Source organism: Biomphalaria glabrata, chromosome 10 (genome assembly GCF_947242115.1).
Source record: "Biomphalaria glabrata chromosome 10, xgBioGlab47.1, whole genome shotgun sequence".
In the NCBI taxonomy this organism is placed as follows: domain Eukaryota; kingdom Metazoa; phylum Mollusca; class Gastropoda; family Planorbidae; genus Biomphalaria; species Biomphalaria glabrata.
In genome coordinates, this window is record NC_074720.1 from 43,431,822 (window position 1) to 43,576,000 (window position 144,179).

General features: G+C 36.0%; 8 protein-coding genes and 1 long non-coding RNA gene across 23 annotated transcripts in view; 6 read left to right on the forward strand and 3 right to left on the reverse strand.

Moving 5' to 3' along the window:
• Positions 1 to 6,172, forward strand: part of LOC106065495 (dynein axonemal assembly factor 1-like) — a 14,965-nt gene extending 8,793 nt beyond the window's left edge. For all 3 annotated transcript variants that reach the window (XM_056045413.1, XM_056045410.1, XM_056045411.1), the window contains exons 11-15: positions 1 to 80; positions 691 to 858; positions 2,175 to 2,203; positions 2,312 to 2,383; positions 4,094 to 6,172. The exon at positions 1 to 80 is cut by the window's left edge and continues 88 nt beyond it. In XM_056045413.1, the coding sequence (XP_055901388.1) occupies positions 1 to 80; positions 691 to 858; positions 2,175 to 2,203; positions 2,312 to 2,383; positions 4,094 to 4,744 (1,000 nt within the window). In that variant the 3' untranslated portion in view covers positions 4,745 to 6,172. The remainder of the gene's footprint in view (positions 81 to 690; positions 859 to 2,174; positions 2,204 to 2,311; positions 2,384 to 4,093) is intronic.
• Positions 6,173 to 7,769: 1,597 nt separating this feature from the next.
• On the reverse strand, positions 7,770 to 19,629 carry LOC106065507 (V-type proton ATPase subunit C 1-A-like). Of its 2 annotated transcripts, none has more exons than XM_056045415.1 (13): positions 19,487 to 19,629; positions 18,291 to 18,478; positions 18,086 to 18,153; positions 16,168 to 16,259; positions 15,858 to 15,952; positions 15,017 to 15,108; positions 14,756 to 14,854; positions 13,659 to 13,727; positions 12,572 to 12,664; positions 11,223 to 11,316; positions 10,979 to 11,076; positions 10,527 to 10,653; positions 7,770 to 10,019 (listed from the first exon to the last, which is right to left on the reverse strand). In XM_056045415.1, exons 2-13 carry the CDS (start codon positions 18,435 to 18,437, stop codon positions 9,915 to 9,917), a joined length of 1,179 nt encoding a protein of 392 aa, XP_055901390.1. In that variant the 5' UTR covers positions 18,438 to 18,478; positions 19,487 to 19,629; the 3' UTR covers positions 7,770 to 9,914. The 2 variants fall into 2 exon arrangements, with proteins under 2 accessions (XP_055901390.1, XP_055901389.1); XM_056045414.1 differs by having other exon boundaries at positions 18,291 to 18,484.
• A 31-nt stretch (positions 19,630 to 19,660) lies between these two features.
• LOC106065510 (uncharacterized) lies at positions 19,661 to 37,094 on the forward strand. Its single transcript, XM_056045416.1, has 9 exons — positions 19,661 to 19,815; positions 23,653 to 23,843; positions 24,952 to 25,130; positions 26,206 to 26,379; positions 26,739 to 26,885; positions 28,518 to 28,707; positions 29,803 to 29,897; positions 31,992 to 32,096; positions 32,627 to 37,094. Exons 2-9 carry the CDS (start codon positions 23,699 to 23,701, stop codon positions 32,846 to 32,848), a joined length of 1,257 nt encoding a protein of 418 aa, XP_055901391.1. The 5' UTR covers positions 19,661 to 19,815; positions 23,653 to 23,698; the 3' UTR covers positions 32,849 to 37,094.
• Positions 37,095 to 42,617: 5,523 nt separating this feature from the next.
• LOC106065493 (tRNA wybutosine-synthesizing protein 2 homolog) lies at positions 42,618 to 55,240 on the reverse strand. 3 transcript variants are annotated; one of them, XM_013224329.2, is made up of 9 exons: positions 55,119 to 55,232; positions 54,045 to 54,170; positions 53,505 to 53,661; positions 51,410 to 51,654; positions 50,606 to 50,707; positions 45,867 to 46,014; positions 44,992 to 45,101; positions 43,860 to 44,017; positions 42,618 to 43,221 (listed from the first exon to the last, which is right to left on the reverse strand). In XM_013224329.2, exons 3-9 carry the CDS (start codon positions 53,579 to 53,581, stop codon positions 42,673 to 42,675), a joined length of 1,389 nt encoding a protein of 462 aa, XP_013079783.2. In that variant the 5' UTR covers positions 53,582 to 53,661; positions 54,045 to 54,170; positions 55,119 to 55,232; the 3' UTR covers positions 42,618 to 42,672. The 3 variants fall into 3 exon arrangements, with proteins under 3 accessions (XP_013079783.2, XP_055900078.1, XP_055900077.1); XM_056044103.1 differs by lacking the exon at positions 50,606 to 50,707 and having other exon boundaries at positions 55,119 to 55,240; XM_056044102.1 differs by lacking the exon at positions 54,045 to 54,170 and having other exon boundaries at positions 55,119 to 55,191.
• A 211-nt stretch (positions 55,241 to 55,451) lies between these two features.
• LOC106065494 (ADP-ribosylation factor 6) lies at positions 55,452 to 65,874 on the forward strand. Of its 2 annotated transcripts, none has more exons than XM_013224332.2 (5): positions 55,452 to 55,649; positions 58,817 to 58,927; positions 59,470 to 59,573; positions 61,467 to 61,665; positions 62,612 to 65,874. In XM_013224332.2, exons 2-5 carry the CDS (start codon positions 58,846 to 58,848, stop codon positions 62,752 to 62,754), a joined length of 528 nt encoding a protein of 175 aa, XP_013079786.1. In that variant the 5' UTR covers positions 55,452 to 55,649; positions 58,817 to 58,845; the 3' UTR covers positions 62,755 to 65,874. The 2 variants fall into 2 exon arrangements, with proteins under 2 accessions (XP_013079786.1, XP_055900079.1); XM_056044104.1 differs by lacking the exon at positions 55,452 to 55,649 and adding an exon at positions 56,558 to 56,579.
• A 3,691-nt stretch (positions 65,875 to 69,565) lies between these two features.
• Positions 69,566 to 75,418, reverse strand: LOC129928638 (uncharacterized). Of its 3 annotated transcripts, none has more exons than XR_008780093.1 (5): positions 75,051 to 75,205; positions 73,661 to 73,803; positions 73,153 to 73,252; positions 72,635 to 72,745; positions 69,566 to 70,900 (listed from the first exon to the last, which is right to left on the reverse strand). It is a non-coding gene; the product is annotated as an uncharacterized LOC129928638 (long non-coding RNA). The 3 variants fall into 3 exon arrangements; XR_008780094.1 differs by having other exon boundaries at positions 75,121 to 75,145; XR_008780092.1 differs by lacking the exon at positions 75,051 to 75,205 and adding an exon at positions 75,282 to 75,418 and having other exon boundaries at positions 69,567 to 70,900.
• A 3,721-nt stretch (positions 75,419 to 79,139) lies between these two features.
• LOC106065491 (transcriptional activator protein Pur-beta-like) lies at positions 79,140 to 89,276 on the forward strand. 7 transcript variants are annotated; one of them, XM_013224321.2, is made up of 8 exons: positions 79,140 to 79,229; positions 80,525 to 80,539; positions 80,718 to 80,827; positions 80,926 to 81,037; positions 81,315 to 81,433; positions 82,611 to 82,743; positions 84,561 to 84,673; positions 86,469 to 89,276. In XM_013224321.2, exons 1-8 carry the CDS (start codon positions 79,181 to 79,183, stop codon positions 86,580 to 86,582), a joined length of 765 nt encoding a protein of 254 aa, XP_013079775.1. In that variant the 5' UTR covers positions 79,140 to 79,180; the 3' UTR covers positions 86,583 to 89,276. The 7 variants fall into 7 exon arrangements, with proteins under 7 accessions (XP_013079775.1, XP_013079776.1, XP_013079778.1 ...); XM_013224322.2 differs by having other exon boundaries at positions 84,561 to 84,667; XM_013224324.2 differs by having other exon boundaries at positions 82,623 to 82,743.
• A 7,213-nt stretch (positions 89,277 to 96,489) lies between these two features.
• On the forward strand, positions 96,490 to 108,481 carry LOC129928596 (protein let-653-like). The gene is made up of 6 exons (XM_056043302.1): positions 96,490 to 96,591; positions 100,622 to 100,878; positions 101,984 to 102,114; positions 103,718 to 103,790; positions 105,888 to 106,224; positions 107,484 to 108,481. Exons 2-6 carry the CDS (start codon positions 100,666 to 100,668, stop codon positions 107,717 to 107,719), a joined length of 990 nt encoding a protein of 329 aa, XP_055899277.1. The 5' UTR covers positions 96,490 to 96,591; positions 100,622 to 100,665; the 3' UTR covers positions 107,720 to 108,481.
• Positions 108,482 to 118,824: 10,343 nt separating this feature from the next.
• LOC106065504 (uncharacterized) lies at positions 118,825 to 141,345 on the forward strand. The gene is made up of 6 exons (XM_056043246.1): positions 118,825 to 118,838; positions 119,610 to 120,646; positions 121,445 to 121,789; positions 123,121 to 123,311; positions 138,254 to 139,202; positions 139,482 to 141,345. The coding sequence occupies exons 1-6, from the start codon at positions 118,825 to 118,827 to the stop codon at positions 139,715 to 139,717; spliced, it is 2,772 nt and encodes a 923-aa protein (XP_055899221.1). The 3' UTR covers positions 139,718 to 141,345.
• The last annotated feature ends 2,834 nt before the right edge of the window (positions 141,346 to 144,179 follow it).

A 144,179-nucleotide genomic window follows, 5' to 3' on the forward strand; every position in this document is an offset into this window, starting at 1 on the left:
ACCAGACGAAGACGATGACAGTGGAATATTTTCTAAAAGATCAAACCAGTCGAGTCAAATGGTCATCACTCCATTGGAAGGTAAAAACAAGTTTTTGATATTAATTCTTTACTATTACCTAAATCTTTGTGACATCGTTGGAACTGAAAAGGAAACAGTTGTTTAAATGTTAAGCATCTTATCTTATCTTATGAAATACATAAGTTACTTCAAGAGGGAAGATGATTATGTCCAACAATTTGGTTAAACCACCACAGGCAGAGCCATGTACAAAGAAATGACTATGCCTAACAAACTGGACAGTATTAACTTCCTCCCCCGCAAAGAACAATCTACAATTTTCCAACTAAGAACAGGACACACACACCACTATTAAATTACCACCTGAACAAAATAAACTCTACACAACTCCCCCTTTGCAGACACTGCGCCCACCCCTTTGAAACCGTAAACCATATCCTCTTTGAATGGCCCTTCCTAATCCACCTAAGGCAGACCCTACTTCCACTACAGCCCAACATAACCAACACCCTGTACGGCAGTGCTGAACAACTGAAGAAAACAGCACACTTTTTTTCCTTGGCACAGTCTGCAAAAGAGCTCACAGCTCAGCAGCAATAAAGCTGGCTAGAAGAAGAAGAAGAAGAATCAGATTTTTATTGATAATATTTTTTTGCAATGTCCAATAAGGTTCAGAAGATGCTGGTGCTGTTAGCTCAATGACAGAAATTGAAATGAATCATGAAAATCTGGAAGTAATATCCACAAAACAAAATGTACCAGACGAAGACGATGACAGTGGAATATTTTCTAAAAGATCAAACCAGTCGAGTCAAATGGTCATCACTCCATTGGAAGGTAAAAACAAGTTTTTGATATTAATTCTTTACTATTACCTAAATCTTTGTGACATCGTTGGAACTGAAAAGGAAACAGTTGTTTAAATGTTAAGCATCTTATCTTATCTTATGAAATACATAAGTTACTTCAAGAGGGAAGATGATTATGTCCAACAATTTGGTTAAACCACCACAGGCAGAGCCATGTACAAAGAAATGACTATGCCTAACAAACTGGACAGTATTAACTTCCTCCCCCGCAAAGAACAATCTACAATTTTCCAACTAAGAACAGGACACACACACCACTATTAAATTACCACCTGAACAAAATAAACTCTACACAACTCCCCCTTTGCAGACACTGCGCCCACCCCTTTGAAACCGTAAACCATATCCTCTTTGAATGGCCCTTCCTAATCCACCTAAGGCAGACCCTACTTCCACTACAGCCCAACATAACCAACACCCTGTACGGCAGTGCTGAACAACTGAAGAAAACAGCACACTTGTTTTCCTTGGCACAGTCTGCAAATGAGCTCACAGCTCAGCAGCAATAAAGCTGGCTAGAAGATGAAGAAGAAGAAGTTTAACCACTTTGATTTGTTGAAGAAACAACTTTAAAGAAACTTTATTAGCTTCATACAGAAGTTTAGATGATGAAATAGAGGAAGATGTAAAAGACCAGAATATTTGTAGCTGATTCTAAAATATAGTAATATATATATGGGATAACATTAGTATGGGGGCACGGTGGCTGAGTGGTTAAGCGCTTGGCTTCCATACCAGGAGTCCTGGGTTCAAATCTCACTGATGGTTGGGATTTTGAATTTTGGAATTTTTTGGGTAGCCCTGAGTCCACCCAGCTCTAATGGGTACCTTACTGAAGTTGGAGAAAGTAAAGACAGTTGGTCATTGTGCTGGCTACATGACACCCTGCGCGTTAACCATTGGCCAAAGAAACAGATGACCTTAACATCATCTGCCCTATAGATTGCAAGCTCTGTAAGAAGAACTTTTGTTTGCATTAGTGGTTTCACATTTCATTATATCCCTCCCCTCTCACAACAGGATTAAAAGATATTGGAGTATAGCTCAGAACACTAATTTAGTTCAACGTTGGGCCTTCTTCAGGTGCAGACCGGGCCCGGGCATTTCTATACAATACAGTCCTCAAATTTTAGGCCTAGAGGGCTCCTATTATTCAACAATTTAATATGAGCCCGAATGCCCATATAGCCAGTCTACCCATGGCCTTCTTTAAAAGTACTATGTATTTTAAATTTCAAGATAATTCAATTCAAGTTATTAATAATACCCATATTTCTTTTCCAGAGGACACTTCAGAAAGTAATTACTTTGAGGTAAGGGTTTACAATTAATATATTTTTTTTTAGTCAAAAGATTCAATGTAATATTCTATGTATTTTTTTTTTTCATTTTTGTTACATTTTTTTATTTTTATTTATTAGGGCATACCAGACTTAGAGGAAGCAGACGTAAACAATGATACATCAGGAATGACTTCCCTTGAAGAAGACAAGGTACTATAGTTTACATTTTTATATGTAACCATTCAAAACTATTACAATTCTACTACTGAATGATGATAATGAAGGAACTAAAGAGAAAGGGAAAAAATCTTCAAGTTTTTTTTTTAAATGTATCAATAGTCACTGTCAAAAATAGTAGGCTATAAAGAAAGAAGAAGGGGAAAAAAATTGATAAGCTCTGGGTGGTGGAGTCAGCCTAAATACTGGAAGTAGACATTACCCTTACTGAAAATGAATTTATCTAATTATATGAAGAAATTCTAACAAACATGCCATTGTTGAGAGCTTTGGCATAGGTTACAGTAATGTCTTAATCCCAGTCAGTTTATCTTCTAATCTTATGAAATATGGACATTACGTCAGAAAAGAAGAAAATTACATCCTAGGCGTGTTCATAGTTCTTTCTAGTCATACATGTTAGTTAACCATGACTTAAATTCTGCCAAGTTACTGGTTTTCCTGGCTGACTCAGGCAACCCATTCCATGCACTAATAGCACTAGGGAAGAAGAAGCATTTGTACAAATTAGTCCTAGCATATGGAATGAGGAATTATGTGCCTTTATCTTTGTGTCTTTCTGAGTATTTTATTAGATTGTTTTTGTATTTGAAGTTTGGAATAGGTTAGTTTGCAACAAATACCTATAGATGTATACAAAATGGGAAAAAAAGCACAAAAATCCAGGTCTTCACTAATGAAACTTAAATAACACACTATTTTAAACATGGCATTATGATCTTGATAAAGATTAAATATATTTCTTTTCATTGCTGTCTGCAATCAGACTTATTGATCTGGATCAGAAAATTCTTAATTGATAAATATATTGAATGTGATTTGGTACTTAAAAATTCTTTTTGCTAATTTTTTTATTTCTGTTAATTAAGGGCACGTATGTTGTTTTTAAAGTTTAAAACATAAATCACAGGCTCCTTTTGCCAATTTACATAGGCAGGTGAAAGAAGGGCACAAAATTAGATAGTATACTGACATTGGGAGGCATGGTGGTAAAGTGCTTGGCTTGCGAACCAAGGGGTCCCAGGGTTTGAATCTTGGTGAAGACTGGTAATTTTAATTTTAGGATCTTTAGGGTCCCTCTGAGTCCTCCCAGCTCTAATGCGTACCTGACATTAGTTGGGGAAAAGTAAAGGTGGTTGGTCATCATGCTGGTTACATATATGACACCCTCGTTAACAGTGGGCCACAGAAACAGATGACCTTTACATCATCTTATCTTATCTTATATGATACAGACATTACTTCAAAAAAGAAGATGATTACGTCCTACGCGTCATGCATTTAGTCATGCATGTTAACCAATGACCTAAACTTCGCCAAGTCACTGGTTTTCCATCTGCCCACTAGATCATAATGTCAGAAAGTAGAACTTTACTGACTTTTAATTAATTTTAATGTATGTTGCTGATAATCTTTCATCAGCAACAACCTTTCTTTGGTTTTAGTATTCATTTAGTAAATTTTTTGTCTGGGATTCTACTAAGGTGACAAATTCTTCTTCTTGCAACTATCATTTTTTTTTTCAATTCTCTCCAAGTTGGCGGAATTTACCCACGGAAACGAACTTACAAGACAGTATTTAGTTTTCTCTCGTGAAATCCTTGTTAAGAAGAAATAATAAAATAAAATAATAAAAAGAAATAATAAATAATCACTTATAGACTATTATCTATCTTCTTGTAGCCTTACCGACCAATCATTGAAATATTAGAAGACAAAGAAGAACTGGAGGAAAGCTTGCAGCCTGAAGACTTGACATTGTTAATACCATCGCCATCAAGATCCTCTGGCAGCTTTGTCATACCCAGCCCAAAGCCCAAGAAAGTTTTAATTGAAGACATCACCGTGTCTATCACTGATGACAATATTTCTACTAAAGCAGATGTAGCAGATGAGTTTTTACACCCCATCAGGGGAGATAATTCCTCATTGTGTTCAAAGTCTGACACAACCTTGGATAACTCAAGGGAAAGAAATTATCTTGCTTCCTCCAATAGGTCACAGACATTGTTGACAGACAAAGAATACAAGGGACAAGAGGAAGGGAAATGTCTTCCCAAATTGCTTATTGAAGAAATTAACAGTGGTTTGCAAATTACAGGGCCAGACAAATGTGAAAATCAGTCCTCACAAGAAACATCTGATCCAGTTGTGGACATGCCTACAAATAAAATGTCTGAAGAGCTTCTAACTAAGCTAGAGGTGATAGCTGATTCCAATGTGACCAAAGATGGTGTTCTGGATTATTCTAAAGTTTCTTCCATTTTAAATAAGGAAGATGATGATGAAGATGAAGACAGACGTTTAGATGAAGAATTGGAAGGTTTGGATTAAACAGTATTGTATCACAGAGACTTTGACGTCTGCTGAGGACAAACGAGTTCTCAAAGAAAGTATTGTCTTCTGCCTTAAATGTTTTGTTAAAAGAATTAAGTTTTGTTTTAAATGAAGAAAAACTATTTTAAAGCAAAATTTTAATAAATATAAATGAATTAGAATTATTTTGTTCTCAATAATATTTAATTTACCATTGTACCTAACTGAAGTCTGTTAAATTTTATAATATTTAAAACATGCTAACTTAAATAAAAAACATTTTTTACCTTTTCTATTTACATTATGCTACAATTTGGTTTTTATACAGACATGATATGTTCTCATAATTGTTAAGTATGCACTCTTAAAAAAAAAAAAACAGCCATTGACTGACATTGATACTTGAACTACATGTTTTTGTGTCTACAGCTTTTAAGTTGCTGTGTCAGTCTTACAGACATAAACAATAATAGGGGTGCTGGCAGATTGTTAATGAAATGAAAGGTTTAAATCTTGTATGCTACCATCCAAAGCAGGAGATTTGGGCAATAAAGATGGGATAATCATCTTACTAAAAGCAGCTTTCATATTTTATAACATTGAGGAACTCCTGAAATGAAAGATACATATATTTCCATAACCTTTTACTATTAGATTCTCAGAATAATAATAATAATCTTTATTATATGTGAGGAAATTTGTTTTACCATTTTGCATTACAAAAAACAATAATACATTATTTGAGCACTTAATTTGTATGATAGCACACAAAATTTACATTCATACTCTTCTTCAACATTACATTTGAAATTTACGACAGTAAGTTACATTTTGTGCAACGATTTAATGGCCAAAGAAACAAAAGACAGCTTAACTTTTGCGAACTCTTCCATGTAAAGAGATACAATAATAATTGTTAGCCTTGGATTTTTTTTTTAGCTCTGTTTGCAAAACATTTTTGTAACAAATGTCTTCTGAATGTGTTTATATGAAATTAGAGTGCAAAATATATTAAATTTGTGTGTGTTTTTTTTGGTAAATAAGAAGTGAATAGTTTGTTTGTAAAATGTTTTACATGTTTAGAATGTTCATTCAGATTATGAAGATAATTACATCCTAGCCCAGACCTTCTGCAGGATGACAGGGGCAGGTGGGATTCAAATCCAGGACTATTGAGACTATCTTATAACAGTCCAGACTGCAAACCACATGACCAGGCAGTTACCTATCATGAAAAACAAGGTTTTGAAAAGTCATAGGTTAAAGGTTGAGCTAGATGTTATTAGCTGTAGTCATTTATAATGATATTGACCTGATTGAGTATTGTTTTGTTGACTATACATGAATTCTTCTTTTTATTAATTTATTCAAATGAACTGCCCTATACATATGTGCTATTTATAAATCAATTGACCAAGACAATGAAATAAAAGTGTTCAGAAATTGTTTATGTATTTATAACTTTCATTTCCCTTAGTTTGATTTTAATTTCACCACTCTCCCCAAATGCAAATTCTTTTAGGGTCCTCGGAAAAGTAGGTTACAGAGAATGCTGAAGCCCCCCGAGAGACATAGACCAGTGAAGACCTCTTTGTTTTTGTATTTAAAGTTGCTGTAACAGTTAATTATTCTAATTTTTGTTAGAATATTCTAGCTACTTCTTAGGGGTTTTTGAGACTATGATTTCACCTTCACCTATCATTTAGTCTGTTGAACCATCTTTTCTCCATTTCTATCTATCTTTCGCCTTAGATAGAATTTCATTCAATGACAGGCCAGTTCATTCTCTGATGTTGTCTTCTTATCATTTTCTTTATCTGCTTCTTCTTCCTGGTACTGTTCCCTTAAGGAAGGTCTTTGGGAGCCCCAAGGATCTTGTGATGTGACCATAGAGTTAAATTTTGCCTTTTTTGACAGTGGTGACCAGGTCATCATGGGGTCCATTTGCTGTATTAATCCTGCTTCTTTTCTTCCTGGTACTGTTCCCTTAAGGAAGGTCTTTGGAAGCCCTAAGGATCTTGTGATGTGGCCATAGAGTTTAAGTTTGCCTTTTTTGACAGTGATGAGCAGGTCATCATGGGGTCCATTTGCTGTATTAATCAATTTTCTAATCTCTTCATTTGTGATGCAGTCTTTGTGAGAGATACCTAGGGTAGCATCTTACTTTCATTGCTAGGATCCTCCAAGATTTCAGTTAACGTTCAATGGCAATAGCTGAAATTAATGTTCAAATCATCAATGCAATCTCAAGAATGATTAAATGTTTTCAGTCATAGAAGATACATTTTGTGTTGTTTATAAAACACTCAAAGCATTTTCTTCCCTATTTGCTGCTCTGATGTATAAGTTTTTCCAAAGTTAATGATGTGTGCTGATGACATTCCCTGATGCTGATGTTAATGTTGCTGTTCTCTAATGATTAAAGTATGTCATGTTAATGATTGTGTATTGATTTTAACGCTTTGCTCTGGTGCAAAATGTTTGCTTTTGGCTGCACTTTTGTAAAAAAAAACAAAAAAAACTTCAGCATTTCAATATCAAATGAAAGATATTAATTAATCTCCTTAAAGAAAACATCTATTTTAGTATCAGATGAATTAAGGTCCATTAGCTTTTTCATTATATTTGCCATTAGTTGTGCTATTGTTTTGTGTTATGTACAAGTTGTAAGACCAAATCCCTCAGCAATAATAAAGATAAGATTATTATTTATATATACTTCACCCAATCATCTTATAACTATAGACATCATTTGAGCTTGGTTGACAAAGTGTTCATATTTTTTTTTTTTTAAATGCAAATTAAAAATAAAAAGCAAAATTTGATATTTAAGGCTAACTTAAGGCGGGTACCTAAGGCTTTTTGTTTATAGAGTTTATCTAAATCAGTTAACTAGCAATACAAGTAGTTAAAATGCAAAATCTAGAATTAACTCTTTCTCTCCGTAATTATTTACCACATTCTGGTGGAATCAAGGTTGGTATCGTTGGGAGACAAAGAGTTAAAAGTTCAATAAGTGACAAAAGTGAAAGCAGACATCAAGTTTTGTTTATGTTACCCTTTATTAAGCTACTTGATGTGTCTACATCATTACACATGAAGCTACATACTCAATACTAAACTCATCTATGAGTGACATTCAGAATGACAGAAAGAGAATCATATTTACATTCAACATTGGGAAAACAATGACAGCCCGACCAATCTACTGAAACATAGCATCAAAAATGAACATTAGGGCCCCCATTGATACACTATCAATTCATTTCTTCAATAAAACTAAAAAAAATAAACTTTTGTAAACATATTGACACTAATGCTTTAACAGCCAAACATTAAAAAGACCCCTGTGGGACAACTGCTTTGTCTGCATCAGAGGTGACAAAATATGCAGGCCACATCAGCTGGGCTGCATGGTCACGAGATACTGCACTCATCCTTAATTAATCTTTGGTATCGAATACAATACCTTATTATTATGTAAATTAATTTTCCTTTTTTTTTTTTTTTTTTCAAATTATATTTATACAGCTCAAACATGTTTGCCAACACAGAATCAAAAAGATGAACCAACATTTCCATAAAGTTGTATATTCATAAAACAAGATTTATCTTTAAAATTACTTCTAAGGAGCAGTTTTGACAATCTGGCTATAGGCATCATTTTCTTACATGGGAGCAAACTCATAAATAGCAAGCCTTTTGTTGGTTTACCCAGTCAGAGCAAAAGAAATGTTGATAAATTATAAATGTTGATATACTATAAATGTTGATAAATTATGCTTGAGTTGTATTATTTAAACTCTTCTATATGTAGCGAAATTGAAGTTTAAATTAGTCTCCTCGACAGTGCTTAGTTTCTCATGAAAATCTCCAATGCCTTGCCATGTAACTACTTATTGTGGCAGTCTGAGTGTTTCGATGCTAAGCTTCAGTCTGTCCCGTACAAAGCATACACACTCACACACACAGCTTTAAACTCTCAGCATGACTCAAACATGTACATCACTTGAGCTAATTCACTTAAAATACACAACACAGAGATGGAGCAAGACGCATTTATATATTAACATCTCAAAAAATAAATGTTTAATTAAAAATATGTCCAGAATGATGACTATAATCATCAGACATGCATGGATTGGTTGAAAAAAACTTTTAACGCAAATATTTTTAAATTAAATAAAAAGAGGGAACAACTGCATCCTATTTGGTTAAGTCCATTTTGAACTGAACATCAAACAGGTGCCTCAATTTAAACCCTATACCAGAAAATACATAATAAATACATCTCAATCAAAATGCATATCGATGCAAAGATTACATTTTGTGCTCTCACTCTCAATAGTTTGGGAAAACACTGGGTTTTTTTTTTTTACAAGTGCATGTTTAGTTCGTACGCAATTAACTTTACAAGTACAATTATAAAATATAAAAAGAAACAAAAAAAAGCTCTCTGTAATCTTCCGTAGCTGACATCTCGGCTAAATCTATTTGAACTGGAGTCTTAAGACAATAAATATAAAAACTAGAATTGATATCACATCATGGTTATACCAAATGTTATTATGTATATACGACCTGATTATATCACACATCCACATACAGTCCATGAGGACGTAACAGTTTTACACTGAGCTCTAGGTTACAATGAAAAGTGAAAGATACAAAAAAGTTTATTTATTTTACAATGTGTTGTGTACAAAGTATCACAAAAATGTTTATGTCCTTGTGTTTTGGAATGATCCAAGCAAAGTTTGGTCGCTGCATACGCATCAATCATATGATTGCATGATTGTACTTCCCCAATGTAACACGCAATGAGCTAAATTTCATTTTTTAAAATGAGGATATCACTGACCTATACAAATTATATTCAAAAGTGACTTTAAAAAAAAAATCTGGTTAAACTACAGTCAAATTTTTCATTCTTTTTTTTTCTGCGCAACAAAAATTCACCAAAAACAATCATCTTAAGTTCAGAATTGGAAATAGACCCGACAAAGAAGATTTAGCTTAATAAAATAATCCAATTAAGAGTACATGGTTTTCTTTGTGAAAAAAAAAAAATCCGGGGACATATTTTGATTATTTTTGGCTCAAGCTAGCTCTCTGAGAAATGTCCTAATTGAAGAAAAATGAGATGCATGGAAATATAGAAAAAAATTCTACACATGAAACTGCAGTTCTATATCTTCTGTGAGTCCAACATATCCAGCGTGATCTTGTAAAAAACATAGGGGTAGTAGTCGGAAGCTGTCAGGTTCAGGCCTGGGATCTCCATGTCTCTCATCTAAAATAGAAAAATAAAATAGCAGAGTTGACAGCACTAATAAAAGAAACATTTATTCAAAAGATCTCAGGTGGCTTGGGAGATTGCAGAAATTAATTTTAAAAAAATATATCAGTACATCAGTTTAAAACTGCATTTTTGTCATAAAATTAGGGCTGTCAATAGGCACCCAATCTCATTACACACGAGACTGCAAATAGACTCTTGGTCTTGACACTTGGACTAGGCTACTATAAGCACTCAAGTTCACAGATTACTAGTTCTAGAGCGAGATCCAAATCCTTGGGTTCATTTAGATGAATTGTTCATCTAGTCTCAGCCAGAGCAAGTGCCAGAAATACAACACCCTAAGACAAATCTGGCCACCATAAAACTAGCTTAACTTAAACCCAATCTTCAAAGCTGTCCAGTAGGGCTTAAAGTAGTACTTTTTGCCTCTGCAAAGGGCATCGACACCATTAGAAACAATTTCAAAATAAAATGCAGATGCTTGTGTTCATAAATTACCTTTTCACCAGAGAGAGCTGTAGAGTCCAAATGGCCATAAAGTTGATTCAAAATCTCCCTCAAACGCTTGTGGTTCTTTTTTATTGGTCGAATAAGCATAGCTTGAAAGTTCACAGGTAAACCGTATCTAAAAATAAATGAGTGCGTTACATTAAAGTCCCTACGTTAAAACGAAAAGAGAATTCTGGTTCCAGTTAAAAGAAGACAGCACACATACTCCTACATAATCTTATAATAACATTCCTATCAGAAGCTGCTTAGTGCAATCTAAAGTTCACAACTGCCATTGATCTGAGTAGAAAACTTACAGAGTTGACACAACTTTATGTACACATATACAGACAGATATTTACAATGTTACTGTCCTTTAATTAAAGAACTGCCTAAAAACAGTTTTCTTAAGGTTACAATTTCAAATGTGAAAACAAAGGCATCTAAGGCTTCAAAAATACCTCAATACAGACTCCACAAACACACGTAGGGCTTTGATATGCATCCAGGCCACAAATGCTTCACTGAAGTTAATTTTCAGCCATTTCACAAGAGGACCCTAGGATAATAAGAGCCAATATATTTCCACCGTTGTGCAAATTATTTTTGCTAAAATCATCTAAGTTAAGGAAAAAAATAAATCGTATCTCACATTCAGGTCTAGCACAACGGCTCTTTCAAATGAATCATGGGAAATCTACTTACAAATTTCTTCTTCTTGTCAGAGTTCAGTTTCTCGAGCTCTGTTTTGCCGGCCTGAATTTCTTCCTCATTGTACTGGAACTCTCTAACCATGAACCTAACAAAACACAAACATTTTTTAGTCATGTCGCAAATCATATTTGTGAAGTAATGGTGAGGCTAAAATGGGGGGTGGGTGTCACTCGACCTCATTTATTGAAAGGTTGACCATGGGTATCTCGAGGAGTGAGATCCTGGTCAACAAGGCAGGTGAACGGTAGTAGGGGTGAGTGAGAATGTGTGAATTTTAGTTAGCTGGAGAGAGGGCTTTGTGAGAGGATCAGAAAGTGAGAGAGGAGAAGTGTTTGAGAAAGTTTTCTCTATGTGTTAGAGTTAGAGAGTTTGTTCTTATCTGAGATAAGCAGTCTGAGTTGTGCAGTGTAGAGCTATCTAGTTGACATTCTTGAATTTCATGTACATATTTTCAGTAGTTTGGTCAATTGATTCACTAGCTCAATTAATTAGTAACTTGATTAATTATCTAAAATGTTTGTTTGTTTGTTAAATGTTTTACATGTTTCAGATTTTCCTTCAGAGTTGAAGATAGTTTACCTCCTAGTCCAAACCTCCCGCAGGACGACAGGGGATGGGAGCGGGCAGGATTTGAACTCTCGACCATCGATAAATCCAAATGACAGTCCAGGGTGCAAACCGCACGACCAGGCAGCCATCCGATCAAGTTCAGTCTTCTTTTAGACTAGCTCTAGATAAAGCTTCCTGTCATCGCCAGCAATCCAACCCCATAGACAACAACCTACCAACAACCCAAGACCACCCTTATAAAGAGGCAGTTTTTAATATCGAGAGAATGTTAATAAAGACTGTAGCAAGATGAAAATTTTGATTTTCATTTTGGTTCATTGTGACACTAATTTTACCATATAAATGAATCACACATTTTTTTTTGTTAACGGTTGGAACAGATGTGTTTCTCTCATTGACTTCAAGAGATCTATTAACTATTCTCAAAGCAAGAGAAATTTTCTTTACTTTCTGACAGTGGAACCAACAATAATTTTTCTGCGACAAATTAGTCAAAAGAAGATAACTATTAACTACATTTTACCTACATCCACACAGAAAGCTGTCCAACACAAAATGATGCAATGTATTTTAAATGATTAGAATGATATCAGGGACACAATTATGAATGTTTGAGATCACTAGGAGAAAAAAAAAATTTAATGCATGGAGATTGCTACCATAAAAACAACAAACAATACGTTTATGAATGGGGGGAGATCACGAACACACACAGTGACAACAAAAGTATGAACAGTGGAGGTCACTAGCTCAAAACAAAATCCACTCACTTATTTTCACGGCATTTGTTTTTGAACTCATCTTGAACTAGTCGAAATACAGTCACAGAGACCAACTGATGTTCAGCATCTTCAAACAAAACCCTGTGCAGCATAGAGGTCAACATAATTTAAATATTGACTGATATATAAAAATATGCTAACAAATAATTACTGTGTATTGACTTTGATAGATAATACCAGGCTAACAAATAATTACTGTGTATTGACTTTGATAGATAATACCAGGCTAACAAATAATTACTGTGTATTGACTTTGATAGATAATACCAGGCTAACAAATAATTACTGTGTATTGACTTTGATAGATAATACCAGGCTAACAAATAATTACTGTGTATTGACTTTGATAGATAATACCAGGCTTACAAATAATTACTGTGTATTGACTTTGATAGATAATACCAGGCTTACAAATAATTACTGTGTATTGACTTTGATAGATAATACCAGGTTAACAAATAATTACTGTGTATTGACTTTGATAGATAATACCAGGCTAACAAATAATTACTGTGTATTGACTTTGATAGATAATACCAGGTTAACAAATAATTACTAAGTATTGACTTGTTAGATAATACCAGGCTAACAAATAATTACTGTGTATTGACTTTGATAGATAATACCAGGCTTACAAATAATTACTGTGTATTGACTTTGATAGATAATACCAGGCTAACAAATAATTACTGTGTATTGACTTGATAGATAATACCAGGCTAACAAATAATTACTGTGTATTGACTTTGATAGATACCAGGCTAACAAATAATTACTGTGTATTGACTTTGATAGACAATACCAGGAGAACAAATAATTACTGTGTATTGACTTTGATAGATAATACCAGGTTTACAAATAATTACTGTGTATTGACTTTGATAGATAATACCAGGCTAACAAATAATTACTGTGTATTGACTTTGATAGATAATACCAGGCTAACAAATAACTACTGTGTATTGTCTTGATATATAATACCAGGCTAACAAATAACTACTGTGTATTGACGTGATAGATAATACCAGGCTAACAAATAACTACTATCAACTGTAAAAGGTCACAAGTTCATTACCTGGAAGACCTGGGCACTACTTTGTCTGTTAGTCGTTCGTATTTTTTCATCCATTCTTCGGTCGTGGTCCTAATAAAAAATTAAATTTGAATGACTTATTTTTTTGCTGACCTCCAAGTCAATAAATTAAAAGAATCAAATTGACAAAAGCAAACATTAAAAATAATGAAAAGGAAAATTAAATGCTTTAATAAATATGAAATACATTAACAGGGCACAAATATGTGGTAGATGCATCTTTATAATTTAGACCAGTGGTTCTCAACCTTTTATGCTCGGCGACCCCTTTTTACAATCCCCCACTCTCTGCGACCCCCGCACACACACACATACAGCAATAGAAGAATAGACAATAACAATCCTTATTTTCGATGGTCTTAGGCGACCCCTGGCAAATCGTCAATCGAGCCCCAAGGGGGTCGTGACCCACAGGTTGAGAACCCCTGCTTTAGACCTTGTGATATATAGGACAGATGATTTCAAGGTCATGTTTCTGATGTCAATGGTTAATGGGGGTGTCTTGTGAACAGCACAACAGCAAAGCCCCGTTACTTTTTCCCAACTAATGTCAGGTACCCAATAGAGCTGGGTGGACCACTGGAAATAGCAGTGTTGATATTTAGACACCTGCTTCGACCTTTGAACTTCCAGTTCAGTCAGGCTGGTAAAATTGATCTCTTGCTGACCTAGAGGTTCATGAGCCTTGGCTCAACTTTTAATGACAGAGCAAATTAATAAGATTATTGTTCACTAGGGGCATAACCTATTTGATAAAAGTACACTTCTATTCAATTTTATTTATTTTCAAATTATGAAAGTGATATTTATTTTATTATTTTAAGATTCAAACTTTTAACAAAGAAAATTCATAATCATAAATCTTTTGAAAGATTATATTTTTACTTCCAATGCTGAAATTTTTTAAGAAAAAAAATTAATGCATTCTTTATAGTTGGGAAGAACTCTGAAAAAGGGAAATATTAATTAGGGATAAAGAGTTAAGTCCCTTAAAAGCAAATAAATAAATAAATAAAATCCTTTAAAGTGCTACATTTGTATTGAATGTACCACTTTATTAAAACTTCTATTGAACTTACTTTGGAATCACCACAACTAAAGTTATAAGGTATTCAGAATCAAGAATAAAATCTTCCTTTTTCACCAGCTCAGCCACACTTCGAGTCAACAAACTGCCACTGAAACAAAGTCGACATTTTCAAATTAGTTTAGATCAATTCATTTGAATCATTGTTACCTTTATAAGTACCGGTATCATAATGAACACAAGATATTTTTTAATAAGCTCAGTTTCCATAAGTATTAAAATAGCGAAGGAATACAATGGTAGCAATATTTACGTTGCCTTGCGCTCCAGCTGCTGTAGATTGCCTTTAAGATTGTTATATTTGTTGTATCGGGTTTTCAATTCCTCTTCTATGTGTGACACATCCTAGAGAAAGAACAAAAAAAAAACAAACTTTTCAGTATCTTTTACGTTAAACATATTTTTTTTTGTCATGCGATTTTATCACAACTTGAAATGTATTTTAACATATAAGATAAGATAATTTTATTGATCCAATCGAATGGAAATTCAGTTTGACTACAATTGACAGCCTCATGGGCTGGTAGGCCTGAATGAAATAGAAAAAAAAAAATACTTGGCACCATTCTATACTTAAATGAACAAGAATGGTACATTTTTATAACAAGTCAGTTGTAGTATTTTTGTTTAATTTATTATGCAGGTTTTCGGTTTAAAAGCAAATCATGTTTTTTTTGTCCATTTTTTTAATGGGACACAATGCATGATTTGGACAGTTTATTTGTAGAACAATAAGTCAGTAAAAATAGTTAAAAGTTACCACTTTCAGATCTTTCAATCTCAGGGAGCAGATGATGTAAAACTCATCTGTTTCTAAGGCCAATGGTTAACAAGGGTGTCATGTGACCAGCACAACGACCAACCGCATTTACTCTCCCCAACAAATGCCAGGTACTCATCCCAGTCTCCGCCAGGTTTCAAACTCGATACCCTTCCTTTGGAAGCCAAGCACTTGACCACTCAGCCACCACACCCCAATGCAACTCACATTTTATATTCATTAGACATTTTAACCTTTTACATCATTTTTATAAAAGTTTAGAAAAAACAAAATTGAATGTAATAAAAAAAAAACAAAAAAACATGGTGTGTACCTTGGAGATAACATCAGCAATAGCTCTAAGAGGCTGTTTAACAGGATACTTGGCCAAGTCCCAGCTGAACTTCTGCATGTAAATTTGTGGTGGGGCTAAGGAAAAAGTATTTCCAAAGTTAATGATTACCTTCTAGAAATAGATTGCATTTCATTTCATGCTAACATTTATTAAGTCCCATTCAAACTTAATATTATAGATATATATTCACTAAGAATATTTATAGAATTTTATATACATGTTTAAAATTAATTGCGTAATAGTTTGTGCTAAAAAAAAAAAAAGTTTTCCAAAAACAAAAATGGCGTACTGTCCCCTCCGATGCGCAAGTTCTCTGAAAAGCTTCCTTTATCTGACGATTCCAAAACATCCTCCAGCGTTGATGCAGTCTTCCTTACAATACTGGAACAAAAAAAAGGTCAACCAGTTTAGTTTAGAGAGAGAGGTGCCTAAACTACTGAGTTCAATAATTTTACAGAGACTAAATACAGATACAAGATAAGAAAAAGAATTGGTAATCAAAGCAAATATATAAAACACAGAAACTCTTCAAACTTTTGCACAAAGAGATTTTGAATTGTACTGACACAGATTTTAGTGTGCCGAATAGTGTGGAATAAATTCAACTATTTTAATAGTAATTTACAATGCCAGTAGCCTTGTCGGGATACACCAGCTGAATTATGTGGCATTTTAACGCTGAGCTAAGAGTCCTGATTTTAAATTCTGGTGAGATACATTGCTAGAGAAAAGTGAGAATTTCAGGCTTGTGACTGAGTAAAAATATCAGTGGCTGGACTTTGCGCTAGTCGCTGTGTCACATAGGAGGCCCTGTTACTGAGTGGTAAAGCGCTTAACTATTGAACCGGGGTCCGGGATTCGAATCCTGGGATTTTTAACTTCAGGATCTTCGGGCGCCCCTGAGTCCACCCAGCTCTAATGGATACCTGAGGTTAGTTGAGGACAAAAACAAAAGGCGGTTGGTCGTTGTGCTGGCCACATGACACCCTCGTTAACCGTAGGCCACAGAATCGGATGAAATTTACATCATCTGCCCTATAGACCACAAGATCTGAAAGAGGAACTTTATTTTTACCGTGTCACATGTGTATGTATAATGTCATGCTTAACAGCACACAACAATGGCTGACCAGCCGGAAGTCAACTGTCCTCATTATTCATGTCACATTATGTGTGCATGGGAAAATATGGCAGACCATTCCAGATAACCTTGATTAGCATAAACAGCATGTTAAGTCAAGGTAGAAGCTTGAAGAATGTACAATCAGTGATATAGTCTAGAAAACTCTTTGTACTATAATATTTTAGGAGCGGTGAGCTTGCTATCATGGTCGCTAGTCTCTGTTCAAGATGATTATTGGCCATTGCTCACAGTCGCTGGCAATTAGTCATTGTTCTATGTGTATTAATTTAGTCTACTTATTCATTACTGGATTACTATTTGATGGACTGTACTTTGACTGTGTATTATTTTAACTTGAATATTACCATATTTAAAGGAACTTTTTGAACGAAAGTGTCTAAGGAAAATCTAAAAAATCTTGGAAGACAATGCCACCTGCTCCATCAGAACTACGTCAGGTCGTCATGAAGTGGGCGACTACTGTCAATCAAGACAAGAACAGAGCGATACAAAAACTCGTTCGTACCTCACTCGGTCAGACTATATCACCGCCACTCGTTGATGAGGGAACATGAAAAGCACCATGATGCCTGTGTGTAGTCACTGAATGAACTCTTTATGTTGTGTCTGTTGTATTTATGTGTATTTTTCTGTTGTGTTGTCTTTATATGAGAAAAGAGTCCTTGTAATCACAACACATTTCCGTAAGGATCAATAAAGCAGGTCTTAAGTCAGACAAGTCAATGTACAAGCTCTACATGTTTCGAGTTACTAGTTTTATTCAGCTGAGTTCAAAAGGATTAAACTCAAGAAATTATATTCAGTGTTGAGCTTCTTCAGTGGGTTGAATAGATTTATGGGCACAACCAAATCCGTGCATATCATATGATTGTGGAGTCAATACACAAATATCTCCAAAACCAACATCATGATACATGGAAACACTTTTATAAATGCTGTCCAGAAAAAAATGGAGAGAATAGCTCCCAGTGTCCTATGGACTGGGTTTTTAAACATTGGGAAAGTTTTTACTTCATTAGTTAATTTGGACCTTGTAAACATTTTTGTGTAAATATTGACTAACCTCTCTGTGTAAAGATCAGTTTTATTAAGATCATCTGACAGACCCACCAGGACATCAAGTGTGCCAACCTGTTGACAATAGAAATGTAAAAATTATATGCATAATGAATTGAGTTTTGACAAATAAAAAATAAAAAAATGCGATCACCTTATATTAAATATTTAACTCATACCAAGTTTTATAAAATCATAGAAAAAAATGTTACCTTAAGATCTGGGATATTGAATTTAAAGTTTTCAGAAAGTCTATCACTTCCAGACTTTGTCGCTTGGTTTAGTCTCTCAAATGTATTTTGAGGAGTTTTGTCCCCAGGAGCTGATATTAGCCAGTATTCATTCATTAAACCAGACATTTTAATTCGTGATATTGCTCGCAACAGATTATTTCAAAAATCTGTAGCTGGTGAGAAAAACAAAACAAAATATTTAACTAGAAAATTTCTACAAAGAAGGAATGTAATTGACTGGATAATATATTAAACTTTTATCAGCTATCATGTCAAAGGCAGAAATGATATTTTTTATCCCATTGACAATCTGTTATTTGCATCGGTCTAAAACATTTTTTATTTTGAGTTTAATAATGTGCTCAATCAAATGAGATATTGGTCATGTCAAATGCATATACAGTCACAACCTTAACTGACCAAGGTCACTTCTAACAAGCCTTGCTGCGCATTGCACAAAAGTGGCGGTCAGAATGACTTGACCCAATCTCTACAGGTCACACTAGTCACAGATTTTCAATTTCTTTTCAATAGTTAATTTTTTCAACCTTAGAAAATCTTTCCTTCTTCTAAATCTCATTGTGAAAGGACTTAAAATTGTATGCAATTATAAAGAATCTTTTTTTAACAATACATAGATCTAGGTTTTTTCAGTGCACCTACTCACCTACCTTTTGAAATTTCATCATACTAGATCTAGATCTAATCAAATCTAATGGTCGCACAATTATGATATAATGAAATGTTTATCTTAACACTTTTTTATTAGTCTTAGAAGATTAAAGTGTTTATTGTACTTCTGTGACCTGTGCCCTTATACTTGTAATGATGTAATGTTAGATCTAATTCAACTTTTATTGCTTTTTTTAACTTTTTAAAATATGTTTGTAAAATAAGACTTGCCCTTAGCAAATATTCATTAGAAAGAGTTTGACTTGAGTGTTGTAATAGATATATATATAATGCAATGACCTTACATCAACATAGATTGATAGATCGTAAAATGAGATGACCACAACTTTGCAGAAGGGAAGACATCACAAGACTACTGACTTAACAACTTAAGTTGACTTAACTGACTGGATAGAGTCAGAGCAGGCAAGTCACAAGGCAGACGTATTGATTTCAACAAGTTCAATGCGAAAATAGATCTATAGCATAGTGCAATAATTTACCTTCAATCTCCCTTTAATTGCTCCTATCTAGACAATGTTTTATATACAATATTTCATGACAAAAGAATAAAATGGGTTCGTAATTACAAAGATTGTCATACACTTGTTTTGTACGGGACTTTTCACGTGATACCGGAAACAGAATTTTAATTTCTTTTTTAGAGTTATCGCCCGTATAACATTAGAGGCCTCTATGACAACAGAAGAAATATTTTCTAACAAAATTCTTGTTATTTCCATCAGCTACCCTATTTAGAATGTAGTTTTAGTCTTGAGGACTGTGTTTTTCAAAGGGACATTTTTAAATTTTTTAATTCTGATAGAAAACAGTAAGTATTTTAACTGTAAGTCATTTAAACCTATTATTTTAAGAGTCGCCTATCTCAGTACTGAGTCAGTGAGTATGAGTTACTTACTTACTATGTTACTTGACTTACTTACTATGAGTATGAGTATTGTGATTGTCATACTAACTATTGACACATTCAGAATAACATTATGAGTATCCTGAGTATCTGTAGTGTCTGTCACCTGTGTCTCTCACTCTCACTTCAGTCTTATGAAGTTCAGGACCAGGACTGATCTAAAATTATTATTTATATTCTAGATCTATAATAATAATATGAACTATGAACTCTCTCTATTCTATTGTCAGTATTGAGTCTTATTGACTCTCTTACTCAGTGTAACTCACTACACAACACTACAGTAATGACTACACTAGTTGCTACTAGAGACTAGAGTCTAGTTAGACTCTAGTGACACTCTAGTCCATCACTCCATGTCAATGTCTAGATCTACAGTGACTACAGCATGCATGATTCTACATTCAACATGAACATCATCAACATGTTGATGTTATGATGTTACCTTTTGTAGACACTAGAGTGACTTTAGTTTGGCTACTAAAGTCTAGATTCCTAGATCTAATCAAGCATTCTAGAATCTAAATCTAGATTTAGATATAGACCTAATCTAGCTTGACAATTGATGGCCTGCTTAGGGTCTAGTATGGAAGCATTAGAGCACTGCTATCTTCTATTAATGTGCTGTTTTATTTGGGACCCCTCAACTCAAGAAAACATAAAGAAACTAGTACAGCTGCAAAAATAGAGAGCAATGAGATTTTTATAACAAAAGAATGTTCAAATTTTATTAGAGTAACACCATTAGTTTAGTAACATGATAATAAACATCACTAAGTTTAGTGACACTTCTGGATAGAAGACTAAAAAGGTAAAGTAGTCATAGGTCTAATACATAAAACACAGAACCATAACTTACAAATACAAAATCACACTTGGAAAGTCACAAAGAAAGACACACTTCTTATTCCAGATGCTAGGACAGATATGTACAAGAGCTCCTTCTTCCCTGTCCCCATGAAACAGGTTGCCTGAATCAGCCAGGAAATCAATGACTTCCAGAGTTTTAGTCTCTAATTAACATACATGACTAGATTAACACATTGATAACCATCTACTTTTACGTTATACGGATGTATGCAAACGCGACATGAAGCTCTTCAAAATCGACACTGGCAACTGGGAAGAGGTGGCACTGGGCAGATCCACATGGAGAGAGAGCATAAAGGAAGGGTCACAGATTGCAGATGTCATACACAACAGAAGCAGAAAGAAGGGTGAAAATGCAACGGCGCCTGGTGATTATATATGCCCAACCTGCGATCGCAGCTGTGTATCAAGGATTGGCCTCTTTAGTCACACAAGAAGTTGCAAAGGGAAAAGATCGTCTCTCGAGACGTAAAATGCCACAGAGAACCATCTACTAAGGACATATAATTATTTTCTCTTTTGAAGTAAAATAAAGTCCATAAACTGTAATATTATAATTTAAGATAATATGATATATTATTAAACATGGAGCAACTCAGCCAGGCATTTGATTTAGTTTTAATCTAGTAACATTGTCACCACCTTAGGTACTAAGGACATAATTATTTTCTCTTTTAAAGTAAAATTAAGTCCATAAACTGTAATATTATATTTAAGATAATATGATATATATTATTAAACATGGAGCAACTCAGCCAGGCATTTGATTTAGATTTAATCTAGTAACATTGTCACCACCTTAGGTACTAAGGACATAATTATTTTCTCTTTTGAAGTAAAATTAAGTCCATAAACTGTAATATTATATTTAAGATAATATGATATATATTATTAAACATGGAGCAACTCAGCCAGGCATTTGATTTAGATTTAATCTAGTAACATTGTCCCCACCTTAGGTACTAAGGACATAATTATTTTCTCTTTTGAAGTAAAATTAAGTCCATAAACTGTAATATTATATTTAAGATAATATGATATATATTATTAAACATGGAGCAACTCAGCCAGGCATTTGATTTAGATTTAATCTAGTAACATTGTCCCCACCTTAGGTACTAAGGACATAATTATTTTCTCTTTTGAAGTAAAATTAAGTCCATAAACTGTAATATTATATTTAAGATAATATGATATATATTATTAAACATGGAGCAACTCAGCCAGGCATTTGATTTAGATTTAATCTAGTAACATTGTCACCACATTAGGTACTAAGGACATAATTATTTTCTCTTTTGAAGTAAAATTAAGTCCATAAACTGTAATATTATATTTAAGATAATATGATAAATATTATTAAACATGTAGCAACTCAGCCAGGCATTTGATTTAGATTTAATCTAGTAACATTGTCACCACATTAGGTACTAAGGACATAATCATTTTCTCTTTTAAAGTAAAATTAAGTCCATAAACTGTAATATTATATTTAAGATAATATGATATATTATTAAACATGGAGCAACTCAGCCAGGCATTTGATTTAGATTTAATCTAGTAACATTGTCACCACCTTAAGGGGTAGTTCACTGAAATTGTTAAGGGGTTACTGGATCCAATTTTGGGTTTACTAGATCTACCGATTCTAGATTTTTCAATTTTGGTGTAATTAAATAGGTGGACATGTATTTTATAAACTGGCACCAAATATTTTCTAAAAAAATAGCATTTTTTATTTTAAAAAAATCATTTTAATGATGCATGGTGAACACTATTTTCCATATTTTTCTTAATACAAATTCACTGTTTTTGAGTGAATGCATTTTTTGTGATCCCCCCCCCCCCCCCCCTGTAACATATTTCTAAAATCTCTAGAACTAATAGAGATAAATGTGTCAAATTTGGTACACATATTCAGAGATAAATAATACAGAGAATCAGCTAGTTTTAATGACTTTAGCTGAAGAAGTTTTTAATATATGATCTTTTGGGAAAAAAAATGTGGATGCATTTTACAGGAAAAAAATCACCCTTTTTTAAAAAATCATAAAATGCACAATGCTAAGGGAAAATGTATAAAATCTAGCTAGCTCCTTCCAGCCACCTTTATACTTTAAGGTGTAAGTATTTTTAGCTTTGAAATTTATCTATTTTGAAAAATTTTAGAATTTTCCTATATGAACTAATTTTTGTTTATTTTCAAGATGGCCGCCGTTACCATGGCAACCCGGAAACATTAGACAACATTCAATATATATTTTTTATTATTGAGTTGTCATATGATATAATATAACAACAGTTATTAAGTTAAAGCAAAAATAAAAAAAATAAATTTCGCACTTCTGTAACCCCTTAAAATAATTTGACATTTTTTGGTACACTAGATCAGTCAATTGTGGATCCATGTTATTTTCATGAATTAATGGGCAAATAGCAAAATCAGCTCAAATAACTGTATTAACTCAGTTGTCCCTCTCGTTTCATTATTAACTTCTTCCCAAGTGCTTTTATATTATGTAAGGAATCGCCTGATTCAGCTGGATAAACTTTGGAATCTTGTAGATAGTCTCTAGAGATGACTATAAAACCAAGAACTCCAATCCAATGATTAAAAAAATAATGTGTCGTTGCCCTAGTAATAATCAAGTTCATTGTTATTAAAGTCTTCACAAGAAGGTAAGGGTCTTCCACTAGCTCAGGTCCTCCATATCCTGTTATCAAACCTTCAATCTTGTATGTTTTTTATTTTTCAAAATAATATCTCTTAAGCTTTTCAATGTAATATAAACTTTGTCGTTTTGTTTAGTTATGTAATTCATGCACCTAAGTTGATATGACATGTATATCTCCCTCTTGCATTTGACGCAGATTTGCGACTGATGGCGGAATGAGCTGACCTGCCTACACATTTAGAATGGGATGTGGTGGCTACAGTAAGATAACCAAACCAGATGCAAATGGAGCCGTCAACCGTAAAATCACCAAAGACCAAGTCCATGTTGACCTGGGAAACAAGGTCAAGGTTAATGAGAATGGTTCAACCATCATTTTTGTTTACGGTAAAACCATTCACACATACACATTAATTTAGATTGTTTTTTCTTCTTCAAGTCCATCTTCGCTCTGGCAATTATGATCGGCGTCTGGTCATGTGGTATGTGCTTTAGTATCATCACAATGTTCCAGATTTGGACCATACCTAAAAATCAGCATAAAAAAAAGACAGATACTTATTCTAGCCAGACTAGATCAATTTCTCCGTAGTATTAATTGGAAAGAGAAAAACTCTACATGCTGACTATTCACCTTCACCTATCTTTTGGAACTGTTGGTGCACCACACAAGATCTTCACTCCTCTCCATCCTTTGCCTTGGATAGAATTTGTTTCAATGCCAGGACTGTCTATTCTTTTATATTGTCTTCCCATCACTTTTTCAGTCTGCCTCTTCTTCTTTTTCCTGCGACTGTTCCCTAACTGACTATTTTATCAACCCTCTTTTTACTGATCACTGAATTTCATCTCCTTTGTGGTACCTTCCTTCCTCCCCCCCCCCCCCCCAAAAAAAAAACCTTGTAAGGATATTCCAATCATACAGAAATGATGCTAGAACATACTACAGAGAACAACCATCTCCGTATTTGAGATGACTGACAATCTGATTCAACACAGACAAATATTTCATTGATTGGAGTGCACAAGAAGTGTTTCTAAAATTGTTGAGACATTTTGTTTCAAAGTTTAAATCCATTTCGCTTTCAGCAAATAAACTTGGATTTCTTTTTAAATTTATAGAAAAGTTTCAAGAATGTAATAAACAAATGTACAAAATTTAAAAAAAAAACATCTTTACCAGGAGATATTTTATTATATTAAGAAAAAAATTCTGTAGCAGAACTTGTTTCAAACTATTCAATTAAACTCTGATACATCAACAGTTGGTTTTGATATGCAAACTTGTGCATACCAGTTTAGGATTGTTAAATTTTTACAGTTATACCCAAGTGAACAATGCTGGCTAAATTACAACAATACACTTTAATGTTCATTCCCAATCTAAAATAATTTCCCTTGAAAATGTTTTCCTTCAATTGTTATAAAAAGATATATTGCTTATTGTTTGTCTGCATAACTTCTAATACTAGTGTTACTGTTGTTATGTATGTAGGAGGGCCCGGTTCCAAGAAAGGCAGACTGGTTTCAGAACTGGCGGAAGTGTTTGACTTCACGTTCATCAATGTGGAGAAGCTGATGTTGCAGAAGCTCACAGAACACAGACAGGAAGTAGATCAGAAAGATCAAGGGGACAGGAAGGAGTCGGTACAAGAGTTGAAGAAAATGCTAGAGGTACTAACGATTTCGTTCAGCGTTGTTATAGGTCAGAGTTGTGTTTTCTTTCTATCTCACATCTGCATCTTGTTCTCTATTATTTATCACCTGTTTTTTTATATTTTTTTAATATCTCTTTTAATTCTTAACTTGTTTTTTCTTTTTGGGACCTGCTAACTATTGTACCAAAACTAAAACTCTATAGCCATATCACAAGGTCCTCGGGGCTAGCAAAAACCTTCCTTCATGGAACAGTACCTGGAAAAATTACAATTACAGGGCAGCCACAATTTGTCATCGTCACATCTATAATAATGAAATGTCCTCATTCCTTAGTGATGGCTCTTTGTGTTTTTCACAGAACCATGCATTCATTGGGGTCACCTTTAAAGTTGTGTAGTTTTTTCCCCTCAAAACTCATTGTTTTTTTTTGTCTGCCACATTCTTAAAGCGCCTTGAGCCTACATTGGGTTTTTTAACTGCTAAATAAATGAAATTATTTATTATTAAACTTTTCTCCACCTTGAAGACATATAAGGAATTTTTAATCTCGGCAACCATCTACTGCAGGGGTTCTCAACCTGTGGATCGCGACCCCCTTGGGGGTCGATTGACCATTTGCCAGGGGTCGCCTAAGACCATCGAAAATATGGATTATTATTGCCTACTCTTCTATTGCTGTATGTGTGTGTTGGCTGTGGGGTCGCTGCAGAGTGGGGGATTATAAAAAGGGTCGCCGAGCTTAAAAGGTTGAGAACCGCTGATCTACTGGAATGCTAACAACATAGTATTTGGGTGTTTTTATTTTAAGAAAGTAGCTACAAAGCTGCTTGATTCTTTAAGAATAATTGTTATCAACTTAAAGCTAATTAAAATTGCTTAAAAAAAACAACCCTCAAGATCTTATTCAATTTTATTGAGCAGAATTATTGCCCTGGATCATGATCACCATCATCCATTATCCCTCTTTTTAAAACAATTCTTGCAATTTTTTAGATTTTGAGAATTTGAATATCAAAGTATTTTGTGTTTGTGTGCTATAGAACATTTGAGTGAAAATAATGACTAACTAATACCACCATTGTATTCTCAGGATGACCCCTCTACTATATCATTATCTTGGATTCTCCGGGAAGTGACAGCAGTGGTGGATACTAACCCAAAAGGTCGTTATCTGGTGGATATGATGCCTAACTTAAAGTACATCATTCGGACTGCTAATTTCTCACAAGACTGCTCCAGTAACATGGCTGTGTTTGAAAAAAAAGTTAGTTTTGGTTGTCCTCATGTTTTGAATAGGTGGTTGTTGCTTTTTGGGTTTTATTTGCCTTATCCTATTTCAAATTTTATTGTAATTATATCTAACTATGTCTTAAGTTAGTTTGACAAAGAAATTTCAACTATGCACATTTCCAATGAATGAATAAGATTTTATTTCACACAATACAGCATTTAGACAAATGTATAAGGGCTGCATGTACTGCTATTTAAATGGGACACAAGACATTAAAATTAAAAAATAGCTTTCATATAGCGCTACTTTCATGCTTAATAAAATTTAATACCAGGTTCAAACAAAGACTTAAATGAAGATCTTTCTGAAATGTAAATTTTGTTTGATTTCAGTATCCAGTATCCTTTAGTTTGTACTTCTCTATGATCTCAAACGGTAAAACTAAAGGAGCGAAAAAAGTAGAAGAAGTAGTTAAAGAGGAGAAAGAAGAAGAGAAGCCAGGTTTTCAAACAGACGAGGTGGACTTGTCCAGGACTAAGGTAAGACTTGTTTTAAGGTTATATCTTTCGAAGTGTGGTCGAGAAGCCAAGTGCGATAGAACTTGGCTTGGCTTGGCTACCTATGAAGGGGGCTCGAGGTTCGACACCCGACTTGGCCAGAGTTGTGTTTACTGAGCGCCTGAAGGCAGCACAAAAAAACCTTCTCCTAGATACCCCCCTTCCCCAACTGGTTCACAACTGAGGTTGGACCAAAGCGCTCTGAGCATGCTATAAGCATGAAAGTAGCGCTATATAAAAGCTATAATTTAAGGTTGCTTTGTTTTACAGGTTTTGGATTTCCCTTTAGACATGAAGATTATTGAGTTCTAGCCCTGGCCTCTTGCTGGAGATAAAAGCAGGCAGGGTACAACCTCATGATCATTGTAGTGACAGTTTGAAGCACATACCACCTTACCAGGAATACAAGATTGACTTTGTGTATGTCTGTGGTGGGATTTATCTAGGAATAAAGCAGCACTGCTCTGGTGGGTCTTGTTTATGACTAAGAACTATTCTTAGTCTATGGTAGGACTTATCTAGGGGTAGCGCTGCTCTGGTAGGTCTTGTTTTAGACTAAGGTAGAACTATTCTTAATCGAAGGTAGCACTCATCAAACATCAAAGACTAAGTAATATGTAACACATTATTGGTCTCATGAGAGAGCGATGTCTAGTTTACTTTCAAATTTAGTTTTCTAACATAGATCCTATTACCTACAGTGTTAAGTCTAATTAAGGCTGTCATTGAGTCAGCATCTAGATCTAGTCAATAAACTAACATGCCTAAAGACCCTGTCTGGTTTTCAGTCAATCAGATTGAATACCTCATAAAAAATAATGACAATATTTTACCTTCACATGTCCCTTAGTCTGTTGGACTGTTAGGGCACCACACAAGATCTGTTGACCGTCTTTCTCCATTCCTCTCTGTTTTTTGTCTTGGATAGAATTTCTTTCAATGGCAGGCCTATCCATTCTTTTATGTTGTCTTCCACTCACTTTCTTTGTCTCTTCTTCTTTTTCCTGGTACTGTTCCCTGAAGGAAGGTCTATGCAAGCCCTGAAGACCTGTAATATGGCCATAGAGTTTTAGAGTTCAATATATCAATGTAACCATCAGTGAAACCCATGTTCATTGCCAGAATAAGTAAATGGAAAAAATATTTTTAAAGCACAAAAGCGTAAGAAGCGTAAGCATCTTTTTGATTTCTATAAACATCTGCAGCATAAAAAAATGTAACAAGCAGCCCAATTAACTTAGCTTTGTTAGAATTTCTTAAGTTATGTGTTTGAAATTTAAAATAATTTTTTTTAGTAGCCTCCTGGTTTAATGACCTGAAATAAACATGATCAACCTCATGATCAAATTCTATTCAATGCAGTCATCATCAGCCCTTATGATCAAATCTATCTTAGACACCAGAGACTCTTATGTTATACCATAGACTCCATCAGCCTCACTACCGAGTTTTGTTAAATTATTGTTTTGCATTTTATTTTTATTATTTTTATTTTATTTATTTAATATATTTTGTATTTATAATCATGTAAAGTTTTTAATTTTTTTGCTTTTCTTTTAGAGGAGAGCTCAAATTTTTTAAAACAGGGTCAACTTTTTGATGTTTTTCTTTCAGAGAAGAGCTCTTATGTTTGAAAACAGTGTCAAATCGTTTTTAGACTATTTTGAGAAGTCTGATCGGCTAATGTTGGTTGATGCTTCCTGCAAAAACGCTGATGTAATTTCCAGCAAGGTTTGTGAAGTTTTCAGCCAGCTAGGTCTCCGCAATTTAAAATTAGTCAACACAGTTCTAATATTTATATTTGGTAAGTAGCTTTTTATTATTTTTTTTGCTTGAGGCTTGCTTGCATACAGCTGAAAGACAGGAGTGAAATTTTAGCATTCTAATTATTTCAGCTAATAAGCAAAAATGTTGTTTATCTACTATAATTGATATGAGGTGACTTGACTAAATCCCTTTGGCTTTCAGTGGAGCGTTGGGCAGCAGCAGTAGTTTGCCATGGGACTCTGTTCCAGGCCATTCCCCTCAGTTAGGTCCATGACCATCCAACCAACCTTGCTTCTTGTATTAGTGATGTTTTGCTTTGGTCTTCCAGCCTTTGTCTTCCCCTGTGAGTTACAGTCCAGAGCCTTTTTTAAGTTAAAGTAAAGTTCCCCTTTCAGACCATGCAGTCTATAGGGCAGATGATGTAAAGGTCATCTGTTTCCTTGGCCCATGGGTGTCACATGGCCAGCATAATGACCAACTGCTTTAAAATATCTTGGTCTAAATCTATGACTTTTGATTCTCAATCTTGTTGTAGTTGTTCTCAGCACAGCATTGCAAATTCACTTTATAAACCTGACACTACAAATGCATACCTGGATTCTTTTAACTCAATTTTGATAGAATGGATAATTTACTGTAGACCTCTTATCTTCTTATCTTATAAAATACAGACATTACTTCAAAAAAGAAGATAGTTACATCCTACGCTTCATACATCAAGTCATGCATGTTAACCATTGACTTCAATTCTGCCAAGCCACTGGTTTCCTGGCTAGCTCAGGCAACCCATTCCATACTCTAATAGCACTAGGAAAGAAGGAGCATTTGTTCATTAATAAGTTTCCAGATATTTTTTTTTTCTAAACTTTCGTATAACCATTTTTATTTTCATATATGGAGAACTTTTTCATGTCTTGGCCAGAACAAAAAGAGAATCTTAACAACTCTTTTAAGATGAGAAAGCTGTCACTATTGTCATAATCCTATTGATTTGGGTCTAAGCTTGTGCAGTTTTTATTATTAGAATTTATAAAAAAGAAAGTGTGTGATTATAAAATACAATTAAAAATATTTTTTTTTAAAAGGGATGTTACACTGACCTATATATCTGCCTAATGTGTTTTTTTCACAGATAGCAAAGTTGTTGACTTTGAGTTGCTTCAAGAGCATGATGTAGAGTATATTCGCCTTGAAGAGCCAGGAACTAAATTGTCTGTTGCCACTTTAGTACGTTTTTTTTATTCACAAAAAGAACTGGCTTGAGCTGTGTCACTAAAATATTGTGCAAAAAATATTGTACATGCCTTTATTGCTGTGATCATTCCAGATTAGTGCTTCACATTTACTTGATTGTCTCATATATTACTGATGTTACTTCAAAAAAGAAGATGATTACATCCTACGCGTGTTCCTAGGTCAGTCTAGTCGTGCATGTCAATCAATGACTTATACTCTGTTAAGTCATTGTTTTTCCTGGCTGATTCAGGCAACCCATTCCATTCTCTATTGGGACTAGGGAAGAAGGAGCACTTGTAAGAATTTGTTCTAGCATAAGGAATAAGAAATGTGTCTCTATCTTTGTGTCTTTCTGAGTATATCATTAAGTTTTGTTTTTTATTTCTAAATTATGGTTTTGTGTTTTTTGTGTTACAGTTACTTTCCTTTTTTTTCTTCTGCCCCATTTCTGTAATTCTTCTAATTCTTTTTGTACAATTTTAAGTATTCACATTAGTCTAGAGCAGTGATATGTGTTTATGAACTGGGACTCTAAATGTAGAATATACTAGGAAAAGTGAACAGATCTTTGCTATTTTGTGTAAAATGATAATAAGTCAACATATTTGTTTTAGAAAGAAAGTGTGACTATTTGGGAAATAAAAAAAAACATATAAAAGGCATTGCAAACCAATATGGCAGCATTATTGATTTGAACAAAAGATTAATTTAGAGACTTAAGGATTGATGGGAATATTTACCAAAAAGAGACAAGAAAATGAGTCAGTAGTAAAGCTAGCTACAATGTTGCTCTCATTTTAAGCAGAAAAATGAAGCCATTTTCAGAAGAAAAGTAAAAAAAAAACAACCCTCAAATACCCCATTAATTATTATAAGTACTAGATCCACAAGTTTCTAATAAAATAGTTTGAGGTCAATTTAATTTCATTTTAGTACCTTTTCGGTGATGTGGGCCGCGACACGAGTGTTGGAAATTAAAATGGCCCACAGAACAAATTAGGTTGGTGTAAATGAACGTTGAATGTCAATGAACGTTGAATATTAGAGACTGATTGAATGGTGTAATACTGGGTTCTTACTTCCCGAAGTGCTCTAGACACGTGACAAGACAAACACTATACGACTGACTCAAGTCCGTTCAGCAGACAACATTAAGTTTATTTACAACATAATAATAATAATATACTGCACTCCTTGTTAGTGCTACAAGTCAAGAAATAATAATCCTATCCGCATAACAGCGGTATCAAAAGTATCCAATACGTTAACAACAAATCACGTCCGCATCTCAGCGGGTAACAATAAGAACAATTACTACTAGTGACACAGGAGCTTCAACTATAGATATCCATTGAAATACGAATAATACCTTAATATCCAATAAGCACATTATGAAATCAACTCTCAAATATTATTAATCAACAATGACTAGTCCTTCGACTCTCATGCTATATGCCTATACATATCCACCAGTCCAGGAGGAAACGTCCAACCTTCCTGTACCGGGAGCAAGACCTTACTGACCTGACTTGACTGAACTCAAAGTCAACTTTATTCATTCTACTTCCTGTTTTCTACATCAGGAATTCCACGTGTCTTTTAAACTCTTAACATGACGTGAACTTTAGATCATGCAATGTCAACTAAGACTGTGACAGTTGGGCATCACTGGTCTAGAGCAACACGATTTAGAAAATCTCTAAATTTAGAGACATTTCAGGACAGAAGGCTAAAAGAAGTAAAGTACCAATACTATAAAAAAAAACACAGAACCATAACTTACAAAAATACAACCAAATAAAATACTCAGAAAGACACAAAGGTCCATTCTAATTACATATGCTACGACAAGATTCTTGTAAGTGCAAAGTCTTCCCTAGTGCCATTAGAGCATATGAAACTGCTGCCTGAATCAGCCAGTAAAAACCAATGCCTCTGCAGTTTAAGTCATTGATTAACATTAAACATGCATGTCTAGATTAAGACATGGATATGCCTAGGACAGAATTGTCTTTATTTTTGAAGGAGCATCTGTAATTTATAATAACATACACTCTTTATTATTCTCACAAATGTATTTCTCAGGATGAAGCCATCAAAAGTTTTGTGAATACTTTAAATCACAAAGAGCATAAAACTTTTGTCATTGATCTGAGTGCTACAGAGATTACCAAAAATACTCCTGTACAGGTCAGTGATGTGATTGATTACTTATTATTGTTACTTTCTATTGTAAAGTGAATGGATTACTTTGTACTATTAACTCTTTCTCTCCTAATTAATGATACCATAGTTGATTTGACCCCATTAAATTAAATTAATTTTTGTTTTTCTAAATTTTAATTTGTGTTCTATAAAAAAAGCATGCATCCTCCTATAATTCTATACCAAAAATAATGTTTTCTGATTACAAACAAAAATGTTATTGAAGTTTAATCATAACAGGGTACAAAAGTGAAAAATGAACAATTCTGTCAGAACATGGAAAATAATTTCGGAGATAAAGAGTTAATTAAACTTACATTATTAGTTTAAAGGGGACATGACAAATAGTTCACTGACATTTCTTTCACGACAAATCATTCATGATTATTGGTTCAAACGACAATTCGTTCAAATCGGTGAACAATTTGTAGCGTAACCTAGTTTAATATTGTCATTAATGTGCTATTCAATTGTGAACTTTGTTAGCCTTCTTACTCTGTTACTTGTCCTAACAGGTTGAAAAGACCTCAATCGTATTTGTGAATGAAGCATCACTGGACCATTACTTTGATTTGCCTGGTTGTACGGGAATGTTCAAAACTGTTTCATCTTTAGAAAATGCCGTCTGCATCTTCCCAGCAGACACAGAACAGAGCCTATGTAAAAAAATTGCAATTGCTTTCAACAATGAATTCAGTGTCTCTAGGGACATAGGTGAAAGTCATGAGCATTCTTAGTTCAACTAAAACAAAACTTCTAAAGCAAAGAGTTCAGCATATAATAGATCTTTTTATTGTCCATCATAATCCTAAGGGACATAATTATATATTTTATAAATTTACAGATTTTATCATCATCTCCACATTATTAAAACAGTTTGGATTAAAAAATAACTTTTTTTACCAAAACTAATTGATCAACATTAACACACGCAATACGATTTCATCAATTTTTTTTTTTTTAATTTAAGTGAGAAAACGTATAGATATCTTCTTTTTCCTTTTTCTCCACAATTTTTTTTTATCACTTATCACTCCCTAAAGAATGTATATATCAATACAATTCACATTTTTTTTAAAATTCAACTTGTTAAAAAATTGTATATAGTTCACCTTTTTTTTGTTATTTATTTTTTAAGCCTTTCACTAGAGTATCATCCTATAAATGTTTCTTTTTTTAAGAAAAAAACATCAAAAATTCTCTGAAAAGTTCCAAAGTTCTAATTGGAAATACAGTGGGTTCTCTATGTAGTTAAGAATCATGCATAACCAATGCTTTGTGTAGTGAAGATTCTGTGTTATGAACTTATGGAATCAAAACAACATAACACTCGGAATGAATGGTCTAGCTTCCTGATAGGGAGAAGGAGAAAAATGAATGCATTTTTAAATTATATTGACCTTTGGAAACAATGGAAGAAAATTCTGAAAATGTAAAACTAATTTGAATATTTGAAGATAAGTTGTTTACAGTTTGTCCACAGTATATGCTTAAGGAAAGAAAAATTCTTGAAAGCATTATGCTTTTATCTTTGTCTTAAGGAAAAGCAGTCTAGTCAGAATTTCTATACTAATTTAATAACTTATACAATCTAGTCAGAAGTTGTCAACAGATTTATAGCTTGAAATCTAGTCAGTGGCTCTCAACGGCGTCATAGCTTCAACCGTGTAGTCAGTGGTTCTCAACAGCTATATAGCATCCAAAATCTAGGCAGTGGTTCTCGACAGATTCATAGCTTGATAAATCTAGTCAGTGGCTCTCAACGGCGTCATAGCTTCAACCGTGTAGTCAGCGGTTTTCAACAGCTATATAGCATCCAAAATCTAGGCAGTGGTTCTCGACAGATTCATAGCTTGATAAATCTAGTCAGTGGCTCTCAACAGTGTCATAGCTTCAACTGTGTAGTCAGTGGTTCTCAACAGCTATATAGCATCCAAAATCTAGGCAGTGGTTCTCGACAGATTTATAGCCTAGTCAGGTCTGTTGTGCTCAAAAGTTGTATAGTTTAAATAAGTCAATTCATCTGAGCTTCTCTAATATTTGAAATATTGTTTTATTTTTAAATTTATTCATCTATTTATATCCAATTTTTTAAAATTATGTTTTTTTAAGTCACCATGACAAAATAGTCAAGTGCTAGGCATCTAAATCATGGGTTTTCAAATGCAAATCTTTTTCAATGCAAGCATTCAAATGCACAGCATTAGGGGGTCAATCCCCATTAAATCTATTAAACACCTGAACATTACTTTAATAAATGAGTTTGGTTATTGCGCTGATCATTTGACATTGCTAACAGTCGACTATTGAAACTGAGGGTTGGGCGGTAAGCCCAGACAGCTAGTCCAACCAACTAGGCTTAACTTAGCTTAACTCTTTCTCTCCTAACCGACTATACCAACGTTGATTCCATCAGAATGTGGTAAATAATTACGGAGAGAAAGAGTTAACTTTCCAACAAATCTTGAATATAGCTTGGAAAACTTCTTTTTTTTTAAAAGCAAAATAAACTTGACTTTTATCCAAGGATATTTACAACTTTCAGTTCAGTGGTAGATACATGTAGAAACACATATGGAATAACAAACTTTTGAGTGATTTTGGGATATATATATTGTAACTCACTTCAGAACTACTGCTTTTGCCATGCTGTATAACGTAACACACACGTAATACACATGTGGTTCTGTCTCTCCTTTTTCAAACTTCAACTGACTTATTCTATGCATTTTTTATTGCTTACGTGTAGGGCAACTTTCATGCTTATAGCTTGCTCAGAGCGCCATGCTTTAATCTGTTATTGTGGGGTTAGGGGGTATCAGGGAGAAGGTTTCTGTGCTCCATTTAGGCATTTAGCAAACATAACTTTCAGGATTTGAACTTCGGCCCCCTTGATAGATAGCCAAGTGGTTTTTGACACTCAACCACTCATCTGATGTGTTCACCCATTTGTTATTCTCTCATCTGGATCAATTGTATTCAAATGTTTTGTCAGAATTTTTCAGTCAATATAAATATGCACACACACAGACACTATAACAAAAAACCTAAATATTTTCTTATATTTGTATTGTAAGTGTTGAAGCAGTTACTATATATATCTGTATGAAATTAAGAATTTTAGGGTGTTAAAATTGCAATTCTGAAGTAACATCCTATACAAGTAAAACAGACAAAAAACATAAATAATGGCTCATTATAAATTCAGATTTAAAAAAAAAAAAAAGAAAATATGTTAATTTTGGATTGCATAGAGATATTTTTTGTTTAATGCCTAATGTAAAGGAAAATAAGCAATTGTATTTCCTTCTCTGACACAAGTTGTTTTTTTTTTTATGCACAAGTTTATTTTTTAACTAACCATGTGGCTTCTGACAGTTAACTTAAGAGTTTGTGAATTCGAAATCATTTTGTAACATTCTTTAGGAGCTAAATTGTATTAGTGATCTATTTAGGATCTAACATTTTATTTAAAAAAAAACTCTCTTTATGTATATATTAGCTCAGGTGGTTCGATGATAAACTATTTCAATATCCATAGTAGATAAATAATTTAATTATGCAAAAAAAAAATTGGGGGAAACTCAATCAAATCTGTACAATAATTCATGACTTTGTTACGAATCAGTTCAATAGTTTAAAATAGGCAGTTCTTCACAGGGCCTTTGTATTCAGCACTTTGCTTGACATTGTCCAAACCACTTCTTGACATACTTCATTCATCTTCAGTATTTTCAAATCAATTTTTAATCTTTATAAAAGAAATGTATTCGAGAATTCATTTTTTTATTTCTTACAAGTGTGAATGTTTTCAGCTCAGAGAATGCTGGGTAAATTTGAATGATACAATTTTCGTAGTACACCAAAATATTAATACAGTTAGAGGCTCTTGTGTAAAACCTACTTATATTTTAACTTCCCAGAAATATATAAAAAAAAAAAGAAAGCTTTATTTTTACTTTTGGCTTCTATTTTCTATGGCATTGAATTATCATCTAATTGGTTAGTGTCAGTGTGTGTGTGTGTTTAGTTGTATGAAGTTCAACTTGAGGTCACTTGGAACCAAGGACCATCATTCTTGCCGATAGTTCAAAATTAGGGAAACTTCATTTTGAAATCAGGTGTAAAAAGGCAGAGTGAAAGCTAGTGAGTCATGAGATGTGTCGAGCGATAATCCACTTGTTCAAAGTGATTAGATGAGATTTATAACCTGACATTAATTTGCTCACAAATGTATAACTAATGTTTCTATCACAACTTTTGAAAGAAATGAGAAGCAGTAAAATTATAAGAAAAATATAAGAATATATAATATATAAATATAAAATTTATAAAATTATAAGAAAACTGTTGTTGATTGTTTTGGGGAAGAAGCATGTAGATGGTAAATAAAAAAAGCTTTTTTTTTTGTTGTTGTGTTTGTTGAAATAACCTTTGAACAAAACCAAGGTTTTCACGTCTTTTAGTTTTTCATATTAATGAAAAAAAATATGCAGTTTGAATTTTCAATTTACCAAAGTTTATTTATAAAAATTAGGCGACAGAATTGAAACAATTTATGTAAAAATGCTGTTGATTGTTTTGGGGAAGAAGTTAATACTAGAAGTAATTTGATTTTTTCACTAAAAATAACAAAAAAATCGTTCTGAAAAGATTGTCCATACAATACAAAACATTTCAAATCTATCATTTTTTTTACTTGTTAAGCTCTGTTGTATCTGTGGATCAAATTTTTTTGTTGCTTTGTTTAGTCTGAGGAAACTTTTTTATTTTATCGTCAGTAGTTTCAGACTACTATGTTATAACTCCTTTCTCCTGAGACAACGTATCTCCAGACTAATATGTTATGATATGTCTCCTGAGACAGGGTATCGCCAGACTCATATGTTATGATATGACTCGTGTCTCCTTAAACTAATATGTTATGATACACTGTAGTCACAGACTCCACTTGTAATAAAAAGAAAAAGAAATTGAATCCAACGATACTTGTTTGTGTGATATTATTTCAGTCCTTTGAATCTTCTCTTTTTTTCTGAGGAGATAATTATATTTACATTCCATTTCACTTGTTTTACAAATTTTATTTGTTATAATTTTTTTGTTTGTAGTATTACAGCAGTAATTTGGTTTTTGTATTACATTGGAATTTCAACTATTTATTTGACTGTCTTTTTTATCCCCTAAACACTGTTCAATTTTTTATGCATCTTTGATTATTACAGTTTCAAAGTTTACATGCATCTTTGATTATAAGTTTCAAAGTTTACATTCATCTTTGATTATTACAGTTTCAAACTTTACATTCATCTTTGATTATTACAGTTTCAAACTTTACATTCATCTTTGATTATTACAGTTTCAAAGTTTACATTCTATATTGTACGTTTTTATTTGAATCAGCACTTTATATATTAATACTATTTCTGTTGTTGTTTTTTTTTCGATTACCGGTACCACAAAATTTTTCATCTTATCAGGCTAATTTATCACTATTGCATGTATGTCAGTGCCTCTGACCGAGACCATGCGTTATAGAGGCCTCAGCACTGACCTGCAATGTCACAATCTATGGTCAGTTTAGGCCAATAGCTTGTTGTCTAGTACAGACTGTGATGTGGCAACGAGCTATAGGTCTAAACTGCCCAGTGGCTGTGACGTTGCAGGTCAGTAATCAGTCCTTCTATAAGGGTTGGTCTCGCTCTGACACTGGTGGTGATTTGATGAAATAGGCTCAAGTTTTGTAAACAGTTTAAATTTTATTCACAGCATTGAATCTTTCAACAAGTTTTTTTTTTTTGCCTATAACACTGATGCCCAAGCTATGGTCCACATGCCTTATCTAGCCCATGGTTCAGTTCTATCAACCCCTCTGAACATTTCTGGCCATGGTGAATAGGAATTCGCAAAGGATCGGTTCCGTAGGACTGGACAATTTTTTAGGGGGATGATGTGGCCCATACAAATGTATATGAACCAACAAAGGTTGGGCATCACTGTTCTATAAGTATAGATTTTTTATAGTTATTATTGTTCTTGTCATTTCTATTTGTAATGCTTTCATGTTAGGCAGGGAGACAACTATGTATGATCAAATTGTTAGCCTTAGAGTCATCAAGATCACAAAACCTGTTGCATTTTTAGTTTGTCTTGTTTGATTAAAAACATTTTTTCTCTTCTATTTTTGGACAAATGATAATACTCAGTACATTATTTTAATGGAACTATTAGAAATGCATTGCCACAATTACATTCATATGAGAATTAAATAATATTTTATACAGAAATTATAAACCAATTGATTAAACAATACTGGTAATGTATACAGCTACCTAGCCTGGTCACAAGGTCCTAGGTTACATCCTGCCTGCTCCTGCTGGAGGTTTGGGCTAAGATGTAATTATCTTCAGAATCTGAAGGAACATCCGAAATATGTAATTATACATTGTTTTTCATTGCTAGATCTGCAATATTTCTTGATTTTCATTTAAACAATTTTTTTTTAGCCCCCAGATTTTTTTAAATGTTCAGTTGATGTTTGCTGTTGGCTCGGCATGACAGTATTACATTTGTATATTTGGTTTGTTATAAATACATCTAGTATGCTCATTGTGATAATAGCGTAGCAGTCTTTTGGCAAGTGTTGTTTTGTTATTACTTGTTTTGTTTTTTTTTTAACTTGCTGTTTTATGCAAACCAAAAATGGTCTAGTCTTTTTTGTATTTAGACTATTTGCTTCTGTAACAACGCATATCTAGAATTGTTTCTGTAAAAACACATATCTAGTGTTTTTGTTTCTATAGCAACACATATCTAGTCTTAAGGGGGGCCCCCCAATTGAGCGTTTTTTTACATTAAATATTACGCAAAATGCAGTTGCCCCTCAAAGAAGTCAAGCCCGCCCCCAAATGATGACCAATTTCTAGCTGCGCCCTGGGTAGATGGTTCAAAATGTATCAGTAAAATTAGCTTCTATACAAATTTTTTTTGGGGAAAGACTCCCCTCCCCACCCCAATTCTAGGTAACATTAAAGCAAGTGTTATTAATTTTAAGCTTTCCTTATTCCTTAGTTCTGATCAGTAGTATGATTCTTATGTTGCAAACTGTTTCCAAGTTTTAAAGTACTGTGTTGATATTAGTTCTCCATGCCTATATGCATAAAGTCATCTACATATGATTCTTGTGATATATGTGAACTTCTGATATATCAAGCACATTGTGCTCACCCTGTGAAGTTCAGTATAACGAGATTTGACCATATATAGTTTGATAATACCAAGCGAAATGCTGAGACATCTAGTCATACTGGATATTAAAATGTTATTTCTTTAATGTTATAATTTCTGTTTAGAAAAAAAAAACAAAATATTTATTTTTAAACTTTGTAATTGTTTTTTTTTTAAATTTTGAAATGATGTGTTCAATGTCTGCTTGTTCAGACGCAAACTGAATCTATTGTCTATACGTTGGATTTTGTTACCGACAATCTTATTTTTCTTACGACAAACTTTTATTTTTTTTTATATATATAATCATTTTCTTGATTAAATATTTCAATGGAGATAAAATTGTCTGGTTTTATTGTCTGCTAAGAAAGGCTTTATGTTTAACATAATAATGTGTGGGGGGGCAGTCAGTCACTGTTAAAATATTGTTATGATCTCTCCTAATCAGGCCTTCTGTAAACACTGCTAAACACAATACAGCACATCTAATACATCAAGAACCTGACAACAAGAGCTCCAAATAATCTGGTACTTTAATAATGGTCAATTAAAACAGCCAATATGACACAATTGGCAATACATCAACACTAAAAATGCTATACCGGTACTGTACATCACCGTACTAAACTAATAAACTCTGTAAAACTCTACTGTCTCTATCTCTTCCTGGACTCGTACATTCACTTCAGGACTCCACCATGACTGACTTCATAGCCGACTAACAGTCTCGGTCTACTCGCTGTCCTGTCTTGAACTGCCACATTCTTACACACTGTGTCTCTGGTCCACGCAGACTTTCGATCACTTGACCATAACACAGGTCATATCTGTGTACTAGCAGTACTGTCCCTTGTCCATGGACAGCCATTGCCCTGAGTTTATTGATTTATGTAAGCGAGACATCAAGATCTTCAAGATTGACTCCAACAGAAAAAAAACACAGGATAAGCTCTAGAGGTTCTCAAGAACGTTTTTGACCCGAGGACCCCTTTATCTAGTCAAATTTGCCCACGGACCCGCTAAGTGATAAAAGCTACATAAATATGTACTGGCGTAAAAAAGATGCATTTTGTTGAAGAAATGTTTATTGAGAAACTTTTGTTTAAAATAAAGCTTTTGAAAAATTAATTAAGATGCTCCTGTATTAGTATGGAATCATCTGTGATTGGGATCTGAGTTGGTCCAGGTGCTTCAATATCCAAGTAAAGAATGTGTTCACATCTTGTTTGTAAAATGTTTTACATGTTTTGGATGTTCCTTCAGAGTTGAAGATAGTTTACTTCCTAGTCCAAACCTCCCGCAGGACGACGGGGGATGGGAGCGGGCAGGGTTTGAACCCTCGACCGTCGATAAATCCGAACGACAGTCCAGCGTACAAACCGCACGACCAGGCAGCCTTCTTTTGTTTAGGTTCTCATCAAGCAGTGCGTAATAAACATGTTAAACACTAGTGAGGGAAGAGTTTTACTATTCAAATTATCCAATCTGATAAACTGGCTGGGAAGAAGTTATTATAAATGTTTATAATTTTTCATTATTCTCCAGACCCATTAGGATTGGTAACCACATTTTGAGAAACACTGGAATTAGCCCACAAGGGCAGGCATAAAAGGAGGGAAAGGGGGGGGGGTCCTGGATCGCAGATGGTGAATATAAGAAGTATGAAAAAGCACCTAGGGATTACATATCCAAAATCTGTGATAGTGGGTGTGTATCATATGTCTGCCTCTTCAGTCTCGTGAGGTTTTGAGAAGAGAAACGATAGTCTCTCAAGTTGTAAAATGCCAGACAGATTACTAACAATGGAACATCTGCTAACAGTGCAGGTTTATGAAATATTTCTAGCTGGTGTTAAGTGCTCATTCCCCTTCGCCTATCCTTTAAGTATGTTAAACCATCGGGGCACCGCCCATTCTTTACAGTAAAAAAAACAGGAAAAAGAAAAAGAGGCAGTCAGAGAAAGCGATGGGAAGACAACATAAAAGCATGGACAGGCCTGTCATTGAATGAATTTCTATCCAAGGCAAAAGAGAGGAATGGAGACAGATGGTCAACAGATCTCGTGTGGTACCCCAACAGACTAAAGGATAGGTGAAGTGAAGGCGTACAGAATACTGAAGAATTGAAAAGTGAAGTTTGTCAACAAAGTATAAAGATCTAATAACTTCTGTGCACTGTTCAGCACTGCAGAATCTAATTTTTAGGCTCTTTTGCTTGGATCACAAAGTAATATGTAGTACAGTATTTAGTGATTGTACACTATATTGTACAATATAGTGTCCATTGTTTTGTCTATTTCAAAATTCAAATTTTCCTCTTTTCATTTAAAAAATTTTTTTTCCTAATACTATATCCCTTTCTCTTCTTTTTTCTCTTTTCTGAATTATTAAGCTGAAAGAATGTAAAGAGGATCTTCTTAAAGTGTAAACAAAGAGCAGGTTACTCTGATCAACTTTTGGTGTGAAAATCAGCAGTAAGCTCAAGTGGTTCCCAAACATTTTCTTTAACAGAACACTTGGCGCATTCCGAGTACTTAGAAAATCACTTTGTTTATTTTTTAGAGAGATGAATTCATGGGGTGCCCTACCAGTTAATTATTCCAGTATTACGTGAAATGCCTGGTCAGTCGTGGAATACCAGGGTTCCACAGAACACAGTTTGTCAAACATGGTTCTATACTATTAACTCCTTCTCTCCTAACCGACGATACCAGCGTTGATTCCACAAGAATGTGATAAATAATTACGGAGAGAAAGAGTTAATAAAATAGAGAGGAATGGAGAAAGATGGTCAACAGATCTTGTGTGGTGCCCGAACGGTCCAACATACTAAGGGTTAGGTGAAGGAAACAATTAAAAAAATAATCTTGGTCATGTTCAAATCGTTCCTCTTTTTAGCCTGACAAATCAACCCAACAAAACCAACACTCTGTATGGCAGTGCTGAACAACTGAAGAAAACAGCACACTATATTTTCTTGGCACATTTAGCAAAAGAGCTCACAGCTTAACGGCAAAAAGCTGTCTAGAAGAAAAAGCTAGACAAATTATGTAGGTCAACAATCATGTTCCTTTACCATCTGCCAAAAAGATCTTTTACATCAGTTACTTTAAAGAGGATAAATTCATCTTTCAGATTAAAAAAGTGAACATCCAATTTCGCCTGGTCTCTATCATCAAGGCCAGCCAAGGGAGAATTGGGCATAAACACCAGATTCCATAGTAAAACTTAAAATAGTCTGATACTAAAACTATCTTTACAAAAAAAACAGAAGAAAATGTTCTTGACATGTTGAAATGAATATTTTAATAATACATTATGACATTTTTAACAAATCAATTTGCATTGTTCACAAATGCAACCCTTGGCCTACACTCCAGATCAAGGACTACATGCATGATATGTGGTGCATACCACTTGACCAGCTCTATATGACATTCTTTTACTGACCAGTGACCTCCCTTGACTGTCTCTAACAAAACAGTTATCTTCTCCTGTACTTGACTGGACCAATAACTGCATGCGGAGGAGACTGTACTTGTGTTGTCAAGGGAAGGAACTGGTGAACTGTCTAAGTTACTATCCCTGGTTTCTAGAAGTTTATCAAAACAGTTTGTATCACTAAATTGGTAATTATGTAAAGGCTTATTATTTGAAGTCAAATCTGAGGAGTGGACAACAGTAGTGCACTCCCTGTTGTTGGTGCCGTGATGTATCTTTAAACCACCTGTCTGTAAATTGTGCTGTTCATTAGTCGTCACGTTCCCATGAACATGAAGCACTCCTCCGGTTTCTTTGAGTACCTGAACTGCGACTGGCCATCCATCTTCTGAACTTGGGATGAGTCCAAGGTTGACTCGGTCTGCTACTGAAGTTAGCTTCAACTGAAATTTTAAGAATTACAAAAATAGTTCTCAATTTGCTGTACAAGATAAGCATAATTCACTGTTTGCCTGACAGCTAGGCACAGCAATTAGGCACAATAGGCAGACAACTTGATGGGGGATGTGAAGAAAAAGTTAAAACACTTCTCTCATGCACCTTGTCAATGCCCTCCATTGAAAAGCATATGTCTTTGTCAATAATTAGTAAGCAAAGATAGCTTTGATGATGGTTATTTAATATTATAGCACATCTCATCAAGGTGTTATTATAGAAAAACAATGCAATATTGCCCAAACTATAATAAGACATTGCCTAAACTATAAAAGAAAACCCATTGTCCAAACTATAAAAGAAAACCCAATGTCCAAACTATAAAAGAAAACCCATTGTCCAAACTATAAAAGAAAACCCATTGTCCAAACCATAAAAAAAAAAAGATTTCTTTGACATTACCCAAACCAAAGAAGACACATTGCTTGACTTCCAAATCGATGGGTTAAAGGTTTGAATGCCAGATAAGACTAGGAAATTTTAAGTTTGTTAACAGGGCTATCTAAACTCTATTATTATTATTATCAAACCAAGGGTTAGGGTTAGAAACTCAAGTAATCCAAGCTAATGCCAAGCATAGGCTTACTTCTCTATTGTCTCCATAATGTACTGTACATCTCTCTGAGACCCCATTTAACTTCAGATTGTTTTGCAATGCTGACACTGCATCGGGATTCCACTCGCAGGCATGAACATGGTCAGCTTTAGCATGCACCAGGTAGGGTAAAGTAAAATAGCCAATACCTTTTAAAACATAAATACATGTAATAATATTGTGCCGCATAGCTTAGTAATCTAAGTAACAATAGATGAAGTCAATGTATAACACTAATTAACTTTAAATCACTAATGTATAGATTAATAATTCAATTATTCATATGTGAAGGGGCATTGTGTCTGAGCGGTAAAGCACTTGGTTTCCAAGCACAATGGCGATTGGTTTTGAACTAATAAAAGCACTCTTTCCACGAGGGTCGGAGCTTGGTAAGCATGTATTAGCTCTAGAATTGCCACACTTATCCAAGTAGGATAGTTTTCATTTAATAAACATCGACTGATTTAATGAGCCATTCACAGTTTCAGTGAGATGGTGTGAACTTAGACATGCATGGCTTAATCTTTGTGTTCAAATGTCAGGGACAACTGGGATTTTGAATATCTAGATTTTTAGGATGCCCCTGAGTCCACCCAACTTTGGTACCTGGCATTAGTTGGGGAAAGTAAGGCAGGTTGATAGTTGTGCTGGACACATGACTCTCATTAACCATCAGCTATAGAAACAGATGACCTTTACAATCTGCTCTAAAGATCGCAAGATCATAAAGAGGTAATTTACTCTTTTATTTACCATATAGTTTAATAATCTAAATAACAATATAATTAACTTAACATTAAAGTAATGCACACTTTAATAATCCAATTATTCATATGTGATAATAGTCCAATAAAAAAAAAAAGAGTATAAAAACCAAGAAAGCTAGAAATTAGGAAAGAAAATACTCTTTAAAAAAAAATCTCTTTTTTAAGCTTCTAAACTGATTTAGAATGTGAAAAATTTAAGGTCAGGGTTAGGGATCTGTGAATGTTTCAAATCTTTCTTTTAACAATATGATACTTATGAATGTTTGTCCTAGCATATAAAATAGGATATTTTTCTGATCTGAGTTATTTTGTTCTATATTTTATTACTAAATATTTTTTTTTATAAAAAATCCAACCTGCATATAAATCAACAATGATTTCTCCCTTACAGTTCAATCTGGCAAGTCTCAGCTTTTCACTTATGTTTCCAGCACTAAACATGCACTTTGTCACGTCATAGCTGTACCTGGACAACAAGAAACACAATCTAGCATTACATATACTTATAATCACTCCACATTGTGTGGAGTCGGGAGTGTTGCTGTATCAAGTTAAAGATAGTTAGCCACCAGCAAAAAGATCAGACAAAAAATTAAGATCCAAATTAGGCAATAATGCAAGTAGTCAGCTTTTCATAGAGGAAATAGGAGCTGAGCCATCTTTGATTTTGTAGAAAATAAGATTGTATTTATCTTGGACCATGAAGGATAAGCTTAATATTTACCATTACATTTAATATTTGTTTTTAGAATTCAATGATTTTAATGCAGCGGTTCTCAACCTTTTATGCTCGGCGACCCCTTTTTACAATCCCCCACTCTGCCGCGACCCTTCCCCCCGCACACACACACAGCAATAGAAGAATAGACAAAACAATCCATTTTTTCAATGGTCTTAGGCGACCCCTGGCAAATCGTCAATCGACCCCCAAGGGGGTCGCGACCCACAGGTTGAGAACCCCTGTTTTAATGCAACATGCTCAAGACCAATTTCTGGTATCTCGGATTATAATTTTTTTAAAAATGCCATGACCGTTTATGAAAAGATGGCAATCGTCAAAACAGGCATAGAAAAAGTGACAAAAAAATATTCTAAGTGCCAATTATCTTTTGAAAGAAAAAAAAAAAAAAAATGGCCGCGACGAGTGAAAATATTTCTATGATTTCTTTCATTATTTGACGTTGTTATTGCAGAAAAGTGTTTTATAAAACAATTGTTTATAATTAATTACTTGACGCCATTGTCTGTATGTGTGACCTCACCATCCTTTCCTAACAGTATCTTGACCTGAGAACTTCGGAAACCATTTTGTGCAATAGTTGAATGTCTAGCAAGGCGTTTACAATTGAGACACTGAGCCACCACTTCCCACAAGTCAGCTGAAGAAACGAAAAATGATACAAGGCATTCATTTACAATTTAGTTTCACAATGTAAGGGTTAACTTTTTATAAATGCGGGTGCGTCTAAATACAGAAACAAATGTGTGCTTCTCCGAGCAACTTATAATTTTGACATTGCTTGTTGTTGTATTCCATTAATTCAAGGGAGGTAAGATTTTGCATGTACAATGAGTTTGGTAGCCATGACTGTAAAACCTATTCGTATCAGTCAACCAAAAAAAACTGACTTTGGCAGGACAGTGTAATAAGTCATAAGACAACTGAACCGAAGGTAAGTTAAAGTATCAAATCAATTACTGAATGTGGATTATGGATGAAGCACATGAAACATCTATCCCTAAAACACATGAAATACCTATCCTTAGAAACATGAAATATCTACCCCTAGAAACATATATGGCTCCTTTTGTCTCGAAAGGCAATGGATGCGCCCAAGTGAGTCACTGGTTTTGGCTTAATCTTGAGACGGGGCAGAATCTGGTGTGGCTAATCAAGCCGATTCTAGAACGGCAGACTTTGCCACAATTCGTACATTTGTATGCCTCTGATTTAGGGCTAGCAGACAGGGCAGCTTTCTTTTTTTCCCTCTTGATTAAAGCCGCTTCATTTCTTTTGTTCTCAGCAAGGGTTGTCCCAGCACTCACAGTCTGTCTCCATGCACTCCGGTCTTTGGCTATGTTTTCCCACATACTTTCACTAATGCCTGAGGCTCTCATGTCTCGCTTGCAGACATCTCTATATGTTAGTCTTGGGCGGCCCTTGGGTCTGACTCCTTCCACAAGCTCAGCATATAAGATATCTTTCGGGATTCTACCATCTGGCATGCGGGTGACATGTCCGAGCCAGCGTAATCTCCTTTGTGTCAGGAGAGCATACATGCTGTTCATATTGGCCAGTCTCAAAACTTCCTGATTGGAGACATGGTCCCTCCAAGAGATGCCCATTATGCGTCTCAGGCAGCGCAAGTGGAAACTATTTAATCTGTGCTCTTGGTACATGTATGTTGACCAGCTTTCACTGCCATAAAGGAGAGTGCTCACAACACAGGCATTGTAGACTAGGATTTTGGTCGCTGTGGTCAATTTACCATTTTCCCAGACGCGCTTGGAGAGTTTTGCCAATGCTGTGGTAGCTTTTCCTATCCTTTTTGTCAGCTCGATGTCTAAGTCTAGGTTACTGACAATTGTTGAACCCAAGTAGGTAAATTCCTGCACCACTGAAAGGGTGTGGTTCCCAATTTGTATTATAGGTATTTCTGCAACGTCTTGTGCCAGGATTTCGGTCTTGGAGAGACTTATAGTAAGGCTAAACTCTTGACAAGCAGCTGCTAAGGCGTTCACTAGCTTCTGTAGACCTCCTTGTGAGTGAGATACAAGTGCCGCGTCATCGGCAAACAGCAGCTCCCTTATCAAGATACGACGCCTTTTCGTTTTGGCTTTAAGACGTGCCAGGTTAAAGAGCCTTCCATCGGATCTGCTATGGATGTATATTCCGTCTTCCAGGGATTTAAAAGCACTGGATAGTACGACTGAGAAGAAGATGCCAAATAGTGTAGGGGCCAGTACACATCCTTGTTTTACACCGCTCTTAATGGAGAATGGCCTGGAGGAAGAACTTTCAAACTGAACGGTGCCCTGCATATTTTCGTGAAAAGCTGACACTAGTTTTCTTAACTTATTTGGACAGCCGATTCTCTCTAGTACAGCAAACAGACCGCTTCTGCTAACAAGGTCAAAGGCCTTGGTCAAATCAATAAAAGCTATGAAGAGGGGCTGCTTTTGTTCTCTGCTCTTCTCCTGTAGCTGCCGCAGAGAGAAAATCATATCTGTTGTAGATCTTCCTGCCCTAAAGCCACACTGCGACTCTGGATAAACACGATCTGCCAGGATCTGTAATCGCTTTAGTAACACTCTAGCAAAAGCCTTTCCGACTATGCTAAGCAGTGAGATGCCTCTGTAATTGTTACAATCAGAGCGGTCGCCTTTATTTTTATAAATTGTAACAATGTTGGAGTCTTTCAATTCCTGGGGGACCATTCCTTGTTCCCAGCACAAGCTTAGCAGTTCATGGAGTGGTTTGATTAGGGCATGTTTTCCAGCCTGAATTACTTCAGCAGGAATGCCATCTCCTCCGGGTGTTTTCCCATGTGCAAGCATGTCAATGGCAATGCTCAGCTCCTTTACTGAGGGCGTTTCGTCTAATTCCGTCAAAACTAGAAGTGATGGGAAGTTGGAAACAGCATTTGGTGAGATGGCGTTTTCAATCTGGTAGAGTTCTGCATAGTGTTCTACCCATCGTTCCATTTGCAGCGCACGATCGCTGATGATTGAGCCATCTTTTGACTTGAGCGGAGCACACTTGCTGGTGTGAGGTCCAAAGGCTTTTCTCATGCCCTCATATAGTCCTCTTATGTTACCACAGTCGGCACAAAATTGAATATCTTCGCATAGCTCCTGCCAGTATTTGTTAGCACATTGTCTCGCTACTCTTTGGGCATTGTTACGTGCAGCTCTGAGCCTTTTTAAGTTGCTTGGGGTGGGATCCTTCTTGTAGATTATCATGGCTGCTCTCTTGTTCGTAGTGGCAGTTTCCATTTCTGGTAGACTAGCTTCAAACCAGTCTTCGCTTTTCTTGGTTTTGTTTCCGAAGACCAGTGATGATGTTTGGTAGATTGTATCACGCATAAACGTCCAGCTTTTTTCTACCTCAGTCACAGAGAAGTTTTTAAAAGCTTCCTCTAATTTGTTCTCAAATTCTGTGCAAAGATCAGGATTTTTTGTGCTAGTAGTATTCAGGCGTGATTTTCTTTTTCCCTGTGAAGTGTGGATCTTAGTTGGCAGCAGTCTTGTCCGGCATGACACTAAAGTATGATCAGTATCACAATCCGCGCTTTGGTAGCTACGTGTCAGCAGTATATTTCCAATGTCCTTTTTTCGTGTCAGTATCATATCCAGCTGGTGCCAGTGCCCAGACCTAGGGTGCCTCCATGAGACACAGTGCTGTGGTTTTGTTCTGAAGTATGTGTTGGTAATGCAGAGCTTATGGTATGTGCAGAATTCAAGCAGTCTTTGTCCGTTCTCATTCATCTTTCCGATTCCAAAAAGCCCAAGACAGTCTGGCCAGGTAGTGTGATCTGATCCTACTCTGGCATTGAAGTCACCTAGAAGGATCATATGTTCTTTAGCAGCTGCTTGTCAAGAGTTTAGCCTTACTATAAGTCTCTCCAAGACCGAAATCCTGGCACAAGACGTTGCAGAAATACCTATAATACAAATTGGGAACCACACCCTTTCAGTGGTGCAGGAATTTACCTACTTGGGTTCAACAATTGTCAGTAACCTAGACTTAGACATCGAGCTGACAAAAAGGATAGGAAAAGCTACCACAGCATTGGCAAAACTCTCCAAGCGCGTCTGGGAAAATGGTAAATTGACCACAGCGACCAAAATCCTAGTCTACAATGCCTGTGTTGTGAGCACTCTCCTTTATGGCAGTGAAAGCTGGTCAACATACATGTACCAAGAGCACAGAATTAAATAGTTTCACTTGCGCTGCCTGAGACGCATAATGGGCATCTCTTGGAGGGACCATGTCTCCAATCAGGAAGTTTTGAGACTGGCCAATATGAACAGCATGTATGCTCTCCTGACACAAAGGAGATTACGCTGGCTCGGACATGTCACCCGCATGCCAGATGGTAGAATCCCGAAAGATATCTTATATGCTGAGCTTGTGGAAGGAGTCAGACCCAAGGGCCGCCCAAGACTAACATATAGAGATGTCTGCAAGCGAGACATGAGAGCCTCAGGCATTAGTGAAAGTATGTGGGAAAACATAGCCAAAGACCGGAGTGCATGGAGACAGACTGTGAGTGCTGGGACAACCCTTGCTGAGAACAAAAGAAATGAAGCGGCTTTAATCAAGAGGGAAAAAAAGAAAGCTGCCCTGTCTGCTAGCCCTAAATCAGAGGCATACAAATGTATGAATTGTGGCAAAGTCTGCCGTTCTAGAATCGGCTTGATTAGCCACACCAGATTCTGCCCCGTCTCAAGATTAAGCCAAAACCAGTGACTCACTTGGGCGCATCCATTGCCTTTCGAGACAAAAGGAGCCATATAGAAACATATGAAATATTTATCCCTAGAAAAACATGATATATCTATCCTTAGAAACATGAAATATCTATCCCTGGAAACACATGAAATATCTATCCTTAGAAACGTGATGTGTACATCAATGTAATTTGGCATGTTTTGTGTTGACTCTTAACCCTTTAAGTGCTGAGCTGTTTTACAAAGAGTGCATATATAATGAAATTACAATTCTGATGTTTAGAGGCTAAGCTACCACACGCATTTTAAGGGTTAAAATCTCTTCCTTTGATCTACCAACCTCTTTAGTTAGTAATTTAGATAAATCTATCAAGGGAGCTTCAGGTTGGACACCCAACTCGAGTTTACTTGAGTGCAGAAAACCTTCTCCCTCCTCCACTGGTCCTCAAAGGAGATCGGACCATACAGCTCTGAGCATGCTAATAGCATGAAAGTTGTGCTGTATAAAATTTTTACCTATGAGATTCCACTGTGGGGAAATGAATGAAGAACAGGGCAACAAAATTAGATCCTCATGTTTTTCCCATTTCGTTGGCAACTCTCTCATCAAATCTTCAGCTGCAATAAAATGTAAACCAAGACAAATTGAAATAATGGCCATGTAATTCTTTAGATATTAAGTTTAATTTCTTAGAAATTCCCAAAGGACATCCTCTATGAAGCAAAATAACGGAAGTCCAAGCAACATCCCAGCTATCGACACCAGTAATTCTTCAGGGTGCATCCATTGCTTCAGTCTCCCAAGACAGAAGGAGCTGTTTAAGGTTTTAATTCACACAAAAAGATATGGCCGGCAGGTTAAGAGCTTTGTCTCCGGTTCTAATTCAGGTGGACGCTGGGATTAAAACTACATTCTTGAAGTCACCAAATTTTCAATATATATATTTGACATTTATTAGAGTAAATGTGTTTTGTCATTGTTACAGTTGACCACTAACCAAAGGTTGTATCCATCGACCTTTGTACTTTGAAGGGAAACGTTACTTTTACAATTAAGACTAGAACAATAACAATGGAAAGACAACCAATCAAGAGCACAGAGGTATCATAATGAAGAATTTAATTTTGCAAAAATATTTCTACTGGACCTGGGTATAATTTTTCAATTTAATTTTTAATTACTTAATTTAATTTAGTAGAAAAAAAAATAGAATGATGTTTTTGTTGTTTATCACACTTTTGTCCCATTGCATTTTTTTTTTCAATTCACAATTACATTAGTTACCGCTAATAGAGCTCAAAGATAGTCATGCCACATACACAGTGAATACTCCTTTAGCTTGAGTTGCAGCTTTCCTCTTAGTCTGCAAGAGGGAGCAGTTTTTCGGGCTTGACATTTTTTCGACACGGTAAGGTCCATCTCCTCTACCGCCAGGCTGGGCCATTTATCTTTTAACGCTTGTGAGTTGTCTCCTTTGAGACTGACAGGTAGAGCCACCTTATTAGGAATTATACGTCTGCACTGGAAATCCCCATTCCATAAATGTAGCTCTTCAAGCTGCCGCCTGGATAGAAAATAAAAAATGTTGTTTTTTTTGCTATTATATACAAGTTTGGAGGCGCGGTGGCTGAGCGGAAAAGCGCTTGGCTATAAATCAAATAAGAACATAAAACTAAAATGTTATTTAACCTTGGTTAGGTCAATAATAGAATATGCATCCTCCGTTTGGCACCCCTCAACTCAAGAAAACATTAAGAAACTGGAAAAAACACAAAATAGAGCAGTGAGATTCATAACAAACGAATATTCACATTTGACTAGAGTAACACCTTTAGTAAAATCACTAAATTTAGAAAGCCTTCAGGACAGAAGACTCAAAAGTAAAGTAGCAATCATACATAAAACACTGAACCATAATCTTCAAATACAAAAACAAAATTTAATAAAATACTCTGAAAGACACAAAGATAAAGCCATATTCCTCGTCCAATATGCTAGGACAAATTTGTACAAATACTCCTTCTTTCCTAGTGCTATTAGAGCATGGAATGGGTTGCCTGAGTTAGCCAGGAAAACCAGTGACTTGGCAGAATTTAAGTCATTGGTTAATATTCATGACTAAATGCATGACGCGTAGGAAGTAATCATCTTCTTTTTTGAAGTAACGTCTGTACTATATAAGATATATATAAGAACACATAGATAGACCTAGAAATATTGTTTTAATAAATCAAATCCAGATTTTTCTAGATCTATAGAACAGCAGGTGCACATTTCTCATTCCTGACTGATTTTTTAATCATTATTATAGCTTTTAGCATGCTCAGAGCACTTTTGGTCCAATCTCATTTGTGGACCAGTTGGGGGGGGGGGGTATCTAGGAGTTGGTTTTCCATGCTACCTTTAGGCGCTCAGTAAACACAACTCTGCCCGAGTCAGTGTCGAACCACGAGCCTCCTTCTAGGCAGCCAAGTTCAAGCGCACTTAGCCTCTAGACCACGCTTCCCACTGATACGAATAAGTTTCACAGTCATGGCCACTGACCTCATTGTACATGCAAAATCTTACCTCCCTTGAACTAATGGAATACAACAACAGGCAATGTCAAAATTATAAGTTGCTCGGAAAAGCACACATTTATTTCTGTATTTAGATGCACCTGCATTTATACCTTATACTACTTATATGTTTGGCACATGAAATACTGAACTCCTCATTAATTTTTGGACTCGAAGGAAGCCTTATTTGTTTGCTACGACTAATGACTAATTCGTACAAGTGCTCCTTTTACCCATAATTCATTAGAGCATGGAATGGGCTACCAGCCAGTATCTGCCAGAAAATCAATGACTTTTAAAGTCTCTAATTAACATGTACAACTACATTATAAAACAATAACACATTCCCATGGATATATGCGTAGTTATCTACTCTTTAGAAGGAATGTCTGTAATCGTTATATTATAAAGATAAGATTAATATTCTTAACTGTAATAGATCTAGATCTTATAGAATCGTAATTCAATAATTGATTTAGTCTTAAGATTTGTAAAGCCATTAAAGTAAAATGGCCACGCCAAACAAACAGGACAGTATTGATATCCTTCGCAAGTAGAAATCTATTTCTACAATCTTTCAACTCAGAACAGGACACACGTCTTTAAATTTTCACAGGACAAGTCCCACACACATACCCCACTGAAGACACTACCCAACCGTATAATACTATATTCCATTATTAGATAATATATATATATATCTGTTGGTTAAAAAATATGAATTTACCTTATAATTTGAGCATTGGAGGATTCACACACATACCCCACTGAAGACACTACCCAACCGTATAATACTATATTCCATTATTAGATAATATATATATATATATCTGTTGGTTAAAAAATATGAATTTACCTTATAATTTGAGCATTGGAGGATTCAGCGATAAGTACATGTGATCTTCCCATTTCATTCAAAGCCATGTCTGTCATCGTTCTTTATGTTCTCAAATAAGTCCACATGGGTGCTCACACTATAACGAGTTAGTGTTAATCTGACTTGAACACTTGACCTAGATTAGATGAGTAGATATAAATTATTACTATCTATCCAGATCTAGACTATACTTCTACATCTATAATTATTAACCCTATATATCTAGATCTAGCATATTATATTCTATCTAACATATTAAGTATTTAATATTACTTATTTATTATATAAGAATTTATAAGATGTAGATTAGCAGATCTATCATTGTCAATTTAATAATTAAGGTGACCAGACGTCCCGACTTAGGCCTGACAGACCCCCTTTGGACCGTCTGTCATGCTTTTCATAAAATGTCCGGGCGAGACTGCCAATGTCCAACTTTCATAAAAAAAAGTCGATTAATATCACGCTTTTATTTTAAAATCATTCTTAACTTTTAACTAATAACTATAAAGTTACCACCTTTCGACATTTTCTTCTTGGTCAATTCCAGCATACAGTATTCCTTGGCTTGGCTTTCTGTTCAAGTCAATGACAGAGTAAGGGATGTCGTACACAAAACATTGGAGCTTGTAGGGACTTGAGTTCCTGTTTGTAAAGAGGGGACGAAAAATTAACAACCACAGTGGAGCATGATGCTAGTAATGTTGATGACAGTTTTCTATTGCACATGTGAAGAAAACCAAACATCTAAATGCAGATCCTAATTTTCAAACGGTAGCTCCCAATAAGCCTCCGTTAGGGTAGCCTTCTTCTCCAACACTGGTATGATTCATCAATTTGCAGCAGGTAAAGGTAATTATCATACAGCTTTCCATACAGGGACAGAATGTCAGGCTGGTGCTCTTGAAGTATTAGCGGATTGGTTCAGAAATGCACAAAAAATAGCATGTAAAAGGTTCCTCCTCAACAAAGTAAGCATTGATGACGAGTTTTGGTTAGAAAAAGTGATGAAGCAGCAACAATCATAAACGTTTACAAAAATTTCAGAGAGAGAATCAGCCTATTCGACAGCTTAAGCCTTTCAGATGGATTGCACAGAAAGATGATCTATCTTGGAAAATGTTTCAGAAAGCCTGTGATTATCTAAATTATTGTATGTGTGTGTACACAGTGTGTAAATTGTGTGTATACATGATGTCATTGATGTATTGTACTAACGTCTAAGTTGTTAAAATATTGCATGAAAAAATCTAAGACTCTTCTTTTTAGGTCCCACTTTGGCACCTTAAAAATCTGGTCACCTTACTATAACAATAACTATATAAATAATATTAATAATCTTTATTGTCCATCAGGAAATTTGTCTTACAATTTACACTTGTTCATTACATGATTATACTATTATACCCAACTAAACATTATAGAATCTAACTATAAAAAAAAACATTTGATTTTCGATATTACATTGTTTACCCTAACCCTCTGAGGTCTATTTATTTATATACTATAGATGATTAGATCTAGAATCTAATAGTTACTAGAAATATCTTTAAATTAGTATAAACAGAACATTAACAATAACACTAATACTACTTTATTCTATGTCGTGTGTGTTTATTTTCGCTAATTAAAGAACTTTGTTTCTTAGTTGAAGCAGAGTTCAAATTTTTGTTTTTGAATAATCTTGCGCATTTAAAATATGTCAACTTCCTCTGGAGGACTACTTTATTTGTATTTAAATTATTTAAATATTAGAAAATCAAGGATTAGTAAGCATTCAAAAAATACTATTGAAAAACTGATTTAACATCTAGTGACAGTAAGGTTGTAGCCTACCAATAATATTTACAGGAATAAATATCAAATCTATTATGGAACTTTATCTTTGAAAGCGGAAGTGTCGGGTCATCATTTGCTACTTTACTGCCATTGGGTTCAAGTATGGAGTCAGTATTGAGAATATGACGGAACGAATATACTTTTTTAATAATGAATTTCAACTTAGTTTTACACATTCGAGGATAGCTATTTGAGTGGTTATTGCGAGAGAGATATTTATTTCACGTTTGTCCATCATTGTATTGCTCTTCAGTTTGAGAGCTGAATCATCAAAATTTTCACTAGGTAAACTTTTTTTTCAAGCACTCGCCGGCGGTGAGAAATAAGTTTATGCAATGTTTACGATAGCATGAGGAAGAGTTTTATATGTGTCACGCCCACTTATTACACACTGTCCAATTAGGAATGTTCTAATTAATTAGAATACTAAAATCCCAGTTGAATATAATTCTGTATCAAGTGGGAACTGTAGATCTAATCTATTCTTATTTTTATTTAGACTCAGACCAGTCTAAATCTAGACTCTTCTTAATAAAACAAACTTGTGGAGCTTGTCAACAGATGACCCCAGATTCCAGATGTTCCCACAAAAACTTTTTTTCAATTTTCTTACATTTCCACACTCAGTGGTCTCTCCTTACTCTCACAGACTGGATCTAGGTCTAGATAAATTCAAGATCAAAAGTCCATTGAAAATTCTAATTAATAGGCTAAAAAGCTGTTAATGTTATATTTATTTCTATTTGTTAACTGTGTTGTAATAAAAATTCTTGAGACTAGACTAGATTTAGATGATTATACTAGATATCATATATCTAGCAGAAATGTAGGTATTGAATAATTATAGTATATTACTTAAACTAGATCTAGACAAACTTCTTTTATTACATATCTATAACTTGTAACAGATATCTAGAACCTAGATTAGCTAGATGTTCTTAACTGAAAGTTTATTATTTAGGTCAGGCTATTTTTTAAACATATATCTTTGTAATTCTATTAATAAAATTAGCTAAATTGAAACAGGAAGCTATTCTGATAACTTGAATCAAGAGATATTAATCATATTACTTTTTTTAGTTTTGACATGCACTGTTTTATGATACAGGTATTGAAGTAACATGGAATAGCAAAGAAGATAATGGGACAATTTAAAAATCACTGTTTCATATATACACTCTACTAGATAACTGAAGAAATATATCATCAGTATTAGTTAGTCAAACCTTTTCTGGTTTTACTATATTATATATATATATATTTTTAATTATTGGCTGAGCCAGTTCTTTCTAGTCTATGTTAACATATTGAACTATGAGTTTCTGACATACAATAAACTAATTATTGCTATTATTTCACCTTTTACAGGCACCTTTTATGCTAGTTTTATCTTTCCCTTATTCTGCCCTATGAAAGCTATATAACTAGCACAGGGCATGATCATATTTTATAATGAATCTAGTAACTTGAAGTTGGTATAAATTTTAAGTATCTCCAATAATTGTTTTATATATTGAAATTCTCTTTTATTCCAACATTAGCTATCTGAGACATTAACTCTTTCGCTCCTAATTGACGATACCAACGTTGATTTAAGTAAAGTAAAGTTTCCCCTTTCAGACCTTGCTATCTATGGTGGCAGATGATGTTAAGGTCATGTTTCTTTGGCCAACAGTTAACGAGCAGGGTGTTATGTGGCCAGCACATCGACCAACTGCCTTTACTTTCCCCAGTTGGGTGACCATTAGAGTTGGGTGGACTCAGGGTTGCCCTAAAAATCTGAAATTCAAATCCCTGTCTTCACTGAGATTCGAACCCAGGACCTCAGGTTCGAGAGCCAAGCGCTTAACCATTCAACTAACACCCCCCCCCCCCCCCCCCCACGTTGATGTGACCTCATTAGATTAAATTAATGTTTAATTTTATAAACTTTATTTTGACTTATATAAAATATAAAAAGAGCATGCTTTCCCTTTAATTCTATACCGAATAAAACCTTTTCTGATAACAAACGACAAAGTTATTGAAGCTTAGTCATAACAGGGGGAGTAAAATAGTATGAGAGCAAAATGAAGAATTCTGTGAAACGGAGAGAAAGACTTAAACCATAATCACATCAAAATGGAAATAATAAATAAAACTTCACGTCTGAATACTTAGTTAGCATTCCTGCCTTGTATAATTTACAGAAACACATTGCAGCTCAAGGGGATAATAAAAACCAAAAACTCTTAGATAACTTGCAACTGAAAATAACCCATTGTTAGCTCCAACTGGCTAGAACAACTAAACTGCTGTTGATATATTAAACTCTTAAAGTTTATTTTGGAATAAACGTAAATAATTTGAAACAAAATAGAATATAACTTGTTTATTATATATATATATACGTATATATATATATATATATATATACGCACACACAGATTCAAGTTGAGAGTAGGTTTAAGTAGAAACACTTGTAAGTGAAATGATCATTTAAACAAGAAAAAAAACATAAGAAATACTTTTAAAAAAAAATTAAGCTTATATCAAGTGTAATGGTATCAATTAGCTTGGATCAGTCATTGTAGTTATATGTATGATTGACCTGGTCATATAAATCTGTGTGATAGAAATATTTTTACCAATTGTTTTTGTTTAGTTTTTAGCTTTATTCTCAATGCGCTGTGATCCTATCACTTGTCTGAACCATTTGTGAAATGGGTGAGAAGGGGGCATCTTGTTGAAAATTATATTAGTAGCTATAAATGAATTGAATTGTTATGTAACATTAACTCCGGTCTTGTGATAAATTGAATTACGTAACAATAACTCCCAGTGTAAGGCTGCTCCTAAGTCTATAACATTTGGTGCATCTGTGTCAAATCTAAAAATGCTTTTCTTGAGATTAATAAAGTAGTGTTGTGGTTGTACATCAGTGTATTGTTTGCACGACACAGCCTAGACTGTGCCGATGTGCCAAAAACTCAAAACGCAGACTCAATTTGGAAATGAAAAATAACTCTGCACAATTTGTATATAATCAAACCAGAATTTGACCTGAGTGGAATCATCTTGGGGAAAAAAATTTTAACAACTTCATCTCTACATGCCTACTTGTGTGGAGCCGTTAGCCCTTAGCCGATGTTGTCTGTGTCAATGACAATTTATGTCTCAAGCTCTTCTAATTATGCATTATTGATTGTTAATTACCTGGTGGATGGGGGAATTTTAACATGTATACATTCATTATCTCTGTTAATAATAATCACTGTTAATTGTAGTGCTATTGTTCACACAAAAAAAAAGTCTTTTTCAGCAAGTGGCATGTTTTGTCTGCCTGTGTCACACATCAATCACACACACACACAAAGTGTGTGATGCCTTTATTATAAGGATAATATCTATGTATATAATGATTCATTATGTTTAATTGTTTAACTATTCTCTTTTTTTTTTTCCTTCCACAGAATATATATATATGTGTGTATGAAACACAATGGGGAAATTATTGTCTAAGATATTTGGTAATAAGGAGATGAGGATTCTAATGCTGGGTCTTGATGCAGCTGGGAAAACAAGTATCCTTTTGGTTTGAGTTTGTCTGGTCAATGCTTCTCTATAAATAAATGTCATTGTTGGGTCCAAGAAGTAATTTCTCTAATCGTTTACTTTAAGAACAAGCGTATTGTTACATCATTCAGTTTAGGGCTTTATACTGAATTCTACTGGTACTGAGTTCAACTCCTTCATATCAATATTGTTGTAGTACACCTTTCAGACCTCACATTGTTTGAAGCAGATGATGTAAAGGTCATTTCTAGGTCTGATGGTTAATAAGGGTGTCACATTGGCAGTCTTACAGATTAAGTGCCTTTACTTTCCCCAACTAATATCAGTACCCATTATAGAGATAATAAATCCAGAAATTCAAAATCTTATTGGGATTCAAACCTGAGACTACAATGTTTTCAAACTTTCATGGTCAACAAAAGATAACTAGTCATTGATTAGGCCACCCAACTCTCTATGAAATTTTCCCACAGACTGGACCACCAGTATTTAAGAAATTAATTATTTTTTTTTAGCTATTTATCGATAAAGAGCCTTAACTTTGATGTAGCATTACTATATAAAATGAAACTAGGTCAATCAGTCACAACCATTCCCACAGTAGGATTCAACGTGGAGACAGTCACATATAAAAGTGTCAAATTTAATGTTTGGGTAAGTTGTTTTTGGTAGTTTTACAATTATCTAAAAAAAAAAAATTCTACCCATGCACAATAAAAAAAAAATATTGTGTAACAGGCAAATATTTAAGATTACTGACAATCCATTGCAGGATTTTTTTATATTTTTTTTTAAGTACTGATCACCATAAACAACATATTATAAACTTTAAAAACCTTCACAATTTCTTTTCAATTGGCTTTAAAAAATCATTTTACTAACCTTGTAACTTTCGCAAAATGAATTTCAGCTTTTTTTTTGTATATATTCAATAATAGACATGTTTTTAAATGTTAATTACAAGTGTTTTGAAACAATAATTATTGACAGCAAGTGAAATTTATGGATGTTGTGAATGGGGTGGGGGTCCAGGACACCCTAGAGAATATTAGTACAATGGGTGGGGTTCGAGTCATTGTAGCATAATGAATTTAAAAAAAAAACAAAAAAAACTCATTTTTATTATAGAAATTTTTCTCTGGCATTTAGGCCTCGAGAAACAATCTTTTCCCTTTGCAACTTCTTGTGTGGCTATAAGAGGCCAATCTGTGATACACCCAAAAGGATACTCCCAAAATAGTTGACAAATTATTTTTAAAAAGTTGATTTAAAAAAAAAAAACAACACTTTCTTACTAGGAAGGAGGGAGTTGCTTTTGTTTACAAACACTTGCCAGGTTTCATTTATCTGACATAAAGTTTGTTTTTGTTTCCTTTAATTGTTCTTGTTAATATGTGAGTGTTTCAAGACAGTGGCAGAGAGAGAAGCTTAGTTCAAGAACTGATAAATAGTTAGGACTAAGTCATATGGGCTAGCCTTGTATTCATTTTGATTTCACCTATCCCTAAATGAAATAGACAAAGCAGTTTTTAAGCTCCACAGGAATACCGCATCAGCCCCTAGTCATTTAGCTTTAACCCAATGGCTCCTATTTCTAGTCTGAAAAATCCTTTGTCTTAAGCAAAGCAGGGTAACTCTTAATAAAATTTATATATATATATATATATATATATATATATATTGTTATGACCCTATTGGCGGCGCAAAAGGGTTAACTATAGGCTCAGCTGACACACACGTGAATCACTCAGGTCAGCTGGGCCATGGACAAGGGACAGTACTACGATTACACGCAAATATGACCAATGTTATGGTCATGTCATCGAAAGCCTGTGTGTACGAGTGACACAGTGTGTAGGAAAGCGGCAGTTTTAGAACGGGACTGTTAGTCTGGCCATGAAGTCGGTCCTGGTTGAGTCCTCGTGTGTTGATGTACAAGTCCAGAATGAGAGACAGTAGAGTTTTGTACGGTGATGTACAGAGTGACATTTTAGTTGTTGATGTGTTTGATGCCAATTGTCTAGTATTGGCTGTTACCTACTTATTCACTCATTATTAAAGTACCAGATTATTTAGAGCTCATTTTGTCAGGTTCTTGATGTGTTAGATGTGCTGTGTTGTGTTTACAGAAGGCCTGATGAGTAGGAGAGAAACATAACAATATATATATTTAAGAAGTTGTACTAATAAATAAATAAACAACTTTAAAAAATAGATTATGTCTAGTTTCAAAAAAATATATACTTTTAATAGCTTTAGAATAATATAAAAAAGCTTCTGAAACACTAATTTTCCCACGAGGGGGCTCATACACTGGGGCTATGGGCCATTTTGTTTGAAAATTCTTTAAAAAATAATTAAATAGTGATACACATCCAGAGTCAGCACACTCTAGTTCTCATTCTAAACAAGAAAAGATGAGCTCTTCTGGTAGGAAAGTTTAGGCATATAGTGTAAAAACGTTCTGAACTGCTTTGGGAGCTAATGGGTTCAACTAGATCCAACTAAACACTACTAGTTTAAACGATCTATGTGTTTACCAAACAGGATGTGGGCGGCCAAGACAAAATTCGACCGTTGTGGAGGCATTACTTCACTGGCACCCAGGGACTTATATTTGTGGTGGACTGTGCAGATAGAGATCGCATTGACGAAGCAAGACAAGAGCTACACCGTATCATTAATGATAGGGAGATGAGAGACGCCATTATACTCGTGTTTGCCAACAAACAGGACCTTCCAGATGGTAAGAGATTTGATTGACCTTATCCAAAATGAAACACAACCTTTAAATTAAATCCTATTACATGCAAAGGAGGATAAGTCTTAAGAAAATTATTTATACTGATACTAAGTTAAGCATATTATTATATCAGTCATAGGAAAAGCTGCTGTTAAGTCTTTTTGCTGTCTGTCATGTTTAGATCTTTAACTCTTTCTCTCCTGACAATACAAACGTTGATTCCATCAGAATGTGGTAAATAATTACGGAGAGAAAGAGTTAAAAACTAAAAGCACTATTAAAAACAGATTTCGCCATTGTGTTGTTCTCCATACTTGGCGTGTCAAGAACTTGATATCAGTTTTTGGTCAACTACTTGTCTAGGTTGATTCCTATTGGTTGACCAGTAACTTTATAAAAATATGTTTAAAAAAATCTTTTTTTGTTGTTTTTTTCAATTCTTTTTAGTGTTTGCAATTTTAGTAGTGAAATTTGTGAGACCAATTTTAACTCTCTATCTCCATAATTATTTTCCATGTTCTGACAGAATGGACCTCATTCACTAATCGTAAACAAACAACATTTAGCCACATGATAATATTGATAAAACAACGGGGAAAAAAACTGTCATGTGCTAGCCATTGTGCATTATGTAATTTGTATAGAAGAGATAGATGTTGTTTGTTTACGATTGGTGAATGAGGTCCATTGTTCATTTTTTACATTTGTACATTCTACCCTGTAATGATTAAATTTCAATAACATTTTTGTTTGTAATCAGAAAACGTTGCTTTTGGTATAGAATTATAGGAGAATGTAACACAAATACAAGTTTATAAAACTAAAAATTAATTTAATTTAATGGTGTCAACTCAACGATGGTATTGTTAATTAGGGGAGATCGAGTCGAGGTTTTCGTTTTGCAAATAGTTTTCTTGTTGTGTCATCTCTTCACGTTTCTGTGTTTCAGCAATGAAACCACATGAAGTGCAAGAGAAACTTGGCTTGACGAGAATAAGAGATCGCAACTGGTATGTACAGCCATCATGTGCCACGACAGGTGACGGCCTCTTCGAAGGATTAACATGGCTCACATCCAATCACAAGTCATGAAACAAATGTTCTTAGATTTGTTTTATTACTAGTTTTTGTTAGTATATTTATTCTTATACATATAAAACTATACATAGGTACATAATGTTATACAGACTTTTTTTTTTTGTAGCCATTGTCCACCGTAGTCTATCTATTGCTGAAATAATCTTGAGTCATTTCAAACACTGCTTGATCTTAGTATAGTATGAGGCCTTCAGAAAGTGGAGGTTTTACATTTTATTTTTATTGTATGGACTTTTTAATATGTCGGAGAGGTGCAGAAAAGGCAATGTTTTAATTACCTTTATATAAATGTTTGGTTTTTGTTTGTACTAATCATAATTTTTTTTTCACTATAATAAGCATGAATGTTAAAGCCATCTTTTATGATAGGGTTTCATTAAATCAGTTAAAAGTTAACTTCGAAATGCAGATTATAACATTTGTCTATAAGATTACTAATTTTTTATTTTTTTTTTAATTTTAATGATTCATCTATATGAGATAAATGTAGGTCTAGCTGGGACTTTTCTGGGTCCGGATTATTCATGATAATGATCAATGCTAGTGGTGCCGGGGGGGGGGGGGAGAAGGGGTTTCATTTGGCATGTATGCATCTCTGGCCTCGGCAAGACAAAACGTCAAGTTTGTTGGAACTGAGCTTCTGTTGCTTCTTATGCACATTGGGCGTGAGTTTCAAGGGGCTGGACAGCACCGGGGTCATGGGCTGGATAAGGGCACACGGACCATAGATTGGGCATCAGTGATCATTAAAACAATTTTCAACATTTTTCAGAGTGGATACTATCACCTGGTGATTTGCTTCCCTTAATGTTTATATGTCTGTACAGACTATGTTGTAGCTGGCTATAGTGAACTTGTATTGGAAGGTAGATTGCTAATTTCATATTCATATGAATTGTATGCTCTAGATTTCTTTTGGTGGGTCTTACTTCCCTTACCCTGTCGTTGACAGCATTGTTGCTTGGTTGTTTACATTTTTACCAGAATGAGAGACGAAGTTTTGAAAGTTTTTTTTTGTTTGTTTTTTTCTTGTGGTTCTAAAAGATTTAGAGAGGAAAAAGGCTGCGGTGAATGTGCGAAAGAAATGTCTCTGTGATTGATACTTGGTCTAATGTCAAGCCGAGAAAGTGAGAGAGACTTTGCTAAGGTTTAACTTCATGTTGGCTTGAAGTGTTTGTTGATGTACTGTCTTGGTTTTGTACAAAAGAAATAATTCTTACTTAGCATAAGAGAGAGCCTAATAAATCTGATTTAATTTGTATTTTATGTTATTTGTTTTGTTTTTTTTAATTTGCTGCTCTGTCATGTTATGCAAACATTTTTTTTTTTTTTTTTTTTTTTTTTTTTTTTTTTAGTAATTATTAGCTCCTGTGCCTTATATTAGTATCACTGAAAGGTCGCCCTAAACAAAAATAATAATGGGTCTTTCCTGGGAATGTAAGAAGTTCCGGGTTATGGTAATTCTTGCTATTGATAAAGATTTAGACCTAAATGTAACTAACATCCTTTGCCGCTCAGAGTAGGGCCTTTTTTTTTTTTTTCTAGAGCTGTATGCTGCTAGTGCCATGCCTTTCATGTTAAGCTCTTCTATATATTTGTAAGTAGATGAAGTTGGGTTTATTTTTAAAACATTTTTAATGTTTTAGTATTGACACTGCATGGTGATGCCCCTTGGATCTCTGCTTAAGTCTAGCTGAAATCAGAATAGCATACCAAAAAAAAAAAATTTTTTTTGTTTTTCAAAATTTTGATTATATTGTTTTATAGAATTGTATTACTAAAGTAGAAAAACTATATGAATATTTTCAAAACTGAAATAATTGTTCTGAATGACCTCAAAATGTTTTTGTTTTTTTCAGCAAACTGTAAGGTTTTTAAATTCATTATGACTTGTATCAATTTGTAACAAATAGAATCAGCACAACATTATTTTAAATTGTTTGCATGGTTATAGATTTTTGTTTTCTCCAATGTTAAGGTCATTGGCATTGCAGTAAGAGAATATAATAAATTTGATAGACTAAAGTATCATTCCAAGTGACACCATCACATATCTATATGTCGGCTCAAATGATGTTTAATTGTGCATATTATAAATAGTGATGTTATATAACTAGCTCAGTTATGGCTTAAGCTGCGCTGTCACTTCTGTATGCTCTGAAATAAGAACATTTTATTTGGCGTTTCCATTAGCTGCCACCAAGCCAGTTCACTCAATTCCCTTGTCAGAAAGCATCTTTTGTCTATGGTGTCTGTTAACAAACGATTTCTTGGCAGAGAGCACCTTTAGTGAAGGTTCAAGTCAACTTTTGACTAAATATTACTTTGGAAGAAAGTGTGTCAGGTTAAGCTGACTGTAACAGACCCATTTATTATAATTATGTATTATTTACATTATGTTGGCCTAACCATTTGTAAAATAAGTTATGCTTTTTTTTTTTTTTAAACTTCTAAAACAAATCATTATGTGTTACTCTGTTGACTTCTAACTAGGTTTCATGTTCTTTTTTTTTTCCCTGTCCCTAGTCCAGTTGTAAATATCTCTCTGCTTGGACAAGACTGTGTTTGAAGCCAGACTGTCACGCTGGTAGTCTCTGCTGTATGTGTCTCTTAGTGTATATATATATATTCAGACATGACCGTACCGAATGCTTTGTTGGTTTCTACTTTGTACGAGAACAAAAGGACTTGTTGACCCTCTGATTAATACCTCAATGTATTTCTTAGTAGTATTTCTTTTACCCACTTCATACAATTTTTTTGTTTCTGCAAAGATTAGCATCATAAAATACTTATAATCGAGTAATTTTTTTAAAAACTAACTCTATTATCTCATGGAAGAACAAAAACTGAAGAGAAAAAAAAAGGCGTATTCTTGTCAGCACAAACACTATGTACTTTATTGACCATGCTAAATAAGTGATCCCCCATTTCCAAGTTCTATGATTAAATTATTGCTCTCTGCTTTGTCCTGGTGAGACAATTGTATAGACATGTCATCTCATTTTTTTTGTTTTTCCCTTTCTCATCATTATGTTTGTACAGATTTCATTCTAGCCTATTGATGAGCACTTTTCACAAATTAAAACATACTGTATACAATGGAGAATGATACATTTTGTTGTTATTGATTCTTTGTGTTTTTATTGTGTGTAGTGCAGTGATCAGTGCCAGCCTTAGGCATAGGCAAATGAGGCAGCTGCCTGAGGCCTCATATTGGTGTGGGCCTGTCATAGGACAAAAAATATATTTTAAAGAAAAACTGCAAAACTTTGATTAAATCTCAAACATAGCAAAGATCTAATGTCTAATGCTCTGTGTCTCTGAGTTTTTACCATGAATTGAGGCTTATTAAAGAAAGATTAGATTAACTTGTTTACCAATTCTAGAAGACCTTTTGGTGAAAATGTTAAGACATTAATTTCCAGTCTGGTGCGTCAAAAGGCAAATGAAAAGCGGATGGCTTTAGAAGGGGTGGTCATCGAATCGGTTAATGAATAAGATCATGGTTGATGCAGGTTCCAGATATGCAGAGGAAAGTCAGCAGATTGGCTTTGATTGGAAAGATCTAGGCTTATGGTCATCTTCAATTAGCAATAAAGAACTTAATGATTTCGACATAGGTACAGATATGTTTACAATAAATTGCTTAATTTTATGTTTTCATTTGGGATCACCAAATACCTAAGGCCGGCCCTGCAGAGATGTCCAACTTTCAGCCTTTGGACAAATATCTAGCCTGCAATGCAGTAATGTCCAGCCCTTCCAAGCGTCTGTTAACGGTGCAAAATAAGCTACAAAGGCTCAATTCCAAGACATTGTAGGATTTTTATATACATGGTAGGGTCAAAAGACTTAACAATATTTGTGTACGAATTTGAGGTTATGCACTCACAGACTAGAAATAGAAGATTGATGAGTTATGCTGACATTTTTTTCAACCGCAAAGCTATCATTGCTTATCTACAATAAGATTTACTTTTTAACTTCATCAAAAAAGAAAGTAGTTCTAAGGTACAGTCATAGACATAGTAAAATAGATCTATACGTCTATGGGTAGTGTTGTTTTGGGGAGTTGTCTGCCTTCGGTTATAGTTTGAAGTTGTCTACCTTGTTCTCATTAGTAATATTATATTGTTTTACAACAGTGGACAGCTTGAACTTGTTTATTAATTACTTTCTATTTTTTGAAAAGTAGGCCTACATCTAGTTTGTATTTCCATGTTCCCATTCTTTCCGGCTTACAATTTTTACTGGAAAGTCGCATACATACATAGGCTATAATATGTGTTTCCCAAACTTTTTCCCTTAGAGGAACTCCTTGGGTATTTAGCTAAACACTTTACTTATTTTTTTTTTAGAGAGATTAATTCACGTGGTGGCCTACTAGTTAACTATTCCAGTAGTTACTGATTGGCACAGAACTAAATAGGAAGTAATTGTCTTCAACTCTGAAGGAACATCCGAAACATGTATAAAATTTTTTACAAACAAACATTTTTACGCTCGGGTAACAAGCGAGGTTGAGCACACCGGGGAAATTTCTCTGTAGCTTATCACATCACCCGTGTAGGTATCCAACATAGAAAGGCCCCTTGAGGAAAGGTGTTTGGTTAGTGACATGTTTGTTGGGGGCTTTCTTCTATTACCGCTAGTGCAATGGACTCGGTCCTTAGGCCTAAGCTTCCCAACGGGGTTTCTGTTTTGTTTCTTTTGTTAATTAACATGAACGAATAATAACAAACTCTAGGTATAAGCTATAGACACAAAAAAAAACAGCTGTTTAATCTTACGTCATCTTGGTTGACAACAACTTTTCCAACCCGAGCGCCATGTTGAGGCCGGGCAGCATTGCCCTGATGGGTTACAATATTTATATATGGGATACATGCACACCCGTAGGAGAACGAATAGGGCGCGGTGGCTGAGCAGTTTAAGCGCTTGGCTTCCAAACCTGGGGACCTGGGTTTGAATCTCGGTGAAGACTATGATTTTGAATTTTGGGATATTTACGGCGCTCTGACTGCACTCAACTCTAATGGGTACCGAGCGCATACAAAACGGAATGAAAGCCATCTTGACTATAACTATGGCTGCCTGGTCGTGCGGTTTGCGCGCTGGACTGTCGTTCGGATTTATCGATGGTCGTGGGTTCAAATCCTGCCCGCTCCCATGCCCCGTCGTCCGGTGGGAGGTTTGGACTAGGAAGTAAACTATCTTCGACTCTGAAGGAACATCCGAAACGTATAAAACATTTTACAAACAAACATTTTAACAGTAGGGTTTTGGCGAGTTAAAAACAACCCCACAAACCAAAAAAAAAAAAAAGAGAGCCTTGTTCTCTTTTTGCCTTGACGTTTGGTAACCCTATGTAAGGCCGATACATAAATATACACGTTGATTGTATCCTCCTGATACCCACCTGATTGTAGTAGCCTAGTATGTAGTGGCCCCTGTGTTGACCCTTGTAGGCTCTAGTTGATGGAGGCAACTCAGCGAGGTTACAAGCAAAAGAATGACGTTTAATAGGTGTGTACAATGAGCCCAAACACAGTGACTTGACGTCAAGCCTTGGGGTCACACACAGTCTGGTTCTGTCATTGCGTTGATTTGCGTTCTCGTTAAACTTTAATTTGTGTTATATAAAAAGAGCATGCATTCGCCTATAATTCAATTACAAATACAACATTTTCTGATAACAAACACAAATTTATTGAAGCTTAATCATAACAGGATAGTGAAATACTAACGAGCAAAATCCATTAATAAGATAAGATAAGATATTTTATTGATCCAATCAAATGGAAATTCAGTTTGACTACAGTTGACAACCTCATCGTAACTACTTCACAAAAACAATATGGATGAAAAATTTCGAACATTCACTCACGAAACACATACACATTCACAACCAGCGCTTTATGAATTGGACTTCTATGTACTTCTCGATGACGACAGCTGATCTTGTAACACTCTCACCGATAGTGGGATAAAGGAGTTTTTAAATCTTTCTGTTTTATTCCTTATGGAAAGGATACGACCACTTCGTTCAGATCTTATGTAACAGTGGTTTAATGGGTGCAGGTTGTCCTTAAGAATCGTGAGTGTTTTGGAAATGCATCTTTCTTGAAAAAAGCTCTTCAAGAGATTGTAGCTGCATTTGAGTGATATACGATGCTTTTTTTAATTAGTCTATTAAGTCTTTGTCTTTGTGCCAGTGAAGTATTACCATACCAGCAGGTGATGGCAAAGTTGATTAGACTGCTGATGGTTGCTGTGTAGAAAAGTTTAATTATTGTTTTGTCTATGTTAAATTTTCCTAGCTTTCTGAGATAGAAGAGTCGCTGGTGAATTTTCTTGTATATGTTTTGACAGTGTTCACTCCATTTCAGTTTGCTGTTGATAGTTGTGCCTAGATATTTATATTCTTGTACTTGTTCTATGGTTTGGTTGTTTAACTGAATATCTGCAATATGGTCTTTGTTTTTCCTAAAATCAATAATCATTTCTTTAGTTTTCTAAACATTTAAAATTAGAAAGTTATCTATACACCATTCGTAAAAGGTGTTAATTGTTGAATGGTAGGGCCTACATATTTTCGTCCCCTGCAATAAGGCCAATGATTGCTGTGTCGTCAGCAAATTTTATGATGGGAGTGTCAGCTGAAGAGCTCTTAATGTCATTTGTGTATATGGTATACAATACTGGTGACAGAACGTACCCCTGCGGCGCTCCAGTGCTAAGTTCTCTCGTGCTTGACACATGCCCGTTCACTTTTACATATTGTGGGCGTTTGATAAGAAAGTTTAGAATCCAAGCTTGCCCTATAAACATGCCCATTACGGCCCAGTATCAGTTTTAATTAGGGTTATCCCCCTTTGCCCTAATTGCAGCCCTAAATAGCCCAAATCGCGCCCTAATGGGCGCGCATACCGTTTGCACATTGGCGTCATTAGGTTCCCATAAGGGACCAATACGGGCTACCCTAATCGTGCCAATATCGGCCCAGAATGGGTAAACCCACTTCCGGATTCATTGGGGATTTCCAGAATCGCGCCCTAATCAAGCCCATACTAGCCCCAATGGTTTAGTAACTGAGATTTTCATTGGGGTTTAATTAGGGATAACCCTTATTGTGCCAATATCGGTCCGATGCTGGCCTGAATGGTTTAGTAACTGAAATATTTATTAGGGTTCAATTAGGGATAACCCTTATTGTGCCATTATCGGTCCAATGCTGGCCCTAATGGTTTAGTAATTGAAATATTAATTAGGGTTCAATTAGGGATAACCCTTATTGTGCCAATATCGGTCCGATGCTGGCCCTAATGGTTTAGTAACTGAAATATTTATTAGGGTTCAATTAGGGATATCCCTTATTGTGCCATTATCGGTCCAATGCTGGCCCTAATGGTTTAGTAATTGAAATATTAATTAGGGTTCAATTAGGGATAACCCTTATTGTGCCATTATCGGTCCAATGCTGGCCCTAATGGTTTAGTAACTGAAATATTTATTAGGGCTCAATTAGGTATTATCATGCAAATACTGTCTCCGATGGTTCAGTCATTAAATTTTATTATGGCTTAATTAGGAATAATCTTTAATGTTTTTCAATACTGTAGTTTAAAACAAATTCATTAGTGATTTTTTGTTTATAATGCCCTTTTTGTTCAAATGCAGCTCAATGGTTTAGTATGAGATTTTTAACCTTTTACATAGGTCTACTTTCACACTGATGATTTAGATCTAGCAATAGAATTATTTGACATAATTGTTTGGAAATTATAATAATTGAATCAGTGCATGATTTCTATATACATCTAGCTATAATGTCAACATATTTATAAAGTAATAGACAAGTTAAATTACATTTTTGGGTTTGAACACTATCAAACAATACAATTTTTGGTAACGTACTATATAAGACTTGCATGCTCTGATCATTTATTCTTAAATCAAACTTACACAATTAACTTTTTTTTATTTTTTATTCATGGAATAATTAACCAACACAAAAGACATACATAACAGCACAAACAAGATATCAAGACAGCATTTTCATTCAATTCTTAGCATTCTTTACAAGCTGACTTCAAGACTGGTGGCAATAATTCATATTTTGACTTCCATGCAGCAGCTGGAACAAACAAACAAACAAATAAATATTATAGTCATGTAATAAAACTACCTTCAAGCTGTATTAATAATAAAAAGAATCTAACAATTAAACATCAGAAGACCTTACATTTATCTATGTGGACATACTATTTAACGGTTATATTTCCAGCCCTTGATGATAAACGGTGCTCAAAAATTAGGTTGCTTCTAAAGCCTATTAAGCAACACAAAAATTAATGGTATTTCAAAATTTGGAGTTCAATCTTCTCCTTAACCCACGAAGCGTCTTAAGAAACTTTCCCTGGCGTTCGGGGAGTTTTAGCATTTTTAATGCATGTTAGAAAATGGTCTTAAAATGCCATAAAGTGAAGGTTGATATCCATGTTTTATATATATTCTGAAAGGTAATTGGACAGCGAACACTATAGATCATATATTGAACACCTGAATTTGATCAGTTGACCTTGACCCTGACCTAATTAGTATGATTGATTTTTTTTATCAACAAAAAAGCTTGTTTGCTGACCTCTGTGAGAAACATTTTTAGAGCTATAACAAACGTTTTGATGTAATTGGATAGCCCATTTATTTTCCTTTATAAATAGATATAATTTTGTTAAAAATGGACCATTAAATTTGAAAAAAAAAATTTTTTTTAGTGACTTGGTTACCCTTTTAATACAACTAACAGTGAAGGAAAAAAAAATAGATAAAAATCGTTTTTTTTTTGTTCAGTTTAGTTAAAAGCATTTAAAGATTGAAGAAATAGAATACTTAATGCATAAAGAAGTCAATATTATCATTAATATGCTTCAATCTATCTTAAAATGTCTTAAATTTCACTAAATTTTGACTAGGTCTAGGTGCAGATCCAGTCCGGTCTCTAGTCTAGAGTCTAGATATAGACTCTAGACTTTAGATGACTACGGACAGTACGGACATAAATCATCGGCCTCTTCATGAATAGATCTAGATCTAATATATAAAATATTCTCATTATTCCTAGATCTAAATCTAATTGTAATATTAAAAAAGAACAACTAAAAGTATTTGAAACTTTATGTTTTGTAACATCTTATGGACCCGGGCTAGCATCGGACATTGCAAGAAAAATTCGCCGGTGAATAATCAGAATGTAAACACAAAAACAGATGGGGAAATGGGCTATTTTTGGATCTGACAGGAAGAAGAATGTCTAATAGATCTGAAGTTTAAAAATGGTCACTTTAAAACGTGGATTGGAATAGAAAATCAGCAGTCTAAAGTCGGCCGATTATATCGGCCGGGACGCCACAGAAACGAAATGTCGGCCGATATAATCGGCCGACGACGCTTCGTGGGTTAAATTAAATGTTATGAATTGGTGTCAGCAAATGTGGCACTGGTATTTGACTATGCTAAAAGTGCAATGGCAGACTAGATCGAGCTAGGCTTCAATTCATTCAATATTATATTTTGTCCAATTTATTTATATTAACTTTATCACAGGCTCTTACTAATACAACTATATTCTGTTGTAATTAGAGTTCTATGGTAATTTTAAAAATAAGTTGGCTGAAAAGTTATTCTAGAATTAAAATAAATAATTATCACAGTGAAACTTAAAAAAAACATAACAAAAAAAAAAAAACACAACCAGCATATTTCAAAATTAGGATAGCATTTCTTTATTTACATTTAATAAATTCCATCCCATTAACAATTTACTTTCAGATTGCTGATCAGTAATCTAAAAGCAAAATTTAATCCTTACCTTCTTGAGCAGGCTTGCTTATGAAAAGATGAACAGCATCTGTACTGCATGCATAGGTTATTATTAACCTAAAAGATTAATGTCAACTTCCCCTAAAGAAAATGTGGCGATCTGTTAAAAAAAAATAAAAAAATAAATAAATAAAAACATAAAAAATGTTTAAAGAATGCAAAAAAAAATAATATTACAATAGAGGCAAAACACAAAATGTTTAAGGTAAGGTATACAAGAAGGATTGTTGCTATATAATGACATTAGGTCAAAAACAATTCTATGTAGGCCCTATTTTCATTGTATATATGTTCATTATAATTTTTTATGCAAATTAATAATGAACTTAAATCTCAGTGAAATTACAAAAAGCTGAAGATATTGCTCTCGAACATTGTTTCACAAGATTAACATTTATTTTACATTTTCTTTATTTAATCGATTTGATCTCATTAAAATTTTCATTTGGTTTGGGGGGATAGGGTGTCACTGATTAGTAATCTTAAAGAAAAATTTATTCTTCGTACCTTTTTGAGCAGGCTTCCTCATGAAAAGATATTGAACAGCATCTGTAGTGCATACATAGACAATTCTTATTGTCAGCTGCCCTTAAAGAAAACTGGCATTCTAAAAAAAAAAAAAAATTACAATAAAGACAAATCCTGAAATGTTTATGGTATGGTGTATAAGAAAAACTGTTGCTATAGCCTAATGATGAGACTCTGTATTTTTTCTTTAACAGTATCCACACAATGAAATTTTAAAAAGCCTAAGCCTTAGCTAAGCCTATAGAATGAATCCTAGATCAAATTGTAGAAAAATGTGTAATATAATAATTAGTATTAAGACCTCTAGATATTCTAGCTAGATCTAAATATAATCTAGATCTATGTCTAGTTTATAGATCTAGAATTTCTAGATCTGTATAGATCTATTTAATTCTATTACATAGAGCCTAGAGTTAGAGTCTTTAAAATTTACAAAAAATAAAATCTAACATATATTGAGTATTGGTGAATAAAGATGTAACGCTACCTGGACCTGGTTATGTGGTATGCACGATGGACTGTTTGGTCGCCTCGTTGGTCTCTGCATGGTCGTCTGGTTCATACCCTGCAACTGCCATCACTTCCCTAAGCTCCTTTGAGGTTTAGACTACCAAGTAGATATCTTCAACTCTGAAGGAACATTTAAAAAAAACAAAAAAACAATGTCAATATAGGGCTATAGTCTATAGCAGCTAAAGGGTTAGCCGTTAGTGGCGTTAGTCTATTATATATAGGCCCCTAATATAGATATACTATATATACATATTTTTCTAGACATATCTCAATATCAGATTTTAAAACCAATATAAACGTTTGATTTTATTTAGATTCTATTTGTATAAATTTAAACATTCTAAACTCTAGACTAGATTTTCAAGATCTGGAGTGTAGGCCTAATATTGTACATTAGTCTCTACAAAGTAAATATCTATATTATAAGATTATAAGTCTATACTATAGCCCCGGCTCTATGACTATAACTAGTTACTAGATCTAGAATTATTTAATCTAAATGACCTATCGCCTATAGTATGAAAAAATTAAAGATTAGTCTGTATTAACAATATATTAATTAAATATTATTCTATATCTACTAAATTTTCTAATAACAACTAGATTTTAGAATCTAGACTATTCTAGACTATCTTTTATTAGATCTAGATCTAGATCTAAGTTTACTAAGTCTTAGTATATCTTATAAGTCTAGGTCAATTTTTTCTAACCTCAAAATATTTGAATTAGAATAGAACTAAAATCTATATATGAGTATGAGTACTATGAGTATAATAATTATTATATTAATATACCAAAGTGTCCAAAGTCCTAACTCTAAGTATTAGTTTACAGTTACGTGACTAGATAGGCATATTCATATAGGCTAGATCTAATATTCTGCCCTAAAAGTTAAAAGGTAGTAGATTTAGCTTTAAGATCTAGTAAGTCCTTAGCCTTAACTAAATCTAATTCTATGCTGCAGATGCATTAGCCATTTCATGGCAGATTCTAGAATCTAGATCTAGAATCTATTCTAAATAGTAAATCAGTAAATCTAGTCATAACGCATGAATGTTAATCACTTAAGTTAAGTCTAAGTCGTCTAGATCTAGATTTAATAGGTCTCAAGTCTAGATTAGATATAATAATAATAATATAGACCACTATATATTAATAATATTATATCGTACTAGATCTAGTAGCCTATTACTACTATTAGTAATTAGATCTAGATATTATAATAAAACTAGTCTAGAGAGATCTATAGAATCTCTAGATCTAGATTCTTAGCATTCTAGATTATCTAGATATATCTATAAATCTATTCTAAGTCTAGACCTAATCTACTATCTAGATTAGATCTGTTAGTAGTGTTAGAGTACTTAGAGATTCGTCATCTGATGATGATCTGTACTTGTGATAGGCTTAAGACTTTAACTTATAAGTTACGACCATTCCAATTGAATTTCCATGGCTGCTGCCATGAGTTGAAGAACATATGCATTGATATCAAGAAGTACAGCTCTTATAATTATTTATAATAGATCTATTATATTAATGAAAGTCTAGATTGACTATAGCTCTATAACTTGTAGTATAACTAATAACTTAACAGATTTAGATCTAGATCTAGCTAGCTCTAATTTGATCCACGTGTGTACGCTCTAGAGTGAAGACTGAATAATCCAGTTTGTGCCGAATATCGCGAGCTTAAAAGAAATAAATGCTTCTTTTTCATTGGTCGAAAAAAATGTTAAAATGTATAAAACTTTTTTTTTAAAATCTAAATCTAAAAAAAAAAACAACAAAAAAACAAATATGTTCTCCTTTAACTTAAGATTCTATGTGTGATTAAATATTACTAGATAAATATATATTTTTTTAGTGTGCACATTAAAAAATCAGACACACACACACACACACTATTTGATTACGAAAAGTCTGCATTGGGCCCATACGGGTAAAACTTCACTATTCCAGTTAGGGATTTCCCCAATAGAACCCTAATTAATTTTTTTTTTTAAATCTTAATATTACTTACAAAAAGGATTCAAAGCAACATTTAGCTTTAAGACGATTAATACTACATTTTAAAACATCATAATATTGTTTTTTATGTTATAATAAAGATTTCATCATGTTGGTTCTGGCGTGATTGGGGAAATCCCACACCGGCACGAAAGCGGAAAGACGTTAACGGCCCAATAACTAAAATCCCACACCGATCCGTTAACGTTTTTATAGGGGCGATTGTAAGTAGGTCAATCTACCCAATGAAACCTTATTACCCCACACCGCGCCAGAATGGTTTCGATGGGGCTTTGTTTATAGGGTGTATGCTAATCCGGCCTACTATCGGAAGGAGAAAAATAATTACGGAGAGAAAGAGTTAACTGGCGAGTGGATCTGGATCAGCATTGAAAAGAGCGTTGTTAGTGTTGCACGGCAGGGGTTAATTGTCTGTAGGCTGGCCGGGGGGGGGGGGGGGCGCGGTGAACGCTTTTATTCATTGTAAATGTCTCAAATAGGCCCCCATTTTCTTCATTGCTACCGGTACCTTCCCCCCCCCCCCCCCCTGCTTTTTATACCTCTATGAGTTGCCTCCCTATCTTCACTGCAAAATTAAGCATTATGAATAGAGCCACGGGGCATCGGTCTATAGTTTCAATAGCAAGATTTACCAAATTGTTAAATGTATCTTTGTGAGTTGTTGACCTCGAGTAATTCTTGATTACATTGATGCCCAAAATACAGCCCGCGGGCCAGATCCGGCCCGCGACGTGGTTCTATTCGGCCCGCCGAAATATTGGCACGAAGAGTAGACACCTTCCTCCAAAAAAGAAAAAGGTTGACTTATGTATCTTTACCTACGTTAGGGTCCTCAATTTTTCTTTAATTGATTGGTACCATGACATTTAACATTAGTGTGTTTATGAAATGAGAATCACCAGAAAAAGAGAACGGATCTTAACTTTTTTTTGCGGAGCCTGACCATAAGCTAACATATTTGATTTGTAAAGAAAGTGTGGCTATTTTAAAAAAAGAACAACATATAAACGTCATTATGAAACAAACATGACGACATTCTTGGTTTGAGCCGCTAATAAAGGATTGTTAAACTACGCCAACAGATTGGAGGATCGATAGGATCATTTACCAAAAAACGACAAGAAAAAGAGTCGGTAGTAAAGCTAGCTACAATGCTGCTCTTTTTTTAAGTAGAGAAATTAAGACGTTTTCAGACGCGTGAGAAAAATCGCTTCAGATATCCAATTCCTTAATGTAAGTACTAGATCCACGGGTTTCTAATCAATTAGTTAGGCTACAAATTCAGGTAAATTAATTTTTTTTGGTACCTTTTCGTTCATGTGGCCCGCGACACAAGTGTCAGAAATTATAATGGCCCGCAGGTCGAATTAGGTTGGGCATCACTGCAAGTTGATTAGTTTCAATTGAGGCGCGAAATGTTTCAATCACCAGATGCCAGTGTTACGGGTATTGTATAATACCTTTTTTTTTTGCGAGTAAGATTGGCGTTTTCCATGTGGATGAAACCCAAATATGACAATTTTGTATATATTTGAGGAGATTTTTATGAGTTTTCTGTAGATTTTAATAATTTCAGAAGATTTCCAGGACTTTTTCGTATATTCTGCAATTTCAGGAGATTTCCAGTAGGCCTAGTCCGCGGAACCTTGTTATAAGTTATAATAGTTTAATTTAATAATTTACACATAGAATTAGCGCGGGGCCTATGAAAGTGCGGGGCCCATTGCGGTCGCATATGTTGCAGTTGTCTAAGATCGGCCTTGTAGGCCTATAGGCCTATGTCCTCCTGTTTGGGCTCTTGTCCTTCGTCCGACAGACATTGGAGCGAAAATATCCTGCTTTAGGCTACTCCGTTGTTTACTTCCCTTTAAAAACACATGAAATCATTTGTAAATAACAACATTTTTACAACTTTTATGACAAATCTTTTCATTGACAAGTATTACAGAAAACAAGTATTAAAGCGGTTTCTGTAATTGGCCCCACAGATTGTTGTGGTCACTGACTCAAAATCTGTACTACAGGCTTTGCAAAGCCCCGGACCATGCCCCCCCCCCATATCAACACTGTCATCATGGCTTCACATAACATTAAACAACGCTATGGCACCCCTATAATAATGCAGTGGGTACCGAGTCACATAGGTGTGTCTGGCAACACAATTGCAGACTCTTTGGTCCACCAGGGAGGGCAAATTCCACCCACTGATCAGGCTGTAAGCTTTCATCAAGCCCTGGCTATAATAGAAAAAAACAGAAATGGAAAAGTGGTTTGAGTGCTGGGACAAGTCCCAAAAGCCCGTGGAATCTGGGAGCGCATGAGGCGCCCTGACCGCTCTTCCCCGTGGTGGAGGCTGTCCAGGCCTGAGCAAGCTATTATAGCACAGTGCAAGACAGGCCACTGTCCTGTTGGCTCATATTTCTCGCGGCTATGGCCAAATTTTGATTCACGGTGCCCCCGCTGCGGGGAAGAAGAGGAAACTGTGCCTCATATTCTGTTTGACTGCCCCAGACTTGCTGATCTCCGTCTCGACAGGTCTGGGAAACCCAAAATTCTCGACCTGTATGGCGACATTTATGCACTACGCAAGACAGCAGGGTTTCTGTCCAGGGCTTTTGCAAGAGAGGATTTGAGTCTCTATAGCCCTCACTCTAATTGAGTTTGATGATGATGATGATTGGCCCCAAAACCTCTTCAGTTGGATATACAAAAGAAACCCGTTACTGATTAATAATATTTTTATTGGCCTTCCCCAGCGAAATATGCCTTCCTTTAAAGTGTCAACACACAGTGGACAAAAGAGAGAAATAGACCTGATTCTGCAGCATATTTACCCGTCTTTCTGTTTTGCCATTTGCAATCCAGGACCCTGGCTTCTTCTATTGATGAAATGGAATTTCGCCATTTTTTAAAAAAAACTTAGTTTGAAAATTCATCCAGTAACATCTGATAGTCTATTGGAATTTCTGAGCAACAAAAATATTTTTAAAAAATGTTTTTATTTTATTTAGATGATTAAGTAAAAAATGAGACAGTACAGAATTTTGATATAAATAACAAATTTAAAATCTAATTCTAGAGCTATATTTCGAAGGTAAAAAAAATAAAATATTTTTACCAGGACGCCTCAAAGAGGGAGACGAAAAAGTTATAGTTTCATTTCGTTCTAAAACATAAAATTGTAATTAAATGTTATAAGTTCAGTATATACTCTATGGTCTAGATTTTTTAATACTTGTTTTTGTTTTTTTTTCTTCAAAAAAACATATATTTGAGTATTTCCTAGTTTGGTCACCAATCTTGCTGTTTTTGTTTTCGATTTTAGCATGTTTTTTCTTCTTGAAAACTTCCTGGCCAAATAGCAGAAATGCAATCTACGTCACCACTTGTTGTGTATGACTTCATGAATAATTTTTTTTAAGGTTCAGAAGGAGGCAGTGGATTAGCTTTGGAGGGTTGCACCATGTCGGATCGAGAGAGTGGCGATGAGCAACAACAGCCGCAGGCCCAAGGTATGGGTCTTTTGAAAAAAAACTGAGAAAATGTAACGCTAGAATTAAAGAACAAATGCATAATCTGTATGCATTAGATGTTATATGTCGATCTAGGTCAGCACCAGGTCGATTAAGATGGACGCAACGAGGTCAATTTTGCGGACGCGTATTTGATCTCGCAATTTAAAATTTGTTAGAATTAAAATGCGTCGGCATTGCTAATTTGGAACAGATAAAAAAGATTGCAGAAGCAAATCCAAACTAGCAAATTTATGTGGCATTGCCCAAAATACAATTATGTTTATAGATGAAAGTTTTCTTTCAATTTAACGCATAGAGTCTGTTGTTGACAAAGGTTTGTTTATGTCCACCTCGTAACAACAATATGGCGCATAAGTTACAAGTAACAAGCCAATGATAAGCCTACAGCTGAGCTCCCTATTTTTTTGTTTGTTTTTGTTTTGCAATGGACAGGTTGAAGGGAAATCAATGATTAGCCTTGTACAAACAGTTTTCCATCATCAAAGGTGTATAGTTAGTTTTATTATTTGGACAGATTGAATAGACAAATGTTTTAAAAATCTTTAAATTTCTTCTGTTAGTCAGTGTTAGGTCTTTCCTTGAATAACACTTTAACAGTAATTTGAGTAATCTAAATAAACAGCACAACTGTTACTATATAACACTTGACAAATTACCAATGGCAATACTATTCAAGGCAATACTAATACCTACCACTATTGATACCTTTTGAATTTCTCATTCCCATCGTTGTTATATAGTATACTTAAGTCTAAGTATACCCATACTGTCATACAGCAATAATTTTTTACAAATTTTTCTCATGAGTAAAATAAAAATGAGTTGTGGGATGTGGTGGCCATTCATAAGATTTAAGGTCATGGCTTATGAAGTGAGGGTTTTTCGAGCTGGAATCCAGTAAAAACCCACGAGTCCATCCAACTCTAATGACTTAAGTCTAATGGTTACCTGACATTTTAGGGAAGTAAATGCATTTGGTTTTTGTGCTGGCCACAAGACACTTTTGTTAACCGTTGGTCTTAGAAACAAACAAGCTTTATTTTATATCATCTCAGTCATCTGCTACTATAGTCTAGATTTACCCTTTTTAAAACAAATTGGGTAGCCTTATCAATGTTACCTTTATTTTATATAATTACCGTAACATTTTGTAAGATACATAGTTTGAGATATACTTTTATTAATATTTAGCTAAGCTAGAAATAAGATTCAATGTCAATGTGAATATTTTATACATATTTTTTATTTTTTTTGCATGTTGTGTGATCTAGAAGCTTCAGATCCTGGTAAGTTGCTATGTTTATTTGTAAAATATATTGGTTACTTACAATATATGCTAGCTTTGTACCAGTAAACAAATTTAAAAAAAAATAAGTTAAATAAGCTGGTACCAGTAATTTGTTTGACTTTCGGTGTAAAAGAAGAACTTGAGATCTAAAATATTGTTATTAAATTGTTTTGTAGGTGGGTCTGCGGAGCAGGAGTTGGCCACACGCACACTACACATCCAGTCCAAAAGATTTTATTTAGATGTGAAACAAAACAAGCGTGGTCGCTTCATCAAGGTGGCAGAGGTCAGGATATTTTTTTTTTTTTCAATTTATCGTAAACTTTCAAACTTCTTCGCTAATATCTGGCTATTTAAAATATTTTTTTTAAACAATTTTAATAGGTTGGTGCCGGAGGAAAGAAAAGTCGTCTTCTACTGGCCATGTCATCTGCAGCTGAGTTTAGGGACTTTTTGTCTGATTTCTCAGAGCACTACGCATCGTTAGGTGAGCACAGTGAGTCTGCCTTTGTTTCTCCTCTATCCAGATATAGGGTCTGTAAAGATAATTTCTTAATAGTGTTTTTTTACACTTTTCTTTCTGCATTTCTGGTGTATATCAATCAATCAACATAATTGAAGCTAGGAAATATATATATTTTTTAAAATTTTTTTTTGTAAGTGAAAATTTAATAAACTATAAATTATAGTTAGCATTTTCTTAAAATTTATTTTTTTTTTTCTTTTTGGTTAGAGCTCACATTTATTGACCGTTGTTAAATCATTACACGCAGGGCCTACAAATTCAGAAACACCACCAGAAGATGGCAAGCTGAAAAGTGAGATGATCGTTAAAGATAATCGTCGCTACTACTTGGATTTGAAAGAAAACCAACGTGGCAGATTTCTTCGGGTAACACAATAAGCTATTTTTTGGAGCCAAGAAAGTTCAATTACCATCACTAAACAACATTGTCGCATTTCTCATGACCTTTTGTATTTAACTACTTCATTCTGTTTCATCACACAACTTTTTTTGTCTGTGTTAGTGTTGAATACATTGTTGTAAAGATTGAAGAAACATTTCTTTGTTACATTATTCATGTTAAATCTTAAATTATTCAGGTAAGACTAAGCTATTTTAAATCCTACAATTTTTGGGTATAATAAAGTAAAGAATGGTAGCGAATTATACATAGTATGAAACATATATTTTTGAAGTTGTTTATTCCAGGTGACTAGTTAAATTTTTTTACAAGTTTTATTTTAAATCAACTAAACAAATTTTAAATGTTTTCCTTTTGAAGTAAACTATTGATAGATACAGTACAGCATTGATACAAATAGGTTTTGATGTTACTGACAGACTTACTTTTCATCTAATTTGTACAATTAAAAATATGAGGGGAAAAATGAAGATTGTATTTATATTACTTTAACTCTGGTAGTCATGGGATTAGATAGGCTAAAATGTTTAGTTAAAAATGTTTAGAAAACCTTACCCTAACATTTTAACAGATATTTGTGATTAATGTTGCAAAAGTTCTGATATTGATCTTAAAGGATAAAAACTCCTATTTTTGACATTTTAATCACGTGTGAGTTCTAGTTACTTGGTTACGTGGAAGATGATGATAATAAGTAGAAAGAAAAACTTTCAAGTGAAATGTTTACATTTGTGCTACATGCATTTCTTGTAGACTGTGCAGTGATCTATCGAAGAGAAAGCTCATTTTTGCACTAGTACTATGGAGAAAAATTACACTTTACTGCTAGGCTGATTGAAAATAGCAAATAAAAAAAAAATGTGGTTTAGCTGTTGATGCATTGTGATTTAAATTGTATCATATTATGGTGGATAATTTTAAACATATTTTATTCCTAACAAAGATGTTGAAAAATATTTTTAACCTTAATTTCATACCAAGTAGGGCTTTTCAACCTCTTGTATCACTGTTCTGCTGTAGTAAGTCTTGTAAGTTGCAAACCACTAAGCAAATAATTTTGTTCCTTTGTCTTAATGTTATCTGTCTGTTCACAAATGACCATCTTTCATCTCATATTTGCATCATACATTGGCTGACCATCAGGTTTCTGAACAGGTGTCTCAGACCATCCCCCGTGGAGGTCCCCGTTCACAAATAGCCATACCTGCTCAGGGTATGATAGAGTTTAGAGATGCACTTACTGAACTGTTGGAGGAGTTTGGCACAGATGATCAAGGCAAGTGTGAATTTTTGTCTTTATCCCTGTTGATTAGAACGGTTAAACATTGGTGCATGTTGAATGGCTGAAAATAATAAGGCAGTTATTAAAAAAGTAACCTGTAATATTGCAAAAAATTAAGTAATTGTAATAAAAAAAATTTCTGGAACTTAACTGACCACTAATATAAGCTTTTTAGTTTTTATTCCTTGCTACGCTTTTAGGTGCATTAGAAAAAAAAATGTCTTCTGTTTCTCCCATGCGGTAGTGCTCCAAGTTCTTTTGTTCAGATTCCTTGTTGAGTTCAGCTTTAAGTTCAACAACTCATGTCTATTTGTTTAAACTGCTAGATCTAAAAAAAACAAAAACAACCACCAATGTAATTGTTCTAGAGGTTTAACCCTTTGGCAACTAGAGTCGCCGCTACTGGTTGACAACTAGAGTCGCAGGCAATCGTCGATTTTGGGTTGTTTCGTTTATGCACGCACTGCTATTTTCTAAATAGCTATTTATACCTTTACTAACTCTGACCTAGAAGAGCGATAGTGATGCTATTTTTAGGTGCTTATTTTGTCTCTGCAGCATGTTAGATTGGATTTTTATGATTTTTTGAAAATTACATGTTTTTTTTGCTAGCCTAGAAAATGGAACATATTAAGGCTTATGTTTAGGCTTTAATAGAATAAGATTTTAATGGGAATATTAATGTTTAAGCTGTAGAATAAGGATATAATGATTGGGGCAAGTGTTTAGAACCATTTAAGACCGATAGTAGTGAAAATAAAAAAAAAATTGATGTTAGATCCAGTATTGAATATGTTAGATCCAGTGAAATGGGAGATAGGAAGGCAACTAAATATGACGTGATATTTTAATGTTTTTGAGCTCTGTAGGCCTATTTATGACTTCAAACATGATGCTTAACCCTAGGTCTATTTTTTCTATTATAAAAAGAAGGTTTTTGTTAGGTTTTATTAGTTTTTTTCTGTGAATTTAGTCAAAAAATCGATTTTTTAAAATAGCTGATACATAGTTATATCCCTTCTCTTAGGGATGGGGTAGATAGTTTCTTACAACTGCTTAGTGGTGAAATGGTTAAACTAAGTTTTGCTCCATTTTGTATACACTCAGTGTAAAACAGCTCAGCACTTTAAGGGTTAAACCCTTTTTTTTTTTTAGTGTTTGTGTGCCATGCGTCGAACATCGCAGTCACACATTATTGTAAGATTAAAGATAATCGGTTCTTGCTTTGTTATGTTTTGCACGCTGTACATATACAGTGAATCTGATATATTGGGCAGACTGCTTATACTTACATAATCAAAATGTACTGCAACAATTCCTATCATACAGTTGAATCTGTTTTAATCTGACAAGCTGGTTATTAGGATTAAAACAGTCACATGTGGTCCAGTGAACTAACTTGTCAAAATTTAATCTTGGGGCTAGAATGATACTATTCACCTAGGCTAAATAATTTAGCCTCTGTATTCTTACACACAAAGCACCACCCAAGTTTTTAAAGAGCAACTGATGAATGTCAATATTTTAATGATAAAGCAATGTCTAATTTCTTTTGAATGGATTACTGTTAAGCATATAAAAAAAAAATTTTGGTAAGCCAGTGGAAATTCTATGCTTTTTTAGTCAAATATGATGGCTTATTTTGACATTTTCTATTTAAATTAGTTCTCTGTTCTGGTACATGAAAGTACACCCATGTATTAAGGGTACATTCAATTTACATGTAAGAAACTAATTGATTAATTAGCTAAGCATATAGTTGATATTCTGGTACTTGTAACAATTTAAATGTAGACATTTTCTGCCTCCAGAACCACAGAATGAGCTACCAGAAAGTCGTTCTATGAGAGTAGAAAACAAAATGTTCTATTTTGATGTAGGCTCTAACAGGAGAGGTGTTTATCTTCGCGTCTCGGAGGTGAGTGTGAGTACTCTTTTTCTCTAAAGCACTCTTACACCCTTATTGAGTAAAAACATTTCAACTTTCTTAAGCAAATACGGTCATAGAGTAAGATACAATTAGTTGCAACTATTTCTTTACATAATTAGTTTGTAATATTTCTTTACTGCATTCTTGAACATACAAAAAATATTAACGAATAACCCTCGTTACAAAAAATGTAAATGAGTAACCCTCGTTTACTTTATGTACTTAATGAGGCACGTTGGCTGAGTGGTAAAGCGCTTGGCCTCCAAACCGAAGGTCCCGGGTCCGAATCCTGGTGAAACTGGGATTTTTAATTTTGGATGTTTGGGCGCCTCTTGAGTTCACCTAACTCTAAATAGGTACCTGACATTAATTAGGGAAAAGTAAAGGCGGTTGGTCGTTGTGCTGGGCCACATGACACCCTCGTTAACTGTAGGCCACAGAAACAGATGCCCTATACATCATCTGCCCTATAGACCACAAGGTCTGAAATGGGGAACTGTACTACTACTTTATGTACTTAGGCTTAAATTATTTTTTTCTCTTTTTAGAAGAATGTTAGCTATTTTTATATTAGACTAGATCTAGATATTGGCAAATGAAGATTCTTGAAATTCTTATTTTGATCTTGTACGAATCGTCTAAATTTGTGCATTCAGAACATTTCATTACAGTTTGTTTTTACTTCTTCTAGAATGCAAATTAAAGAGTCCAAACATTTAAAAAAAAATTTTTGGTCAATCAAACTTTCATTTTAATGGCCTATAAATCAGAATATGCTTGAGACGAATTTCCTTGTGCGCTAAACATATATATACCTTGTCATTTCGTTTAAAATGGAAATATTCTTTGAACACAGACCTATATATAATGCATATATCTGTTTAAGGAATTTGATCATTTGGTAGTAACTTATAGACTCAGCTTCAAATATTGTTTCAAATATTGTATACATTTCTGAATAGAAAAGTGTAATGAAAAACAAAGTGAAGGTGGCAGTAACTGATGGATAGCAGCCCATCTACATTATAAATATTTAATCTAGATTTGAGAGAGAAAATTGATATCATTGTAAGTGTAGATCAGTCTAACTCTGCATTTATTCAGTGCAGGCACAATAAAGTTAATACCGGTACATTAATTAAATTAAAGAAAAAGTTCCTCAGATACAGATAACTTTGATATATACACTATATTTACACTTGGCTTTGTAAGATGTTAAGTGTTTATTATAAAGAACTGTACAATGGAAAAATATTACTTAATCTTTTCATAAAATTTAATCAGAATGCCAAATTATTTATCAAAAATAGCAAATTCAAACTTTATGTTCACAATTTGATTTTAAAAAGAGGGGTGAATTGGTTACTGTTTCAGTTTGGTCCCCCAAACTAGTCAAACTTCAGGTAATGTTTTGTCCTAGCTACTAGGGTTGTCTAAATCGATGAACTGGGACTGCACAAGTCTGTCACAAAATTATTAACAATAGTTACTTCCCCATTAGTATTTTCTGTTTGCACTTGTTTTCAGTATCTATCAGAATAGAGACGGACTCAAATATCTGTGTCATTTAATTTTATCTGGGTATTTTGAGATTTCCACTATGAGTAATGAAAAATGTTTGATTAAATGTGTTAAATTTTTGTTTTTTATACATGAGCTTTAAACAAACCATGCTAATGAAAAACAATTTTACTGAATATAATAAACCAAATTCTTCTTCTCTGAAGCTTCTTTTTTCTCATATTTATTGGGCGTCAAAATTGATTTTATTTGTTTAACACTATTGCAGGTCAGAAATAATTTCCGGACGGCAATCACCATTCCAGAACGATCATGGGGAAGATTCCGTGACATCATCTCCGAGTTTGTTGACAAATCTAGTGCAAAGCCAGAGACTGAATAAATTGACAGCCCCTGCGTTTTGCCTGTGATATCTGGCCCCCAACTTTGCTACAGATGACCTGCAGAGGAAATGTGCTTTCTGATTGGATGGCTTGTGTTTGTGTGACGTCATGTGACTGGACTAGTAGGATTTGACCAGTGTTTTTGTTGTCTAATTACTCCATAATGGGACATTTTGTCGACACGAGGTTCAACTGGGTTTTCTAGACAAATGTTTGTATAATGATATATATTTCTAAATATATATATCTGTATGTGTTAAAGAGCAGACATTTACAATCCCCCCCTTTATTTCAGTCTGCTGGAGTAACATCCCTTTGTTTCAGTCTGTTGGAGTTTATAATCCCCTATGTGCGGGATGCTAAGATAGTGTCTTATGCAATGTAGTCCTCCCCCCAAATGCAGTCTTGTAGCAAGCTGCACATCTATGGTGCTGTTACACGGTTGGATTGATGACTTGAGTGGTCTCGGTACATCACCAACATAAGTATCAGTCTATCACCATCCTACAGAGCATCAGTATTATCAACTGGATGCTTCGAGTGTTCAGAGCGAGTGATTGTGTCTGTCAACTCACCGTTAGGGAAACAAGAAGTCTTGTGTTAGAATTGAACTCGGTCTCACACTAGTGTAGGTTTGTGAGAATAGTTCCTATCCTGTAGAGACACGGGGAATGATCTACACCTTAACTTATAGAAAATACAATGCTTGAATATATAGAAAATACAATGCTTGAATGCGATCGTGCGTGAGGAAACTTGGGCGTGTGAATGTGTGCATTGTGTGGGTGTGTGTGGGGTGACCTGAGTGAGTTATTTCATTGTTATCTCATGACTACCATTAGACTGGTACTGGGACTCTTCTCCAAGACATTGTGTTGGACTCACTGAACTGTGTATTGATCTATCTATGTGCTTTGATGTCTTCATAATGAACTATTCAGTCAAAGTGACTGTGTCATGAATTGTTTATATTTTATACTTGTCATAACAAAATCATCTCTTGTCCACCAATCCTTGCAACATTTTTTTTTTTAGCTCTGCTGTTCATTGTTTTTATCATAGGGAAACTGGAGGTTTTTTTTTATCCCAGTAAAACACTGTTTTTTTTTTATCCCAGGGAATTAGTGGTTTTGGGGAGGGGGGGGGGGTGTTATCATTTTCTGCTTTATTCACTTTTTTTTTTCAAACTTTTTTTTTATTTATTTCAAACATTTGACTTAGCTCCATTATCAATTCTAATCTTAAGAGAAACTTTTTTTTGATTTATTTCAAACATTTGACTTAGCTCCATTATCAATTCTAATCTTAAGAGATGATGTATTCGTCTGGTTAGTGCAGAATAGAAAAGTGTGGAGATTTGTTGAGATCAACTACAGTTTGTCCAGAATTCTCTTAAAAGGTTGATGACAGTTTTTTTTTTCTTTGATGGCTAACTCTCTCAGTGATAGTTTGAATTATCAATTAGCATTTTTTTACTTAATTTAATGTGTTGAAGACAAAAAAAAAATCATTCAGCACTTGTGCTGGTAGTTTGTATATTTATAGTCACGTCTTTGTTGTTTTATTTGGGAATAATTTGGTTTTGATTTTGAATCAACCTTTGTATGGTGATGGAAAGATGGTTAAATTTGTGTATGCTATGGAGTGATGGAAGAATATCTATAATAGAAGCACATTTCCGCTGCCTGCGAGCCTGTGGCTGGGCGAGAGTTTTGTTCTGTAAAAGGAACTGGCCTGCGTCTTGGTTCAACATGTATCTCTAGTGTTGTGGTGTTGGTGGAAGCGGTTGGTGGTCAACCATCTCGACACTTTTTTTTTTTTTTTCTTATTTCTGGTGGGGGAGGTGTTTGTAAGAAACTGTCCCCGCAGGTGGGAGGGACCACCAAGTGCTTCCCTGTACTTGTGTTAGTGTAAAGAAGGAAAAACATATGAAAAAAAAACACAAAAAAGAACTTATGTACCTTTTGTTGACTACTTTGTGTATATTTGTAACACAGACTAGCAGTCTAGTGGTTTGTGGTACAGGTGGCTCACTTGATTCCAACTCCTTAGTTCACTCTCTTGTCTGTAAAAGTTTGAGATTCTGACTTGGTTCTTTTAGCGATAACTCTCCTAGGCCTTAGAATTGTCGACCCGAATTCCGCTTAGTTTTCTAGGGACATCATTTCCTACGGTAGGTTCACATTTGGTGAGACATTTCTGATTCTTATTGCTTTGAAGACTTTAGTTCACTGTTGTTGTTTTATTCATTGGCTTTTATGGTATCTTAGAATTTTGTTTCTTTATGAAGAAAAAGTTGAAATGGACTTTTTTTTTTTTTTTGACTGTAATGAAATATTTTATTTGATCTTAACTTAGAACAAAAAAAAAAGACATTTTCATGTTTCTTTAGTTGAATTAGGAAAGGTTAATTTTGGTCAATAATTTCACATGTTTAAATATATTGTTGTTAATGGCCTCATTTTGGATAGCCACATAACATGTCAATAGAAAACATTAAGCTGGTCACATGCTACAGTAGAACTTGAGTTTGTTCTAAAGCAAAGTGTTAGGCTGGTCACATTAGACCATGTGATCCATACAGTTAGTTAGCACTTCAATTTAGTTTGCTTGTTTTTACCATTTCATGCTTTTTTTAAAAAAAATCATTTGTACATGTATTGTAAAATAAACCATCTGATTTTATGGATAAACTTGAGTGTGGCCCCTTTGATCTGTTGTGTCACACTATACTTAGGTCACACTATACTTAGGTAATATCACTCAAAAGTTATCCTCCAAGGTACAGTGAAGGGATCAAGAAAGACTTGCTGGATAATATAAACGAATGGACCAGCCTCTGTTGGTATCCTGCTAGGAACAGCTACTGACCGGGAAAAGTGAAGGGATTTGGTCACACACTCACGAAAGCCAAGGGACATGATGTTAATGATAGCTTAGTCCAGCAAGATCTTGTCACACTGAACCATAGTACCGTTAATCAATTAATCAGCTGTAAACGCAAGTAGATAATGCATCAAGACACTCCAAAAAACCAGAGATGTCTACATAGCTTTGTGTGTATTTGCCTAAATATATATACTCAGGAAAGACTTAACATATAAGAAATGCAGCAATTTAATACAGCTGAGTCTTATGTAAGACATTCTCAGATCTTTCTGTACATGTTTCAAAATACTTAACACTTTTAGTCTTTGTCATAGACTTTTCTAGACTATGTTGCCGTTCTCAGACCTGCCTACCAAAAAAAATCCAAATGCGTAACGCTGATGGTCAAAATGCGTATTTTGGAACAAGAATGCGTAACACTTACGAGATCCACTACTTTGTCATATATATATATATATATATATATATATATATAATATTAGATCTAGATGTCATGATTAGATCTACAATCTAAATCTAAATCAATACGACAATAGAGATGATATCTAGACTAGATTTGGATCTATGTCTATATAATGAATATAATCTACTCGAGATCTGGGCTCGAGAGTGTTACCGATGCCGTGGATCCGCTACAAACATAGGTCTACTCCAAACTTACGTAGGCCTACCTTCATCCTTGATCTATTCTATACTAAGACTAAGAATCTAGTCTAGATCTAGACTAGATGGTAGTAGATGTTATAGATCTAGATCTAGTCAATCTAAATCATACTACAACTAAATTGGATCTAGATTGTTGAGTAATGTAGAGAATCATGACTAACGTAATGACTAGCTAGATCTATTCATGTATAACAAGTGTTCTAGATCTAGAATCCAGATCTAGACTAGATATCTACAATGTCACTCAATGTGTTTTGAATCGATAGCACTTCGATATTTTTTTCTATACAAATGAATACGGGAATCAGGGATTCAACATAATTAATTTCTACTAATGAACTTACAAAAAAAAAAGTCACGTTGGTGTATCAGCTAACTGACGGTACCAACCCGCCACTCCCTCACTCTCGCGTTCTTCATTTCTAGACTAAATCTAATTGCCTTTAAGAACCAATCAACGTATAGATCTGGACACAATGTGTTCCCCCACCTTTTCTGTCCCCCCCCCCCCGGCCAACAAAACGGCTTAGCGTGACCTCCGTGACCGCTCGTAAGCTAGTCAAGAGAGGGGGGGGGGAAAGGATACGAAAAGCGTAACGCGACGGGTTCAATGCGTATTTGCGTACTGACGGTCATTTTTGGGAGATTTTGCGTAACGAATACGCATTTTGCGTAACGGTAGGCAGGTCTGCGTTCTTGTCACTTGGCAATGATTTTTATGATCATAAGTTCTCTAATTTTATATTCTTTTTTTCTTATTTATTTTCTACTTTAAAGAAAATCATTCAAAAGAATAGGACTTTATGCTAGAAGTGAATTTAGACTGAAACCAGATGCAATGGTTTGGTTGGCTGGATCGGTGACATCTAATTTTGTTAATGGGTGATTTCTTCACAAGGTTTGCAGCACCGGAAATATTTAATCACACTGTGAAAGAATTCAGATTTTTCTGCCTTCATACCACTCTTTGCAGCGTCAACAATGATAACAGATAATCCTTATTAGTCATTGAACTTGTTTGGGACCCCTCAACTCAAAGAAACTGGAACAGAAACAAAATAGAGCATTGAGATTCATAACCAACAAATATTCACATTTGACTAGAGTAACACCTTTAGTAAAATCACTAAATTTAGAAAGCCTTCAGGACAGAAGACATAAAAGTAAATTAGCAATCGTACATAAAACACTGAACCATAATCTTCAAATACAAAAGTAAAACCTTATAAAATACTTTGAAAGAGACAAAGATAAAGGCACATTCCTCGTCCCATATGCTAGGACAAATTTGTACAAATGCTCCTTCTTCCCTAGCGCTATTAGAGCATGGAAGGGCTGCCTTAGCCAGCTAGAAAAAAAATGATTGGCAGAATTTAAGTCGTTGATTAACATGCATAACTAGATTAATCTACATTGATTAATGTAAGATAAAGATTTTTTTCTGGGTTCTTATGTTCGAAGTTTTTTTTTTAAAGCAAGTGTTGAGAGCATTTGATAGCACCCTTCATTTACTTATGAGCAAAACCATTGCAAGGAAAACCAAGAAAATAATATACAAAACCATAATAAGACCAGCAGCAATGTATGGAAGTGAGACCTGGACACCGACAAAGACATTTGACAATTTACTTAATACTTGCGAACGTAAAATTCTTAGGAAAATCTATGGTGCCATACAGGATGAAACAGGATGGAGAACACGCACTAACCATGAGATATATCAATTGTATGAAGACCCACCGATAGTGAACGAAATAAAAAAGAACAGACTACGTTGGGCAGGTCACCTTGAAAGAATGTCAGACAACAGAAGGGCGAAAATCGTATACAGGCAAAAACCAAAAGGCAGGCGACCCAAAGGCAGACCCCGAATGCGATGGATTGATGATGTGGAAGCAGGTGTCTTCACAAGGTGCACTGTTTCTAGGCCCCAAGCCATTTGTTTGTATGTTGGACATGTTTCGGATGGTCTTTCAAAGTTAATAATTTCGCAGGACGACGGGGGGTGGCAGCGGGCGGAGTATGAATTCTGGACCATCGAGAAGTCCGAACGACTGTTCAGCGCACATACCACACAACCAGACAGCCATCCAAGTCGTTAACTCGTGTTAAAGCTCCTAAATGCCATTTCTTTTTTACCGCAAAGATAAGCCTAAAAATGCCCGCAGGACATCAAGCGACCAGACAGCTTCACTGATTTGGGCGGTCCACAAATACTGTACCTTTTAAACGTATTTACACAACGATAATCATGGATCTTATTCCAAAATATCGAGGGCATGAAGGTAAATATGATCTGACGATGGTTTGTGTGTGTCCAAGGGGAAAAAAAAAAGTCATTTGCACTCAATATTGATACAGCATTGTGAAAGGTATCTTTTGTTGTGGTCATAAAGCTAGTTGGCCTACGCTGGAAGTGGTGGTGTCAGGGGCGTTGTCGGAGATGTTCTCTTCACGGTGGTGTCAGGGGCGTTGTCGGACATGTTCTCTTCACGGTGATGTCAGGGGCGTTGTCGGAGATGTTCTCTTCACGGTGATTTCAGTGGCGTTGTCGGACATGTTCTCTTCACGGTGATGTCAGGGGCGTTGTCGGAGATGTTCTCTTCACGGTGATTTCAGTGGCGTTGTCGGACATGTTCTCTTCACGGTGATGTCAGGGGGCGTTGTCGGACATGTTCTCTTCACGGTGATGTCAGGGGGCGTTGTCGGACATGTTCTCTTCACGGTGGTGTCAGGGGCGTTGTCGGACATGTTCTCTTCACGGTGGTGTCAGGGGCATTGTCGGACATGTTCTCTTCACGGTGATGTCAGGGGCGTTGTCGGACATGTTCTCTTCACGGTGGTGTCAGGGGCGTTGTCGGACATGTTCTCTTCAAGGTGATGTCAGGGGCGTTGTCGGAGATGTTCTTTTCACGGTGATTTCAGGGGCGTTGTCGGACATGTTCTCTTCACGGTGATGTCAGGGGGCGTTGTCGGACATGTTCTCTTCACGGTGATGTCAGGGGGCGTTGTCGGACATGTTCTCTTCACGGTGATGTCAGGGGCGTTGTCGGAGATGTTCTCTTCACGGTGATGTCAACATTTTATTTCAGTTGGATTTGTTAACACGTGAAGTTTTAAGTATGTGGCATAACGTCATTAACTACTGATTTTGTGTGGTTGGGTTTTCGAGCAATAGACGAAACTAGGAGAAAAACAAAACAAAACAACAAACAAACTATACCAGACTAACCGTGCGGAACAGCCATTTATGAAACGGACCATTGATGAACGGCGCCTGGATGGTTGACAAGGTTGTGGGAGCTTTTTGACAACCCCGCACAGTGCAATGGGAATACTCTCGCTTCCCATTTGGCCTAGTCGTTTCCTCTAGCGACAGTTTCCACCCGGGCGCCACTAGGAAGCAGGGTAGCATGCCCATGAACATTTTTTATCCAGAACTTTCTTTAGATAGCGGGCATATTACGTGCTGCCTAAGTCTGTGTTTGCAATAATGTGTGCATATGACATTAGGGGCAACATTTTAAATTGTGGCAATAACATCAAATACTATATCACGTTTACAACTAAGTATTCAATTAGAGCAGGGGTTCTCAACCTGTGGATCGATTGACGATTTGCCAGGGGTCGCCAAAGACCATTGAAAATATTGGATTGTTATTGTCTATTCTTCAATTGCTGTGTGTGTGCGGGGGGGGGGGTCGCGGCTAAGTGGGGTATTGTAAAAAGGGGTCGCCGAGCATAAAATTTTGAGAACCGCTGAATTAGAGGGTTTACTTTTTTGCCTTGTCCAGCGTCGTCAGAGATTGTCAAAAGAAAAAAAAATTGAAAAATTCAAACATTTTTTTTTTCACGTTGAAAAAGACTAGACTGTTCTTAAAATGTAAAATAGCACCGGTTTTAAGTTTGTAAAATATAAAATAAAATACTGATAAAAATGAGATTTAATATCAAAACTGCAAGCCATATTATTTAATATATTAGTTGAATATAGGAAATTTGTATTTAAAAAAATCAGCATAGTTAATGAGGTGCAACGCGTACCCCCTTGAAACTCTTCCCGCTCCCCCTGGGGGGTTCGCGCAGCACACTCTGAGAAACACTGGTCAAATCATTTCTCTTTCTGTTGACCTAAATTTACATCACAACTCAGCAGCAATTAGAAAGCGCTAACGATTGGTCCAGACAACGCATTAAGTGAACCATATTTGAAGAGCTGAAGTGACGCGGTAAACAATGAAATCATAAACTCAGATTTACTTCTCTACAATCGCCGAGTTGTGTGCCCTTGACGAAGCTCATTCATAGTCATCTGTTTACATTCAAATACGCGTGCTTGTGTACGCGTGTGTGTGTTTGCATTCTCTTTACTGGACTGTTGTCCTCAAGAGAAGAGGCAACGAGACGGGAAACAGCACGACGCTGCGCCACTAAAGCTGTTGCGTTGTCAAGAAATTCTTCGTCAGTTTTTGCATTTCTCAATAAACTGACTAATGAAACAAAAAATGACTGGTTGATTTGATTTATACGCACATTTTATAAAAAGCCGCCTGTCTTAAAAGTTTGAGACACACGTTTCTGCATTGAAGATTTCCCAGCAAGCTTCGCCAAAGCAATAGTTTAGTTTAAATCAGCTTCTTTCTAGAAGATTTATATAAATGATGGAGGCCAATCCTTAAATAAATAAATTATAAAATAAATTATAGCTTTTATATAGCGCTACTTTCATGCTTATGGCATGCTCAGAGCGCTTTGGTCCAATCTCATTTGTGGACCAGTGGGGGGGGGGGGGAGGGGGTATCTAGGAGAAGGTTTTTCCGTGCTGCCTTCAGGCGCTCAGTAAACACAACTCTGCCCGAGCCGGGTGTCGAACCTCGAGTTCCTGCATAGGTAGCCAAGCCAAGCCAAGTTCAAGCGTACTTAGCCTCTCGACCACGCTAACGTTTTGGTGTGCAGTTTAAGGCAGTATCAACCCGGGCATGCTACCCTGCCTCATAGTGGCGCCCGGGTGGAAACGATCGTAAGAGGAAATGATTAGGCTAAAGGGTAGCAAAACAAGACTCCAGTGGGGGTGCCTAAGGGGGTGCGAGAGCATCCTCATTGCACTGTGCGGAGTTGTAAAAAAGCTCCCACAACCTTGTCAAATCCAGGCGCTGTTCCTCAAGGGGCCGTTACATAAATGGCGTGTCCTGCACGGTTTAGCCTGGTATAGAAAAGGAAAATAGCGGGGGTCTTAGTGTACGCGGCCTCTTGCCGCGAGTCTGACCCACCCGTCAGACAGAACAGTGTATGCTGTTCATTTTCAGGCCAGTGAGAGGGAGCTCTTGTTCACTTTTGCTGGCTTAGAGTTCCAAGAGCTGAAGGCTCAACTCTATCTGACAGTTTCAAGAAGAAGAAGAAGAAGGCAGTATCAAAACGCCAAGTATTTAAGTAAACCATGTATTATAATTTTTCTAGGCTCTTTCGCTTTTAGTACAAAATATTTTTTTTTCTTTTAGTTGGCAACGGCGCTCTTTCCACATGGCGTCATTGACATTGTTTTGTCTATTTATTTCAAGATCTCTCCCAATTTTCATTTTCCTACGTTTTTTTCTTTAAATACCACTATACTGCCATCACATTTCTGCATATCTCTTTCTCTTCTTTGTTTCTCTCTTACTTTAGTAGATCGCTTAAAGAACGTAAACGGGGACTTAACTCTTCTCTCCGTAATTATTTACCACATTCTGGTGGAATCAACGTTGGTATCGTCAGTTCGGAGAGAAAGAGTTAAAAATCAAATGCTTGAACTAAAAGATTACCGTGATTAACTTTTGGTGTGAAAATCCCCAATAGCGGACTTTTAAAACTATATAGGTCATGTCCATCCCATCGTTACTATCAAAGGTATTTCGATCCCCATTTCATAGGCCTATTATCCAGTGGCGTAGAAGGGATGGGGAGGGAGGGAAAAATTGGAAATCCCCCCGGGCTCCAATATAAGGGCCCCAAAATGAGTGGGTTTTTTTTACATTAAAAATTAAATATTACGCAAAATGCAGGGGCTCACAAAGAGGTCTAGCCCCCAGGCCCCCCAAATGATGGAACATTCCTAGCTACGCTCCTGCCTGTTACATGGGTTGGCCTTATTAAATTGATCATGAGATCCAAGTAGCTGAAATGAAAATGAAAAGATACGGATCTTTGTTGAGTTAAGCATGAAAGGAATTGTGGGAAATGGGAAAAAAAAAAGGGGGGGGGGTTCTGCTCTATGCAAACACCGCCCACGGGTTAAACGTATGTACTTATACTTAACCAATAAAAGAGTACATTAAAATGACTGTTACTAAATGCCCAATGTAACAAAAGCTACCTTAGCGGCTGCTTAGTATAAAAAGCCATAGTGAATTTATGCTTAAATAACAAAAAAACAATTGTGTAGATGATTTTGATTTAAACTTTCACCATGAGGCAGTAAGTAATTTACAAAAATACTTTTAAAGTAGCTTTCTGTTCCATTTCTCCATGGACCTCATTCACCAAAACGAACGATCACGTGATAATATAGATAAAATAACGAAAAAAAAAACCTGTCACGTGATAACCATTGTTGATTAACATTTGATCGTAATTTGTACAGAAGAGATAGAGAAGCACGTGACTCAATCTTGTTTGCTTACGATTGGTGAATGAGGCCCATTCGCTTTTATTTTGTACTTGAAAGGATTGTTAAAGTCTTTCCTCTTTGTTAACCCAGATTTTTGTTTCTTAAAAGCTGGGTTTTTAGTGTGTATTTCCCATAGACATAAATAAATATAGACTGGCCGATTAAAGAGTTTTATGAAACGAAAATTTGTGACTTGCAATTTTGTGTACTTTATTACACAGCATTTATGAGCAGTATAAAAGTGAAGTATTCATATCTATTTCAGCCATAACCTAAATAAGTATTACATTATTTTCATGTGTTTTTTTTTAAATCTCTAAGAATGAAGATCGTGCAATTTTTCAGAATTCGGAAATCCGAATACAATAGATATACATGTTTTCAAGTTACATGGAGTTACTTCCTTCGGCCAGTCTATATTTATTGATGTCTATGGTATTTCCTTTTATCTAGATTTTTATACATGGAGGCGAATCCACAAATAAGCGAGGTTTTGGTGTATTCGGTGTACAGAATACGAAGTTAATAAGCGAAACATTTCGAATAAACCATGTCATACTATTTTGTTCACTTTCCAGTTGCTTACCATGATGTAGCGTGCCGAATAGGAAAGGCAGGGAGCATTTTCCAAAGGCTGCAGCCTATTTGGACTAGCCAAGCCATTAGACTCGAGACAAAAATACACCTTCTCAATACAATCGTCATTCCAACTGCTACATATGCATGTGAGACGTGGAAGTCATCTGTCAAAATTGAGAAAAGACTAAATGTGGCTCAACAGAGATGGCTGAGACGGATTTTGGGAGTCAGTTACACAGACCGGATCTCAAACAAGGAAATCCTATGCCGAACTAGGAGTCGAACACTTAGTGAGGTTGTGACTGAGCGTCGCATGAGGTTTGCGGGACATGTTCTACGTCAAAATGAATTACGCACATCAAGAGTTGCGATAACATGGAAGCCAAAACGAGGAAAGCGCAAACAGGGACGTCCTCGTATTACCTGGCGACACACCTTCATGGAAGACCTCAGAACAGTGGACACCAGGTGGGAGGAGGCTTCAGACATTGCCAGTGACAGATCATTATGGAGACAGCTTGCCGCCCAATGTGCCGAACGGCGCGGGAGGACCTAAGTAAGTCTAAGTAAGTTCCAGTTGCTACTGAAAGGCCCGTTCGCTTGCAGCACAAAGTAATTTTGCGTCCTTGACATTGTATATTTTATCTATATATTTCGAAATCTCTTATTGATTTATATTTTTTTCCATTCCGCTTTCTCTTCCTATTCTCTCTTATTGTATTTTTGTTTAAAGAAATTATGCCGGATCTTAAAAATTATCAAGCAAATAGAATTTTTTTTTTAAAACAAAGAGTAATAATTGATTAGTTAGACCAAAATAATAAATCTGTGCGATTAGAAATATTTTTACCTATTGTTTTTGGTTTGGCGCAATTTCATGCTTTTAGCTTTCTAAAATACACTTGTCTGGACCAGTTAGAAAGCGGAGGGGGGGGGGGGGTAGAAAGAAAAAAGGGGTTAGGGTATCTGGCTGATCACTTTTTAAATGTATTTATAAAAAAAAGGGAATTGGCTGAATTCAAACACGTTTCTCAGGCTTCTCAAGCCAACACAGTAACCACGCTGCTAGTGAGGGGCCCACGAACATGGACGATTGTATAGTTATCTATTGTTTCTATAGAGTCGACCCATTTTATGTTTATGCTCACTAAGACTCAGACGACGAAGGGGACTAATTCAGCTTGTACCATCACTTCAGTCAAGTACAATTTCTTTCCCTTGTTCGAAATGCGAAACAAAATAATTAATTATCAATAGTTAGTTTACTAATTGGTTATTTCTTATAATAGATTCTTGTGTTGTCATGTAAAAGAGATGATTGTGCAAAATTTCATCTTGATCCGAGATTATGTGCCGGAGAAATAACGTTTACATACATTTTACTAGATAGACAGACAGAGTGAGTTGATATAAGCTTTGTAAAAAGATTTGAAGGCTGTTTAGTGTTATGTATTTCTAGCGCAATAGTTCTACCAGGCCAAGGACTCTATAGAGTATTGACACTTACCAAAGGGAAATTTTGAATAATAGATTGACCGCGCACCAACTACCTTGTCCATTGGTCAACCACCCATTGGATGGATGATCATTCAATAACATCTGTTAGTCCCAGTCTGAACCATACCTACATAAATATTAGTTTATTGAATGCATATGAATATAAACAATATAATACTAATATAAGGCTCCTTTTGTCTCGAAAGGCAATGGATGCGCCCAAATGAGTCACTGGTTTTGGCTTAATCTTGAGACGGGGCAGAATCTGGTGTGGCTAATCAAGCCAATTCTAGAGCGGCAGACTTTGCCACAATTCATACATGTGTATGCCTCTGATTCAGGGCTAGCGGACAGGGCAGCTTTCTTTCTTTCCCTCTTGATTAAGGCCCCTTCAATTCTTTTGTTCTCAGCGAGGGTTGTCCCAGCACGCACAGTCTGTCTCCATGCACTCCGGTCTTTGGCTATGTTTTCCCACATACTTTCGCTGATGCCTGTGGCTCTCATGTCTCGCTTGCAGACATCTCTTTATGTTAGTCTTGGGCGGCCCTTGGGTCTGACTCCTTCCACAAGCTAATAATACTAATAGTAATGCAACATACATACAACCCACCAGGTTGGCAACAATTTCACCCCCACACGTAGGCTTATACTTTCCATGGAGGGAGAGTTGTGGCTATGGGTAGCTTTTGTGGCTATGGATAGCTTTTGTGGCTACGGATAGCTTTTGTGGCTATTGATAGCTTTTGTGGCTATGGATAGCTTTTGTGGCTATGGATAGCTTTTGTGGCTATGGATAGCTTTTGTGGCTATGGGTAGCTTTTGTGGCTATGGATAGCTTTTGTGGCTATGGATAGCTTTTGTGGCTATGGATAGCTTTTGTGGCTATGGGTAGATTTTGTGGCTATGGATAGCTTTTGTGGCTATGGGTAGTTTTTGTGGCTATGGATAGCTTTTGTGGCTATGGATAGCTTTTGTGGCTATTGATAGCTTTTGTGGCTATTGATAGCTTTTGTGGCTATTGATAGCTTTTACCCCTTGGCTTCTGATATTCGTGCTGAAAATATCGAAACCTGAATGGACCTTATTCACCAATCGTAAACAAACAATATTTTGCCACGTGGTTCTATATCTCTATATATCTCTATACAAATTACGATCTAATTTTAATACATAGTGGCTGTCACGTGACAGTTTTATTTCGTTGTTTTATCAATATGATCATGTGACTAAATGTTGTTTGTTTACGATTGGTGAATGAGGTCCATTGAAGACCACCGAGAATCGTTTTAGAAATGTAGGCTTGGATAAGAATTAAGAATGAGAAAGATAAGCCTATTATTAGACTATTAGTCAATCAGTCAGGGCCGGCATTACGAATTGCGGGGCTCAATTTAAAGGATGCTTGCGAGGTCCCGCTTCTAATTTTTCTTTCAAATAACACACATGACTATTAATTAGATCATTATACCAACATTTCTTATACAACATGCATAGGAAGCAACTCAAATGCAACAGGCGCCATTGGGTTACCTTAAAGTTACATCAGTTGTACGACAAGCCTACACTAAATTTGTTAACCCTCTAAATCCTACATCTTTAAAAGCCTGTGTCCAAAAGCCATGCATGACAGTGATATGCTTAACGTAAATTAGAGGTCCCTGCCAAGCGCGGGGGCCAATTAGAGCAATCGGTCTAATCGGCCTAATGCCGGCCTTGCATTCAGTTTGAACTGAATTACTAAATGTAAACCTTTATTCATAGAAACCTGACATTGAGGGTGTTAAGTTAATGCCAAGTAGTCCAGAATGAGGTTGTTATCCAAGATCATCCTGACAGTCCTGTGTACATGTCTCTTACACTGTCGTTGCAAAGGATTATTGAGCAATCTATTTGTCAAAGTCGGCTTCGATTATTATTCGAAGATCTCCGGCTTGGCTTGCTGGAATTACAGTGAGTATGTGCCATCTTGTGGCTGGAAGTATATCTTGTTTTCTTCACTGCCCATCACGTCTATAGTGGTAAGTACTTAAAAATCTTAATTTTAATTATTAGAAGTTTCTCTATCTATCTATCTATCTATCTATCTATCTATCTATCTATCTATCTATCTATCTATCTATCTATCTATCTATCTATCTATCTATCTGTCTGTCTGTCTGTCTGTCTGTCTGTTTGTCTGTCTGTCTGTCTGTCTGTCTATCTATCTATCTATCTATCTATCTATCTATCTATCTATCTATCTGTACTAGAAAGAATCGGCTGCCCAAATAAGTTAAGAAAACTAGTGTCAACTTTTCACGAAAATATGCAGGGCACTGTTCAGTTTGAAAGTTGTTCCTCCAGGCCATTCTCCACCAAGAGCGGTGTAAAACAAGGATGTGCACTGCCCCCTACACTATTTGCCATCTTCTTCTCAGTCGTACTAACCAGTGCTTTTAAATCCCTGGAAGACGGAATATATATCCATAGCAGATCCGATGGAAGGCTCTTTAACCTGGCACGTCTTAAAGCCAAAACGCAAAGGCTTCATATCTTGATAAGGGAGCTGCTGTTTGCCGATGACGCGGCACTCGTATCTCACTCACAAGGAGGTCTACAGAAGCTAGTGAACGCCTTAGCAGCTGCTTGTCAAGAGTTTAGCCTTACTATAAGTCTCTCCAAGACCAAAATCATGGCACAAGACGTCGCAGAAATACCTATAATACAAATTGGGAACCACACCCTTTCAGTGGTGCAGGAATTTACCTACTTGGGTTCAACAATTGTCAGTAACCTAGACTTAGGCATCAGCGAAAGTATGTGGGAAAACATAGCCAAAGACCGGAGTGCATGGAGACAGACTGTGCGTGCTGGGACAACCCTTGCTGAGAACAAAAGAATTGAAGCGGTCTTAATCAAGAGGGAAAAAAAGAAAGCTGCCCTGTCCGCTAGCCCTGAATCAGAGGCATACACATGTACGAATTGTGGCAAAGTCTGCCGTTCTAGAATTGGCTTGATTAGCCACACCAAATTCTGCCCCGTCTCAAGATTAAGCCAAAACCAGTGACTCATTTGGGCGCATCCATTGCCTTTCGAGACAAAAGGAGCTATATATATCATTTCTTTGCATATCTTCTGTTTCAGGAAGGCTTTGAGTTCTTCAACTGCTCCCAGGTAAACAGTTTTACATTTATTCTTAATGGATTAAGCAAGTACGACAACCTAAGTTTGAAAAATGCGGGCTGTCCAAACATTGGCGTCAACGTAATTACTGAGTAAGCTTTGACTACGCATTTCTGTGTGAATTACTTTTAATTAATATTTAGCGGCCCCTTAAAGGGGAAAAGCCGCTGTTAGTTTTGTGTGGTCTGTCTGTCCTTCCGTTCCATTTAGATCTCACGAATTAGAAAAGATTTTGAAAATCCGAAAAATAACATTTTAGATCTTTCTAAGTTCTGATGCATCGGCTACTATTTTCTTTTTTTTAATGCAGAAAGTTTAGTTTTTAAAATTAACAATGCAAGCAGTTAGGTAGACTGAAAAATTTTGTTTTTCTCATCTGATATCTTTTAGGTAGGTGTCTTACATAGCGTTTATTAATTAAAGTTTTTTTTTAACCTTATTTTTTAACTATGTGAGTAGAATCTTTAACAGTGATGAGTACACTGAAAATTCAGGCAGAGATTTGGTTAACGAACATGTGTTTCCGTTTAGGTTCATCCCAAAATATATGTTTATCGACGCTGGCATCATTTGCACAGGTTCACATTAAAATTAAACAACTATTAAACAAAGTCGGACGCCAAAAATCATGTTTACTTTACCTCTACCCTGCCTGGTCAAATGGTTCTCCAGAAGTAGGCAGCATTATAGATCTTTATGGTGTTGCAGTTTTTTTATCAGCACCCAGGTAAGAAATGATAGTAGGCACTCCTATTGCCCTTCTTGAGTGTAAAGTTGTCATTTCAGACCTTGCGATCTACGGAGAAGATGATGTGTCCAGAACAGCGACCAACGTTCTTTAAATTCCCCCAACTAATATCAGGTACCCATTAAAGCTGGGTGGACTCAGAGCCGCCGTAAAGATCCCGAAATTAAAGTAGCTTTTCGATTTGCACATTATTTTCATCGAACCAGTATTGAGGTTTTGCGTTTTAGACAATTACTAGCCTTCAAATCATTCCAGCTGTTCTCCACATTCTTGTTAAATTGCAGATATTTTATTTCGGTGTTTACTTTTTGATGAGCTCTTGTTTGATGTCTGGGTTTTTAAGCTAACCAACATCTAGGCGTTTTTCATGTTTGCTTTCTTGGGGCGCCTAGGTGATTTGATAAACTTTTCATCTTAGATATAAGACGAAGATCAGTCTAGCAGTTCGCTAGGTATCCATCTTTTGTGACTTAACATCTTAAGTGTTGGACTTTTTTTTCTTTCAATTTTTTCTTCTTCTATAATATTAATGTATACTGTATGTATAAGTTGTATTTGATGTATTTCTACAGTACCTAGATAATCCAAGATGCTTGGGTAACTTGTATGGTGTGTTACTGATGCGAGATTGATGAATACAGACACACACCACGTTACGAGATAAGATAACAATAACCAACAGGATCAATGCTCAGTAACTAAGTTCACTCGAGATGAAAATAGAATAGCCAACTTTAATACAGAACGGGCCACAGTCGAGTCAGTCACTAAAATGTTGTTATTCCTTCAAGAGCCTAGCAGTAACTCATAAAAGTCAACAATAATAATCTCTAACCCCAATGCATTTGTCGTCACTAGAAAATGTCGCGTTCAAAATCTGTCTACTTTAGTACGTTTCTAAACTAACTTAAGTGTCTAACAGTACTTTCTTTTCCTAATGATCCTAGTCCAGGAGTACCTCCGGATATAACAGTGAACTGGTACTGTGTATGCAACTCTACAACTGCTGGTGTTTGTCAGGTGAGACTTAAATCTTAATGCATTCTAAATGTACAAAGGGAAATAAATACAAATAAATAGCCTACAAAACATAATGCTACCAAAATTTTGTTACAATTTATAAATTCCTAAAGACATATAAAAAAATATATCGGGCAATGGTATGCAATGTGTAACAAAGAATGAATTTGGTTTTGGGTGTCCTTAAAATTAATAATAATATTAATAAATGGTTGTAATTGAATTTTAAAAAAGCAGAATAGTCTCCCTTGATTTTCAGAATGTTATATTTTATAGGCGTAGACAATTGACAGAGTGACTATGAGGGATTTTCCTTTGTTTATTGTGATTATCAAATGTGTTTTTAGTTTTTACATCTCTATGTAAGGGCGCATGCGTGTGGACACAATTCAATTTAATATTTAATGACTGTGGTTAATGATAATGTGTAGAACAATTTTAAAACGACCACATCTAGATCTAGAAGTAGGCCTATACATCTATTCTAAAGCAAAAATGTAAGACTCTACAAATCGACGCATTGAATATTAGGGCCTTTTAAAAGTGTGAGTGTTTGTGCGTGTTGTTTTTTATTATTTTTTTTTTTTGGGGGGGGGGTTGTTAGTGAAGATGTGTTTTTTTCTAAATTATTTCTAGATTTAGAACTATGGCTGAAAAAATACAAATGTAAAGAGTGAATTAAAGTATGTTGTAAATAAAGTTGTTTGCTCGTTCCAACTGTTCCGCGTAAAGAATAATAATAGTAATATGAATAATAATAGAATATGCATCCTCCGTTTGGGACCCCTCAACTCAAGAAAGCATTAAGAAACTGGAACAGACACAAAATAGAGCAGCGAGATTCATAACAAACGAATATTCACATCTGACTAGAGTAACACCTTTAGTAAAATCACTAAATTGAGAAAGCCTTCAGGACAGAAGGCTCAAAAGTAAAGTAGCAATCATACATAAAACACTGAACCATAATCTTCAAATACAAAAACAAAATTTAATAAAAAAAACTCTGAAAGATACAAAGATAAAGGCACATTCCTCGTTCCATATGCTAGGACAAATTAGTACAAATGCTCCTTCTTCGCTAGTGCTATTAGAGCATGGAATGGGTGGCCTGAGCTAGCCAGGAAAACCAGTGACTTGGCAGAATTTAAGTCATTGGTTAATATGCATGACTAAATGCATGACGCTTAGGACGTAATCATCTTCTTTTTTGAAGTAACGTCTGTATTATATAAGATAAGATAAGATACGATAAGAGGCGTTTCATTTAAAAATATTGTGTGTCTCTATGTGGGGGGGGGGGACATTATAGCGCAGGGAAATGGAAGGCTACAACTGGTCGGCCTAAGAAGTATTTGAGCATCTATATATATAATTCTCTTCTTCGCTCAACAGTTTGGACGAGCAAGAAGTGAAAGGAAAGATCACTCTCTTATTTCTGCGGATAGTAACCCCCACGAAAAAACAAGAAAGGGGGGGGGGGGGAGAACAATTGGGTTTTCACACGTCGGATGGCTGCGCACTGGACAGCCAAACCCTGCCCGCTCCCACCCCCCGTCGTCCTGCGGGAGGTTTGGACTAAGAAGCAAACTATCTTCAACTCTGAAGGAACACCCGAAACGTGTACTCTATAATTATAATAGGGGGGTGCGGACCGTTTGTTTGTAGAGACAAAAAAAAAAAAATAAAAAAAATAAGAACATCCTATTTGAGGGCTAGAGAATGGACCTCATTCACCAATCGTAAACAAACAACATTTGGTCACGTGATCTTATTGATAAAACAACGTGAAAAAACGTGACAACCATCAGGAATTAAACATGAGATCGTAAATTATATAGAAGAGCACCACGTGGCTAAATGTTGTTTGTTTACGATTGGTGAATGAGGTCCATTGTTTAAGAGGAAACATCGTAATGCGAAACGTTTTATTGATGGGCTTATTAACATGGCTTAGTAAACATGTATACCAACTATTTCAACCGAGCGTAGCACGGGTTATCAGCTAGTCGTGCACTAAAAGAGAGATGGAGAAGAAGAAAAAAATGGTTTATTTATTATGGCAATGATTTTTTTTTTATTTGTTTCCTTTACTAGGTTGTACCTGGAACTGATCCAACATTTATAAACATTACAACCGCGCAAAACACATGCACTGCCCAGCCAGACACCACGACAACCCCAGAGCCAACCACCACATCAACCAGTACAACCACACAGTCAACCACTACATCAACCAGTACAACCCCAGAGCCAATCACCACAACAACCAGTACAACCACACAGTCAACCACTACATCAACCAGTACAACCACACAGTCAACCACTACATCAACCACTACGACTAAGTCAGCAACAAAATCTACAACAGCGTCGACAACCACATCAACAGCAACACAATTAGCGACTCCTGCTGTAACCACACCGTCTTCAGGTATTTTTCCTTTTTTTTCCTTCAAAATACTAGCTTTCTTAAATTATTGACATCAGCTTATATTCACTTATCTGTAAACCAATCATGAAGATATGATTTGAAATATTACCCACTGTGTTCTTCATTGACACGGATACCCACAATATTATTAAAATATCCACACATTGTGTCATTCTACATTTATATATATATATATATATATATATATATATATATATATATATATATATATATATATATATATATATATATATATATGCGCCAACTTGCCTTATCTAACATAGAAGAGAGCACCTGGTTGCATGCGGCTTCAGAACGAGACAGCTGAAGGTCACTCACAAAGGCCGCGGGATACACATTTGAGACCAAAAAAAAATTCGCTGCCGAGGACAGACGCGGACAGCGAAAAAATCTTAATCGACCACCGGCGGACAATGGTTATGCTTGCCCTGGTAGTGGCAAAATATGTAGGTCTCAGCTGGGGCGACGTAGCCACGGGAAATACTGCATTCCTCAATTAATCTTCGGACTCGTAGACAAGCCTTATTATTATTATTATATATATTTGCTCTAACCAAAACTATTTAGAATTTAGATATCCAATAAGAGACCTAATTAGGCGCGAAAATAGAACGCTGGAGGGCATTTAATAAAAAATATGATTCTTCTGTTTGTTTCATTGACTAAATAGTATCTGGAGTTAGATTAACATTATTGTCATTTATTGTCTGGTCCACAAATCTATTTCCGGTGACTCCCTATCTCAGCTTTCCATGTTTAAAGATTTCCCTCACACCATCTCCCACTATAGGCCTAAATTAAAATATAAGATAAGATCATTTGTATCGGTCCAAATAGCGAAACTACTGCAACAATAACAATAAAGATGCAAATACGAACAACATTCATCCATTTCATTTACATCTAATTTATACATAGGGTCTTATACAATGTAACTAAGACTCGTAGATATAATCCACAAGAAATAACTCAAGATTTTATCTTGTAACTATAAAAAAAAAATATTCATTGTTCTTAACTAAACATAAATAAAAGAAATAATTCTTTATTAGTTAATCAAATAGTGGTAAATCATTACATTTTGTTTGATATGAAAAAAAAAGGGAAAATAAATGTTTCATTATTTAGATATATTGCTGTAAATGTGGAGTTCCCCTTCGATAAGCTTTTTTTTTTTTTTTAAATAATTTTTTTTGCTTAAATTATTAATGTCTCAATTTCACCTAATTGTATTTCAGTGATGAAGTCTGCAAACTTTAATAAAAAATTGATCGGTTCATGCCCAGCGAATATTTTGACCTCAGTCTCACTTTGGAATCCAGACCTGATTTTCTGCGCCGTTCAGTGCTTCAACTATGAAAATTGTACAGGCGTCAACTACTGGGAGGCAACTCAGAGGTGTGACATTGTATCGAGCGATATCGGAAATATCCGCAACATTCCAGGGTGCAATTACTATGTCATAGAGAAATGAGTTCATCAGTTCTACTAAGACTTTAGAAAGGAATAGATTTACATCTACTTACGTAATATTAAACATTAAATAGTCGATTAAAGCGAAGCAAAGATTTAACATGAGATTTAACATTTAACAATATCTAGCACTTAGTCATTTTTCTGTTTTTAAAGAATAACAACAGCTTGCTATGAAAAATGTCTAAAGTTTAGATATTAATTACAAAGCTCAATCTGTCTGTCTGTCTGGTAAAAAGTTTGTACACGTTATTTCTCCCACACCCTTTCTCAGATGACTCAGATCAAGGTAAAGCTTCACACAATTATTCATTAACATTGACAAGACATGTATCAATATGAAAAAGTAAACAATTAGACAATTAATCACTGGTAATTATTTTGTTAAATAGATACAAGGGAAACTAGTACTTCTGCATTCACAGATATGGCTAAATTTGTTGGGTTTAGTCTCCTTAAATAATTGTTAACGCTATTTTCTCCCTCACGTATTCTCCGATCAAGTTAATATTTTAAACAATTATTTATTGTACCTAACAAAACAGGAATCAATAAACACATATTATATATATATATATATATATATATATCGAAAGGGGGAAATAACCTGTACATTTTGGTAGATTTGGCTTAAAGGACGGAGTTCTTCCCCTTTAAATAGGTTTTGTTTTTTTGTGCCCTGAAAAGGATCTTTAATACTTGTCTTGTTTATAATCTTCGCTTGTATATTTAAAACAGGTTTTGACTAAGCAAGAAATAATGATAGAAAACATAACATTAAATTGATCTGTTGTTCATACAAAAATGTGTTTCTTAAAGATTTTTAATAAAGCTTATATTATCAACTCACCCTGTCTGTCTGTCTGGATAGTAAAAAGATTGTACACGTTATTTGTCCGACACACACTCTCGGATCAAGCTGAAATTTCGCACATTTATTTTTTTACCTGACAAGACAAGAATCAATTAAAAAAAACAACAATTAGTTAATTAGCTATTGGTAATTAATTATTTTGCTTAATTAATTTCTTTTATTTAGTTTGGGAACAAGGGAAATAAATCGCACTTGATAGATGTAATGGTATATGTTGAATTAGTCCCCTTGAGTCCTGGTGAACATTTTTTATGTATGCATAAAAACATTCACCTAGAAAACCCACTTCTTCCCTCCCCCTTTCACAACTGGTCCAGTCACGTGATAGGATCATATCGTACAGAGAGAGCTAAAAGCTAAACAAAAACAATTGGTTAAAAGTTTACTATTTATATTTCAGATTGTGTACGCGTGAATTTTGTATATAGCGCACATCAACATAATAGGTTTCAATACTGGACTTGGCCAAGACTGAGAGAGATATATAGGAGGGGAGAGGGAGTGTGCAAATCGGGTTTTTCAATGAGTCTCCAACCAAAGCCTCAGTGCCATAAGATTTTTTAGTGTTGTGTCCATGCATTTATCACTAAGAAATCGTGCATTCAGAACAGCGGGGAATAGCGACTTCCTTAAGATTCTGATTGACTTTTTGAAAGCTCTTAACATGGTCTTATATTAACCAGTATCACACATTAAGTGTATTTTTTTAAAATGATGATTATTACAATTATATTTCCATCCATACCCCACTACCCACTCTTTTCATCACACACTGTTCACCCCACACTGTTCACCATATACTGTTTGCCACACATTGTTCACCACACTATGTTCGCCACACATTGTTCACCACACTATGTTCACCATACACTGTTCACCACACACTGTTTACCACACTCTGTATATTACACACTGTTTACCACACAGTTTTCACCACAGACTGTTCACCACACATTGTTCACCACAAACTGCTTATCACACACTGTACACCACACACTCTTCATCACACACTCTTTATCACAATCTGTTCACCAGAAAATGTTCACCACAAACTGTTCACCACACACTTTTCATCACACACTGTTTATCACACACTGTTCACCATGACTGCTGTTCACAACACACTATGTTCACCACACACTATGTTCACCACACACTATGTTCACCACACACTATATTCACCACACACTATGTTCACCACACACTATGTTCACCACACACTATATTCACCACACACTATATTCACCACACACTATGTTCACCACACACTATGTTCACCACACACATTGTTCACCACACACTATGTTCACCTCACACATTGTTCACCACACACTATGTTCACCACACACTATGTTCACCACACACTATGTTCACCACACACTATTAATCACACTCCGTTTATTACACACAGTTCACCAGACATTGTTCCCCACACACTTTTCATAAAACACTATTAATTACACGCTGTTCACTACACACTGTTCACCACTCATTGTTCACCACTAATTGTTCACCACTTATTGTTCACAACACAGTTTGCCACACTTTGTTTATTCCACACTGTTCACAACACTATGTTCACCACACACTGTTCACCACATACTGTTAATTACACACTTTTCATCCCACACTGTTCACCACACACTATTCACCACACACTATTCACCTCACAACACTTTACACTTTACAACTTATAACACCTGAGCCTGGTTTTTCAAAATAAATGTAACTATATCTGTTAAAGGTTTTTAATTCCAACTACTCAGACTCTACTTTTACCATATTTTATCAACTACAATAAATTAAGTTATGTCCCTTTAACCACGAACATAATTCATTGAGTTTTATGAAGGAGTTAAATCAACCAATATGAAATGCAACATGTCTCGATTGGTCTGATAAGATCCTTCTACACGAAACTTCAACTTTGGCACCCCAGATACAAGCAACCCAACGGAAATTGATTTCTCTTCAATATTAGTTACAGTAGTTACACAATTTGAAAGTGTTGGCAGTCATTATCTGAGATTCATTTCGCCTTTTTTTCCATTTCCAAAAACATAAATTTGCAAAACATAATTTTTATAGCATGTTAGTTACTAACTTTGAATACACGTAGACTTCATGCAGAAGATGACTTTTGTTGTCATCTTTCAAAGGCTGCCTAAAGAATACATGATCTGTTTAAACAGAGACTTGATCAACCTGCGCACTGATGTTGGCATGTTTAAACAGATGTCGCTAAAATTTTGTAGCGATTGTAGTTTACAGTTGTTTTTTTAGTGTTATCCGTTTTCTGCCATGTCACATAGAATAGCAATATGTACATGGTGGATACCATGGATATAATGGCAATAAAAGATACAAGATACTGTCATGGAATCCCCATATTGATGAAACTATAAAACAGAATCCTGGTGAAGACTGGGATTTTCAATTTCGGGATCTTTGGGCGCCTCTGAGTCCACCCAGCTCTAAAGCGGTTGGTCGTTGTGCTGGCCACATGGCCCACACGACACCCTCGTTAACCGTAAAAGTAAAGTTTCCCTTTTCAGACCTTGCGATCTATGGGGCAGATGATGTTAAGGTCATCTGTTTCTTTGGCCAACGGTTAACCAGCAGGGTGTTATGTGGCCAGCACAACGACCAACCGCCTTTACTTTTCCCCAACTAAAGTCAGGTACCCATTAGAGTTGGGTTGACTCAGGGGCGCCCTAAAAATCCAGAAATTCAAAATCCCAGTCTTCACCGGGATTCGAACCCAGGACCTCAGGTTCGGAAGCCAAGCGCTTAACCATTCGACCACCGCGCCCCCACCCTCGTTAACCGTAGGACACAGAAACAGATTGCCCTGTAGACCACTGAAAGGGGACTTAACTTTTTTTTACGCCTCTTTCAGTGACGTAGAATAAACCTAACCGACACCAATCGTTACAGAAGGCCTGAACACTGACTTGCAACGTCGCAACCTGTGGGCAGTTTAGACCAATAGCTAGTTGCATTAGTTAACCCTATTTACACATACTTTAAATGATGACCGATCAATGAAATCATATATTTACTTGTCTACAATCAACAGTAGAGATGTGTGCCCTGACAGAAGCTCATTCATGATCATTTCTTTTCCTTAATGGCCTATATGTATTTTGATTTGCATTCTTCGAGGGCGTTGCCCACAAGGGATGGTAAAAAAAATAGTATTAGTGGAAATGACACACCATTGGTTTGAAGACAAGATTGTGTTGCGATTTCATTTCAAAATTTGGTCTTCATTGACATACCTCCTTAGTTGTCAATGATTTAAACATAATATTAATATCTTTTGTGCAAAATAATGTGTTGTTTCCCTTCTTGATATATCTTCTCCATAGTTGGTCAATTTAAGAAGAGACATTTCATTAATAACACATGTACAAAGAAACTAAAGATGTATGTCTTGTGCGCGTGTGTATGGGAAAAAAGGGGGGGGGGGAGAAGTCGGTTATTGAAGTTCTTTAAATTGGAATAAAATTGATTGAGAGTTCTCTCTGCTGACTCCCTTACCGGAATAAGTGTATAAATATACTTAGCCAATAAGACAGACATTGTAGTGACTGTTAGTTAAATGCTTCTCAAATAAAAATACATTAGTGACTGTTGTTTGTCGATATCTTCAGTTTAAATTTGACATTTAACAATAAGTAGAAATTACTGACCTAAATTTGCGCTACGATTTGCAAGGTGTATAAAGACCTACTTTTATTGTCTGCGGTTAAAATGCTCTACGTCTCAAGACTAAATTCATCCAGTAATTTAGAAACTTTCCTTTAAAGTAGTGCTTTAAGGACTTTCATTTAGCTGTTCTGAAATTTAATCCTTCTTGGAGATTATTATAGTGTTGGTTAATTCTTTTGTATTAGTTTACAATTTTCAGACCTTACATCACAAATAATGATAATAAGTTAGCTCAAGACTGTAATTAGGGACGACCTTATTGAGTATGATACTGTAAGGTCAAATTAGCTCACAACGAAACATTGTACCAAAGATGATCCTGACACTTATCTACATTTCTCTGACACTTCCTTGCTGCGATGGCCTCTTGGCCAACTTGTTTTTACGAACAGGCTTCGATGGTTCATCTACTGTTTACGGTACGGCTTGCTTGACCAGCGACTTTTTGCCCACATGTGGATGGAAGTTTGTTCTATATTCTTCACTTCCCATTACGGACATGGCGGTAAGTATTTTCAAAATATTTAAATGTATAAAAAGGTCACAACTTTATATCAATAAACTAGACGTTTATTTACACTGTAGGGTAAAGTTCATCTTTCAGACCTTGTGATCTATAGGGCAGATGATATAAAGGTCATCTGTTTCTGTGGCCCACGGTTAACGAGGGTGTCATGTGGCCAGCACAACCACCAACCGCCTTTACTTTTCCCCAACTAATGTCAGGTACCTACTAGGGCTAGGTGGACAGAGGCGCCCAAAGATCCCGAAATTAAAAAATCCCAGTCTTCACCAGGATTCGAACCCGGTTCGGAATAAGACGCTTTGCCTCTCAGCCACTACGCATCCGTTATTTACACTGACTATTAGTTTATAGATAGAGCACCCAGGTGGAACAAGTACTCAGTTAATAGGTTCGATAAACTATGGCTTTGGTATTAGAAGTCAGCAGAGTAGTGTCCCACACGTATTTCTGCAGCCATGACATTCTTTTTCTTCTTCTTCTAGCCAGCTTTATTGCTGCTGAGCTGTGAGCTCTTTTGCAGACTGTGCCAAGGAAAAAAAGTGTGCTGTTTTCTTCAGTTGTTCAGCACTGCCGTACAGGGTGTTGGTTATGTTGGGCTGTAGTGGAAGTAGGGTCTGATTTGGGAGGGGCATTCAAAGAGGATATAGTTAACGGTGGGCGCAGTGTCTGCAAATGGAGAGTTGTGTGAAGTTTATTTTGTTCGGGTGGTAATTTAATAGTGGTGTGTGTCCTGTTCTTAGTTGGAAAATTGTAGATTGTTCTTTGCGGGGGAGGAAGTTAATACTGTCCAGTTTGTTAGGTGTAGTCATTTCTCTGTACATGGCTCTGCCTGTGTTTCCTGATGCCCATTGGTTGAGCCACTCCTATTTGTGATTGTTGACTAACACTGACCTTAGGGTGAGGTAGTTAACAGGTCTATCTGGTTGTTTCATACATGATCCTGCCTTAGATAGTTTATCGGCCTTTTTATTTCCCATGATGCCAATGTGTCCAGGGATCTACTGTAGTGTGATATTGATATTTAATTTTGATATCATCTGATGGATTATCACAATGAGTGTTGTCAACTCTCTTGGGCTGTTTGAGGCGAACAATCCGTACCATATTATCTCACAGAAGTAGCCTATCGCATTATCTTACAGAAGTAGCCTATCGTATTATCTTACAGAAGTAGCCTATCGTATTATCTTACAGAAGTAGCCTATCGCATTATCTTACAGAAGTAGCCTATCGTATTATCTTACAGAAGTAGCCTACCGCATTATCTTACAGAAGTAGCCTATCGTATTATCTTACAGAAGTAGCCTACCGCATTATCTTACAGAAGTAGCCTATCGTATTATCTTACAGAAGTAGCCTACCGCATTATCTTACAGAAGTAGCCTATCGCATTATCTTACAGAAGTAGCCTATCGTATTATCTTACAGAAGTAGCCTATCGTATTATCTTACAGAAGTAGCCTACCGTATTATCTTACAGAAGTAGCCTATCGCATTATCTTACAGAAGTAGCCTACCGCATTATCTTACAGAAGTAGCCTACCGCATTATCTTACAGAAGTAGCCTATCGTATTATCTTACAGAAGTAGCCTATCGTATTATCTTACAGAAGTAGCCTACCGCATTATCTTACAGAAGTAGCCTATCGCATTATCTTACAGAAGTAGCCTACCGCATTATCTTACAGAAGTAGCCTACCGCATTATCTTACAGAAGTAGCCTATCGTATTATCTTACAGAAGTAGCCTATCGTATTATCTTACAGAAGTAGCCTATCGTATTATCTTACAGAAGTAGCCTACCGTATTATCTTACAGAAGTAGCCTATCGCATTATCTTACAGAAGTAGCCTACCGCATTATCTTACAGAAGTAGCCTACCGCATTATCTTACAGAAGTAGCCTATCGTATTATCTTACAGAAGTAGCCTATCGTATTATCTTACAGAAGTAGCCTACCGCATTATCTTACAGAAGTAGCCTATCGCATTATCTTACAGAAGTAGCCTACCGCATTATCTTACAGAAGTAGCCTACCGCATTATCTTACAGAAGTAGCCTATCGTATTATCTTACAGAAGTAGCCTATCGTATTATCTTACAGAAGTAGCCTACCGCATTATCTTACAAAAGTAGCCTATCGTATTATCTTACAGAAGTAGCCTACCGCATTATCTTACAGAAGTAGCCTATCGTATTATCTTACAGAAGTAGCCTACCGCATTATCTTACAGAAGTAGCCTATCGCATTATCTTACAGAAGTAGCCTATCGTATTATCTTACAGAAGTAGCCTATCGTATTATCTTACAGAAGTAGCCTATCGTATTATCTTACAGAAGTAGCCTACCGAATTATCTTACAGAAGTAGCCTACCGAATTATCTTACAGAAGTAGCCTACCGCATTATCTTACAGAAGTAGCCTATCGTATTATCTTACAGAAGTAGCCTATCGTATTATCTTACAGAAGTAGCCTACCGCATTATCTTACAGAAGTAGCCTATCGCATTATCTTACAGAAGTAGCCTACCACATTATCTTACAGAAGTAGCCTACCGCATTATCTTACAGAAGTAGCCTATCGTATTATCTTACAGAAGTAGCCTATCGTATTATCTTACAGAAGTAGCCTATCGTATTATCTTACAGAAGTAGCCTACCGTATTATCTTACAGAAGTAGCCTATCGCATTATCTTACAGAAGTAGCCTACCGCATTATCTTACAGAAGTAGCCTACCGCATTATCTTACAGAAGTAGCCTATCGTATTATCTTACAGAAGTAGCCTATCGTATTATCTTACAGAAGTAGCCTATCGTATTATCTTACAGAAGTAGCCTACCGCATTATCTTACAGAAGTAGCCTACCGCATTATCTTACAGAAGTAGCCTACCGCATTATCTTACAGAAGTAGCCTATCGTATTATCTTACAGAAGTAGCCTATCGTATTATCTTACAGAAGTAGCCTACCGAATTATCTTACAGAAGTAGCCTACCGAATTATCTTACAGAAGTAGCCTACCGCATTATCTTACAGAAGTAGCCTATCGCATTATCTTACAGAAGTAGCCTACCGCATTATCTCACAGAAGTAGCCTACCGCATTATCTTACAGAAGTAGCCTACCGCATTATCTTACATAAGTAGCCTATCGCATTATCTTACAGAAGTAGCCTTCTTTTTTTTCTTTGGCACTGGCAAAGTTAATTGCTTAAACAAGTTCCACTTATGGCTAGCAAGGCAAAGTCAAACAAATATCATCCCGATCCTATTGAAACTTGAAAATAACTTAAAATGAATTTAAGTCGATATTTATAAAGTGCTTTGCTGTCCGTTTCGGGGTGCCTATTTTTTCCGGCGCCCGGGGCGATTGCGCTCCGCGCCCACCCCTCGTCACTCCACTGATGTAGATCAGGGCGCTTTGATCTCTTTCTTGACCACAACACATTTTGTTTTTCAGAATCTGTTTGAATTCTTTTCATACACCCGTGTAGACAACTATACTTATTTTCTTAATTCTGCAAGCAAGTACGAAAATATAACATTCATGGGAGTAATTTGTCCAAGCATTGAAATCAAAGGAAGTTATACGTAAGTTGTTAATATTTATTTATATATATATATATAAACATAACTGTTACGTTTTATTAAATAACACATCTTTTTCTCTCTGTCTATTTCTCTTTCTGTGTTATTCAATGAAAGAGAATATATCATTTAAGGAAATATGCTTTACCACTATCCCGTGTTAGATAGCTAGTTTAGTTCGTTGGGTTGCGCACTTTAATGTATTGACAGTGAACGGATACCTTAGAATGACGACATAGACTTTGGGGTTAGAGGTTAGGATTGACGTTTAGGAATCAGTTACCGCTAGATTCTCAAGGGGATAACATCGTTCTATAGTGACAGACTAGACTCTGGCCCAACTGTTAGATAGCTAGTTTAGTTAGTTGGGTTGCGCACTTTAATGTAGCCTACTGATAGTGAACGGATATTTTTGAATGACGACATAGACTTTGGGGTTAGAGGTTAAGATTGACGTTTAGGAATCAGTTACCGCTAGATTCTCAAGGGGATAACATCGTTCTATAGTGACAGACTAGACTGTGGCCCATTCTGTAATAAACGTTTGTTTGAAGTTCACCTTGAGTCTACTTGATCATTGAGTCTGTGTTCCTGTTTAGTACCTTATATATCTATTTGTAACGGTGTGCATGAAGAACTCGCAGAGTGAAAATACATCATACAAGGTACGCACGCACTTAGTCTACATAAGCATATCTAGAAATACTTCAGTTACATCTGACTACACATGCATCCGTTACACCCGACAAAGATATTACCTATATACACTGTCTGAATGTTTTTCAGCTCCAGCTGGTACCTACCATAATCTATAAAGAGAATGTCGTGCCACGACTGGGCAGAATTTTTGTGTAAGCCAGTACTCCTACCGTCTTAAAACTTAACTCTTTCTCTCCGTAATTATTTTCCTCGTTCCGATAGTATTATTCGTTTTGCTCATTTGAATTTCACTATCCTGTTAGGATTAAACTTCAATAACTTTTGTGTTTGTCATCAGAAAATTTTATGTTAGGTATTGAATTGTAGGAGAAAGCATGCTCTTTTTATACAACACAAATTCAAGTTTATAAATTCAAAAATTAAAGTAGATAAATGGGGGTCAAATCGACGTTGGCATCGTCAATTAGGAGAGAAAGAGTTAATATGCATATTTTGTTACAGATACGGTTACAGATGGAAAACTCAGGGCGACATATTCTTATTTCCGATGCTAACTCTAGTATAAAGTTCCCCTTTTAGACCATGGGGCAGATGATGTCAAGGTCATCTGTTTCCATGGCCAACGGTTAATGAGCAGGGTGTCATGTGGACAGCACAACGACCAACCACCTTTACTTTCCCCAACTAAATTCAGGTACCCGTTAGATTTGGGTGGACTCAGGGGCGCCATAAAAAATCCCGAAAATCAAAATCCTAGTCTTCAGCAAGATCGGGACCCAGGTTCGGAAGCCGAGAGCTTAACCACTCAGCCATCCCCCCCCCCCCCCCCCGATTCCAACTCAAGTTAGAATTAAATCTGAGTATATAAAAGTGTAATTTTTAGCGGCCCCCGAAAGGGGAAAAGACGCTATTAGTTTTGTGAGAAATGTCTGTCCGTCCGTCCCGTTTAGATCTCGTAAACTAGAAAAGATAATGAAAATCCGACATCACAATATTTTAGTTCTGATGCAACGGCTACTTTTTTTTTCTGAAAGCGAAAAAATCTAATTTTTAAAATCAGTTATGCAAGCATTTTTTTAAAGAGAAAAAGCTAATTAGCTTCCGAACCGGGGGCCCTTAGGCGCCTCTGAGTCCACCCAGCTCCTATGGGTACCTGATATTGGTTGGGGAAAAGTAAAGGCGGTTGGTCGTTGTGCTGGCTACATGACACCCTCGTTAACGTGGGCCACAGAAACAGATGAACTTTACATCATCTGCCCTATAGACCACAAGGTTTGAAAGGGGAACTAGTTAGGCCAGGTTCACATCTAACTTTGCATTCACTTGCACCTATCCTTTGATCTGCTGTACCGTTGGGGCACTACACAAGATCTGTCAACCTTCTTTCTCCATTCTTATCTCTAATTTTTCTTTGATATAATTTCTTTTGGATGTTCTTTCTGAAAATATTGAAGCCTGCCTGGGTGGACCACTTCGGGGGGCCGATTTTGAGTTTGTGTTTCCACACAAACTGTCTTTTGTAACCTTGTTTTAATAATGTTGGATCGTCATCCTGGTTGCCTCCGATTCTTTCACTCTATTCCTTACCAACAAATAATATTAAATTGACGCAATGCTAATAAAAATGTTTTTGATCCTTGTTTTATATAAGTAATCAGGATAAACTGTCTGCACGCTCTTAGGTTACTTCACCCTCCAACCATTACAGTCAACTGGTACTGTGTGTGTAACTTAACAACTAATGGAAACTGTCAGGTAAGTAGGGGACATATCTATGGAATATTTATGTTGAGTTCGTGCATATTCAGAAAACTGCACCACCAATGTCATACAAGTACTCCTTCTTCCTAGTGCTATTAAATAATGGAATGGGTTGTCTGAATCAGTCAGTAAAACCAACGACTAGGCAGAGATTAAGTCATTGATTAACATGCATGACTAGATTGACTCATGAAATGCGTAGGACGTAATTACTAATATGCATGACTGAATGCATGACGCGTAGGACGTAATCATCTTCTTTTTTTGAAATAACGTCTGTATTATATAAGATAAGATCCCTTTCTTCTATCCCTACCTCCATTTTCCAAACTGGTCCAGATAAGTGAAAGGATCACAGCGTATTGAGAAAGCTAAAAGCAAGAGCTAGAGCTAAACAAAAATAATCGGTACAAATATTTCTAATCTAACAGATTTATTGTTGTTGTGTCTAGATTTATTACACATTAAATGACATGACTGATCCAAACTAATTAATACATTTATACTTCGTAAAAGCTTTTTTTTTGTTTTTAAAGTATTTTTTTTGTTTGTTTTTCTTGTTTTGTTAATCTAGTTTTGGTTTGTCTCTTAGTTTGAATGCGTTAGAACTCACATCCATTTAAGTGTGAAATAAGCTGATTGTTCATTTTTCATATGCCTTTTTGAGATTGATGCTAGCATGTATTAATCAGGTTATCACTTCTTTTATTAGGTTGTACCTGGAACTACATTAACCATAACAACAACCACCCAATTAACTACCAGAACAACTACACAGCCAACCACTACAACTACACAGCCAACCACTACGACTACACAGCCAACCACTACGACTACACAGCCAACCACTACAACTACACAGCCAACCACTACAACTACACAGCCAACCACTACAACTACACAGCCAACCACTACAACTACACAGCCAACCACTACAACCTCTAAGCAAACCACAACCACTACAGATCCAATCACAACCACTACAGATCAAATCACAACCACTACAGATCCAATCACAACCACTACAGATCCAATCACAACCACTACACATCCAACCACAACCACTACAGAACCAACAATAACCACTACAGAACCAACCACAACCACTACAGAACCAATCACAACCGCTACAGAACCAACCACAACCGCTACAGAACCAACCACAACCGCTACAGAACCAACCACAACCACTACAGAACAAACCACAACCACTACAGAACATACCACAACCACTACAGATCCAATCACAACCACTACAGAACCAACCACAACCGCTACAGAACCAACCACAATCACAACACAACCAACCACAACCACTACACAACCAACCACAGCCACTACACAACCAACCACAGCCACTACAGAACCAACCACAACTACCACAGAACCAACCACAATCACTACACAACCAATCACAACCACTACAGAACCAACCACAACCACTACACAACCAACCACAGCCACTACAGAACCAACCACAACTACCACAGAACCAACCACAACCTCTACACAACCAATCCCAACCACTACAGAACCAACCACAACTACCACAGAACAAACCACAATCACTACACAACTAATCACAACCACCACAGAACCAACCACAACCACTACACCAACGCAACACTCATCTAATACAACAACCGTACAGACAACCACCTCTACAATTACACAGCTAGACAATACAACAACCACTCAATCTATCACAACACCTACGTTGACAACGATATCAACTTTAGCCATGACAACCATTTCAACAACAATGTCATCAGCTACTGCGGCTGCAACAACATCATCTTCAGGTATCTATCCACTTTTTCTAAATAGTTATCTTTGTTACATTATCGGCAGCTATGATCTTTCCAGTGACATTAGTTTACAAACAAACATATTTCAACCAAGCATAAAATGCTTAAATATCTATTATATAAGCTCAAAGGCGCTGATTCTCACAGCTAATTCTCCCCATTGCGGAGGACAAAAGAAAAACGCGAAAATATTTTTGTGCGCACATTTCTCATTGGCGTGAAACTTGCTTTCGTAGACATTTTATAAGCCATCAATAACTGAATACATGTTAAGTGCATAAAAATGTATCAAAACAAAATGAAATATAGGTTTATATCTATGTTATTTTGTGTGTTGAGGGTTAGGGTTAAAAACCCCAAAGATAACAGAACTCTTGGGTGATAGAGCGTTACCAGAGTGATAACAAAGAAAATAAAAAGAAAAAGGCCTGACCAAAAGCAACACGGAGCTTATGAAATACTGAAATAGTCAATTAAGAAGCCGAAGAAAAGTCAGTGACTGTAAAATTATTTTTTTACGAGCGGTAACGGGGAAAAGCTACATAAGCGAAACTAAAATTCTCAGGCCAGAAGCATGTGTTTGTATGCGGGAGGTCGTTAAAAGCGGGCCGTTCTAATACAACGTAACAGCTTGGGGTCAAAATTATGTTAGGAGAAAGTTAAACTGGTGGGTTGGGGGGGGGGGGAATATCTATCAAAATATTATGTGTGTGTTCGATTCTCAGGATGCAATAATAAAAAAAAGGCTCATGCTGAAAAGCCTCAGAGAGCCTTTGAAATATTTCGATAAAGAGCTGAAAAGCCTCAGAGAGCCTTTGAAATATTTCGATAAAGAGCTGAAAAGCCTCAGAGAGCCTTTGAAATATTTCGATAAAGAGCTGAAAAGCCTCAGAGAGCCTTTGAAATATTTCGATAAAGAGCTGAAAAGCCTCAGAGAGCCTTTGAAATATTTCGATAAAGAGCTGAAAAGCCTCAGAGAGCCTTTGAAATATTTCGATAAAGAGCTGAAAAGCCTCAGAGAGCCTTTGAAATATTTCGATAAAGAGCTGAAAAGCCTCAGAGAGCCTTTGAAATATTTCGATAAAGAGCTGAGAAGCCTCAGAGAGCCTTTGAAATATTTCGATAAAGAGCTGAAAAGTCGACAAATACTCAGAGAGACACAAAGATAAAGACACATTTCTCGTCCCGTAAGCTAGGACAAATTTGTACAAATACTCCTTCTTCCCTAGTGCTATTAGAGCATGGAATGGGTTGCCTGAGCTAGCCAGGAAAACCAGTCTTTCTTCTTCTTTCTTCATCGTTCTCATTGTTATGTTGGAGTGTTCATATGACTAGACCAATACATGAGATGAAATGCGCAGTGGTTTCCAAATCAGGGAGCTCTCCATATAGTTTTCTTTCTATTGGGGTGATTTGGGGCCAATGTCTTATACGGGCCTCTTGGCAGAGAGAGCAGTTTTGGAGGACGTGGTCGGCATTTTCTGGTGATACTCCACATGGGCAGATTTCACAGGTTCCAAGAACATGAGCTTCCGGAACATGTGTTGTCGCATTCTGTTGTGTCCGGTCCTGAGTCGAAAGATTAGACGTTGGTCTTGTCGGGATAGCTTATAGTAAGCGTCATCTTTCTTGTGATGGAAAACCAGTGACTTGGCAGAATTTAAGTCATTGGTTAATATGCATGACTGAATGCATAACGCGTAGGACGTATTCACCTTCTATTTTGAAATAACGTCTGTATTATATAAGATAAGAAAAGATAAGATGGTATGAAGGACTATTTTCTAAGGCGTAGGGTGATGGGAATAAGTGATACCGGTATTCAACTTCATGGGCAAAAGTGCCATATTTTCGCACCTATAGCCCACGGGTGACATACGTTTTTACAATAGGAATGGATGCGGTGCGGGATTGACGAAATTTATTTTACTCGTAAACATGACGGAAACTATAGGACATACCGGTGGGTCTTTAGTACCTCCTATGGTTCGCTGTATGGTAGTGAAATACTCTGACATTGGATGTGGGAGACATAACGTGTACAAACTTTTTACTAGACAGACAGACAGGCAGAGTAAGTTGATATAAGCTTTGTAAAAATATAAAAAAAAAAAAACTAAAACAAAGTGTATCTTAGAGAAAGAACTCCACATTTACAGCTATATTATCTCAATACTGCAATATTTATTTCAACCTTTCGCTATCAAACAAACAAATTACTAATTAACACTAATTAAATTTTGATTGATTCATGTTTTGTTAGGAGCAATGAATAATTGTTCAAAGTTTCAACCTGATTCGGAAATGGGAAGTGGGTGAAAAAAACGCGTTCAAAATTTGTACCAGACAGACAGACAGACAGACAGAATGAGGCGATATGAGCTTTGTACAAAAAAATGAAATAATAGGAAACGTTTGATACAATATGAACATCTTGAAATGTTCATATTTCTAAATGTGTATTTCAGTCTTGAACTCTGCGAGCTTAACAAAAGTGATTGATTCCTGTCAGAAGAACATCCTGACCTCAGTCTCGCTTTGGAACCCAGACCTGATTTACTGCGCCGTTCAGTGCTTCAACTTTGAAAATTGTTCAGGCGTCAACTACTGGGAGGCAACTCAGAGGTGTGACATTGTGTCGGACAACATTGCCAGCAATGTCATGTATATTTCAGGATGTCAGTACTTTATAATAGAGAAATGACTTAGTTGTTACGTTTAACCAGAAATAAGTGCAATTAGAAATGTAAAAAAATTAGAGATTAGATTCAAATTCTGGCAAGTGGTTTAAAGCAAGACCTAGCACAAGATCTAAAGCTGACATTCCCAATAGGATGAGATGTAGTTCTCTCATTATAGATGATAATGTATTCTCTTATACTATGTTTTGACAAAATTCTAGAAATAAAAGTAAAAATGATCAAACTTACTTTTTTGTTGTTGTTGTTGTTGTTTATACTTTTAAAAAAAATTCTCAAGTGTAAAGATTTATGTCCCTTTACATGTCAGACTATGTTACTTCATTAATACGAACATTTGATTAATTAAAATCAGTTAAGTGTCTACCTTACATTTTGTTGTTTAATGTTATACTTACTATTCAATATGGACATCGGCGTAAAATATACATTAAATTTATCTGTAAAAAAGTGTCAACTAAGTCTCAGGAGGTGGGAGAGCATAAATAAAGACTGTATTCTCTGTTGATTTTCATCAAGTCATTACTGATAAGAAAGTCTTTACGACAGGTCCACATTACGCATTAGGTTAGTTAACCATATTTACACAGATCTTAAATAATAAGGGACCAATGAAAACAGATTTACTATTGTACAGAGACTATCAGAGTTGTGTGCCCTGACGAAGCTCATTCAAAGTCATTTGTTTACATTTTAAGTCGAGTGTGTGTGTGAGAGAGAGACACACACACACAGAGAGAGAGAGCGAGAGAGAGAGAGAGAGAGAGAGAGAGGACGTGTTCGTCTTATTCTTCAGGAGTGTTGTTCCTAAGAGAAGTAACAATAGAAGGAAAAAACAGCACCGCATTTTGTGGAGTCAATATTGGGTTGTGAAATTCAGATTGTTTTTAAGAATTTGGTCCACGATTGAAATTATCTGTTGTTATCTAAACACATGTAGTGAGGTTCTGTTTCTTAATTTGTCCTGGGCTGATAATGATGTCTTTACACGAGTACTTCTTTACTGCATGTACGGATTTCGGCCTCACCATACATAAAGTTAGTCCTGTATTTGGGCTGCTTTAGGAAAAGCCCTGTCGGATCATCTGGATCTAAGCATGAAAATAAAAAAGAATAGGGAATAATTTATAGATTTATGAGGAAGGCAGTATTTCCCATGGCTACGCAGCCCCAGCTGTGACCTAGATACTTTTTTTCCAGCCAGATAACAAGAGAAAAGCAAAGTCAATGTGGATAGTGGAAATTCGCTTTCTGCTGTGTGGGTCTCCAAAGTGATAATCCATAGTATCTGAACTGAACAATACACGTTTTAAAAAAGGTTAAAGAAGGCATCCATAAATTTGAATACGTAATTTTTGTTTAGAAATCCATGACGCATTGGACAACATGAACATTGGAAGAGCTCCTGATGGTAGAAGGGGAGGAAAGCATTAGCGTCCCATAGTGCTCTGGTAAGAAACTCTTGTTCAACGTAGTGCCTCATAGCTCCCCCATGCAGTTCAAGTTGTCTCCCCGAAGCTATTGGGCACTCTCGTAAGACAGAAAACCACTGCCTGTCCCATTAGTTTAAAACAAAAAAAAAAGTATGTCATTTGTAATGTAAAATCACCTTCACTAAATGATTTGTGACAAATGTAAGTCTAACTCTAAAATATTGGCTTATTTATAATAATAATTAAAAAGTTAACAAATCAACACTAAACTTAAAAGATAACTTGAAAGATAATTCGAAGTTTATAAGTAAATGAACTTTTTCGAGAAATTATTTCTTTTTAAAAATCTGATCATTAAAGAATAGTTAATACGTTCAACGAAGTTAATTGTTTAGTTGTTTTTAAATTTTACATGAAAGTAGTAGTGACTGTTAAACGATTAATTATTTATCATTAATTTGATGATTCTTGAGGTGGTCAAGCGGGCCGCATCGGAAGTGGTCGGGAGGACGCTATGTTTGACATGCCTGATTTACATGCTTCCAACCGTATCTGCTGTCTATGAGGAAAATGACTTTGAACCTGGCAAACGGATAAAATGAGAATTTCTGTGAAAGAACATGTCTGTAGACATTTCCTCCTACTTACCAAATCTACTTCATAGAGTGTGTGTGTGTTTTCTGGTGGCGGTAAGAAGAGGTAAAGCGATTGATTTGTGTTTATGCATTGACGATGATGAAATTAGCGTAATGCAAATGTGAAACGGCAGACAATCTTGAGACATGAAAGAGTAAAGACGTTGTTTTGTGGTGACCTAGATTTTGTTTAAATATCAGTATATTTCATTAATTTTACATCTCTATCACACTTTAAATATGTGAATATTGTAATAACAGTTAGGCTATATTGAGTTGTTCACATAAGAACTTTATTTTAAAGTTTATTAAGTTTATATATTATTATAAGGCTTGTCTTCGAGTCCGAAGATTAGTGAGGAATGCAGTTTTTCCCATGGCTGCGCAGGCCCAGCTGTGACCTACATATTTTGCCACATCCAGGGCAAGCATAACCACTGTTCGCGTCTGCGTTTGTCCTCGGCAGCGGATTTTCTTTTGGTCTCAAATGTGTATCCCGCGGCCTTCGGGAGTGAACTCCAACTGACTCGTTCTAAGGCCGAATGCAACCAGGTGCTCTCTTCTATATCAGCTAAGCAAAGTTGACGCCTAAGCTGGTCTTTAAATCGTTTCCGTGGGGCGCCTCTGATACGTCGACCACCTTTTAGCTCACCAAAAAAAAAAGACTGCCTTGGCATGCGTTCGTCTCCCATACGGGATACGTGCCCTGCCCAGCGTAACTGTCGGACCATAAGAAGTCCCTCTATACTATCCTTACCGGTAAAAATATAAAACGCCTATATTGGTTCAATTGTACTAGCTGTTTGTAAGCGACACACCAACGACCAACTAACAAAGAGAGGGGGCATAGAAAAAAAAAGTTTTATTTTTAGTGTAACTTATCTGAATATTGGTATAATTACATGTTTAAAAATTAAAATATATTAAGTAGGAGATGTCATTGTATCTTCTAATAAGACCTTGTCAACTGAAGACTGCTTTTGCGAGGCGCGTATGCACAATATGCACAATATGGGACAAAACATTTTGAAGAAAACATTTTAAAACATCTTCGCTAGTGTGATTCTTCTACATTTTTTTGTCTCAGAATAGTCGAATTTCTTCCGAGTATTGCATTTTATTATAGTGACGACTCATGTGTGAAAAAAAAATCCTCGATAGAGACGTCTTTACACGAAGAATATTTGTTTAAAAAGATCACGCCCATTATAGAAGTACGTGCGCAATATGTGGGCCTACCTAGAATGTCCCTTGCATAATTCTATTGGCCAGGTCTGCCTCTTTATTATTAGATTTAATATGGCCCTCGACTTTATTTTTTATTATGATGAATAGTGCGTTCTGAAAGAAAGCACATCGATATAAGCCTTTTAAAAAAATTCGCTTAGCGCCGAGTCACGCCCTGAATTAAACCACTTGCCGACTTGAGCGAAAACCTGCAGCATCTCCATTAAGAAATTTTTACAACGCTTAAAATGTATGTAGGCAACATTATTTTTGAAAAAGTATTGCCCATAGGCCTATTATATATTGCAAAGTATTTGTTTTATGTAAAAATTCAAATAAAAGTGTTTTAACTAATAAATTGCTTTAAACCTTATAACTTAATTTTGCTATTACATAATTTCATAACATCGAACCGAGCCGAACCCGAACTTTAGACCTGACCGAACCGAACCGAACCCGAACTATACTCGTCATCGAACCGAACCAACTCGAACTTAAATCTTTAAAAGTTGGGTTCGATTCCCATCTTTACTTTAATTACACAATTCTGGATCAAGCTTTATCAGTCATGTTCGGGTTTGTCTGTGTTACACCATCTTCCAATTGCACTAATATATTTATTTCTCGAAACAGCCTGTTTGTTATTAAGTTTAAATACAGAAAATTGTCACGTGTGGAGTGTGAATAGGAAATACAAATGTAAATAGATGCACGTCAAAAAGAAATTATTTCATTGATTTGTAACTGGATAATAAGGAGACATATATATATCAAGAATATAATGACATATTGTACCGTGATTAAACATTAAGCCAGGGGTCCTCAACCTGTGCGTCGCGACCCCTTTGGGGGTCGATTGACGATTTGCCAGGGGTCGCCGAAGACCATCGAAAAAATTATTAATTGTTAAAAATTGTTATTGCCTATTCTTTTATTGCTGTTTGTGTGTGTGTGTGTGTGGGGGGGGTCGCTGAAGAGTGGGGGATTGTAAAAAGCATACAAGGTTGAGAACCGCATCATTTAGCTATGTCAATGCGAATCAGATAGTCACACCGGGCCTCAAATTATAATTTTGTAACATCATACTTATTAACGAAAATAATTTACTGGTGAGGAATTTTAAAAAGGGGTCTCCGAGCTAAAAAGGTCGAGAACCGCTGCCCTAAACCGTCAGTTCCTCCCCCCTCCCCCGGGTGACAGAAATGGTCATCATCGAAATCGATGGACGAACTATATTTACACAAAGTAATATGTTGTGTTCCCTTTTGTTCTTTTCTCTCTTCGGCAGCATAAGACAGGTATTCTTTCATTAATTACACCTGTATACAGGATCTGCAGGTGTGCGTGCGGATGTGTACGCCCGAGAGAAGGGGGGGGGGGGGGAGAAGACCGTTGATGGAATTCAGTAATTGATGTATTTTATAAGCTAGGAATCTCCCTACACATGCCCTCGCAGACCAACGTATTTAAATACGCTTAGCCAAAACGAATCATTAGAGTGATGGTTAAATATTTCTCAAACAAGAAGCTCGTTAATGATTGTTGCTTGTCGATACCATTAGCAACGTAAAATAGCAAATGCGTCTATAAATTTTCGAATTTATATTTGGGGGGGGTTAAAGCATTGTCGGGTAAAGCCTTTCTCTAAAGTTGCAAACTAATCATAGGCCTAAATCTTAAAAAAAAAGATTTTAATTTAGTTTGTTATTATTATTATTATTATTATAGTTATTATTATTATTATTAAAGTATTAAATCTGGTCATTCGTGTCAATTATAGAATTAATTCATGCACATTTTTTTTTTCGTAGCCTTTCGTTCAAATTTACTTTCTTTTGAGGATGATTTAAATAAATTAAATTCAGATTATGTAAAAATTCCCATTGCATTGCTATATGTAATAAAGTATTACGTTTTTTTAAAAGCTAGGGTCAGGATTATATTATGAATCAAATACATAGCCATTATTTACATATAGTCCTATGTGGTTACTGTAAATCAGTGTTTCCCAAACTATTTATCTCAACGGAACTGTTCACACATTCTGAGTATTTAGCGGAAAACTTTGCTTATTTTATTTTTTTAGAGATATTTATTCACGTTTTGTGGCCTACAAGCTCATTATTCCAGTAGTTTGTGGAACACCTATCCAGGCCTCGAGGAACTATAGGGTTCCGCGGAACACAGTTTGGGAAACACTGCTGTAAACGATTGAGAAATGAATAGATAGTACTTGCTTTTGCTACAAAATCTTTTTGTAATGTTTCAACATTGTACCTGTTATATTTATTTTGTTCTATGCACAAAGTTGTCATCTGGGAATAGTTTCTACCTTATTTTACAGGACTAACAGAGATCTTTATTCAGGTAAGTGATTTTTAGGGCTATTTATAACGGTATTTGACAATGTCAGCCAAAATAGATATAGATATAGATAACCTAAGCATTATAAAACAGCATTGTGCGCAAGCTAGACTTTTAGCTTGTATGAATTTAAAACTTCTTTTTTTTTTACTTTTTATATAGACTACTTAAATTCAGTTATTCAGGTTATACAATTTTCCAGTCAAAATTGTGAATTTAGAAAGTGTACTCATCTCGTATGTTTGATGGCCTTAAGACTAAGCAAGGGTACAATTACCGGTATTTGCTCTGAATAGAGCTATTGTAATGAGCTCAGGGGAGAGCACTTGAGAGTAACTCTGTATGGAACGGATGAAATCTTTACAATGGTTAACAACACATTCATTTGATAGTCAAAGAAGTAATGCAACTTACCCCCCCCCCCCCCCATCCTTTCAGACCTTGCGATCTAAGGGAAGAAGATGAATTAAGATCATCGAATTCTATAGCAAAGATTAACGAGGGTGTCATGTTGCCAGCACATCGACCAACCGCCTTTATTTTCCACAACTAATGTCAGGTACCCATTAGTGTTGGGTAGACTGATGAGCGCCCCTGAAATTCCAGAGTTAAAAAAATTTCAGGAATTTAGGATTCAAAACGCAAGATCCGACCGATAGGAAGCTAAACACTTTGAAACTCAGCCCCAACGCTCCTTGAAGAATACATCGACCCCCAGCAGACGACTTCGACTGACGCAAAATGACTAAATATGCTGTTCACTAACAGGTATTCGTCGTCACAAAATACTGTTCACATTCATACCTGCTGCTTGGTCGTGCGGTTTGCGCGCTGGACTGTCGTTCGGATTTATCGACGGTCGAGGGTTCAAACCCTGCCCGCTCCCATCCCCCGTCGTCCTGCGGGAGGTTTGGACTAGGAAGTAAACTATCTTCAACTCTGAAGGAACATCCGAAACATGTCAAACATTTTACAAACAAACATACCCGGGGATAGAAACAAAGGGATATAACTCTTTCATGCCTTAATAGCAACAAAGAAATAACACATTCACGCTCTGCGCCCGACAGTTCCGACGAAAAGAATAATAATAATAAAAAAATAACAACACAAAACGTTTTATAATAAACATTTTTTTTTTATTATACTAAATACAGTATACTATGTCATCGACTACAACTTCCTGATTGGAATAAACTTAGTAGAGCAATCTAAGAGTGTTACCAATGAAGAGCTGGATTAAAATTTTTCATGAGGAAAAAAAAAGGACTGAATGTCCGACACGGTAAAAGTTATCCATTGTATTTAAAAGATGAAATTGTTAATTGAAACTAAATACTGTTTTATTAACAGCTAACTTTGAGAACAAATTCTTATCTTATATAATACAGACGTTACTTCAAAAAAGAAGATGATTACGTCCTACGCGTCATGCATTTAGTCATGCATATTAACCAATGACTTAAATTCAGCCAAGTCACTGGTTTTCCTGGCTAGCTCAGGCTACCCATTCTATGCTCTAATAGCACTAGGGAAGAAGGAGTATTTGTACAAATTTGTCCTAGCATATGGGACGAGGAATGTGCCTTTATCTTTGTGTCTTTCAGAGTATTTTATTAAATTTTGTTTTTGTATTTGAAGATTATGGTTCAGTGTTTTATGTATGATTGCTACTTTACTTTTGAGCCTTCTGTCCTGAAGGCTTTGTAAATTTAGTGATTTTACTAAAGGTGTTACTCTAGTCAAATGTGAATATTCGTTTGTTATGAATCTCACTACTCTATTTTGTGTCTGTTCTAGTTTCTAACCCTAAGAACAGCTGGTGTTTAGCTGATTTCAAAATTTCAAAATGCGATTTTCTTTGGAGATGATTCTGAAACTGGTGTACATCTGTTCAACACTCACTTTCTGTGTTGTTCTATCTGGCATGGTATTCGTACCAACTGGCTCTGATAGTTCAACACTCTGGGGCTATACTTGCTTAACCAGCGACTATTTTCCCACGTGTGGATGGAAGCTAGTGCTACGTTCAACACTTCCCGTGCAAAGCATGACGGTAAGTATCTACAAAACGTATCAAACCGCTAGAACTGTCCTTTATATGACTTTCAGTTTACCTCCGCCAATTAGTTGTCATATTGCGCACTGACAATGAAGCTCCGCCAATTAGTTGTCCTATTGCGCACTGACAATGAAGCTCCGCCAATTAGTTGTCCTATTGCGCACTGACAATGAAGCTCCGCCAATTAGTTGTCCTATTGCGCACTGACAATGAAGCTCCGCCAATTAGTTGTCCTATTGCGCACTGACAATGAAGTTGTATACTTGAAGTTGTATAGGCTCATTAGCTTTCCAACTAGCAACTCATGGCTGCAAGAAAACAGAAAAGACTAACTTTTAAAATACAAATTATAATCATACTATAGTCATACTAATCATACTATAATCCCGCTATAGACGTCTTGTTGAAGAAGACGATGATCTTTTATGATTAAGCGGCGATTAAGGTATTTACAAAACTACATGCTCTACTGCATTGAATGTCTCAGCATGGGCCGTCCCGCCATTTCACTTTATTTAACCTGCGCTCTTCCTACTAGGACAAATAGTATTTCTAAACTTCAGGAAAATGAATTCCTGAAGTGCCGAATAAAAAAGCATACTACTCCAGGTGTTGGTGTATTAACTTTGCAACTTGGTTATGGCGACCTAGGTAGGCTGATTCTGATAGGGCTGGACATCCTGCCATAATGTGTTCAATTGACTCGCCCACATTTCCACATTTTCGGCATTTGTCGACAACATTGAGTTTCAGGATATGCTTCTCGTAATTTTTTGTCCTGATTACTCTGTCCTGTATTGCTTTAACAAAGCCTTCTGTTTCAGGGTAGAGATGACCTGCTTTGAACCATGAGCAGCTTTGTCGATGTTGTCCCCATGTAATGAAGCCGGAAATTTTCCGTGGAGTGTTTTTTCTTCCCATTGGCGAATCTCATGCCTTACGTCGTCCAAACCGACATTGACATCAGCACTGTGTAGGTTCAGAGGGGTTGCTTCGCAGTCATATTTGCGTAGAAAGGAAACTAATTTTTTGCTGGAGGCGAGCAGTTTTGATCGTATTTTTAAAACTTGCATCTTACAATCTCCGCAAGAGGTTTTCGAGTCTACTGAACATCTGCTGTATTGGGATAGGCCTATTCTGACCGACAAAACGGTAGATTTCAATCGCCCGGATCTGCTGTTCATCGATAAAAAAGAAAAAACCGCTACCATTATCGATATCGCCGTACCACTGTCTCATAATTTAAGAAAAACTGAGATAGAAAAACAAAGAAAATATGGGAACCTGGGCTTGGAGATTAAGCGTCTATGGAAATTGTCCAAAATAACAATATAACCCATTGTTATATCAACCGATGGGGTAATAACAACTGACCTCACAGACACCTTCAAGGCCCTTAACATTCCTAGGAACATCTTCGTTGCCTGTCAGAGGGCGGTACTGCTGCAGGCCTGCCACATCACCAGAAAATTCCTCAGTGGAAACTGTTAAAGGGACTACGATGAATTTTGTTTCTCTTTAGCGAAACTCGACCCTGGTAGCGCCAGAGAATGACTACTCGTTCATTTCTAACATAATAATAATAAAAGGTATGTGCGAGGTCAGTTGTTATTACCCCCTCGGTTATTATTCTTATTCTTATCCATTTTTACCCTTAATAAAATCGATAGCCATGTTAATGATTTTTATATTTCAGGGTGGCGCTGAGTTTTTTACCTACACACGTTTAGACAATTACAGTTTTTTACTTAATGCTGTAAGCAAGTATGAAAACCTAACATTCATGGGAGTCATTTGTGGAAACACCGAAGTAAAGGGAAGTTATTCGTAAGTTGTTGATAAACTGAATATAAATATGTTAATTTACCTTTTGAATTATTATGTCTATGACTCTTAACTAAAACGTTTATAACCTAGCTTTAAGATGACCAACTGTGCAATAGTTCTTTTGATGGTTTTTCATAAACAGCCTTAGAGTAAAAATGATGGAAAGTGTGAGGTTGAGTCTTGGAGTCAAGGTAGTCTTGGAGTTTAGGTAGTCTTGGAGTTAAGGTAGTCTTGGAGTTTAGGTAGTCTTGGAGTTTAGGTAGACTTGGAGTTTAGGTAGACTTGGAGTTTAGGTAGTCTTGGAGTTTAGGTAGTCTTGGAGTTTAGGTAGTCTTGGAGTTTAGGTAGTCTTGGAGTTTAGGTAGACTTGGAGTTTAGGTAGTCTTGGAGTTTAGGTAGTCTTGGAGTTAAGGTAGTCTTGGAGTTAAGGTAGTCTTGGAGTTTATGTAGTCTTGGAGTTTAGGTAGACTTGGAGTTTAGGTAGTCTTGGAGTTTAGGTAGTCTTGGAGTTTAGGTAGACTTGGAGTTTAGGTAGTCTTGGAGTTTAGGTAGTCTTGGAGTTAAGGTAGTCTTGGAGTTTAGGTAGTCTTGGAGTTTAGGTAGTCTTGGAGTTAAGGTAGTCTTGGAGTTTAGGTAGTCTTGGAGTTTATGTAGTCTTGGAGTTTAGGTAGACTTGGAGTTTAGGTAGTCTTGGAGTTTAGGCAGTCTTGGAGTTAAGGTAGTCTTGGAGTTTAGGTAGTCTTGGAGTTTAGGTAGTCTTGGAGTTAAGGTAGTCTTGGAGTTAAGGTAGTCTTGGAGTTTATGTAGTCTTGGAGTTTAGGTAGACTTGGAGTTTAGGTAGTCTTGGAGTTAAGGTAGTCTTGGAGTTTAGGTAGTCTTGGAGTTTAGGTAGTCTTGGAGTTAAGGTAGTCTTGGAGTTAAGGTAGTCTTGGAGTTTAGGTAGACTTGGAGTTTAGGTAGTCTTGGAGTTTAGGTAGTCTTGGAGTTTAGGTAGTCTTGGAGTTTAGGTAGTCTTGGAGTTAAGGTAGTCTTGGAGTTTAGGTAGTCTTGGAGTTTAGGTAGTCTCGGAGTTAAGGTAGTCTTGGAGTTTAGGTAATATTTCTGGTCACTTCTTTATGTCGATGTGCTTGTTCGATATGGCACATCCTCATTGGTTGCCTCAGATACCAGAATATTAAAAGGAAATATTTCAAAATCAATAACCTCAAAACACTCTTTGACAGCTCCTGGTAAAGTACTTGGTTTTGTAAGGGAAGTGGGACTGACTGTTAGAATCTTAGTGAGTTGATTTGGGGGAAAAAACGACATATATTTACAAATAATTATTATTGTGTCAGTAAAAAAGACATATACAATATTTTAATTATACGTTTTAATACTTGTATTGTATTTTATATATGGGTTGTTTTCGCATCGGTTAGAAAGACAATATGACTGTGTGGGGTACTTGGATGATTTGCTAGCATGGTAGCAGCTAGTTCTAGTGTTTCCCTTTCTGCTCTGTGGCTCTCAGAGAGCTCTCCAGTTGCAATGGATTTTTCCAGTTTTTCATCCATTCGATGAGTATTCCAGCGCCTCCATTTGTGTTGGCTTTATGGGATGAGACATCCGTCTAAACTCTGATCCACTGATTGCTAGGATAATGAGTTTGTTTAACAATCACTTTAAGGTTTCATTACAGAAAATATTGCACAGAAATCATATCTATACCATTAATCAGCTTCATAAAAAAAAAAAAAACCGTGAAACTAAAAAGCGCATAATTTTTATGCATGTAATTTGCCACATTATAATTTTTAAAACTAAATTAACATTTTTTTTATTTTTAATAACTTAGGCTATGGGTTTTCGCTTGGTTCTTTCGCACAAGTTGACAGAAGTTATCTTTTCGGGTCACCTAATTCCAAATATTCGGTGTAGGATTTGATTTAACATAAACCTTTCTACGAAGCTAATATCAACTCACTCTGTCCGGTACACATTTTCAACATGTTATTTCTCCTAATTCCCATTCTCGGATCAAGTTGAAACTTAATACAATCATTTCTTTTCCCTAACAAAACACGAATCAATCAAACAACTAACCAACTATTTATTAAATAGTGGCAATTAATTCATTTTGTTTGATATCGAAAAAGGGAAATAAATAGTACAAGATAAATAATGCTGTAAATGTGAAGTTATTCCTTTAGATTTATTTTTTAAAAAGTATTTTCTTTTTACATTTTGCTTGTTTCGGTTTTTAGATGTCTGCTCGATGCTTGGAGCTTAGTTACGTTTTTACTAACAGCCACCTTTATCTAACTGCTTTAGGTTGGCAAACGTATCCACACAATATCCTGTTTGTTTGTTTTTTAGGCTTTTTAACCTGCCAACTATAACTGTCAACTGGTACTGTGTGTGTGACTTAACAACAAATGGAAACTGTCAGGTACAACTGAAGGCTGTTTGTTGTATTAATCAATCATGTAATCTGCTTGTAAGGATATAAATATTACAATTTATTTTATTAAAAACAAACAAACAACAATAATTTCAACATGTGTCAATGAAGAACAGTGAAAGGGGTCAAGGGGTCGAGGACTAAAAAAACAAAAAAATGGAGGGGGGTGTCAAAAAATGAAGAATTAAAGACGGCGTTAAGATGTTTTTAAAACTTTCATTTAATAACAATATATAATTTTATTTACCTTATACGTTGTAGACGCTAATCATACCGTTAACTAATTTGAAATTTTGCAAGAGGGGATTTTTTTTCACAGTTGGGTATCAGATACCAGGAAGAACTGACACATGATTTCGTACTGTTACACGTCAACATTCTGGCCGGCAAAACATGAGATACTACTCAATGCAGTGAAAACTGAGCTGGTTTGGTCATATTTGTCAGACATGACTCACTATCCCTAACCCTAACCATTCTTCCAGTTACACTGTAAACATAGAGTTGAAGCTAGGTGCTGAAACAAAAGATACATACATATATTAAACATAAATAAATAACAGCACCAGGGACCAAGTTTTTAAGAGAGAAAGAAGGGAATTAAAATGCTACGAAAATGGAGGGACCACGAAGAAACGGTCGTCCAAGGAAAAGCTGGCTGGACAACATAAAAGAATGGACCGGCCTCTCTCTTGATATCCTGCTTAGAACAGCTGCTGCCCGGGAAAGGTGGCGGGATTTTGTTATGTGAACTGTCACAGCGCCCCTAAGACGAAAGTCAAAGAACATATGATAAAAAATTAGACTATTCCTTATTACTATTACTATTATCATTATTAGGCGAATCATTGTTATTGCTTGTGCACGTCTTCTAAGACATGTTGGGTGCGCTATCGTCAAAGCTGTGTCGTTGGGAGAGGGCTTTAGGCCAGTGTTTGAGAGAGGGCCTTAGGCCAGTGTTTGAGAGAGGGCCTTAGGCCAGTGTTTGAGAGAGTGCTTTAGGCCAGTGTTTGAGAGAGGGCCTTAGGCCAGTGTCTGAGAGAGGGCTTTAGGCCAGTGTTTGAGAGAGGGCATTAGGCCAGTGTTTGAGAGAGGGCCTTAGGTCAGTGTTTGAGAGAGGGCCTTAGGCCAGTGTTTGAGAGAGTGCTTTAGGCCAGTGTTTGAGAGAGGGCCTTAGACCAGTGTTTGAGAGAGGGCCTTAGGCCAGTGTTTGAGAGAGGGCTTTAGGCCAGTGTTTGAGAGAGGGCATTAGGCCAGTGTTTGAGAGAGGGCCTTAGGCCAGTGTTCGAGAGAGGGCCTTAGACCAGTGTTTGAGAGAGTGCTTTAGGCCAGTGTTTGAGAGAGGGCCTTAGGCCAGTGTTTGAGAGAGGGCCTTAGGCCAGTGTTTGAGAGAGGGCCTTAGGCCAGTGTTTGAGAGAGGGCCTTAGGCCAGTGTTTGAGAGAGGGCTTTAGGCCAGTGTTTGAGAGAGGGCCTTAGGCCAGTGTTTGAGAGAGGGCCTTAGGCCAGTGTTTGAGAGAGGGCTTTAGGCCAGTGTTTGAGAGAGGGCCTTAGGACAGTGTTTGAGAGAGGGCCTTAGACCAGTGTTTGAGAGAGGGCCTTAGGACAGTGTTTGAGAGAGAGGGCCTTAGGCCAGTGTTTGAGAGAGGGCCTTAGGCCAGTGTTTGAGAGGGGGCTTTAGGCCAGTGTTTGAGAGAGGGCTTTAGGCCAGTGTTTGAGAGAGGGCATTAGGCCAGTGTTTGAGAGAGGGGCTTAGGCCAGTGTTCGAAAGAGGGCCTTAGGCCAGTGTTTGAGAGAGGGCCTTAGGCCAGTGTGTGAGAGAGGGCTTTAGGCCAGTGTTTGAGAGAGGGCATTAGGCCAGTGTTTGAGAGAGGGCCTTAGGCCAGTGTTTGAGAGAGGGCCCTAGGCCAGTGTTTGAGAGAGTGCTTTAGGCCAGTGTTTGAGAGAGGGCCTTAGACCAGTGTTTGAGAGAGGGCCTTAGGCCAGTGTTTGAGAGAGGGCTTTAGGCCAGTGTTTGAGAGAGGGCATTAGGCCAGTGTTTGAGAGAGGGCCTTAGGCCAGTGTTTGAGAGAGGGCCTTAGGCCAGTGTTTGAGAGAGTGCTTTAGGCCAGTGTTTGAGAGAGGGCCTTAGACCAGTGTTTGAGAGAGGGCCTTAGGCCAGTGTTTGAGAGAGGGCTTTAGGCCAGTGTTTGAGAGAGGGCCTTAGGCCAGTGTTTGAGAGAGGGCCTTAGACCAGTGTTTGAGAGAGGGCCTTAGGCCAGTGTCTGAGAGAGGGCTTTAGACCAGTGTTTGAGAAAGGGCCTTAGGCCATTGTTTGAGAGAGGGCCTTAGGCCAGTGTCTGAGAGAGGGCTTTAGGCCAGTGTTTGAGAGAGGGCCTTAGGACAGTGTTTGAGAGAGGGCCTTAGACCAGTGTTTGAGAGAGGGCCTTAGACCAGTGTTTGAGAGAGGGCCTTAGGACAGTGTTTGAGAGAGAGGGCCTTAGGCCAGTGTTTGAGAGAGGGCCTTAGGCCAGTGTTTGAGAGGGGGCTTTAGGCCAGTGTTTGAGAGAGGGCTTTAGGCCAGTGTTTCTCGAACTTTCTCCACAAGCGAAATTTATTTCGCGGCCATCCCGCGGTGGCTGAGTGGTTTAGCGCTTGGCTTCAGAACATGGGGTCTTGGGTTCGAATCTCGGTGTAAACGTCATCCTAGATTTGAACCTCAAATCCCTCGGTTTGGAAGCCAAGTGCTTTGCCACTCAGCCATCACTTCCAATATCTTTCTACTGTAATCAAACTATAAAGTCTTTATAGTTTTAGTGTCTGTGGAGCGATGTTAAAACACTGAATGCCCACCTAGATGTCACATCATTGAATTATTTTAAAGAAGGATTAAGTATTTTATTATTAATGACATTTTTTCCTATCTTTTACTAGGTAGTATCTGGGACTACATTAACCACAACAACGACCGCAGTGCCGACCACTACATCAACTAAACAGTCAACCACTACAACAATACAACCAACCACTACAACAACACAACCAACCACTACAACAACCACACAACCAACCACTGCAAGCACACAGCCTGCCACTACAACCAAACAACTAACCATTTATACAACTACTACTTCAAACACAGAACCAACCACAGAGCCAACCACATCAACAACCACAGATCCAACAACTACATCAACTACAGAGCTCTCCACTACAACAATCAAAGAGTCAACCATTACATCAACCACAGAGCCAACCACTAAATCAACCACTGATCCAACCACTACAACAACCACAGAGCCAACCACTTCAACAACCACAGAGCCAACCACTTCAAAAACCACAGAACCAACCACTACAACAATCACAGAACCAACCACTACAACAACCACAGAGCCAACCACTACAACAACCACAGAACCAACCACTACAACAACCACAGAGCCAACCACTACAACAACCACAGAGCCAACCACTACATCAAGCATTAAGCTCACCACTACAACAACCACAGACCCAACCACTACAACAACCACAGACCCAACCACTTCAACAACCACAGACCCAACCACTACAACAACCACAGAGCCAACCACTACATCAACAATAGAGCCAACCACCACATCAACCATAAAGCTCACCACTACAACAACCACAGACCAAACCACTTCAACAACCACAGAGCCAACCACTACAACAACCACTACATCAACTTCACAACTAGTAACTACAAACACACCAACCACAGAGCCAGCAACTTTAACAAGCATACAGCCTAACGCTTTATCAACTAGTATAACCAAGTCTTCACAATCTTCAGCATTGACCACCATTTCCACAGCATCGCCAGCAGCATCTCCTGCTGTTACCATACCGTTTTCAGGTGTTTTGTTTTTCACTTTGTTTAAATAATTCTCTTAGTCTTAAATTACCATCATTATCATCAATGTAACAATAATCAATTCTAAAAACAGCCTTCTTCTAATACGTAGACTCGTTGGTACGTTGGTGTTGAATGAATGACAATGACTTTCCAATATGGGTACCCTGAGCTAAGGAGCATCACATTGTTTTGTCTTCTTGGTTATGTCAAACATTAAAATAAAAAGAAATGTTCCGTAAAATCGATGCAAAATCACATGTTTATACATGTTCATTTCAGAAATAAACTCTGCAAGCTTAACAAAAGTGATTGATTCCTGTCAGAAGAACATCCTGACCTCAGTCTCACTTTGGAATCCAGACCTGATTTTCTGCGCCGTTCAGTGCTTCAGCTATGAAAATTGTGCAGGCGTCAACTACTGGGAGACAACTCAGAGGTGTGAGATTGTATCGGACAATATTGTCAGCAATGTCGCCAACATTCCAGGATGTCAATACTTTGTTATAGAGAAATGAATTAGCTCATTATTTAACCCTTAAAGTGCTGAGCAGTTTTACAATCAGTGCATACAAAATGGAATTACAATTATGATGTTTAGAGGCTAAGCTACCACATGCATTTTAAGGGTTAACTAATAGTTTAGAAACCATTTAATACATCCACTAAAGAGATATAAACATCAAGTTCATTCAAATTATTGCATAGGATAAATTAAGGTTTTGAACAAGATCTAAAACTGATATTTAGACGAGATCTCATTCCCCTGTTGTAAAGATTGATAGACTGCGGTTAAATTGAAAATGATAAATAACTCTACAATATTTCCCGTTACTATTATTTGTACAAAAAAAAAATATGTACAAATGCTCCTTCTTCCTTAGTGCTATTAGAGCATGGCCGGCCAGGAAAACCAGTGACTTGGCTGAATTTAGCTCAATGGTTAATATGCATGACTAGATTGACTAGGGACACGCGTAGGACGTAATTATTTTTTTTTTTTGAAGTAACATCTGTATTTTATAATATAAGTCTAGCCTTTATTTTTAATTGTTTTATTATGATCCCTCTATGTGCGTTCTAACTCGAATTCTTCATAACTCTACAAAATATAGCCCTATTGATGTTATTATTACAGCTTTTATAACCCTAACCCTACTTTCATTCTTATAGCATCATGCTCAGAGCACTTTTGGTCCAATCTCATTTGTGGACCAGTGGGGGGGGGGGGGGAGGGGGTATCTAGGAGTTGGTTTTCCGTGCTGCCTTTGGGCGCTCAGTAAACACAACTCTGCGCGAGTCGGGTGTCGAACCTCGAGCCCCCTTCTAGGTAGCCAAACCAAGCCAAGTTCAAGCGCACTTGGCCTCTCGACCACACTTCGATTGGTATTTATAAAGGATTGAAGTATACCTAAGTATACGGATTGAGGCTTTTACATTATTACGAAAAGTGAGTCACGTCGCACCGTGGGCCTATTTATTATAGAAATTCTACACAATCTTTTGTGTATTCCTGGCCTTATTGGAATGCCAAGCGACCCTTTGGAAATCTGTCCATCGGCCCATTTGGATACCGGACCACCGGGCATTCACCCGGATGCCCACATAGCCAGTCCGCCGCTGTTGAAAACGATTTTATGCTCTCTTTAATTCGTAGATGGAAGTTCTAAACAACAGTCGTTGATTAGCGATATCTTATCTTATCTTATCTATTGGCCTTAGGCATAAGCAAACTGGGCAACCTCTTAGGGCCTCCGATTGGTAGGTGCCTCGCACAGGAATAAAAAAACATATATTTAAAAAAATTCAAAATGAGATCAAACCTCAAACAAAGCTCAATGTCTGATTGATTAAAAAAAACAGCAACCACTTTTTTTTTGTGTGTTAATTGTTTAATTATGTACTCTGTGGTAAGGGGGGCTCGAATAATCTTTTCGCCATTCCTTCTTAAAATGCTAGCAAAGCAAATTCAAAATAAGCTTCTAAGACACCAAGCTACAAGAAAGTTATTCCCTACGCAGGTACCTGACTAATACGCTTTTGAAAAGTATTTAAATAAATTATACAATCATAATCATATGTAACAATGCTTGTCAATTCTTTGAATTAAAAAAAAAAACTTAACTAGAAAAATATAAAAATACTTTTCTTAACATAGAGGAAATATGTAATGTAATTGTATCAATTAGTTTATATCAGTCTTGAAATTAAATTTGCAATCTAGACTAACAGTAATAAATATGTGTGATTAGAAATATTGTTACCAATTTTTTTGTTTTGTTTAGCGCTATTTCATACTTTAAGCCAGCGGTTCTCAACCTGTTTAGTTCCGCGACCCCTTTTTTTTATATTTGACCACAATGTGGCGGCCCCCAACTATAAAATGATATTTTCGCTTATGTTATAAAATCGTATTCATAATGTAAATATCTGATATGAATTGTCAAAGCTGTATTTTGTTAGCACGAAACAATTAATATTCAGCTTGTATCCCTACATTTATTTACTTTTATATCACGTGATCACCATATTCATCTTGTATATATGGCTCCTTTTGTCTCGAAAGTCAATGGATGCGCCCAAGTGAGTCACTGGTTTTGGCTTAATCTTGAGACGGGGCAGAATCTGGTGTGGCTAATCAAGCCAATTCTAGAACGGCAGACTTTGCCACAATTCGTACATTTGTATGCCTCTGATTTAGGGCTAGCAGACAGGGCAGCTTTCTTTTTTTCCCTCTTGATTAAAGCCGCTTCAATTCTTTTGTTCTCAGCAAGGGTTGTCCCAGCACGCACAGTCTGTCTCCATGCACTCCGGTCTTTGGCTATGTTTTCCCACATACTTTCACTGATGCCTGAGGCTCTCATGTCTCGCTTGCAGACATCTCTATATGTTAGTCTTGGGCGGCCCTTGGGTCTGACTCCTTCCACAAGCTCAGCATATAAGATATCTTTCGGGATTCTACCATCTGGCATGCGGGTGACATGTCCGAGCCAGCGTAATCTCCTTTGTGTCTTGTATACTTATATGGCAATTATGAAATCATTACGGAGCACTAGTAAACAGCTAAGGGAACTGAATTCTACACTGGTACAAAATGGTTGCGCCAGTTATTGAAACACATCAACGACATTGTGAAGCTTGAACTTATTTCTTTTTTACCAGATCAGAAATTTTAGGGCAATCTTTACAAGACCAGAATGAATCAAGTCTACTTTTGTTTTTAACAAGTTGGAAAAATGTTTTTTGGGCTTTCTTGATTCAGTTTACAATTGAAATACTGTTGGTCGTTGTTAATATCAAAATGACTTTCAGTTTTTTTTTCAGATTCATTGATTCTGATAATAGAACGTCGTTACAAATGACTCATTGTGGTTTCTCAGTTCTTGATTTAACCATTGAAGTAAAACCACAACGTCTAAAGTCGTCATTATATTTTCTTTTCTTAACGATCATTTTCAAGGGTTATTCCATAAAACAAAACCTTTTCTATAACTTGAAAGTGTAGTACTAATTATAAACGGATGTGGTGTTCAATTACGCAACATAGACATAGACATACATAAATATAGACTGGAAGTAGGAAGTTATTTTTATTTGGGGGAAGTCAATATGTTTTATGTACTATATCTATGTGAAAACAAAATGGCGGCGATTGAGCTATAAATTCTATGACTAACATTTCAGCCAATATATACCTTTGATCTTTAGTTTTGAAAAGTGCAAAACTGCCATATTCCCAATATTTTGCCTTTGTTTCATAATCATAGACATAGGCAAATATATATATAGGTTTGTGATGTGGATCTACACACTTATCTTTTCCCAAATGTTTCCCATAATAATGTGTTCTTTATCGTCCTGTCTATATATATATGTGTCTATGAATGTAGCATTACACAATTGAATCCGCAATGGTGTGACAGTTGTGTCTCGATACACCGTTTGATGAACAGTCATTGAAACTGTTGCAAATACTGATTCTGTGAGAATCAAAGTTTGGAATGATTCTAATTCAGTTGTTTACATTATAAGTTTACAACATTTATTCTCAAATGACAAATATAGTAAAAAAAAAAAGTAGCTACCCATGAAAAGTTTTACTCAATGTCAAGTTTTTTTAGACAAAAAAATCTATTTTTCTATGGTCTTAGTCGAGTCCTGGAAAATCGTCTTTCGACCCCCAAGGGGGTCGCGACCCACAAGTTGAGAGCCTCTGCTTTAAGCTTTCTCAATGCGCTAAGACCCTATCACTTGGCTGGACCAGATGGAAAGGGTGTGTGATTGTCTGTGTGTGTGTGGGGGGGAGGAGAAGAATGAGGTATCTTTGTGAAGGTTACAGGGATAGCTTTTAAAATGTTTTTAATGAAAAAATAAAGTTTTATGACTTGAATTCAAACTCGAGGGCTTAAGCCACCTCAAGCCAATATACTAGCCACTGTGCCAGCGAAGTGCTAATGAAAATAGAAGGTTTCATACCTATCTATTGCTAGTTTAAAACTTTCAAGCGAGGACCTTATTCTCTACACAAAGTATAAAGGGTACTATTTCAACTTATACCGCCACAACTGTCAATACCAATACAAAACAAAATAATACATTACAAATAATTAATTAACTAATAGGTTATTTTTCGTCCTCCTCTTCTTTTCCTGGTACTGTTCTCTTACGGAAGGTCTTTGCGACCCCTGAGGAACTTGTGATATAACCATGAAGTTTTAGTATGTGTTTTTTGGACAGAAGTTAGCAGGTCACGTGGGGCTACATTTCCATTGTAATGTTGTTGGTAATCTCTTCATGATGTACATAGACAAGACTTCCGCGGTATATGATTTATAAATCAGTGCCGCTAAAACACATTATGACAATAGCCATAAGGGCTTTAAAATGGACACCAGTACTGGAGGCGAAGAGCTGGCATGTGTCAGTAGTTTCAAAATACCTCGGAGCTATAGTTTCAAAATACCTCGGAGCTATAGTTTC

What these genes read in the sequence shown, in the direction of transcription:
- LOC106065507 (XM_056045415.1), bottom strand. Translation starts at nt 18,437, where the DNA reads ATGTCTGGTTTAATGAATGAATACTGGCTAATATCAGCTCCTGGGGAC. An exon ending in CTTGCGCATCGGAGGGGACA is followed by an intron (nt 15,953 to 16,167) that starts GTACGCCATTTT and finishes CTTTTTCCTTAG; the next exon opens with CCCCACCACAAATTTACATG. An exon ending in CTGACAAGAAGAAGAAATTT is followed by an intron (nt 11,077 to 11,222) that starts GTAAGTAGATTT and finishes TTATTATCCTAG; the next exon opens with GGTCCTCTTGTGAAATGGCT.
- LOC106065510 (XM_056045416.1), top strand. Translation starts at nt 23,699, where the DNA reads ATGGGATGTGGTGGCTACAGTAAGATAACCAAACCAGATGCAAATGGA. An exon ending in AACCATCATTTTTGTTTACG is followed by an intron (nt 23,844 to 24,951) that starts GTAAAACCATTC and finishes TTATGTATGTAG; the next exon opens with GAGGGCCCGGTTCCAAGAAA. An exon ending in TGGACTTGTCCAGGACTAAG is followed by an intron (nt 26,886 to 28,517) that starts GTAAGACTTGTT and finishes TTTTTCTTTCAG; the next exon opens with AGAAGAGCTCTTATGTTTGA.
- LOC106065493 (XM_013224329.2), bottom strand. Translation starts at nt 53,581, where the DNA reads ATGACAGACATGGCTTTGAATGAAATGGGAAGATCACATGTACTTATC. An exon ending in GCTAAAGGAGTATTCACTGT is followed by an intron (nt 50,708 to 51,409) that starts GTATGTGGCATG and finishes ATTTTATTGCAG; the next exon opens with CTGAAGATTTGATGAGAGAG. An exon ending in CATACAGACAATGGCGTCAA is followed by an intron (nt 45,102 to 45,866) that starts GTAATTAATTAT and finishes CTTGTTGTCCAG; the next exon opens with GTACAGCTATGACGTGACAA.
- LOC106065494 (XM_013224332.2), top strand. Translation starts at nt 58,846, where the DNA reads ATGGGGAAATTATTGTCTAAGATATTTGGTAATAAGGAGATGAGGATT. An exon ending in TGATGCAGCTGGGAAAACAA is followed by an intron (nt 58,928 to 59,469) that starts GTATCCTTTTGG and finishes ACTTTGATGTAG; the next exon opens with CATTACTATATAAAATGAAA. An exon ending in GTGTCAAATTTAATGTTTGG is followed by an intron (nt 59,574 to 61,466) that starts GTAAGTTGTTTT and finishes TTTACCAAACAG; the next exon opens with GATGTGGGCGGCCAAGACAA.
- LOC106065491 (XM_013224321.2), top strand. Translation starts at nt 79,181, where the DNA reads ATGTCGGATCGAGAGAGTGGCGATGAGCAACAACAGCCGCAGGCCCAA. An exon ending in CGCATCGTTAGGTGAGCACA is followed by an intron (nt 81,038 to 81,314) that starts GTGAGTCTGCCT and finishes CATTACACGCAG; the next exon opens with GGCCTACAAATTCAGAAACA. An exon ending in GTTTGGCACAGATGATCAAG is followed by an intron (nt 82,744 to 84,560) that starts GCAAGTGTGAAT and finishes TTCTGCCTCCAG; the next exon opens with AACCACAGAATGAGCTACCA.
- LOC129928596 (XM_056043302.1), top strand. Translation starts at nt 100,666, where the DNA reads ATGAGGTTGTTATCCAAGATCATCCTGACAGTCCTGTGTACATGTCTC. An exon ending in TGCCCATCACGTCTATAGTG is followed by an intron (nt 100,879 to 101,983) that starts GTAAGTACTTAA and finishes CTTCTGTTTCAG; the next exon opens with GAAGGCTTTGAGTTCTTCAA. An exon ending in GGCGTCAACGTAATTACTGA is followed by an intron (nt 102,115 to 103,717) that starts GTAAGCTTTGAC and finishes TAATGATCCTAG; the next exon opens with TCCAGGAGTACCTCCGGATA.
- LOC106065504 (XM_056043246.1), top strand. An exon ending in TTTCGATAAAGAGCTGAAAA is followed by an intron (nt 121,790 to 123,120) that starts GTCGACAAATAC and finishes TGTGTATTTCAG; the next exon opens with TCTTGAACTCTGCGAGCTTA. An exon ending in TGTTACCATACCGTTTTCAG is followed by an intron (nt 139,203 to 139,481) that starts GTGTTTTGTTTT and finishes TGTTCATTTCAG; the next exon opens with AAATAAACTCTGCAAGCTTA.